This window comes from Thunnus thynnus, chromosome 23 (genome assembly GCF_963924715.1).
Source record: "Thunnus thynnus chromosome 23, fThuThy2.1, whole genome shotgun sequence".
Taxonomy (NCBI): Eukaryota; Metazoa; Chordata; class Actinopteri; order Scombriformes; family Scombridae; genus Thunnus; species Thunnus thynnus.
In genome coordinates this window covers 13239513-13363751 of record NC_089539.1, presented here as the reverse complement: position 1 = coordinate 13363751, position 124239 = coordinate 13239513, and the positions used below count along the sequence as shown (strand labels likewise).

Here is a 124239-nt window from a genome sequence, read left to right as displayed (position 1 = left end):
GCAGCAGTTTCATAAAACGAGACTTGTTTTTCAATTTCATATGCATTGATGTTTATGTATAAATGCCTGCAGCAATGGTTAATTTAAAGAAAATACAGGAATTAATTTATACAGCAACATACCAGACACAAAACCTGAGAGAACAAATGAGAGTGAAAGAAATCTGCCATTTTAAAGTCCATAAGAACTTGTACACTTTAGTTTTGATCGAACCAAGATTAAGTTATAAACATACAGTCTAGTTTTTAATCAGTTAATGTTTTAAATTAAATAATTGAATAAAATGAATTTTTGATTTGCTGTAACCAGACATTTGCTGAGGCTACGTGAAATTTGGCAGAATCTGTGACAAAACTGGGCTCTTGAGGTATATGTTTTAAATATAAGTTTGAAGAAAAAAAACTTGGTTGACTATTTTTTGCCAAAAAAGGAGTGTGGTACTTTACGTTACAGGTGCAGTCAAATAATCAAATCCTAGTTTGAGCAATTAAGAAAGTCAAGGACCCTCTTAACATCTATTGTCTTCATTATCAGTAAGGCTACTGGAACAAACTGTGACTGAGCCAGTAAAGGTTAGTGTGTGACATGGTGGGAAACTGGGTTGAGGAAGGTCAGGAGGAGGGGAGTGAGCCAGCAGCAGCAAGATTTTGGAGTGGATGAAGCATGAGGCTGGCTAAAACAGACTGAGGAATCAAAGATCTAGGTGAGTTTGAAACCGGTTTTACCTGTTCTTGCATTTTTCTCTGAAAAACTTCAAAGAGTTGGGGAGGGGAAATTTACGAGTTATTTCAGTTGTATACGAATGTTAATCAAAACTTTGAAAGCCTTGAGAAATTCTGCTTTTTGAAACTTTTGTAAAATTAATATTGCTAAATTAGATCAGTCCTGCTCAAAAATGTAGTTAAAATAAAATATAGAGTAAATAAATCTCACCACCACTGCACAGATTATTGCAACTCTTCTGTCTGTCTGAATAGTTCTGCATATGCATGTCTGCCATTGCTAGAGATTTGTAGTAATAACGCTTTTTGAGCATCACTACATGCAGAGAGCATGCTGCTATTAGTTGGCACATTTGTGACATTTGTATTTAGTTATGTGGACAGTCTGATGTAAATATAATATTAATTTATAGTGTAATTTCATCACGTAGCTTTGGATATCTTGCACAACACTGTGGAAAACTGACTCTGGTTAATGAAGCTTTTGAAATAAAAGTAAACATTCTTTATTGTGACAATGTACTTTAACAAAGAAAACCTGTGTAACTTTTGCTGAACAGTGGCCACAGTAGCCTCAAGTGACAGTTATGGACTAATGTTAAATGTTAACACATTATAACAATAGCACAAGTAGAGAAAAGTAATGTCTGTTATACAGTACATTACCTAACACTATCTACCATCAGGCTGTACTACCACCTTCAGATCACCCAGCCCCTGCCAACAGGGCAAAATTGGTATGTTCTTGCCAATTCAGCATCTTTGCCCTTTTTATGTCTCTCTGATTGATATGGGAGCACTCGCTGCGGCTGTGATGTCATCCGCTGAGTCTGTCCTTCTGTCTGCGGCCTACCAACTGAACCGAAATATCTTCAAGAACATCATCTACAAACAAGTGAGTCACACCTCACGTTATCATTACTCATACTATGGCATTGACACATTCATGTCACAATGTTTAGCCACCAGAAGCTTATGAAAAGACTAGGAAGGCTTTTTTCTGGGTGCTCAGATCATTCCCAAGACATGCAGGTTAGGCTAAATGCGACTAAATTGATGAATCGTTGTCTATTGGTAGTCTTGTCTATGTGTGAGCCCTGTGATCGACTGGCAACCTCTCTAGGGTGTACACCACCTCTAGCCCAATGTTAGTTAGGATTGGCTCCAGTTCCCCCCATGACCTACTGAAGGATAAATGGGAACAGATAAGGGAGGAATGGATAGATGATTCTTGCTGGAACTTCTCAGGTGTATTTTCATATTTAACCTTCACTGTAAATAATTAAAAATTGCTTATAAAATAATTTCCTATCTTTCAGGCATCAGAAAAAAATATTCTTGTGGTGGTTAAGGTATCAGTCTTCCTGTGCAGACTAATGGGAGTGGGCCTGGCCATAACAACCACCTCTGTTAACCTGTTCTGGATCGTTAGTGCAGATATCTTGTATTCAATGCTGACTCCCCAAGTGAAATGCACCTTCTTCTTATCCCAGTGGGTGAACCACTATGGAGCATGATCTGGCTTTGTGTTGTCACTACTCTTGCGAGCTCTGGTTTGGGAACCCCAGTTGGGACTCCCTCATGGCTGCCCCTGCCGTGGGACAAGATACAAGAGAAACGAGATACAAGAGGACGGTCATTGATTCTGCTTGATCTCCTTTCACACTGCCATCATGCTCATCACAACAAAAGTCTCCTTTTTCGTATAGTACACAGTGAGGAGTATATTAATTTCCTTTATTCCAAAATTAAAAACACTATCTACTTCTATTTCTATCTTCAGATTCTGTACCCAGTTGTTCCACGAGGTTATTTGGTTCACTAAATCAACAAAAAAAAAAGTTTTTTCCACTTACTTACACACTTTGGTAAAAAAGTAATACTGTTGAAAATGGATGATAATGGCGATGTAGGTGGCTAATCCTATGATAATGCTTTCAAAGCTGTGACAAATGAAATTCTATTCATCTCCATGGTCTTTGTTGAGTTGAGGCAGAAATCTCAGAGACGGATTTCTCAAAACCATGGAAAATAAAACCCACCATCTGCACAAGAGGTAAGAGAGAAAATGTTTCTTTTTGTGTGTGTATGTGTGTCATTTTGGTGAACTGACCTTTCAAGGTTGGCACTCACTCAGGTTCTCAGAATAAAAGAAAGTCAAATCATTATTAAAATTTTAATTTGTCTTTGTCAATTTTAATACAATTATTTTTATTCAGTAATAAACACTTCCAGGTAAAACATCTGTGGCTCACACAAAAACTTAAGATTGTCTGTGCACCAAATTACAATGTGTTTTGAAGGGTAGCATTGACTGAGATGGTCTTCATACATTAAAACAGTAACTGTATTTTTTTAGCAACCTATCTTCCACAATTACAACAACATAAACCACACGTGCTGATATTCCTCAACTCCATTACTGGGCCATAGAGATTAAAGGCTGTTTCACATATTAGCACAGCTGATTTCAGCCAATATCAGCTTATCACAGATAAGACAGAAATATTTCTTAAACCAGACTGGTTGTTAATGACATACAATCACTTAAAGCTTTTTGAATTCAAACATTGCATAGTACTGTCATTTGTGTGTTTGAACATGCATTTTAAAAGTGTCTTCTTGACGGAATATTTTACCGCACTTCAAACACTGGAAAGACTTTTTGTTAGAGTGTATCTTCACATGCCTTTTCTGCGCTCTCAAAGTGTGAAAGGATTTCGGACACAAAGAACACCTGTAAGGACTCTCTCCTGTATGTTGGCGCATATGAACTGTTAGCAGGCACTTTGCAATGAAACCTCTCCCGCAGTGTTTGCATGTGTAAGGCCGCTCTCCTGTGTGAAACCTCATGTGTAGCCTTAACTCCCCAGAGGAGAGAAAAGCCTTCCCGCACTCTGTACACAGATAGTTCTTTTCCCCTTTGTGCATCCGCATGTGTCTCGCCAGGTGCTGGATCGAAGTCTTCCCGCAAATGTGACATTTGTAGCGCCGGTCTCCTGTGTGAATGCGAACGTGCATCCCAAGGCTGTATGAAGACCTGAATCCCCTGCCACAGTGCGAACACAAATATGGCGTCTCGCCCGTGTGAGTCAGACGGTGCACGTTCAGGGACCACTTGGAGGAGTACTTCTTCTCGCAAATGTCACAGTGGAAAGGCAGAGTGTGTGTTTTTCTGTGGCTGTTCCGGGTTGAAAGATCTTTAAAGACTTTCCCGCAAAAGTCGCAAGTGTTTGTTGTGCTCTTCATCTCTGGAGTGCACTTTTCTCTGTTGACTTGTTGAGGGACGCTGTCTATCCTGGGATCTTTAGAGCGAGGTTGGTGGGGTTCCTGGATCATATGCACCTTTCTGATGTGCTGCAGAAGACCTGACATCTCTCTGTCAGAGTAGGGACACAAAGAGCAGGTCTGCAGTCTTAAAGGTGTACAACTGTGTGACTCTGAAAGACATAAGATGATGAGGGGATTTAGTTTTAGTGAAATGCAGCAGAAATTAAATATTTTAACAGCAAGTTAGTATGGAATGACTACAAATTCTAATTTCATCAATTTCTTTCAATCTGTGAATTCCCATCCTTGTAAAATTACAACAGATATGTAAACAAATGAATATGGAGTGCCATACCGCAGCAGTTTACAGTTGTTAGGTCATCACTTTGTTCATCTTTCAACTTCAGGTCTTCACTTCCGTTGCCGCAGTCCTCCACAGCTGGTTTGTGATCAGTACTGTTTTCTTCAATGGGCTCCTCCTCCTCACTACAATAAAAAGGTCCTTCATCTTCGTCACCTGCAAAAATTTCCTGTTGCGAGCCAGATCTCATGCATTCACTTGAGTTTGAGCTGATTTGCTCCTGAAAGAGTTGCTTTGGGTTTGCTTTGTGAGAAACAGACAGCCTTGGCAAAAACATATTCTGAGTGTCAGAGCCGCCTGTGAGGAGAAAAAAAAAACATTATAAGTGCAAACATTCATGATATTGTGAGATGTACATATAATACCAAGAGACAACTAATTTTACTCAATGTGGGTCTTTTAGTTTCACGGTGTGTACTCGAGAATAGATTGATTAATACAATAATTAAGGTCCTTCTAAATACATAAGGGAAAGAATATGATTTATATATTCAGAAATTTCTGTGCACGTTAGCTAACATTACATGCTATAGCTAAAGAATACAGCTATAGCGAGAACAGCCGAACCAGCGCCAAACATCTCATCATACAACTCAATGGACTTACCACGTTTTTGGGGTGCATACTGTAGCACTTGTGTTGTTCAAATTTCATTGTAGAATCCGGCACTTTTTTCAGACCTTTTTTTCCCAAAGTCAGAATATTTTTCAACCGCTACCTTAAAAATTTGGTCATGTTTATTGAGCTCATGACACGTTTTGATATCACCATCCGAATCGTGAATCTGGTTAGATTTAGAATTATGTGGTTAGAATTAAAATGCAGAAAAAAGAAAATACAAAAAAGTGGATCAACTTTTTTTTCTAAAAAGAACAAGTTTTATTGCGTCCAAACTTGTTGTGTTCTCACTACTTCTCTCACAATCACTGGAACATCAAGCATGTTTTTAATTTAAATTACTGTGCAGAAAAATGCACAGAAACTCATTAATGAAGTCAGTGAATGTTCCAAATAACATTCACATTATGTCTCTTAAAGACTGCTAGATGGTTTAGATGGCCATAGGGCAGGCGGTTTATTTAGTTTATTTTTTGTTTTCCTCACACACTGTAGCAGATGACTTACATTTGTTTGTGTTTCCTGACTGTTGATGATGGACGTGCAGCAGGGCCTTCAGCTGATCAGGTTCCAAAACCAGTTGTCCACATTCTTCCATGACAGACGGGTCAGTGCTGAGCCACTCTGCAGTCTGAAAAGTGTAAGCAGATAATGAGCATGTACTGCAAAGACAACGGCATGACCATGTTTACACAATATGATTCATCATTCCCTAGCTCTTTATTCACTATGTTGCTCACAGTAGGTAACAGTTAATTTGACCAAACCCTATTGTGCAGAATTTGCTTTGAAATTATTGTATACATGATTTTCAAACATTTCTGTGAGCAGCTGTCTACCAAGGCTTAATAAGATAAAGGATCATTAAGTAAATATAGTAGTAATTGTAGTCTTCTGTTTAATATTTAAAACTGTGCACACCTGTTTAATATCCGGTACAGGCAATAGATGATCCAATCTGGAGATGAATTTCCACACTAATGAATGCAATGTGGCTTCATATTGTTGGCCGTAGTGGATGGGGAAGACCTCCTGAGGAAAAAAGGAATGTGAATCATCACATGTGCACGTTGCACACACAGCTGGTGGGTGTACTTGTTCACATTACGAAAGAAAAACGTTTCACTGTCATATGTCCACTCTCTTGACTGATTATCTCTATCTCAATATTACTTACAAAACTATTAATTATATCAAAACATGCAAACAACCCTTTAACAGATACTCATTAAGGGTGTAAAGAATATCTGACCTTGAAAAACACAGTTCTCTCCTCTGGGTCCTCGAGCAAGGAATGAACAACCTCCACAAAGTTTGTCTTTGAATTTTCCAACTCCTCCAATTCCTAATATTTGGTATCAAAACAAACAAGATAAAAATAAACATATTGGTTGAATCACGGACTAGTTTTTTTCTAATGTCATCAACCTCAGCTCTTTGCTTCTGACTGTGATGCTTCGATACACTGACCAGTGCAAGGGTCATGTGACATATAACCAGAGGTAGACATGAAAGACAACTTCTGGGATTTGGTACATGTTAGTATAATATTAAACCCTCAATCGGTCATTTGGTGTGTGCCAAAAATGCACCATTCCTCCATATCCTCCATTATGATTGATTTGACTTTTTGCCAGCTGATTTGACTAAACCAGGGATCCATTGTAGTGATGAGTGAGGAGCATGTGTGCTCCTGAGTTTTGGACATTCAATAACACAGGAAATTAAATTAGAATCTGTGAAAACGGCACAACTCAAAAACCCTCAAATGGCTTGACAATATTGTCTCTTTCTGCATCAGAAGAGAGAAAAGCAGATGCACGGAAACATCAATTAAACATCAAGGAGAAATCTGCTCTGACCGAAAACCCACGGGAATAAAGGAGGCAGGCAAAAATCAAAGACCTCCTATTAAGTGCAGTCATAAAGACAACATGGGGCCTTCCTAAGCGTCAGAGGGGAGAAGATCATTGCCTCGGGCAAAGTGAGGTGGAGATCCATGGAGGATGTCCTCAATGCTCTCTAAAGCACTAAGAGGGTTAATTGAGGAATGCTACTTAATTTAGACTTTGAAGAGTCTGCCTTTGACCTCAAAAGGTTCAGCAACCTTTCCCTTCTGTCTCCTGTAGGGACAACAGAGGAGCTTGTCCTGCCACATGACAACAGAACATCAGTTCATTGTCCACTGTGCACAGCTAAAGCCTTGCTGGGGTGCTAAGGGTGACAATAAAATACATTAAGAAATACCATAGACTGTATAAAAATGGAGAAATACAGAGGTGAAATAAGATCAACTCAAATTTCAGCTTTGCTTGTGAGCACAGAAAAAACCCCAACAAACTCCAAGTTCTAAGCAGTTATCAGTACGTTATCAACCATGTTGATTTTGCTATTTCTTTGTTTCTTTTTTAAGTCCAATAAGATCAGTGACCTTTGAGTAAGTATGTTCTTTTTAACACCAGTGATGTGTTTCTTTATTCTGCATGTCCCTCTTTGTAAAATATGTTAAAATGACTAAATACTTGAGTTTTTTGGCAGACAGCAGCAGGGCCATCTAATTTGTTCATTTGAGTTATATTTCATTTTAAATCCTCATTAAGAAATATTTACAGTAAATCAAACAACACAATGTGAAACGGATGGCAACAATGCAGACCAAACTGAGAATCAACACACCGCTCCACAGCTCTGTTTCAGCTCAGTTCTTCACCACACCTGCAGACATACCTCCTGACCACAGTTGGAGCCTATTTTGAGGTTTTGAATGACCTCCATGTGGGGCTTGATATTCATCAGGTTAGCTGTGCTCTCACTGCAACACAGCTCCAGCACACGCTGAAAAAAAAACCACATAAGTAACACTTTGTTAGAAGTGCTTGGTAAATTATTTTTGGTTGCCTCGATTTTGTTTTTGTATGTTCTGAGATCAAATTTAAGGATGTAGCTTCTGTACAGCTGTAATGCTACATCAAAAAGGATCAACTTCATTATTTTGTTGCTGAATTTGAATCAAATACACTTCAGATGTAGGTTAGCTTTTGTTAGAAATCCACTCCACTGATGCTTAAAAAACAACATTTACTATATAAAGATAAATCTAGTGAGAAAAATAATGGAAGTTAAACAAAAATACGCTTTAATGTGTCTTACCCTTGCCCTTAGCCTGAGCAGGACTTGTACTTTCTCTCTGGGAGTCAGCAACTCTGGAGCCAGCTCAGTCATCATTCTGACCAGCTCCTCCACCTTTCCATAATGTGCCACATTACAACACTGGACCACTTGCCACGCAAAGGCACACATCAGACGCAAGGTTGGAACCAGGAGACACAATGACGACAAGGACAAGCGACCGCCTGCAAATGAGGTTAGAAAAAAAAAGGCAAAAAGAAAAAAGGATTAGTCATCAAACTCTTCCACATAAAATAACACAATTCAGAACAAATCATATATAACCTTATACCATAAACTTACCACTAATAAATATCCTACCTACCTGACAGACCAAATTCCAGGCTCCTTACTTCGTAGATGTTCTCATATAAGAATGTTGGAAGCTCTGACTTGATTTTGGGACTGAATTAACTGAAATCTGTTTGTTTTTCTGCCTTTGGTACTGCAATTGCATTAAAACATTCAATCACTGTCTGTCACCCTTTGGGGATTTAGTACAAAATGTTTCCCTGCAGCCTTGCAATTTATAAATATTACCAGAATTTATAACAAAATAACACAAAAAAAGATCACATATTGCAGTTACTGTAAGTTGTAAAATACAAAAAACATCATCTTATTTTACCTAAGTCATCCGCTGCTTCAGAGATGTCACGCTGCGATGTCTGCAGAGGTGCAACGCCTGAATCAGTGTCTTCAGCTGCTTGCTTGGTCTCAGGATCTGGCTTGTGACCACCAAGGACTTTATCCATTATAACAAACCATCTGCTTTTTTGCTTCTTAGAGTCCTTCTGTTCCTTCGCGATTTTATACTTTTTCTTCAGCAGCCTTATCTTTGACTTGCATTGGCTGGTGGTCTTATCGAAACCCTGAGTGGCGAGCTCTGAGCTCAGCTGAGCGAACACTCTCTCGTTTCTTTGAGTCGATCGAAGCTGCTCCTGGACATTCTCCTCTGCCCATCGGGTGAGCAGTATTTTGACTTCATCTGATGTCCAAACAGCCCGCAATGTATCTGTTGAAAGCAATTTAACTTATTTAATACAGAGACAATTCTCAATAGATGCAGATAATCATTTGATCAGCTTATGCTCCCTAATTATGAATGTCTTCTACATTATAGTCTTTAGATATTACGAGGTTTGAAACAACTTACTATCTATATACACATCTTCTGGAGATTTAAATTGTGTCAGCACTGCAAATGAATCCATCTCTGTAGATGCCTCTCCATCAGGGCTAAGGAAACCATCCAAAATAGCAAACCAGTCGCTTTTAACATCCTTGTATGGTTCCGCTTCTTTGATTTTTTTGTACTCCTGTTTGAGGCTATCCACTTTAAGCCTGCACTGATCTGCTGTCTTGTTAAAACCCACCAAAGTGAGCTCATTGCTGAGGTAAGTGAAGACTTTTTTGTTTGTTGCTGGGGTGAGAAGCTGTTTCTGAATGTTTGCTTGTGCCCAGAGAGTCATCAGCACTTGGACTTCATCAGGCAACCACTGGGTTTCATCTGTGAAAGTTTAAAAAAGCAAAATAAAATGAAGGAGATTAAATTTAAAAAGTATAATCATAATGATTATTATTATTATTGCAGACAGGGGTTCTACAATACAGCTCTTTATTCATTCATTTAATGACTGAATCTTTTTTTAATCAGATCAAGACAAGAAAGCAACATAACTACGCAACATGCCAAATTTAAATAGAGCAACAACTTAAAACATCAATAACAACTATAAAAAGAAGACATAGTTAACACTTATTTAGAGCTGCATTCTAGCTACTTTGAATAAATGAGAATTTACCAGAAAAGGTAACCTTAGTCAACTTTATATCAACAACAATGAGTTCCAAGGCTTAAAAAAGTCCAAACACAGAGAGAGTTATCAAATTCCAGTTATTAAATTCACCCTGGCCATGTTCAATATTTTTACTATTGTGGTCCAATAACATAAGCTGGGAGCTGAGGCTGGTCAAATATTTCTCCTTTTTGTACATAGAAAGTTTCTGTTCCTGCAACTGCTGTTTGTCTAAAGCACCACTACATCCTCAACTTCCCAGTGGACCAGCTTATATGTTCTCTAGCAGCACCTGCTGTAGGTTGTTTGAAATTGCATAAATGAAAACTTTCACATGCGCACAATAGAAAATAAACTTTGGTGACACTATCAAAAACCAGCATCTGAATGGTTCCTGGTTTGAATTTCTGCTTACCCTCAGTGTTCACATCCAAGCTGGAGTGCGACAGAGTGGGCAGTGAGGGCTCTGTTGTTGGTGAACATGCTGCTCCTGCTGCTGCAGCAGCCTGGGAACTGAGCACATCATCCATGATGGCAAACCACACACTTGTACGGATGCTGTTGCTTCGACTCCTGTGATTAGCGCTCATGATCCTCTTATACTCCTGCTTCAGTTTTTTGATTTTCTCCCTGCATTTCTTTGGCGCTTTGTTGTATCCAAGCGAAGCTAGTTTTTCACTGAGGCGGGTGTAAACATTTTCATTCCTCATGTTGAGGAGGAGTTCTTTTTGGATGGCAGGATTTGCCCAAAGTGTCAACAATGCTTGGACTTCTCTTTTTGACCAACGGCACAAGGTTGTGTGATCTGTGAAAGCAACAGATCATAATTTATCAAGTCATGAAATGGAAAAAGCTAAACTCGGTACATTTTTAGAGGCAGTGTTTTAGTGGATTAACATGCATGCCTTTGACTGAAGTTTGCACTGTATTGGGGGTCACTGGGGTGCTTGAAGAGGGAGCGTCAGCATCTTCTGGTTGAACAGAGGAGGAACTTGTATCTACTGGGTGCTCTGTGAGGAAGGGTGTTGGGATGGGTGCTGCAGGGCAGGGTATGAGGGTGCAGCTACCAGGAAGGTCTATTGTAGTGGGTAAATCTGCAAGAGAAAATGGACAGATGCTATTAATCTGTACAGGCAGAGGATGTTACAATGACATTATTTTTAATACTGCTGAACAAAAATGCTTGATTTTGAAGAAACCAGTCCTGTCAACCGTAATTTGACACGTCAAGTCTATCCTTATATTTATATTTTTATGCATCTGCATGCAACACAGTGATTCCAATGTTTTGTTCTATAACTATGATAATGTACATTAAGCAGATGACAGTTGTTGTGTGTGTGGTTGTCTATGCACTACAGAAAATGTAAGACTCATTGTACAACTGTATTTTGTAGTATTTGTACTTTTTTTGCCCGGGGACTGCAGATGAAAATATGCCAAGTAGCCAAGTCTTGTAACATCATTGTTACAACATTGTTTTTTTTGTACTCTGTACCTGGCAATTATAAAAATTGGAGGTGATTCAGATTGTTTTTCAGTCATTTGTTGATTAATTTATTTGTTTATTTATTTGGATCCCCATTACCTTCCACCACAGCAGCTGCTAGTCTTCCTGGGGTCCACACCTTCAAAATACATCATAAAAACAGGATACATATAGGAGTATCTTATTAAAAAACAGAATAAACCAGGACAAGGAATTACTAAATTGCAGTTATTTAAGAAACGTGGAGTAATTATGTATCGGTCTGGATATTGCAGTTGGTCCAAAAATGAATGGGCGTACCTAATAATATTACTTTCTTTATAAATATTAATATGCCATAATGAAGTCTAACTTCTACTGGGAACCAGGACAGTCTGTTTCAGTACTGCTGGTGTCGTACGGATATCTTAGAACTAATCTTGCAGCCTTGTTCTGGACTGACTGAAGTCCATTAAGGTCTTTCTTATTTGCAGCAGACCATGAACCTGACCTGATGGTTTGTTACACAGAACCATCTGAGAAGTCGTCCTTGAAAACTGTTTGGAAAAGGGCAGGCACTTTCAAAAAATACTTGGCAGGTGATTGGATGAACCATCTGTCTATCACCATCTTACTTTGCGAGGCAGCTAGATTTGCGTGATCAAGAACCCTCATAGGACGCTGATAACTCAAAGCCTGACAAGATAGATTCTCGGGTGATCTTGTGATGTCTGATCTCGCAAATCCAGCTGCCTTGCAAGGTAAGCAGACCGTGTGACTGAACAATACTCAAAATGAGATAACACAAGTGAAAATAATTAAATTTTTCATAACTAATGGAGTGACAGAAAAGAACATTTTCTAGCAACTATTCTAGTTATGCCTTTTCCCATTAATTAGTAATACCTGACAATTGGCCTGTGTTTAATAACAGCTTCACAAGACTGCGTACATATTTCTTTTACATAAAACTCTTCTGTAACCAGGGCTGTTGCAACCATAAAGGACCCTGAGATCAAGTCTCAGGAAGTCTGAAGTCAGTCATTTTTCTGAGAATTTGTGGATTTTTAGCTACCTGAGGAGTTACATTCTACATTTATAAACACTGGCTAATTTCAGTATAATTTTTAAAACCTATACTACTTTTTTGCAACATGTTATTGAAAAGTAGGTTCAAATACAGTCTACCGTTGAAAGTCTCTCTCTCTTCCTCTCGTACACACACTCTCTTCCCCAATACACAGTATTTATATTTTTATCAGAAGTATTTTTTACCCATCACTTATGTGCAATTAACTTATTTATCTATTTACTACTTATGTGCAATACCGCACCTGCACACCAATGTGCAATATAATGTATATTTGTAGATTTCTCTCTCATTTTATTATATACTGCTGTGTTGCTGTGCATGTGACAGTAAAACCTGTTGAATCTTGAAAAAGGTTTTGTAATTTCTTCACTAGAATTTAATTCCTAGCAACACTTAGATTGAGAAATAAAATCTACAGAGTGTAATTGAAAAGTTGACTCAACGATTAGATGAAATCTCCTTATTTAATGTTGTCTTGCAGCTATTTGTAGTGTTTATTGGAGAGACTTGGACTCTTCTGCAACAATAACAAATTGAACGTACCTGTTCCCACGTCTGTTACCAGGAATTCGAGTATCATGGTGGCTGACTGTTGCTCTGTGTTGTCTGCAATAGCTGCTCTTTTATTCATGATAGCATCCAAAGCATCATACCACTTGAAGATCTTCCCAGTTGCCTCACTTCTGTTTCTTTTTATTTTCCTATAATCTTGTTTCAGCTTCTTTATCTTCTCTCTGCACTGTTTCGCAGAGTGATACATCCCCATTGCAGCCAGTCGACCTGACACTTCCCTGAACACCTTCTCATTTCTGAGTGATTCCTGCAGGTCACGCTGGATTTTCTCCTCTGACCACACCGCAATGAGTGCCTGAGTTTCTACATAAGACCACTTTGATGGTGGCTCCATGCTCTTTTCTCTTCTTTTCTCCTCAAACTCACAACAACTAACAAGAGGAGGGTGAATGGTGGAAGGTTTGGCTGTTTTTGTTTTTGTTTTGTTTTTTTCAAAATGGCGCTCCTTCTTTGCTGCCGCTTGGATGACGACACAATATTTGAGCCAGTCAGGTGACTGTTACCTAGTTACGGCTCGGCTGAGGGCGGAGCCTGCGGTTAAGACGTGCCGTGCGTGAGGCAAATGCGTGCCATAACGAGCCAGTGGAAATGTGCTTTTACCTTCTGGTCTCATAAAATATACCCTACTTTTAGACAAGACGAAAGCCGTTAGCGTTAAATACATCAATAAAGCCGATGAGTCATGAGAAACGTACGGAAAGGAAGGAAGGAAAAAAAAAAGTCTACTTTTTTACCAGTGGTGGAAGAAGTATTCAAATCCTTCGCTAATGTAAACGCACCAATACATAAATATAAAAATACTCAGTTACAAGTAAAAGTCCTGCATGAAAAATCCTACCTAGGTAAAAATAAATAAGTATTATCAGCAAAATGTAGTTAAAGTATTGCAGTAAAAGTAGTGGTTTGGTCCCTCTGACTGATATTATATATGACATCATTAGATTATTAATACCGAAGCGATGTGTAAGCAGCACGTTACTGTTGTAGCTGCTGGAGGTGGAGCTAGTTAACAATGTGTTGTATTTTAAAAGCTTGTTATATTATCCATTGTGTCAAATCTTCATATTAAATGTAACTAAAGCTGTCAATTAAATGTCGTGGAGTAGAAAGTACAATATTTCCCTCTGAAATGTGGTGGAGTGGAAGTATAAAGTAGCATCAAATGGAAATACTCAGGTAAAGTACAAGTACAGTACTTGAATAATATACTTACTTTCCACTACTGCTGTTTATGGCTTCAGAACGGTCAATCAATGGCGCTTTTGAGCACTGATAGCTTTTGTTTCCTTGAACTAATGTTAAACATAAACTATCTAGGTCCCATTTCAGGGCTCATGATAGATGGTTTGGTGCAGTAACAAAGCAACAAGACAGTTCTTTGCAATGAGTATTTATTTTTTTCTATAAAACAACAAAACAATGAAAATGTTGAACAGATATGTTACTTGATGGGTTATATACATGGCTGCTGATAACAGGATAAGCAAAGGGAAAGGTAATTCACAGGACAACTTATCACACATTTGCATAATGTTAAATTTTTATAGTGCCAAAACTAAACTTAATTCTTAATGTTAATTCAACTCCATTAGAGCATCTATAACTACATTCACTGATGGAAAAAATTAAATCCTAATAAACATAAATCAGACTATTTTCACTCTTAAACAAAAGCAGAGTAGCTGTAATGTTTACAGTGCATGGTTACATACAAAGTTAAATGTTTGCTAATGACACTACATTGAACATTTAATTACAAAGCAGAGATATATTCCACAGTCACATGCGTTGAAATGCTGTTTACATGATGCCCATTTTTAAAATGTTGGATATAGTAAAGGTAGCCTCTTGAAAAAGCATTACCTTTGGGAAAATATATTTTTTCAACTTTCAGGACCTATCACATGTTTTAGGAATGAAAAAGATTACTAACCATTGACAATTTCAAAATAGATCAGAAAATGTTCAAAACACAACATTGCTATCTTATATTTCTCAAAATGTGACAGCTCAGGGTAACTTAGTTACATTAAGTCTTTTTTGTCACATCACCTAATTACATGAAAAACAGCACTGATATACAGTAAAACAGTGGACTTTATTTGGAGACATCGTCCAGCTGGTTGGGTAGTGATACCCATTATAACTCAAATTGTGACTCTTCGATGATCAGAAAAAAATGATCCTACCATCACTGAAAAACTAACTACCCAGCCCCACCTAATCGTCACTGCCACAAGGTAGCAAGTCAAACTTTGAAAATGACATGGTTGCACATTCAAAGGGTCTCTTATGCGGTAGCTTTCCGGATAGGGAGGATTTAGGTTACATTAAATCAGTGATCAGAGCATCCCTATTGATTACAAAATATGTTTCTTTGGTTAATAATCATCGCTGCCTTCGTCTTCCTCATCATACTTCCTCTTGAGGGAGTGCTTCTTGTGCTTACCCCTGTATCTCCGTTTGCCGGAGAAGTCAGGGTTAGCTTCCCTCGTATGCAACTGCTCATGCTTCTTCAGAAGGCCGGGGACGGAGAATCCCTTCCCACACGTGTCGCACGTCCAGGGCTTCTTGCACGTATGAGTCCTTTTGTGGACGTTCAGATGGGACGCCAGCTTGTAGGTCTTCCCGCACACATCGCAGCTGAAAGGGCGCTCGTTGGTGTGTAGCCTGATGTGAACTTTCAGGTTCCCGACTTGAGTGAAGGTCTTTTCACAGATAGAGCACCGGTAGGGTCTTTCTCTGGTGTGGATCCTCAGGTGAACCCTCAGGCAGTACTTGCTGGAGAACTTCTTTTGGCAAACAGGGCATGGGATCTTTGCTTTGGGCACGTGGTCTTGCTGGTGCCTCTTCAGGTCAGACAAATAGACAAAGGTCTTTCCGCACTGGGAGCAGAGATACTGACGGTCGCCAATGTGATAGCCCATGTGCCGCTTCAACAAGCTGGGGACGAGGAATCTCTTCCCACAACGCTCGCACATGTGAGGGCGATCCCTGGTGTGCCAGCGCTCGTGGTTTAACAGCTTGAAAGCCGTTGGGAAGATTTTGTTGCAGTGCTTGCAGGGAAACGTCATCTGGCTCGTGTGGCACTCCATGTGTCTTTTGAAGTAGGTGGACTGCGTGAAACCCTTGTTGCAGATGTTGCAGTAGAAGGGCTTTTGGCCGCTATGAGCGAGCATGTGCTTTGACAAGCTCTGTAACTTGGTGAAACACTTGCCGCACTGGCCACAAGCGTAAGGTCGCGCTGTGCTGTGGGTCTTCAGGTGGTTGTTGAGAAACGCCTGTGTTCGGAAACTCTTGTTGCATGCCGTGCACACGAAAGGCTTCTCTCCTGTATGGATGCGCTCGTGGTCCATTAGCTTCGACTGATAAGGGAAGGTCTTATCGCACACGGCACATGTAAACCTGTCAGCTGGAGGCCTAATTTGCTTTTTTCTTCTGATGCTTGGCTTCATGTCATCGTCCACACTCAGCCTGGCTGGAGGAAGTGGTGGCAAGGCAGGGAGCGAGAGTGAATTAGTGGCAATCTGTGACACCCATTGATGCAGTGTGACTCGCTGAGTCGTGGGCTTTTGGCTGTCTTTTGTTCCTGTGCTACCTGCATTCTGTAAGGTGGGAGCGGTTTTGATCGGCACTTGCACTACCTTGAAAGGGATTGATTTCAAGGGCAGCCGCTGTTGGTCCGGTTTCTCCGGTGGTGCTGGTGGTGGTACTCCTTCCTCCCTTCTCGTGGCGGACTGCTCCTGTGTAGAGCTCTTCTCCTGCACCAGATTGTCCGCAGGAGCTGTTGTTGTGACACTTGTTTCCTTGGCAGCAACCCCATCGTCTGTTTTATCACTGTGTTGCGCTCTCCCCTGTGGTACACTGGCAGGGACTGCTGGGCTGTCAGAGTCATCTGACATCATTCCCAAGTCTTCGGTGTCACTGAGGGAAGCAGGGCTTGTGTCCTGGAGGCTGACCTCTAAACGCTTTGGTGATTCTGGGGGTGGTGGTGGTGGTTCTACTGCTTTGGGCCGGAAGGCAAGTGAAGAGAGCACACAGTCGCCCACCGAAGATGAGATGGTTGCTGCACAGATTAAGACGTCTTTGTTAATTTCTTTCAATGATTTACTCAACAAATGTATCTCTCTGTATACATGTCTGCCTGTCTATGTTATCACAAAACACTTTCAAGTTAATTAAAAGCTGACAATACAAGTATAAAACTTTATTATTGAGTGAAACCACAGCAAACCTTTCATGAAAAGTCATGTAATACAACATATTGCAGAAGTATTAAGTAGCATCCCTTATCCTCTCTTCTAAAGGCTTGCATTTTATTTGTGTTCTACTAATCTAATAACAATTATTAAGGCAGGGTAAGGTAAACTGAAGTGACATATAGCTGTAGTGTAGGGCTGCTTTTATTTGATCTATCAATTCTCTGATGTATCTCTCACTTTCTTCCTTTCCTTTAAGAGTTGTTTTGCACATCTACATAATCAACATGTCTTATCTGTCTGGGTTTCATCATATGTTCATACAAACAAACTCAAGTATACCTTTCCCACTAAGGATTCCCTTGGACTGCTGGTGCAGGAGGAGAGTCTTCAGGTCGCCGGGTTCAGGGATGAAGCCTCCGCATGCTTCCAGGACACTGGGCTCCGATGAGATCATGGCACCAAGCTGAGATTTAGAAGTAGGAAATAAAAATAATGAATAAGTTTGCTGTGTATGTTTCAGGTCAGATCATGTTTTTTGTATCTTCACAGTCCAATATCAGATGGTTGGTTTGATGCAACATTCAAACGTGGATTAAAGATGTCTGGAAAAGATTGGAATTCACTCTTGCAGGCACTCTGAAAATGCCCAGATACTCTAATGTGTGTTATTGATTACCTATTTGGCCAGTCAATAAAGTGCAACTACTAGACACCCATGGAGCTGAGAGGAACTCTGCTCCTTGCTCAAGCATGTTTTTCCACTGATCCAGATGAAAGATAGTTCCTGTTTCCAACCACTAGCCTACCCTGCTGTGACTGCCCCAAACTAAATGCAAACAACTAGCGTACATGTGCGTACCTGGGAGAGATTGGGAACAGGAAGAAGTTGCTCCAGCTTGCACACCAGGCCCGCGGTCAGAGCCTGAAGCGCTGTATCGAACTTTGTACCATACTGAACAGGGAACACTTCCTGCAGAGAGAGATTTGTGTGTGTGAAATTAACAGTACTGTGACCTTAAAATTGTGTTAAACTTTGGTCAAAAGGAGAGTTTTATGAATTCAATGCACTGTATCTCTACATGTAGGTCTGTACATATCACTGAAATAGCTGTCATGAGAATAAATAAATGAAAAACAACATCCACCTTCAGTTTTTAATATAAGATGTGGGAGACTTCAACACTTTTGATGAATAAACACTCTCTTTGGATTGAAGTAGCAACAGGTTGGTGTGAAAAAGAGTCAAAGTGGTTGAAAAAACTGACATGTTGCAAGATGCAATGCAGGTCAACTCCATCTAGCTGAGTATTAACAGTGTGTGTGTGTGTGTGTGTGTGTGTACATGTTTATATTATATTAGTATGTGGACAGATGTGGATACCTTGAAGAAACGCTTCCTCTCAGTCGGATTTTTCAGCAGATTCTGGACCAGCACCATGAAGTTAGTTTGAGATTTATCCACTTCAGAGTCCTTCTGTAACACAGAAATTAACTCAGGTTTAATTCATAAATTAAGTTGCTTAATTTAAAGCTCAAATCTGCTCGATAAATATAAACACAAGCAACTGTGTACGTATCAGAAGAAAATTTTCACATTCTTACCCCTGAAGATGCAGAGACTTTCAACTTATTTATGAGAGTCTGAATAGCCCGGGAATCTGGTGGTCCCTCGTTGTGGAGCAAATCCAAAATGATCTAGTGCAAGAAAAGACAGAAATTATAGTCATGAGAAAAATCATGCAAAAAACAAAGATGACAATTTTGAAAGCACAAAATCTACAATGGAACAAGGCCTGCAACCACACGGAAAGACAAAGGGAGTAAAGCTATGATGACAAATGCTCTTTTTGTTCTTGATGTGTGTGTGATTTGTAATAAGGAACATGTGGAGTTCATCAACGCTGTGTGGCAAGAGCACTTTGATGTTTAATAAGTCATGCCATGCATTTTAGTAGCCCGGAGAGCAAACAGCATCAGGTATGTGGTACCTAAAGAAACTGTCTGATAGCTGGAGGGTTCTTAAGGTTTACTTATGTTATCTACCTATTAAATTAAGTTCTACTCTTTGACACAGACACATACACAATAGATGAAAGCAAACTCTCACCCTTGCCCTCAACCCCAAGACGAGCTGGGCAGTCTGCTTGAAATTCATGAGTTCAGGAACAGTCTGCGTCACCATGGTCACAAACTCCTCCACCTTCCCATACTGCTTCACGTTTCTCTGCCGTATGACCTGCCATATGTACGAGTATGTCAGCTGCAGAGGGGACGCCATCAAGCGGAGGGAGGCCAGGGGAAGGCCACCTCTAACACCTGCACAAAACACAACATAAAGCCAGTCTGTTAGCATGCATGAAAATATAGAAATACCTCTATCGTTAGAGGACGCTGGCCAGGTTTCATGTAGACAAGTCTTTAATGTCACTGATCAATTATTACATTTTCCTTCATCTGTTGGTATGCTTTCTCTAAATTGAGTGATGAATGTCTTTTTAGACTCTCATTAGCCAGAATTCACTTTTTCATACCCTTTGCCAGTTCTCAACTTAACTATGAAGGCAGCATAGACACATATACCCATTAAGGACATATATCCTATCCATTTAATATTTCTATTCATATATATGTACATATATATGTTTCAATTGTTTCAACTTTTGTACTGTCAGTGTTTGTAAACACACGGCATTCAAAATTGGCTCCTCCTCCCCGGCTCAACTAGAGAGGGGAGAGAGAGAGAGAGAGAGAAGCGGTGGTTGAGTGAGCTAGAGAGTGAATGAAGAGCGCGGGCGGCACTGATGAGAACAAAGCCGTGAATCAGATAAATAAAACATTATTTTATCATTGTTTCATGGTGGTTACGTTCTAAAACACAAATAAACACGCCCACACCTCCGCACGACCCTGTAGGAAGGTGCTGCATTGCTGAGTTTTGTGTGCATGAAGAGCTTCATCCTGTCTGCTGTGGCCTCTCTGCTCTGTGCATGTGTAGTTCAGCCAAGCCCTCGGTCAAGCAGACACACAGACCTGCAGCTCTCTATATATCCATGACACAGAGACAGAGAGCAGAGCGGAGCAGAGGAGAGAGACAGACACAGCGATGTAACCCGGTCGATACGCTACGAATCCCAACCCCTCACTTTGCGCGCTGTTATTGGCTGGGGGCAACACACCCACTGCAAAGTAAAAAGAAAATACAGGCAGAGGGAAGGGTCTCTGCAGGTACATACACTGCCACACAGCTCCAGTGGGTCATAAGTGATGATTGGGAGGGATTACTTTTGTATGAGTCTATATATTGTTTCTTAGGAAATCCTGCATAGTACACTTTTCAGTAAAGCATCTGAGTAAGTCTTCCACCAGTCTAAGCAGCGATGATGATGTCCCTTGGGTTTGTTAAATGTGTGTTTAATGTCACTGTATATAAGCCTGGTTTTGAAGGTGTGTGCAGCTGCTGTGGGGGGCGCTGCAGTGCAAACGACTCGCTTTGATAACTGCAGATAAACTGCAGAGGGTCTAATGTGTGCACAGTATGCGCGTGCATGTGCGGTCGTGAAGAGAATAAGCGCCAAACTGCGACCGACTGCAAAATTCAAACTTTAGGTAGATCTTATGGGCAGCGTAATATTCAAAGGAGTTGTGATAGCTGATATTACACGACACAGTGGCCGACAACGATTATTTAATTTGAAACAGCCTGCTGAAGTTCGACAGCTAGCAAACTACTAAACATCCCTCAAAATAGCTGAACAGACTAGGATATCTGCATGTTGGTCCGCGGCTGAATGCAAACAGTCTGTTCTGAGCAACAGATGGATGTCATTGCATCTTATTTTCTCACCACCTTTCTCTCGGCGGCAGCTACTGTTAGCTTGCTAGCGCTAGCTTAGCAACCTACCCGCATTGTCGGACCGTTTCTCCATTCTGTCCGCACGGTGTGTCGCTAATTCATGAGACAATCGCCCGACGGCACAAACCGGCTGAGAAGGCTGCAGTTTACCCGGAAATATAATGTTAAAAAGTGTTTAACCGTCTTTCTCCCGACCGTCAAGCCAGGAAGAATAATGGCGGCCGCTCTGTAACGGCTTTCCAAAACAAAAGTCTGAGTACTTCCGGCGGAAGTGAGCATGTAAAATAAAAGTCGTCTGAACAGACACCACAGAAACATCTGTTTGAATCATGATGTTATGATTTAGTGTTTATATATAATCTTTAAATGGTACTCATAATTATATTTTCAGTTTCATTTTTTGTCTTTAATTAAATTCATTAATCATATGGGTTTGTAAGCCTCAATAGTGGAAACTAATACATACCAATCAATAAATAAAGCCCAGTAAGCATTTACATGAATGCCTCAGGAAAGACAGACGAGACATTCCTCTACACAAGAAAGCATGCAGACCTGAACAGAGGTAGAAGAAGTACTCAGATCCTTTACTGAAGTACAAGTACCAATACAGAAATGTAAAAATACACCATTACAAATTAAAGTCCTGCATGAAAAAAATACAGCAATATTAGCAGCAAAATAAAGTTTTGCAGTAAAAGTGGTGGTTTGGTCCCTCTGACTGATATTATATATGACATAATTAGATTATTAATACTGAAGCATCAGTGTGTAAGCAGCATGTTGCTGTTGTAGCTGCTGGAGGTGGAGCTAGTTTCAACTACTTTATATACAGTTAGGTAATTTAGTCCACTGGTTCCCTACCTAGGGGTCGGGCCCCTCCAAAGGGTCTCCAGATAAATCTGAGGGGTCATGAGATGATTAATGGGAGACGATAGAAGAAAAAATAAAGTTCTGATACACAAATCTGTTTTCAGCTTGGGGATTTTTTTTTCTCTAATCTTTGATTTTTGCTGAAATATTGGATCATTTGAACATTTATTGAAATGAAACCATGTGAGAAGATTAGAGGGAAAAATCACTATTTGGTGGAGCTGTTAACAACTCAGACATCTGAAATGTGACCCCGACTACACACTGCTTTTTGTAAGATGTCAGAAGCTAAAAAGCCAAAAAGGTTGAAAACCACTGATTTCATCTTTAATAATGTGTTGTATTTTAAAAGCTTGTTATATTATCCATTGTATCAAATCTTCATCTGAAAAGTAATTAAAACTGTCAAATAAATGTAGTGGATTAGAAAGTATAATATTTCCCTCTGAAATGTAGTGGAGTGGAGGTATAAAGTAGCACCAAATGGAAATACTCAAGTAAAGTACAAGTACAAGTTACTTTACACCACTGGATCTAAACATAAAACTGCAATAACACACAAATACACACACACACCTGTACACATTAATTTCGTCCATTCCCTCTATGATTTCATTTTACGTAGCACAGCCATCTTGTTTCACAACAGTAAATATCGCCTCAGATTTTATATGTGATTTTCTTCACATTCTTAATTTGCTCCGCTATTCTTCCCATTTGTCTAAACTTGGGCTTCCTGTTTGCCTCTAATGTCAATTACATAGAAATGATCATAATACGTTCTATTTCCCTTTTGACACCAATTCAATATGATTTTAACATTTCACATGACCAAAATATGTGTGTGAAGTTTGCATACATTTCTTCACTTTCTGCCCAGCGTTTAGAAGATGTAGACAAATAATATTTAGAATATTTATATGGTGTAAAAAAAACCCAACTATATCTGTATGTAAGCATATTCTCTCCATGTGTAAAGCAATTGTTTTGAGTCCTCCTATTGATCATTGCCAATCACAATTTCCAATTCTTCCTCCCATTTTTGCTTTGCTATAATTTAGTGTTTCTCTCTCTCTGTCAAAATGTTCCTGTATTTTAGAAATTTGAAAATCCACATTTACAGTGTTGTAATTCCTCTGGAGAAAGAAGATGTAGTATATCATCCATTGTTTTTAGTTTGAGGAGACTGCAACATATTGTTTGATTTAGAACAAAATTAAATGTCCAGTAAAAAGGCGTTACAGCATAACAGAATCTAATTCAAAAGCCTTGCTCTCGATAGTGCATGACAACCATTCGGGACAAATACAATTTTTATTATTACAAATTTAACCACTAAAACATTTTATTGATGCTATTATCATTTGTGCAATCAAACGGGACATGGAAAAAAAAGCATCAAATCCCTTGTCAGTGAAGCTGTGTCCCTTTGAACAACAAAGGTCGGGGGTGACCTGACAATGTTCTCCCTGAATGTGTGATCTCTGTTCTGCCCTGAGATCTCTGTGAGTAATTAAGTCCAAGTGTTGTGCTTGAAAGAGCAAGAATGGAGGCCTTTTATCAAGCCCACTGTTGTCCATGTTAAGTTAACTTCTCATCTGCCAGAAGTTGAGCTGTTTGCTGCTATTATGTTCTATTAAATGGGACCTCAAGGAAACACTCACACTTTCTTCAACTGTTATGCCAACACCAATAAGATGTACCAATATATATATTTTACAATACTGACAAATAGTATCACAATATACATATAATATTGACAATACGATTTTGCTTCGGCATTTGCAGGGGTAGAGAAAATAATTTTGACACTTCACAAAAACGGGGTTTGATGCTATAACTGCTACAAGTGTGGGCCATTTGAATGCCAATTAAAACAGACAATCAATGATTTTATATTTGAGGTTTCAAGATAACACACAACAGCTAATAAAGACTGATAAAGAGGCCAAATCTGCCCAAACTGCAGTAGGTTGAAGAGTGTCAGGCAAGGGGAAACCTCAAAAGTTGAGACTTCGCAACATATATATTATATAAATGTATATAGGGGAATGACAAATACAGCAATTGGCATTTGAAGTTAATATGACCCACTTCTGTAGCAGTATTTGCCATGATGATTTAATTACATTAAAGTTATAATGTGTTTTTCCCCAAGTGTACACAGTATTTTGTTTAAACCTTGTACATTCATGACTGGAATGACTGGCATAAAAAAAATCTTAAAAGAAATGTTCATTAAACTTTGTAAGTGGTTTATCTTGTATCAAAATAAGTTAAATATCTCACATACAATACAAATAAACATTTTCACATAATAAAAAAATGGAAATCAGACACATTGGTCACCAAAAAGACAACAAAGAATATGTTAACTTGTCTACAAAATGAACATTTTTAATGAAGGTATATCTTTCCATATTTGATTGACGGAAGTAAATCATTCATATATAGAAAACTGTTATTGAAATACTAACCCTCCTCTATAGATGAGGCTACATAGTCTGCGGTCTGGAAAGATTCTTGGCCTGTTGATTCATAGGGATCTGCCGACATCAGTCGTGTTTGTAACTGGCATTTCCTCCAGCCTACGGCCAGTTCTTTTGTGACGAGAACAAGCCCTCCTTATGCTTCTCACTGAGCTCATCCGTCCATCCATCTATCTATCTCTATCTCCCTCACTTTCCCTCGTCCTGTCTGTCCTGTCTCTCACTCACTCTCTCTGACACATACAGCACAAGAGCGCTCACGCTTGGGGAGTCATGTTCTCATGACTGAACATTGATTGACTCAGTGAGTAAGGCATTAAAAACTCTAACACACTCACTGTGGCCGGGCTGCAGCTATAGATCACTGGGCAACAGCTTTGAAATACAATGACGGGATTGAAAGTGCCTCTGGCGATGGCTATCTGCCATCTGGTCAGATCTTTGATACACAAAGTAGGACGCTTGTTGAACTGCTGAGCGTGTTGTTTGTGACTAGCAGGTTTGACATCTGTGACAGATCACAGATCATAGTAATGTCAACAACAAGTACAAGACAATCTGCAGCAGCTCAATCGTCCTTTGACTTTTGATACACTAGTTTTTAAGCATTTACTTAAAGATCCCTTCCAAACAGGTTTTAAGACGTATATAAAACACTCTGCTTTGAACAATAATTTGTGTCGCATATGTTTTTTCAACAAAAAAAGTTCAATTATCATGTTAAAATCCTTAAAATGACACCTACTCCTTCTCCCTCATTAGAAATCCAGAATCTACAAATATGTAAATATATTTCATTTCAGAAGTTTAACTGCTGGACACAAGACGTCTCCTACTCAGTGTTTCTGCACTGGAGGCTTCAAGTTTCCACATCATACTTCTGTAAGTTGAATATTGGACCAGAATTGGCTTCCAAACTATTTGTGATGTCGTGGGCCCGCCCCCTAAAATTGGATTTTCAATGAGCTCAGAGAAATTTTCCACTTACAGCAGATGAATGTGAAAACAGCCTTCTAGTGTCAAACTCTGCACACACATCATTCTGCACAGAGAAGCTCAAACATTCAACTGTGGGAAAAAGAAGAAAAACATATTTTTAAGTGAAGGGGGAAGTACTTTTGATGTTTTACTTGGGAATGGGCGTCTTTGCATAAAGGTTTACCCTCAATGCACTTCAGGAGAAGACAGGAGCAGGTTGAGATTCAGGATTCAGTGTGAAAGGACAGTCTCCGTAACGACGACAACACAGCCATCAAAGCGGTGACAGGAGTCCCATCTCGGAATAAAATAAAGTCTTCCTGATGGTGTGATATCATTCCAATGATTTCATGATTTCAGTCTCCAGCGATACTTTTTGATTGCAGCTTAAAACAGGGGCCGGAATAGCACCAGTTCATAGTGGCAGGAATGAAAAAAAAAAAATCAACTCAGCACAGAATAGGCCAGCCAAAAGCTGTTTAACACTGGCCAAGGCGAGACAATTAATGTACTTCAGTGACCATTTTGGCAGATGACCAGCCACTATTTAGAGAGTTCTTCCTTTAGTTCCAAAAATCTCTTTGGATGGTGTTAAGTGTTAGAAGTGAATTTCGTGAAACACACTCGCCTTCACAGCAGGTGAGTTTTCTCTCGTATAGCTCAGGTCCATGAAAGCAGAGGAAGACTGAGTGTGAGACCACACTCATTCATCCAGCAGGCTCCTGCCAATAACTGAGCAACTTGGAGAGTGAGTCGTTTTACTGGTGCCCAGATTTTCCCTCTCTTCTTTATTAATCGTGCCTCATCCACTTTCGTGTTCAGGGATTGCCTCCCCCGCTGGCTGAGTGTCAGCGGCGTGGGTGAGTGTTTGAAGTGGGATGGAGAGAGACACAGTTGGGATCATGTCAGAAGGTGCCATTTCACTATTTTCAGTGCTGCAGACTGGTGAACGCCTTCTAGATTTGACCTGAAAAGAAAAAAAAAAAGGGAAATCAAGTACACAGCCTAAACAGTGCTCTTCTATCCAGTTTGTTATGATGGACACATGATAGATAGTAAATCCCAGAAGCGGACATCATTATGTAAGCTAATGACTACTGAATATTTGATGAGCAGTTGTTAACTTTACAAGAATTTCCTTCCTGGAAGTGCTCACTAAAGTGAAAGCACATTATCACACAGGCTTTATTAGACTGGCCCACAGAAGCACAAGATTCAATCTAGTTAATGGAGAATTAAACCACAGTGGACTGTTTTTTTCAGAGGGTGTTCTTAGGTCTCTCACAAAGTTACAAAAAGCAAGAAAACAACTATAATTTGTGGTGTACAGTCTGTGTGCCAAGAACATCATCTTCTCTGAGTAACTACTTCGGGAATTGCTTGGAGCTGAATTTGTCGTTCTTTAAAAGGGTGGGAAGCTTCGGACCGTGTTGAAAAGCGGAAAAGCGAAAACCAGCATTAAAAGCAGCAATAAATGCTCACTGTGATAGCCTATACAAACTATTCATGCCATTTGACATTATCGACCTTTTATACATACAGGAATAATGTAATTACAATACTCACAGCAAAGTAACACAATAGAGGTTTTTAAAATGGCAGGAAAATTGCCAAAATTGTCTTTTTACAGCCAGGCTAATGGTTGTGTGAGATTGTCGGCACACACACTGCTTTGAGGTAAATTCTTATGTCAGCATGCTAGCTATCCTGCTAGCAAGCTAATCTACTAGATTGTTTACTACCGACTGTGCAAGCTGATAAATTATCTTACTAACTATGGGTTTGCCAATGTTGATTTAGTTTAGAGTTTTTAATTAAAACTGACAACTGACACATTTTAGTAGACATTCTGATCAGAGTTGGAGGAAGCTGGGCAACAGAGGAAAAAATTGCGTTTGAGGAACCATGATACAGAAATGGGAAGATAATGATACGTATGTCATGAGTATGTCATTTGTCATCGTTTTGCATTGTTCCAGTTTTGTCAAAACTAAACAGAGGTGAATAAGCTTATTAGGCTAGTACTAAACACAAAGTACAGATGATGTTGATGGGAATGTCATCACTATTGCATTAGTTGGTCATAAACCAAAGAATTGTTTGTTTAGTTATTTTAGTTGAAAAGTCTGTGAAAAGTTATTGTTAAAAGTTATTAATTCATCCTGTCAGAGGCATGAATGTCTTTACCAGCTGTCAATAGTTTACTCTAAACCACAAATGTCAACCTCATATGTGGCGCTTAAGGAAACATCTCTGTATTCCCTGTATTTGTATCTTTATATAGATTATTTGAAAATTCATTTTTATGTTACAACAAACATAATTAATTTACATTTGATGGAACATTTGATGATTCACTTACTCACCAGCCATATGATAAGAACAACACAAGCTGTGATGGGAATGAAGGTCAGAAGCAAAGGAGTTCTCTTCGACCAGTTGTACTCATAACCCTCCTTTTGACCCCCTGGAAGAAGAAAAAATTATTGGAATTTTAACTGACTACAGTTACACTTTAGAAATCTGATAGTGGGCGGTTCAATCCTCTGGATCTTTATTTATTGAACCAGTAGAGAGGATTCTAGTGGGATTCAAGCTTTAGTCACAAGTGTATGTAATTCCAGTTCATGTTTTCTACTCATAAATACTCTTTGGTTCCTTTTTGAGATATCGGGTAGCATAAAAACTTTCTTGGAAGGCTTTTACGAGTGCAGGAGGCTTGCTTTTAATGCAACATTTGATTGTATATCCTTTAATTACAATCTATGGTTGTGTGTTCAAGACCACTTATCTGATTCCTGTCAACAGCTGTATGTCCTGGACCCCAAATCAATATCTGCACATGAATAGGCTACTAAGCTGTTTTAGCTTTTAAAGCATCCATTAAAAATTAAAAATCAAAATGAATGTCGTACCCAGTGTTTGTTGTGGATTAAGGCATGGTGGTGGCTTGCATGAGAAGCCGGGTGTTCCTTGAGCGGCACTATGTAAAACATCTTTGATGTAGTCAAAGTAAAGACCAGACATTAAGCTTCCTTCCTGATAGTGACACTGGAAGACTTGCATCGCCGTTTCCTGGGGGATCAGACAACAGGCAATCCTGAAATAACTCAATTATGCAGTTCAATATGCTAAACAGTCCCTGAATGTCAAAAATATTAACAACTCCTTCCTAAAACTGAGCTATAGTTCTTATTTGTACAAATCATGTTTCAATTTAGTCTTTTTACTTGCTCTTGTAAAGCATGTTGTGATATATTCATGGAAAATGTGCTTGATAAATATACACAAACTATAATATTTCCAAACCAATTGTACATTACATTTTTTGCACCACTGTTACTGGCTTTGTCAGAATAAGAATTAAAATTACAATATGATTAATTATTCTTGCAGGCTATGGTGCAGGAACAAATTATTCTACAAATACACACAGTTTCTTATGTATTCAATTACGTGATAAAAAATTTATGATTGCTTACTAGTTCCTCGTGGTCAAACGTGAAGCGTAAACTCTTCAGCATCGCAATGAAGACAATTATGTTTTCTTTGTTGGAGGAGATGGCACCAAACATGTTGGCCAGCTTCCGAAGACTCTGCTCTAAAGGATAGATGTTCAACACGACCCAGCACGTTCCAGCCTGAAAAGAAGGTATAACACATAATTTGTTGGAGATCATATCAAGTTTGCCCCCATTTTTATTCGACTGTTTTACATTATTTCTGCTTTCTTTGCTTCATACATACCACTTCTTTGGGAATGTAATGAACAGGAATCTCATAATCAGAGGGGATATTTTGCTTCTAAATTGGAAATAATCATAGAAAAAGATTTTTTACAACATATCAGTGATGCAGAGAGTCTCAGAGTTACATTATTTCTTAACATGCAGCACATGCAACAACTATTTACTATAAATGTGATATGTATCAAGCCTGTAGCAACTCCGTCATCTCACCAATAACGACAGCTTGCTCACATCGTCAGTTATCGGTGTCCCAAATTTTCCAGAGCAGAGATTCAAACTTGTGAACAGACTCAAGAGGAGACAAGGTGCTTTCAAGATCTGTGGACAAAAAAATACCGTATTCATTATAGTATAATGATGAAAAGTTCAGTTTGATATAACAGTGATTCGTTGCTATTTATCTGAGGAAGGTATTTACTGAGCACATAGGATTTAATTCACCATTGCCCTGATTTACGTACATTCATCCAGTTACACATTCACACCTGGAAACTGACCAGTGAAACCACAGTGCCTTTCCCAATGGTGCCATAATTGAATTTTGTATATAATGTATATATAATTTCCCCCACACTCATTAACAAGGCGTTAGTAGGGGATCTGATGTCTTTCCTAAATACGCAGGCTTCAATGTAGTATTAAATTAAAGCAGATAATGTGTCGACGCATAAATCGGACTAATATTTTAACCTTTTTTTTAGGCTTGTTATTCTGTTAATCTTCTGATAACCTTTGTGTTTGCATTGTGTATGTCTTGTGTTTCAAAGGGAGGAAAAATAACGAATGAAAATGTCATATTGGCCTAATTAAGAGACAGTTGAACACAAAACGAAACCATAAATATATAAATACAATACATTTGTTTTTAATTAATTATTAAGTTGGTTTGATGTCACATTTTCCCATCTTGTTTCTCCAGTTTGATTCAAAATAAAATCTATTTTTATAATCATTTTGTCATAATAAAAAGACAAATTTGAACACCATTGCCAAATGAAAATAAAATAACCAAGTGCACAGAAATGCAAAGTAACTAAGAACGTACGTAATATGACAGCTGTAATGACTCTTTAAAGAGTAAAGCTTTTAAATGCAAGGTATAAAATGAGCTACAGTATGAGGAATCTTTAGGCTTCAGAGTTACCAGTGTGACAGCCAGGAATGTGTTTGCCTCAAAGGAATTTTCATTCTCGTACAATATTTTCTAGCAGCAGAGTGAACGTAGAGCATGCACTAATCTTCCTTATTCGACATATTGAGTGAAAGCAAACTGTGCCTTAGCGTACTTTCACTTCACTCTTTCACTTTTTTAAAAAAGGTTCAACACCAGCAGACCTCTTAACACATTAAATTACCTCAGTGCAGCATTAATGTAACTCTGACAGGAAGTATTCCTCATTGAGAGCACTTTTTTAAGTCTTATGTTCATTTTACTGCAAATACTCTTACTAAAATAACATTCTGAATGCAGAAGCAGTATTATTTCATTATTTATATTTACTTCATTTGTGTAATGAATGACAGTCACCAGAAATCATCATCATTTCACCTAACATCATATTTCATTGCGCAAAGTATACAAATGATAAAACACAAAGAATATATGACAAAATGAGAAAATTCTTTTTAAAAATTCAAATATTCTGCCACCTCTGTATTTAACAAACACAACAAAAGTAGGAATACAGCTATAGTAAATAGCTGTAAAAAAAAAAAAAAAAAAAAAAAAAAAACAACCCAAAAAACATATAAAATAAAAACTTACTTTCTTCCTCATATGGAGCAAGAATCCAAGGTTGCTCAAATCCAATGCATGAAATTCCGCGTTTTCAGCTCAAAGACAAAGCTGAGCTGAGTTTTTCTGTGTGTATGTGTGCAATGTCCAAGCGTGTAGTGAAACTTGAGGATGGGCTGGCAGTCTGCTTCACTCCAGACAGACTGGTGAAGTCTTTTGACGTGGTAGAGAGGCCGCCTACAGGCTGAGTCACTGTGTCACACTCTGACGCTGTCTGAGAGTTTTCCATAAACTCCCACATATCAGTTTGTTCGTCAAGAGAAAGTGGGCGCTTGTTCTCTTAAGGGAATATTTCGCTTAGTATATGTCAAGGTTATTCCCTAAGCTGTAATTTGGAAAATGAAAATAAGACAACAAGGGTTTTTTGTTATGTGGAAGGTTTTGCTTGGGGGGTTGGGCCCCTAAATTGAGGATATTCAACCAGGCTCTTTGTTCCATTATTTTGTGATTTTTATTTATTAAAATCAATTTATATTTATTACTTTCTATTATATAGAACACAAGTTTTGGTTTATTTATTAATAATAAGATACACTTTTATTATTTATTGAATTGCTTGAGTGTGTGTGTGTGTGTGTGTGTGTGTGTGTGTGTGTGTGCAGAAAGTAAGGTTGCATAATGTACACTGACAAAGCAAATCCATTTAAAAGCTATTCTCCCTTATTGATTTCCATTATCAAATCAATACCAATCACAAAGGAGGAAATTCAGGAAAAAAGAGCAGATAAGTGATCATTAACCTGAGATAATTGTTATGTAGAACGCATGAATCTAATATCAAGAATATTTTGTACATCTAATGTGTGTGTCTTTCCTGGCAGCCTATGCCCAAAGTGGGATCACAGGCTTCAAGTAAGTAAAGTAATGTGTGTGTCCTGCAAATAAAGTCTGATATGAACCTACAAACATGTGATGTGTGTTTTGTTTGCATGTGACAAAATGACCTCATTTGAATGAAGTCAGAGTTTAGCAATCAGGGAATGAGTACTTTGTTCACTGGAGCTGGAAGTGAAAACATGACAGGCATACTCTGAGCTGAGTCAGGTCGTCTAAAGCAGGTCACATCTAAATTTAACCCAGACAGCTTAGAACCCCGCAAAACAAAAAACACATGAGCTGCAAGCTGCGAGCACTCAAGGACACACATTCAGACCAACAGGTGAGACAGATTGATAAGACTAACATGAAAATGCTACTTAATTTTGAGGTGTCATGACAGCTTTATACTAATGTACTTGCATATGAAATGATTTCAAGCACAGTGGTGATATCGTGCCTGCAGCCCTTCACTGATAAACAAGTTGCATGCAGTGGAGCCGAGGAGAAAGCACAAACTACAGACAGATGTGACTGTGCCATGTTATAAGTTACCTGCAAATGTAACCTTATTTTCTGCGCATAGTTCTTTTTCTTATTGCAACTAATTATTTAATTAAAAGAAGCCCAATGCTTAGAGGGAAACACATGTAAATCCATGTTGTCCCTTGATTTAGAAATGGATGACATTGAGCAGGAAGGCATAAATGAGGAACTTATTGAGTTTGCCATCCGAGAAAGCATTCAAGATTCCTACAAGCTGCAACGTTCTCTGCAAAACAACAGGTATGAGTGAGTCCAAATATCCAAAGTAGTTTTAGTAAAAGATGTACAGGAAATCCTGAATTAAAATATTGAAAGTTAATAATTCCAAGCATTGTTTTTGGAGTAAAATTGTGTAATTTTTAACACTATTCTCCTCTGGTTCATTAGGAAGGAACCAAATAGTGAAGAATTCATAAAGATAATGGCAGCCATTCAGAAAGGTAAAGCTTGTCTATTGTTGTAGTGATGTGACAACATTAGGTGAAGTTATATAAGGCACAAAGACCCACAAATAAATGTCAGTGCCTCAACTGTGTGCCTTAAATGTTTGTTTTGTGGGTGTATGTGCACACACGTGTCTGTATGTTTGCATAAACTCACTGTTTCCCTGTTCACTGTATGGATCTCTGTTGTTGTCTCCACAGGTGATGTGTACGCTCTGCAGGTGTTGTCAGGTCGTTTGTCTGCCTTCAGAGAGACTGACATCAGGGGCCGGCTGCCTCTGCATGCTGCAGCTGTGCAGCCACAGCGAGAGATCCTGCTGATGGTACTGCAGGGTGAGAGCTCGTTGCAACAGGCCGGACGTAAAGTCTACATAAAAAAAAGCATCTGCAACCTGATAAAACCCTTTAGGTAGATTTAGTATTATTCCAACTTTAACACAGTTTTATTGGTGTGTGTGTGTGTGTGTGTGTAGCAGTTCTGATGTGCACAGATCTGACCCTGGAGGAGCACACGGAGGATGGGGACACGGCTTTGACTCTGGCAGCAGAGGCCGGCCTAGTGGAAAATGTTAGCATGCTGATGCAGCACGGAGCTTCACCACACAACACCAACAGCAGGAACGAGTCTCCTCTGCTCATCGGTAGCACACACACAAAGTCAACACAGTAGACAAATCACTTTGACAATCAGTAGGCTGTTCACCCATTTCATTAACAGCACATTTTGATACTGTTATCAGTAAAAAGTCCCCGTCCAGTCAAAAATGTGTTTTTTTCTTGTTCCTTCACATGGATGTTTGAGCTTCATTGAGCAGAATGATGTATGTCCAGAGTTTGACACTATAAAGCTGTTTTTTTCAGTGAAGTAGGACAAAGCTCATAGATTCTGGAGAGAAATATAAGGATTTTTACAAGGTAATTGGACTTTCTTTGTGGGAAAACCATATTAGACACAAATTAGTATTCAAAGCAAAGTATTTTTATATATCTTAAAACATGTCTGGAGGGAGTCTTTAAGTTTTTATGTTTGTTGGCCTGAAGTGTTCCTCCACAACAAGGCAGGCCAATGAGAGGGGTCCTTTGTTATATACCAGGACATTTCTAAAATGCTAAAGTAAGCTATGTTGGCAGACACCAGTCAAAGTCATTTGACCTTTATTTAGACTCTGAAATATATTGAGGTAGAGACCTCATTTACAATATAGCCAAGCAAAGACACAAACAACACATCCTAGGCACCAAGAAACACAGATAAGATACTTAGCTAAAAATGTCAATAAAAAAGTAAAAGAAATAAAAAAAACAAATGAGTAAAAATACTAACATAGTAAAACCTTAGGAATAAATAAAGCAATTAAAATTTACAGCAAATGAGTCAGCTAAAAACAAGAGCAGTTGGAAGTAAAATAAGATGAAAAGGATAAAAATTAGGTAAGCTTTATAACGTTCTGCATGTTATTCCAGGTTACAGGTGCACAGCATGAAAAACTGAATTTTCCAAGCTCAATAAAAACAGTTGGCACCTGCAACATAATCAGGGGGGGCCTGCATTAAAAGACAACAATGAAATAATGTAAGACAGTAAAAAACCGGTAAGGATCATATAAATAAATGAAACCCAGTGTTTATCATGCCTTACAGAGAGAGAGGGCCATCCAATCTTAGCATACAGTTCACAATGATGAATACTATAACTATCACTGGTAATAAATCCTAGCAGAGTGATAATCAGTGTCCAAGGGCTTCAGAGTCAGCTGAAGCATGCATGTATAAAATGTCACCATTATCCAATACTGATAATAAGCATCCTTCTACAATGCAGAGGAAAACATGTTTTATTCCTATAAAAGAAACTTTTTTTTTCTTTAATTTGCTCCCCAGTTTAGTCACAATATTTAAAAGTTCTCTTCTTATCAATCCAAATTCCAAGATACTTGTATTCTGTGACTCTTTCAGTATGATGAGATTATCATTATCAATATGTTTGGCTCTGGTGAAAAGCATGAATTTAGTTTTATCTGCATTAAGAACTAATTTAAGGTTATTGAGTGCAACTTGTAAATCAGTAAAACAGTGCTGAAGGGATTTAACAGCAAAATGTACAGTGTTGTCATTATAGTATAAAATAGTATCTCCAGCATAAAGATGAATATTACACCCAGTAACAGAGGAAACAATATCATCTATATACAGAGTGAACAGAACAGGTCCCAGGATTAAGCCTTGAGGTACACCTTTTGCAACATGCACAAATTCAGATTTAACAGTTCCAACAGCTACACACTGCTGTCTGTCATGAGGACTCTGGAACTATTTATAAGCAATTTCATCAAGTCCAATACTATGAAACCTTTTTAAAAGCAATGCGTGATCAACTGTATCGGATGCCTTCGAAAGATCAATAAAAAGAGCGGCACATTGTTTCTTTCTATCCAAAGCCAAGATAATATCATTTAAAACAAGAGTGGCTGCAGTAACAGTGCTGTTCTTTTATCTAAAATCCGATTGGTGTATGCTTAGAATAGAATGTCCTGTGAGAAATAATTTATACTGATTAATTACTAGAGATTCCATTATTTTTGCAAGGCAAGATAGTTTAGAGACAGGCCTATAATTGTTAAGGTTGGCTGTTCCACCACCTTTATTTAAAGGAGTTACATAAACAGCCTTCCAGACCTTAGGAACTGTACTAGTTACAACCTATACATTAAAAATATATGTTATGCAGCCGACTACAATTTGAGCAGCAAGCTTTAAAAAGTATTAGTCAAGTTTATTCTCACCAACCAATTTCTTGATATCTACAGCTAGTAATGCATTGGTTATGTCAATAAATGTAATGTAAAACGAGGCCTTGGCATTACCTGGGTGTCAGGATCAATAGCAGACAGAGGGGGTCTTGTATAAGTTTCAACAAATAGGTTACCAGCAGATGCAAAATGCTCATTAAAAGCTACACAAATCTCTTTATGGTCTGAAATTGAACACCTGTCAGCTGTGGCGAGAGTAGGAAATGAAAGGGAAGACTTATGGTCAAGAGAACTTACTGCCTTCCAAAATTTTGCTGGATTTGAGTACACTTTGAGAATTAAATACAAGTAATAATTAGATTTAGATTTTCTTATTGCAGATGTGCATTTGTTTTTAAGCTGCGTAAAAGCAAGCCAGTGACCGGGGTCCCCGGTATACCTAGTGAGAATCCAGGCTCCCTTTTCCTCTAAACAAGGAAGAAATTTCTGCTGGAAACCAGGGACTTGACCCATTCTGTATTCTATATTTTTTTTAAAAGTACATGCTTATCAACTACTGCATTAAAAGACTTCCAAAAATGGTCAAGAGTTAATTCAATATCTGGGATTTTAGCAGTATCATGAATATCGCTTTTCAAAAGATCATTCAAGAAGGCCTGCTCATCAAAATGTTTGAAATTCCGTCTAGTCACCGTACATGGACATAGTTTTTTCATCCTGGTATTTCCAGCATAAACTATTGGACAATGATCACTAAGACCGAGCTCAAATACTCCTGACTCAGATGACTTAGAGGGGTATTTTAAGTTTGGCCTGGTTGGGTCAATATTTACCTGTGAAAGATTAATATTGCCATGGTCCTCTTTTAAATAATTAGAGGTAGAACTCAACAGGTTTAAGTTAAAATCACCTAGTATAATCAGCTCTGAATTCTTATATGGAGCTAAAAGATCAGCTATCTTGTCAATAGCTGAGGAGGAAACGGAAGGTCTGTACGCTCCGACCACAATAACAGAATTATTTTTTTGCAATACACACTTTCAGAGCAAAAAAACTCAAAACATTTTTCTACTGTGACTGCATTAAGAACAGTACAGGTAAAATAAGCTCTTGTATAAATGGCCACACGTCCTCCTCTTAAATTTCTGTCCATTCAAAAAAGATTGTTACCATCCAAGGCTGCCTCAGAATCACTCACTGTGCATCTTAACCAAGTTTCAGATAATACAGCAATGTCAGGATCAGTTTGTGTTACCAAGATTTTCAGCTGATCCAATTTGTCATGCTGAGTAAGGCTCCTAATATTTAAATGAAAAAAACTAAACCTTTCATATTTTTAAAATCTAAAGGATTAAGGATGTGGTTTAAAGTAGAGTCTGACTTTAAAGGAGCAGTGGGATCAGACTTTAAAACCTGTGAGGCTGAGGAAGGCTTAGATGTACACACTTGTAAGGGAGAATTATGCTTGGTATGACTGACCTGGCTGACACAGAATTGCTTGTTAGCTATAAATTACAACATATTATTGCTGATTTTTAAAACAACAGTAGCTGTTTGCCTTATTAGTGTCCATTATTATCACAATCTACCATGTTATTTTGTGATTATCTACATTCTGTAGCAGTGAGACAGAGATCCTATGACATGGTTTTATCCCTCATCATGGGTGGCGCTTTCGTGGAGCAGGTGTGTCTCACTAAGTGGACGGCCACACATGAAGCTGCAAAGGTGAGCAGCATAGTGTCGATACTAGGTAAGGCATTACTAAAACTAAATCAGAGCCTAAAACGTCTCACATACATGTCTTCCTCCGTATCTCTTGTACCAGGTGGGGTGTCCGGCCATTATAATGCTGCTGCTTCGACATGGAGCCAAAGTGAGTGCTAGAAATGCTCATGGAGTGACACCTCTGGGGATTGCAGCTGAATATGGAAACAATGAGGCTTTGGACATACTCATCCAGCATGGTAAAATGCTAAAAAGCTGACAGTTTGTATGGTTTAATGACACACTCATCAGACCCAGTATTTTCTCTGCACTCCACTAGGTGGGGATGTGAATGCCCAGGCCAGCAACGGAGACACAGTCCTGTATGATGCTGCTGGATCTGGAAACCTGGACTGTGTCAAACTACTCCTGGAGCATGGAGCCAATGCTAATGTAGCCAGCTATGCCTGCCAGCTCCCCATCCACAGAGCTGCCTATGAAGGACACATACTGTAAGCTTGCATTCATGTCCTGCAGTTTTGTGACAAAGCACTGACCTTGCTGCAAAAGAGGCATCCTGATGTTCTAGACATGGCAGTATTCTCATGTCAAAAGCAGAAGAGAAAGACAAATTAACAGTCTTTTTCATTCTGCAGCCAAAGTGATCAAGCTGCAACATGTCTGTCCCCACCTCACAGCTCTGCAGTGTTTCGCCATAATCATGTCCACAAAGAGCCTTCTGTTTTATTGTGTTTGTCATTTCCGTCACCGAATAACACTGTAGCTCAAAACCACAGTCTAATGAACGTTTTTTCTCCCTGTCCTGTTTTCTTCTTCTTGTAGCGTTTGTTTTCAACTGTTTCTGTCCCTCACTCTCTTCCTGTTTGTCTCCCTCTCTCTCTCTCTGTAGAGTCCTGAGGACTCTCATCCCCCTCACCACAAAGAGAGCCATTCGTCTCTCGGGCCAGAACCCCGTCCACTCAGCAGCTGATGGGGGGCAGGTTGAGTGTCTGGAGCTGCTTATCCAGAAGGGGTTTAATGTCAACACTTTGCTGGACACACACATCTCTGGTGCGTTATAGCTGGATGCACATTTCACAACAACCCAACAGCCTTAAACCCTCAACCCTGGCAGTTTCAAGCAAGCATGAACAGTAGCATGTGCAAAAATGTCATTAGTGTCATTAATAGACATACAATATGAATCTTTAGTCTTAGATGGTGGAGCATTACTGGTGGATGTTAGAATCTGTGCCCTTCTGCACTTGTTCATCGATCTAATGTGAATCTTGTTACAGAGAACTACGGAGACCTTAGGAAGACTCCTTTGTACTTTGCTGTTTCCAACGGTGATGTGACCTGTGCTGAGATGTTGCTGGAAGCCGGAGCGAGAACTGACCTGGACCCACTACAATGCATCCTGGTTGCCGTACGAGCCGAGAGGTGCGGGGTGTACTTATGTGTGTTTTCTCATTCCAAATAAACTATGTGCTGGAGAAAAGGCAGGAAGGAGCATCCTGGTTGTGTGTCACAGAAACTTTTTGACCTTTCTATTCAGGCATGAGCTGGTGCAACTGCTGCTATCCTATGGAGCAGAGGTGAACTGTTACTTCAGAGTGATCAGTAACACCCTGTTCCCCACAGCCCTGCAGTACAGTCTGAGGGATCAGATCATGCTGCGACTGCTGCTCAACAACGGATATCAGGCTTACAAGTATGTCTACCTATTGTAAAAATGACAAGAGCAATGACATATTTGATTGGAGGAAGATCTCCAGCTCAGTTTTTCTCAAATTGGATCCCTGATGGGTAATTTAATTGGTCATAACAAGAAAGTACTTAAATTCTGAGCCCAGGAAGCAGTTGTAAACATACGCAGAATGCAGTAACAGAATGCTATACACACAATGATGCATATACAAAAACTGCTTAAAGATAAACATCCAAAATCTTCACTTAATCCTGACACTGACAATAACAGGGTTACAAACTGATGCAAACAGCTCCCCAAGTTACTGTTTCTTCCAGCTGGGACCAGTTACTCCATACACACTCTTAGAGATGAATGTAAAAAGGTTGTTTCTAATCTTTGCACCTGGTCAAACAGGCGTCTTTAAGTGGGACAGGGGTAGTAATGCATCTTAAAAGTTTAAGACATCTTGACCTTACAATGATCCAACATTTTAGTACATATTCTCTGTAAATTTCGACAACTATCCCATATTTAAGAATTTGAGCATGTTAGGCATTTTAATATTTTATATTAACCCACTGCAACACTATCTTTGGTAGGTGTTTCCAGTGTTTTCATGGTAACAGTGAAGAAACAGATCGTACCTGGATGGACGTCCATGACCAAGTCTATCAGATTTATCGGCAACCAAACGTCATTTCAGTAAGAGATAATTGGGGCAGACACGTGTCCTCAGTCAGTCAGTCAAAAAAATAATATATCAACCAATAACCTGACTTTTGCAGTAAATGAACACCCCCAATCAATCTTGTCTGTCTCTGTCAGTTCTGTGAATTCGTGTCAGTGTCATGGCTGACACATGCAGTGGGCAGTGTGGTGAGGATGCTCCTGGACTACGTTAACCATGTCACCATCTGTGCAAACCTCAAATGCATCCTGGAGAAGAGACCCGAATGGGATGAGATTTCTGACATACTGAGTAAACACTTCCAACCCTCTGTTTTGGACTAAAGGAAAACAAAATATACATTACATTAAGGACAGGATAAATCTGTAACTTTTAAGTGTGAGTTAAGTAACTTGTCTGTTTCTGGGTCCTCTAGGCAAACCACGCTCTTTGCAGCACTTGTGTCGACTGGTGATCAGGGGTCACATGAGCCTCAGGACACTGAACAACCCTGAAACCATGGCTGTCATTCCCTTTCCTCCCAGACTGAAGAACTACCTGGCCTACAGAGAGTACGACCTCTACGGTGACCTCTCTTGAACATGAAAGACATTCTATTGACGTGTGTGATTGAAACACAAATAATGAAAAAAGCACCAGTCACTCTTCTCAAATGATCAGGGTATATTTTCACTGATTGTTCCTTTGTATTGCACGCGTTCAGTTTTATACGTTTGATTGTGACTGCAACACATATTGTGAATACTATTTCTTATATGTGTCACAAAAACAACAAGAATAGTTTCTCACAGGCTTAAACTATTTGAATGGCTCTTTTCTTTAGGAATCTATTTCAGCATCAGCATTTCATTTCCTTTTTCTAAATGAAAATTGTTTTGTCTTCCTTGTCCTGTCTAACACTGGACAGATGTAGTATATTATGCCTTGGAGAAAAACTGTAATATTTCTATCATCTCTTAATCATTTCTGCTGCAACATTGTCACTATACTTTTTATTTTCTTGATTGCATTGCAAACATGCCAGATATAGATGATGGTTATGCACACCCACATGTTTTCACTTCTGGCTGATTTGACCTCTGCTCATGTTTAGGTTGGGTGGAGCTATTCTGGAAATTATGTGAGGGCACCAAACTGAACAAATCAGAATGATTAGATAATTAAGTTCTGCTGCCCTAACTGGTGCCAAACAAATGTCAATCAAGCACAATGTGTGGGCACCTTCAAAGAGGTTCAAGGTAGAGGTCTCATCAAGTAAATAAAAACACCTGTATGAGTGCACATTTTATGCTGGCTTTCAGTGTGCACCTAATGTGTTATAGGCTGAGAAAAAAAAAACAATAATGTTGCCTAAATGTAGCACATGGATTTTTGAGTATATTTTTGTAATAAATATTTTAGAAACTTAAAGTTTTGCAACCTGTGTTTGGAAAGTTTTGGTTCTGAAAGCAGTGATGTGTATGGAGCTTACTGACCAAAATGTGAAAACAAAGCACTCTATTGGTTTGGTTTTATTCAGTCATAAATAACCTACACATAACAGACTTTTCCAAATATTCACATGTGATGAAGAGGAAAAAGAAAGCCAAAACAAAAGATATATTTTCAATCCTACACGGGACCTGGACAAGCAGAGACAAAAAAATATAAAATGAAATAAAACAAACTATATATAGCATTTGACACAAAAAAGGTGTTATGCGGTTATATTTTAATGTAATTATTGTATTCTGTGCTGGGCCTTGATGAAATATATCCATAATTCATCAGCCTACAGCAGATTAGGACAAACAGAACTATGAGCTGTTTAAACACCCTTAATAATATCAGCATAATTCCTCTTCTTTCATTATGTTGTCTGTGCCAGACTGAGAGGGATTTGGAGTGATGACGTTGATGATGTGCCGGCATGTGGGAGAGTGTACATATGTTCTCTGTGTGTTTATGTGTGTGAGAGATACAAGTGTAATCTCACTGCTGATTTGCATTCAATAACATCCAGCCAAAAATAAATCTGCTCTATCTAGACCTAAAAAGAACAGAAAAAACTGGCATGAGCCTGCCTGTGAGGTCAACTATTTCCAAGAGAAATCCTGTGATGCAACAGATATTTGTTCCCTTGTATTTCATGTCAAATTCTGCAGCCCAATTTAGTATTTGTCACAGGTAGCAGAGGAAGTGGACCCAAATGCAGAGACCGAGGCAGAATTACTGATCGAAGATCTTTACTTTGAGTTCAGTAGTCAGGTAACAGAAGATACAGGTAACAGGCTGGCATGAAACAAGGAACATAAACAAACTGGAACACTGGAAACATAGACGACAATCTGACAAACAACTAAGAGAACAGACAGGTATACATACACAGAAGACTAATCACAAAACAAGGCAGGGGTGAGCAGGGACCAGAATAAGGAGGGAGCATGTTGATTGGGTAACAAGGTGATTAGGAAGGTATGTCAGGCAAAACACAGGGCAAGGCTGATGAGGCTATTGCAGGTCAGGTGTTGAGGGAAAGTGTGAAGGGAAAAACAGGCTGGGAACACAGGAGGAAAAACACAGAGCGAACCAAAAACCTAGAAACAAAATCTTCTCTTCAGTATGTCACACTCACATTTTAAACTTTGAACATACAAGTGAAACCAGCATAAGGAACAACAAAAATCTGACAGACTGATACTGTCAAATCATTTTAGCATGTTAGATATTTACAGAAGATCCACCTTCTCTCCACCTACAGATTCCCTTTCAATCTATCCATGAATATTGATAGAGAGCAGATCAATAAACACAAAGGGCATCTATGGCAACGTAAGAGCACAAAGCAAGATTAAACAGTCAATTCATCTTAATATTCAAAGTATCTGTCCTTTTCCCACTCCGTCCAAAGTTAACATCAAAGGGAGAAAAAGCTGAGGGTCTCTGGTGGACTGGCAGATAATGACAACTAAGGAACAGAGCCAGACTGACACAAAACCATAACAGTATTACTGTGCATTAGTCTATTAAGATCATACTGATCTCATGCCTTTTAATCCATTTGAAATCAAACAACCACCCAATAAACTCGATTAGGGCTTTATTATTATGTCTGTGTCTGTCAGGTTAAAACATAAAAAAAATATCAGGAAACCAGTTAGACAGGTGACAACATTAAAACAGAACAGGAAAAACACTACATATGTCAGTTCATACCATAGCCCATAGGTCACCTAATCTTAATCTACTGCACAAAAATCATAACAACACATCCATAAACCTCATAGCTCTAAGTATCTTCTTTGCCCCTATCTCCATATGTGTCTCTGCTATGGGAGTCATCCAGATTTACTGACAATAACATAGGAGGATGCTTTGAAACGTCTCCACTGATGGACATGTGGGGATCGAGCCTGTGCCACTTTTTTGAGAGATACATTATCTCTGTTTATCTTTCTCGCTCTGTGTATCTGTTGGGTCCAGTTGGTCTTTTTTGGCCATGAACAAAGCCACTCAGGCATTGGTGACAGACTGCTACGTTGACTGGCCACACAGTCTCTGAGCTCACATGCTTTTTGTGGCTCTGTCTCTCAGAGCGGTGCCTCCCAAAAAAGACGCTGCATCATGGGGCCCACACTTTGGTACGTTCCCCCCTGATCCCATTCTTAAGGCCCAAACAGCAGCTGGAGAGATTAGAGAGGCGAGGACACCGACACACACACTTGCACTCTATTTCGCGGTGACACAGCCAGCCAGGACAGATCCAGTTCAGACTGGAGTGAGCTTTCATCAGGAGCACACTTTGACTGGACCCAGTACGTCCAAAAACCCTCGCCTGGCAAGGATCACCTCAACTGGACTCTGAATTTCCAATGACCCCTTATGTCCTTGGATTTCCAGCAACCTTACAGTGGACCTTGTCTTTTGTCGGAATCTCTCACATGCAACTCAATAACTGGTCTTTCTGTGGTAGTTAACTGACTCTGACTGGTCTGTGCTAATCACACCTTGGCCATGAGTTGTTTCGGGTACCGTCGAGAGCTGAGTAAGTACGAAGATGTCGACGAGGACGAGCTTCTGGCTTCCCTCAGCCCTGAGGAACTGGCTGAGTTGGAAAAGGAGCTGGCGGACATCGACCCTGATGCCAACGTGCCCATAGGACTCAGACAGAGAGACCAGACAGACAAGAGCCCAACGGGCACCTTCAGCAGAGAGGCCCTAATGAAGTATTGGGAAAATGAGACGCGTAAAATTCTGGAGGATGAGATCGGTGGAGGAAGCCCTAAACCGGTCAGTGGTGACATTTAATTAGATTTGCTTCGCATTTTTAAAATGTGCCAGAGGCAAAGCTAGCTTGTTTGAAGTTGTATCAGATGGAACACAGAACAGATTACTTAAAAAGCTAAAAGTAAGAAGTCATCTGAAGTACTAAAAAGATAACAAATGGTTCATTTTTCTTTAGTTGCCTTAAGCCATCTTCATTAGCCTTACAATATACATGTTACAAAAGTTTTAAAGAAAAGCAAATTCTCTTTCAATCCCTGAAAAATTTTATGTGACACAGGATGAGGAAGAAGAGGAGGAGAGTGTGACAGAGAGAAACAGTGAAGCAGAGGATGAAAAAGATGATGAAAATGAGAAAGAGCAGAAAAAGCATGAGAAACAAAAGGAGGAAGAAGAAGAAGAGGAAGAAGAAGAAGAAGAGGAGGACGAGGAGGAGGAGGATGATGAAGATGAAGAAGAGGAGGAGAGTGAGGAAGAGGAGGAAGCAGTAACAGAAGAGGAGGATGAGGAGGAAGAGGAGCAAGAAGATAGTAAAACAAAGCCTGAGCCCCCAAAGGATTCTGGGCCGCTGACATCACAGGCTGACACCCCAAAGCTACTAAAGCCTCTGAGGGTGGAGCCTATGAGACTGACCCCTCCCCCTCCACCTGCTGACCCCAACGCGTCCGGAAACCCCACTGTTGTCGACGAAGCTCTACAACGAGCCATTAATAACGACCCTGAACTCACAGAGGTTAATCTTAACAATATTGACGACATCTCGCAGGTACGAAAACAAAAAAATCTCTCAGTAAACCCTTCCCATATTCCTGCCCAAAATATAAATTACAAGACATTTTTCCTACTTACCTGTTGAGGAACTTTTACCCACACTGAACATCATGGGTGCATTTTATACTGTATGATTCAACATGTAGTTTGAGGGATTGTTAATCAGCAAAACTATAAACTATTTTAGCTAGCTAACTCTATTAGTTAGTGCTCATTAACAACTTTAGTAATTTGTTCAGTTTAGTCAGCTGGCACAAAATGTTTTTTTTATCATAAGGAGAAAGTCAAATTTGTAAGAATTGGTCCAAGAGTTGCAATTTGATTCAATTTTGCACCAAAAACCAACCATTTTCTCATGGCCTAATGAAGTGTGGTAGAGTTTGGGCAGTGGAAGACATGTTAGCCTTTAGCTTGCTAGCATCCTGCTCTCAGTTTTGATTGTATGCCAGATTATTTTTAGAACCAGACATCTTGCCAGGGTTATGTAAAAGAGATAATAGCTACATATTTGGTGCAAACATTTCATATGACTGGAGAACGGACAATAACATGGTGCCCTAACTCAATAACAAAAAAGTTTCTTATTGTTCCCTTGTCATCATACTGTGGTTAACTCAACGGTGGCAAAAAGGGATTCTAGTTAAAGTAACTATGGCTGTTTATTGTCCCGCTGAGTGGTTGTCAGATGTTCTGTAACTCCTTTCTTAGGAAACCCTCATCCGATTTGCTGAAGCACTGAGATCCAACACACATGTGCGGGTCTTCAGTCTTGCAAACACTCACGCTGATGATCCTGTGGCTCTGGCCATTGCTAAGATGCTGAGGGAGAACTCGTCCATCATCAGTCTCAATATAGAGTCTAACTATGTGACTGGGAAGGGTGTGATGGCGCTGGTTCAAGCACTTCCAGGAAACAATACCCTGACTGAGCTTCGATTTCACAACCAGAGACACATGTGTGGAGGACAGGTTGGTTTCTTTCTCTCATTCCTTCTATGAAGACATCCCTCTTGTCCACCTGCAAATATGTAATACTGTCTCCCTTGTTCAAACTGCCCCCCGCAGGTAGAAATGGAGATGGTGAAGATTCTGAGAGAAAACTACACCTTGATCAAACTGGGCTACCAGTTTAACCTCCCTGGTCCGAGGATGAGCATGACGGGAATCCTAACCAGGAACCAGGACCGCCAGAGACAGAAACGACTGCAGGAGCAGCGGCAGCAGCAGGGCCAGCAGGGGGCACTGGAGGGAGTCATTAACCCCAGAACCACTGCACTGGTACGTAACTTTTTTCTATGATAATATATGTTATAAAGTGTCTGACTTGTCTTTGTTCTCCATCACTGTTTTCAAAGTCCCTAACTCTGTGAGCCTCTACACATCAACTGACACTTAATTTTTACTCTTCAACTGACATTTTAACTGCTGTCACTGCTTACTTACCAGCTGACACTTCACCTATTTGCTGTCAGTGCACACACTTCAACTATCTCTGGCGCTTCAACTTCATTGCAACACTTCACCCAGTAGTACAACTGCTTTCATCTTGTGCACTTTAACTGACCGTTCAACTTCCTTCAGTGCTTATCAGTTAACATTTCAGCTGCTTTCACCTCTTACTCCTCAACTCTTCTACTTTCAGTGTTTACGTACAAACTGACAATTCAATTGCATACAGGGCTCAAAAATGAAAACCCTTTCAGCGCTTCAACTTTAACTGATACTTCGACTGCTTTGAAATCTCACATGCAAACAATTAACACCTGCAATTGTCAGCACACGCAAAAAACACTTCAGTTTCCCTCAGAAATGTTTGCCTTTTCTAGTTATCTATGTATTTGTAACTGTTGCCTCTCTTGCCTGTAGAAAGGAACACCAAGTTCATCACCATACAGCTCACCCAGAGCATCTCCTTGGTCCTCACCCAAACTCCCCCGGAGCGACCTGGCTAAAAAACAGATCCCTCCTGCTCCACCTCCTCCTCCCCCGCCTCCACCTCCACCTCCCCCACCTCCTCCCCCACCGCCTCTTCCACAGCAGGAGAAGAAGAAGCCCACCAGGATGATTGCAGAGGTCATCAAAGCACACGAGGCTGGCAGCAAGAAGGTGGCAAAGACGAAGGGGAAGAAGGGCAAGAAGGGGAAGACGAAGGAGTCGGGGAAGGGCGAGACAGGTAGCATCCTGAAGGAGCTCAAGAATGCGCTGAGGCCCATGGAGAGGAGAGGAGAGGAGGGCAGCAGGCCGTCCACACCAATGAGGTCGGCGCATGATCAGCTGATGGAATCCATCCGCACCAGCAGCATCCGCAACCTGAGACGGGTGAGTGGGATGACTAGTGGACATCCAAATGATGAGAGCCACCATTTGATTGGTTGAAATCTAAATTATTCACATATTACAGAGGAAGAGTTTAAAAGAAGAAATTAAAGAAACGTTTTCCTCCTTTGACAGACATAAAACTCTTGTTTTGTTTGTTGAGCAACTGGATGACAAGAACAATGATCAGGAACTCTTCTAAGCAATCAAGCAATGTACTTTCTGCAAAACTGGGATGTCTGCAGGCAAACTGAACAAGGAGAAGGTTTAATTTAGATGACGATGACAAAGAACCAGTGGTGTCTGAGTCATTTCTATGGCTGGTCTTGGTTAGGCAGGGAAAATGGTGCTTACCACCAGTCAGCACTGTGGCATGATCACAATGCTTTTACAGCCAGAGAGAGAGAGAGAGAGAGAGAGAGAGAGAGAGAGAGAGAGAGAGAGAGAGAGAGAGAGAGAGAGAGAGAGAGAGAGAGAGAGACAGAAAAGCCAACATAAAGCAGATAATAATGTCAGCCAAGCCAGTCAAGTATGCTCAACCAGAAGAGGAAGATAACTGATACAGAGAGAGAGAAAGAGGGAAGGAAAAAAAAACAATGAAACTGTTAGAGAACTAGAAAGAATTAAGAATACAAAAGTCTGTAAGCTCAATATGTTTGAGCTTTGTTTTTGTATTATTTCATGTGTGCATGCTATCTTTTTTTCTTAGCTCGTTACAATGTTAGAGTGGAAAATCAGCTCTGCCCTCAGATGGAGGGGTCTCCTAGCTGTGAAATTCCTGCCACTTTGTGCTGGTATTTATAGAAACTGTTCAGTGGAGCTTTGATAAAGACAGATATGACACGTTACCACAGCACGCGCCAATAACAAAGCCCACAAACACTATCGGTTGACACAACAGGGGACATCTTACACAGTTATGAGGCAGGGCTAAGGCTGACTTTATCCACATCTGGCTGCTTTTGTCTCTCCCAACACTATCTTTACTGTCACCACTCTATTTCCTAAAATATTCCTCAGAACTGCACTAAAAACTGACAACACTGCACTTTTTTTACAGGTGGAAATCCCACATCATCTACGATAATACAAAAGGAAAGAGATGAGGTCTATTTGTTGCCATGGAAATCGGGGAATGTGCATAACGACAGCGATGGAGTGACCGGCAACGATGAAAGCACAAGGTGATGAAAACATGTTACTGTGGAGGCAAAAATAACTGAATTCTTACTCATGAAAATGAAAATATGCTGGAAATTTGCACTGCTATACAGTAATAGCTTTACATTTGAATAATGTTAAAGTTTATGATATTTGTATTTAAATTTTGAAACAAGTTGTCTGAACTGTTTACTGATCAGTTTTCTAACTCACTGTTTTCTTGTAAACTTGTAAATATGATCTGTTGTTGGTTGAATTATGTGTTCATTTCTGAATATAGCCATTTGGTGTTTACAATCTTACCTGTCGAAGTATGTAGACTGTTTTATTCGGTTCCATTTAAAAGAAAAGGATCAAGCTTCTATGCAGAATCATATGCAGCATTACCACTTTAACTAAGTTTATTTATATCAGTGAGTCAGCTTACTGTTCAAGCACCACTGATGCATATTCCCTCTCCATCACATTCACAATACACCCACTCAGTTAGCACGTATAAGAGCTGGGCTTTTGCGCACTTTAAGCAATTCACAATGCATAACAAGTGCAGGCAAGAGGCATCAACTATAGTACATTATTACGAGGTAAAATGGGATATAGGATACTTTAAGGCTGCAGGAGGCAAAGGCTTTATGCAAATATACACTTGTTTCTCTCTCTCCCACCAACTAAAAAAGCATGTATTCTCTGTAATTGCTCATGTAACATTATAGACTGGGCACTTCTGCACCCACAGGAAAATGAAAATAAAGAACAAACTCGTCAAAATTTCAGTAAAGTAAGTAAAACAGAACTAGTCTGAACTCAGCCTGGGTCAGGGGGATCACCACAGGGATGATAGAGCAGAGTGTGACACCAAGACACTGAGAGATGGAAGCTATTAGATTTGGTCGTGCTAATCCTGGTCCTGCATTTGTTTACGTGTCTTGGGAGAGTTCTGTGACTCCTCAGTCCACAGAGCAGCTGTTCAAAGACAACACGGTCAAGGGCTTAGGGGTGGCAACAAGCAGAAAACTACAAATGACATTGCAACCGACCCTTTCCCAAAAGCAACCAGAGGTTTTTAGATTTATTTTCTAGATTTGTTTCTATTATAGGCATTCTATTGACCTCAGTATGGTAAGAAAAAATATGTGTGAACAATTGAAACTTGCACTAGAAAGGTATTTAAAATAGATAGTGCAACTGAAAGCATAGTTTATTTTGAAGTTTTGCATGCTTTCTGACTTTTGAGACTTGAGATTTGAATGCTGAACAGAAGCCTTGTTAATGCAGAAAGTTACCAAAGTTATATGATATTTTTTGTGATATCCATGATATATTGTTTTTTTCCCCTATGTTTCACAGTTTAAATATGCAATGATGATATGAATTTGGCATCAAAAAGCAATGATATTCTTTGAGCAATGGTCAATCTACAGTAGTAGAGTAGATTATAGGTAATTTGTAAAACAGTAATCTGAGTGTTTTATTCGTTCGGTTTGCATGAAAAAAGATAATTGAAGAGAAAATCCAACTTTAAATCAGACTTTTTCCTTTTTATTAGTTGGACAGAACTTATATTTGTTTGGGGTGAGTAAGCGGAGTACATGAATGCTCAATGGCCCTCCCAAGCAGCTCAGCATGCACAATGCATTCCTTTAGCTAAGTATCCTCAGAATAAAACTTCCTTTACTTAAGTACAGCACTTTGTCATATGTGTCAAACTGCCAATAGGGGAATCCCTCCATGAAATCTGTCATAAAATCTACAGACATCCTGTTTATAAGTGTGGTTTCTGCACTCAGGGTGGTCACTGCATTATCCTCATATAGAATTAAAGACGTTATATTTCAGGATGGACGGAGATTATCATGCTCTATAAGGAAATGTAATACCAGTCTCTGAACCGCAACAAAATGGTTACGTATGCAGGGTTTGCATTTATCCCTTTTACATTTATAGTAGATCCCTGAAACCGCTAAACTTCTCAGTCACAACACAGACGCATTTTGACCTTTGCGCTCCTCACTGAATTACGCACGCAGGGTTGCTGCTTTACAAATAAAAGCTTTTCTACATTGCTAATTTTTTTCTTTTCATAATACAAGATGGCGGCACACATGAGTGCAGCGGCTCTTTGCTCTGCAGTTACTTTACTGTTTAATATTTATTTATTTATTTATTTTAGTGTTGTGTGGTTGTGTGAAACTATGTTGTACTGTGTTTTTAATGTACCAACACGAGTAGCACTCCTTATTTCGTTGTATCTGCAGTACAATGACAATAAAGGCTTTCTGCATTCTACATTAAGCTACTAAAATGCTAATTGCTTCAAGTGCATTTAAAGGGCAATTTCAAGAATTGACCTAATATTCTACTTGTGACTTTATACTTAACAATAGCTAAGGTCAGATTATTGTACTCCTATGACGGCCCAAAGGTGATACAGGAAATAAATAAATAAGAAAATAATATTTTTATTTTTTTTAGCTAATTTATTCTTTTTTGGAACAAATTTAAATGTATGTATTTATTTTTTAATCAATCACAGTCATTCATTTATTGATATAATTTTTTCCTGTCACTTTTGAGCCTCCACAGCCATTAATACTGGTCAAGTTTTAAACATTATCTGTAAACCATACATTTAGTTACACTTTCACATTCAGTTTAACAAGAAAATTGTCCAGTATTGATTATATAATGCTGTATAAATAATGTCCATTAACCAGTTTTATGCTAATATGCTACATGCGTGCTGTAGCTTCTATAAAGCTTTTGACTTTCTGCATGTGTGTTTTGTTTGGGGTCACTATGGATGCACTGTACCCAAGCAGCGCTGCCACACTAGTGGAAAGTGCCATACCTGCTCTAATCCCTCTCATAAGCTCCACAGCAGAGAACTGATAGGGTCAGTGTGGTGTCAGCTGATGCGGACAATAACTAAAAATAAATGGTAAAGGAATACAATTAATAAAGCTATTGTGGTTATTATTGTTTTGTACACACAGTTGTTTACAGGGTAAATTCTTGTAGAGTTCAGACACATTTTTGGTTCCACTTTTTGTCCTTTTTTTTTTTTTCTTAGTATGTTTCACTGACTAATTTTTTCAGCTCGCATGCACCTAAAATAATAGTGAAGAGGAAATTCATGTGGCTTCATGTATACCTGGGAATAGATAAGATGGTAGTCGGCTGAGATGCCTGATCCAATGGTGACCGGTCCTGGCACACAAACTCTCTGTTCTCTATCCTTTCTCACAGTCTGTCTCACATACACAAGAGAAACAGGTTGAACTGACTGCCACATAAAAAATATAGGGATGTTCTCAACGTCCAACTATGTCTGTCTCTCTCACACACAAAGATATGCATTTATAGCTGTGTATTGCTATTAATAGACACATGATGGGTCAACAAAGAATCATGAATCATCATCACGCCTTTTGTTACTTTTCTTTTTTGGACACAGAACCTATCATGTCACACACATACGTTTCTACCTGGCATGGCGAAATGGTAGCAGTAAGGGATGTGATAATCCTCTGCTCAGCTGTTAATAGATCTGTCCAACTCTGTCTTGGCTATCTATTGCAGGTGATGAGGCCTGTATTACACACACACACACACACACACACACACACACACACAGACAAACTATGCACAGACTCAAACTACAGACTTGACAGACAAGATTGTGCTCTCTTCTACACATTAATGCTAAAACACTTAGTACTGTGATACCATATTAGTTTCAATGTTCAATCATGGTAACGGTAAAAGAGGCCCAAATACCAAAATATGTAAATATCAACCTTTTATTGGAGTGTACAATGTAAGAGTTCATTATTTGTCCAGCCTCTTTGATAAGGCTTGGCGTCCATAACATCTTATTAACCGAGTTACCTACAGAAGCTAACATCTGCGAAAACATGGCTAGGTTTTTCCCAAAAAAGTGTCATGATATTCGACAAAAGAGGTCAGTTCTTACATCCAACAAGTGGCAATTTGTCTCTCAAAGACAGAATTTAAAGAGGATGCCAACATTCCTCTTTTCACTGACTGGCAAACAGTGAAAAACCAAAATACAAAACAAAAACAAAAAAAAATAAAGGAAATTTAAAAATTAAAAAAAAAAAAAAATCAATATACCATTGTGTTATTATTGTGTACACAGTTGGAAAGATGTTTCTGAATTGGCTCTCCTATACCCAAAAACATGTTAGCGATGTTAGCATGCTGCTTGTCACCCTGTGCAAAATAAGCATTCCTCATTCAGAAATGCTAAATGCTAAGTTCTTAATTATATCTGCTAAATACTAGGCTGCTTAGTCGCTTGTCAATAATTGCATTTCTTACAAAATGTTAATGAGAATATTTAAAGGACAATGTTTTTAATCAATTAAACATCTTGACTTGCCATATAGCACTTGTTTAATGCTTAGATGCTTTTGTCTTTCAGTTAGGAAACAGACTAAAAATCATAATCTGCACAACTTTAGGCCAACCCATGAAGGCAGGTTAAGATTCATAATTTTGAATATTAAGCATATCGTAGAGCTAATATGCCTGCTGTAGTGTAAAGCGGGATGGCCAAGTTTTGTCCCTGACTATTAAAAGGTCCCAGTGTCCTGCAATGTGAAGATTTAAAGTGAGACTGCCTAACTTTTGAAAGAAGAAAACAAAGTCTTCTTCATACAAATGAAAAGTTAAATTAATAGGCAATAAAACACACTCTTGCTCAATAGAAGACACTCAGGAGTTTTGCTGTCAAAGGTGCAATGTGTAGGATTTAGTGGGATCTAGCAGTGAGGTTGCAGATTGCAACAAACCGATAGCCCCTCCCTCTCCAAGCATGTAGGAGAACCTACAGTGGCTGTTTGGTTTATCCGTTCTGGGCTACTGTAGAAACATGGCGGTGCAACATGGTGAGCTCCGTGGAAGATGACCCGCTCCCTATGTAGATATTAAGGGCTCATTCTAAGGTAACGAAAACACAATCATTCTTCAAGTCTGTTCAGCTAGATGTCACTAAATTCTACACACTGCCCCTTTCTTGGTCTGGTATGACCAGTTAGCTAAGATGGCTAATGTTATCAAACTTAGCTACTGTTTTATAACACATTACTGATTCACTTCAACAACTTCATGACTTTTCTGCCTTTGTGCTTCTGTTTGAGTTTTACATTTTAGCATTTAGCATGATCTCAAATGGTAACTTGTGCTAGCAGTAGCTGCTGTTGAGCAAAAGTTACATGGTCTTGCTTTAAAGTGAGAAACACCTCCACGTTATGCCATATTTAAAGGAACTGCTGAAATAACAGCTATAAATAGATTTCTTTCTCCAACTTATCTTGCTAGTATTTGGAGTTTACCACACTTGGACAATCTCAGGAGAGTTGTCATTCACTCCAAGTAAACAAAGTCATTTTTAAATCTAGTGTTCTTAAATCCGGTGTTTTGAGTATTGTCCTTTGTGGCAAATCTTCCATTAAATTACACACATTTCAAGAATTACTTGTTAATATTATTTAAAGGACCAGTGTGTAATATTTAGTGGCACGTAATGGTGAGGTTGCAGACTGCAACCAACTGATAACCCCTCACCCTCCCCTTCCAAGCACGTTCTGGGCTACTGTAGAAACATGGCGGTACAACATGGCAGGCTCTGTGGGAGAGGACCTGCTCCCTATGTAGATATAAAGGGCTCCTTCTGAGGTAACGAAAACACAATTCTTATTTTCAGGTGATTGTACACTAATTAAAAAATATTTATTAATACTATATTCCATTTCTGCCAAGTCCGTTACGCTGGATGCCACTAAATTCTACACATTGCACCTTCAACCCAAATTTGGATGCATGTTCACATTCAATCACTGGCTCTTTGTAGGGAAAAACTGCCCACTGTCTGAGTTCTTTAGATAAGCAATTCCTATATTACACTTCATTATTTACTAGTTAGTCAGGAAAATATTGATACTTGTTTTATTATGCATAATGCCATGGATCTAATGTTTCTCCCTACGCTGCATCAGCACTTAGTGTCTACAACAGGAAGAACTGGAAGAACACAACTTTAGCCCAGCTGTTTTTGTACAGTAACTTAGCATATGGACCCATTATAAGCATCAGGTGTGTAAAACTAAAATGTCTTTATTCCTCAAGCTTTACATGATGAATGTCCTGATTCAAACAAACAGGCATTTATTAATGCTCTGCTCGCTACTGTAAAAAATAAAAAGATTAAAAAAAAAAAATACACAATTTCAACTGAATGTAGTGTGACTGACAAAAAAAAAAAAAACCCAACTAAAATTCACAACAGAGCCAGCCTTAAGACTGTGGGCTACCTCCATGCGTGTAGTCTGTAGTGTGATGTGTTAACGGTTAAAAATGCTTAATGTCAAAGTGTATTTTGCCTGGTATCTTAAAGCATATGTATGTTTCATAATGATACAGACCTGAAAATGTCCTGTACTCATGCAGCGAGTCTCCTCTTTCAATCTGTGCAAAAATATAACAAGACTCAAACTCTGGAGCAAATTTACAGTCAACAGCAAATGAAGCTAAATATTCCAAAAAGCATTTCTTTTTTTTCTTCTTCTTTGTTTTAAGAAAATATGAGTGCTAAACTAGGATCATTTGAATAAGTAAAAATAAACTACAGAGCAATAGGGTATGAAAATAGTTAATTTTTTTTCTTCCTCCTGACGAACAATGATGACATGATGAAGGATTTGTGGCAACTGGTTTTGTAAGCCCTCCTCCTTCAATCACTGACCAAAAGAAAAAAAACAAAAACAAAAAAACATTCAACTCTAAAGGTTCAAGAGACAACTTGATGTAAAATTGCACGTTATTCTGGGAACACGGGATAGCAAGAGAACACGAGAGTGACACGGGGAGAGAACATGTGATGGGAGGAAGCAGACATGAAAGATGGTTGAGATGGTTGACAGATGGAGGAGATAAATAGCAAAGAGTTGGGGATGTGGGAGGAGGAGAAAGATACAGAGAGATGGGATGAACAGAGGAAAAGCAGAAGACAGTTAAAATGCGAGATGTGACGTATTGCTACTAAGAGAATGAGATGGAGCTGACAGACAAACCAAGTGAACATGACGAAGATGAAGAAACAACAAACTAAGATATGAGAATGACAAACTTTAACAGATTAAATGAGGTATTGCACAGATTAATAAAAAAAGCATAAAGGCAACAAAAATATACAGCAAATTGATAGAACATTTACATTTATAATTTGAAATTAAAGATTTCTTTTTAGAAAGACAAGAACAATTTTAGTGTCAATCATCCCGAGGGGGGTTGGGGAAGGGATAAAAAAAAATAATAAAGAAAAAAAAAAATCGCTAGTCATCCCATTCATCCTCATCCTCAAAGTCCTCATCATCTTCATCATCGTCGTCGTCATCTGTGGAAGAGAAGAAGACCTTCATATGAAGTCAACTGAAACAGCTCAGAAAAGATGTTTTTTTTCCACACTAATTCAGGCAATGTTATATTTTCTAAAGTACTCTCCTTCCCTGATGAAATTCATATTTGTTTGGGATAACAAGTACTTCATAAATACATTTTTATATTAACACTACATATACATTTACATTTTTGACTTTGTACCTTCTTTGAATCTATTTTAAGGAGTACTTTCAAGCAGGACAGAAAAGTTTCCTTTACAGAAAAGGCCAAAAAGTGGAAAAAAGAAATCACAAGGTACATGAGGAAGTGGGGAAAGTCTGATTTATATATTGGCGACAAAGTGTCATCTGACGTACCGTAAATGACGCAAAGTCTAGAGGTCTAATGTTAAGCCAACACATTGAGTTCCTGCAAGTGGTGTCAAGGAACTGCCCTATTTTTTAAGAGAAGTTTTACTTGCGTTGGCGGGGGGGCATGTTGTTTCATGTACCAGTGAGGCCAAGAAATACAATCCAAATAGGCTGGTTTGAGAAATAGATCCATTATTTTACAGGCCAAATAACTACACAGCGGTTTGTAATAATAAGAGAGAGACAAGGTTAACTCTGGAAGGTTATCAAGATGTATAAATCACTTAGTAACAAGTACAAGCGGCAATAATGTTAACAAGTAATTTACATGGAATGAACACGTATGTTTTGATTGGCCGATGTAGCACCGAGCTAGATGACTTTTTTACCTCTGCGTCAGCACTTATTATTATTATCAGTTGCTTTGGGCGAAAGCTAAATGAATGTAATATAATACAAAGTAAAGTAAGTTTCATGGTAAAAATCTTGGTTTTCTACTGTACATGACAGGAGACAGGGGGGTACTCTGAAAATATCATTGATGTCCACTGAAGCTCAAATTAAACTTAAAAACAAAAATTTTATGAACAGAGCAGATGGTAGATATGTCTATATATACCTGAACAGTGAATAGCCTTGTTCCTTCTCTTCATCACCTCCATCAAGGCCCCTACGATGCCTGCCGATGGGGCCGGGGTGGAAGGAGATGTATCAACATTGTCCTCCCTCTGTGGAGAAGATGGCATGAGCAGCCACAGTTAAAGCACAGGATACTCACTAATATACATAATTAGTAGGGAGGTGAGTTATATGTGACTGATGAATACTTACAGATTTAAGTTGGATTCCTTGTCGGATTTGGTCCAGAAGTGCGTCTCTGCCCGTGCTGGACACCGGCCTCTCTTTCTGTTCCACCTTCTTCAGCTGGGTGCCTTCTCTGATCTGACTCAGCAATGCCGACTTGCCGGGGACACTGCTGTCCCCTCCGTTGTCCTCTGTGGGCAGCGGAGGAGGAGCAGGGGGTGGGGGGCCGGGAGGCGGCGGAGGAGGAGGAGGAGGGGGAGGAGGTGGTGCTCCGGTGCTAGATGGAGTTGAGGATGAGGGGGGAGGTGGAGGCGGGGGAGGCGCCACAGGAATTGAGGCATGGGCTGGTGGAGGAGGAGGCGGGAGAGAACCTCGGCTGGGCGGGGGAGGCGGTGGAGCGGACATGCCTGGTCGGGATGGAGGGGGAGGTGGGGGCGCGGAGATGGGAGCTCTGGAAGGGGGAGGTGGTGGGGCACCTCGCCCCCGGGCAGGGGGAGGGGGAGGAGGAGGGGCTGAGCTGTGGTGTGGGGGTGGGGGAGGAGGGCCGCCGCCTCTGGATGGAGGGGGCGGAGGAGCTGAAGAGAAAAACAAACAAACAAAAAAAACAGGTTAAAAAAGGGAAAATTTGTAATGATCACTATGCATCATTCAGAGTTCACACTGCAGCCTTGAAGAAGACACAGATGTATTTTTTTTACATTCATTAAGGGATTCAGGAGTTTTAAAGTTTTCACAGCATATCTGTCCAAAATGCTCGTCAGTTCTCCATTTGTTGCTTTCATCTTTGCATCATGCTGTTAAAAAATTAAACCACTGGGGGCAGCCTTCTTGCATATAACTTGTGTTAATTTTGTTAAAACTGTGACATAATATATTTGCTTTTTCCATGACAAAGATGAGACGGTGATGAGATGAAACTGAATTCTGAAATTGAGAATCTGAATAGAAGAACCAGGGATTCGTTTTAAACATGCTTTTCAATTTGCCTTATTGATTCTTAAAAGCTAGTTTGGGCCTAATGCGCTTCAGTCAACTGCTGGTTAAAAAAAGCGTCAGTTCACATGCAAAGTGTTTACAATATGGCAGACCAGAAGTAGAGTTTACAAGTGTGATAAAGCTTCACGTAATGCTAAGACAGGAGTCACACAGAAAAAAAGTAATCATTGCACTAGGACTGGGCAATATATCGATATAATAATATATATTATATAAATGATATGAGACTAGATATCATAATATTGTGATATGGCATAAGCGTCGTCTTTTCCTGGTTTTAAAGGCTGCATTACAGTAAAGAGATGTAATTTTCTGAACTTACCAGACTGTTCTATTATTCACCTTTACCTACTTAGTCATTATATCCACATTACTGATGATTATTTATCAAAGCACCAGTAGTCATCCCTACAATATTGTCACAATATCGATATCGAGGTTTTCAGTCAAATGTTTGATTCTATCCATATTGCCCAGCCCTACATTGCACAACAATAATTTCATGAAAGGGAGGAAGTCTGTCTAACACGACTAAGCATTTTTGAAAGCTGCATTTTTTAATGTCTCCAGCTGTAGTTACAATGCCCTAGAGTCAGAAAATTATAGCACATCCAACTCAAGTGAAATCAAGTGTAGAACAGCAAACACTGAACTACATAGGTAACCGCAACAACCTCACAAACTTTGGTTGAATTCTTATTAGATTCATATTACAACTCTACATGCACAGCCATGAGCTGTCACAGCAGGTCATGCATAGAAACCTACCGCTCCACCTGGGCGGACCTGGGGGATAAAACCACCACACTTGTTAGATTGTCTTAAAATGACAATCAACCCTTTTAAAAAGGCATTTTCACATGGACAGTGCCCTGCAAAAACATGTGCATAGATCACATTTAACAAAAATATTTTTGACATCATGTGATGAGTTGTACCTTTTCTAACCATCTACCCTTTTTGAATTATGTTTTGCACAGGCTCAAGATCTTTCACCTACATCTCTTCTTTGTAAATCCTCTTAATTCACTTTTGCTGCTATATGAGTAAACATGATCTTCAGAGCAATAAGATATGATGTTGCTTCTGTGCCTTACCTTGTCTCCGTAGCTCATTTTTGACAGCCTCTACTCCTCCTTTCTTCTCGATGAAGTCATAGATGACCTTAGAGGTCTCCTTGTCCTTCAGCTGAGCCTCAGAGATGCCACACATATCAAACAGGTTCTTCAGCTCAGGGTCCAAATTATTTAACTGAAAGGAGAAAACAGAGGAAGACAAGCCATTTTGATAAATGCATCTATTCAATCTGCTCAGGATGGACAATCAGAAACAGTTACCACAGTGGTAATCAAATTCTTAACCCTGGAAAAGGAACCGCTGTGCTTTACTAATTGGGTTATGTGAGGCTGCAGAAATACAAACAGACATGGTAAATAGCAAGAAATACAAGGCATTTCATAAATGTGTGACATAAGAAGGCATTAATTCATCCTCCTGCACATTGCTAGAAGCTTCAAATGAATAAATTCCTCAATTTCCAATACTGTTAAAACTGACTGACATTTCCTAATCAGGCAGAGTTTCCCTGTCAGTCAATAGGGCCAACAGCAACAGTGCATCAGACTTAATGAATCAAGAGCGATACAACTGATCATTCTCCTTGTTTACAATTTTCTTAGAGTTCTATTGATATTACTTGTAAATATTTCTGCAAATATTCTGAATTCAAACTACAGTATCTTCAGTTTACCGGCTCATGTATAAACACATTCCTGCACATACATAATCACATGCCCTACATGTTAAGATCTGTGATGTTATCTCACTGGTTTTTATCTGTATTTATGAGCTTTACAGCTCAGTAACACATTATTTGACCGACATGTGAAAAGTTAAGTGTGGTCATTTAGGATTACAGGGGATGTTGGAAAAAGCAGGATAACCCAGTTTGAGACTGGCTGTTAGAAATCTGTTCAACCATGTAAACCGTTTTACACAAGAGCTGAATGTAAGAAGTAACTTGTAGTGTCACATTTTGTTTTGTGAGAACATTTTCAGCTAACCCTGTAAGATTGCTCAGAAGGAGACCACAATGTCACCCGTTATGCTGCCACCTAGTGGCATGGGGTAGCACTATGAGGTTGGCACCCAGGAAGAAAGTAGATCTCACTAACTCAGATCTGAGCACAAGTTAAAACAAGCCTGTTACCAAAGTTTCACCTTCAACCATTTCCGTTTGTTTTTTGTTGCCAGCTCAGATAATAAAGAAAGGAACTAAAGCCACAAACAATACACTCTTTATTTAATAGTGTCAATATGTTCTGTTTCTGGATAAACTGTGTGATGGTGCACCAATGCCACAAAGTATATCCTCATGTCACGATTTGAATTGTGTGAATACTGTGACGAAAACTACAAAACTTTTCAAAGTGTTTGCTACTTAAAAAAGATGATCCTTTTAAAAGGTAGGACTTTAAAGTATTTCATCTTTTCAATCCTTGTGATGTAAGGATTGAAGAGAAAAGAGACAAATTTAGCTGGTAAGACTATAAAATATACTGCCTGCTCATTTGTGCTTCAGCTTTAAGCTGGAGGATTTGAGAAGTGAGTAAGCTTTGTTTGAATGACGTCACCCGTTCAAATCAATCCTTGAAAGCATTAACTTATGAAACCAAATCATCTGAAATTCATCTTTTTTTTCCCCGTTTAGAGATACAGTAAGTCCTCTGACCCGTATGATCTCATGCTCATCATCCAGCAGCCATCATAATTACTGATGATGCTTTTTGGGAATGAGTCCATGGATTATGCAGATGCAGGTTGATTCTCTTCCCTCCGAAATCTCCTTGTGTAACCCTACTGATGACTTGGCTATGCAGCTCAGCTTTAATATTTTGGTCCTGATAGTAAATTTGAAAAATCCATCTATAAGAGGGATGTCTGACTGACAAACAGATTAACTATAGGCCATGTTTTAAGAACATGTAGAGGTCACATACTCCTTCTTGTGCAGTCACATCGACATTACAATCTATAAATTATACTTACATCGAAACCTGTATTTGGATCCCATCCTACATGCCCAATGTGCCTGTGAGAAAAGAAAAATGGAAAGCTTTTGAGATCATGTAAAAGTTAAAAAGAGGAGAGGAGAGGGCTGAAGAGATATACAGTACATTCCTGAAAGCACAGCACAGATTTCCCTGTATTACTAATCATGCTACACACTGCATAGGATTAATACCTCCCACACATTCACCAGCACTTGTGATGTTTGTGGACGAGTGGGCGATGGGGATGAGCTGGACCCTGGGCCAATATGTCATATAGGAGTTAATCAAATATGTTATGTATGAAATTTGGTGGATTTGTAGAAGTGGTGATAGAAATGTTTTGCAACAAATCCAAAATGCTGGGAATCTGTTCTGGTGCAAAGGGGTGCAGCCCAGACTGACAGATCTATCCAAGGCATCCTAAAAAGCTAAACTATGGTCAGTGTTAATCCATCACCTGAACTGGACCCAACCCTGCTAGTGCCCAGCGACTCACTGGAAGTTGCTCGGTGTGCCGATGTCTGCCTTGGTCAACCTCTTCTTCTTCCCTTTGGTCTTTTTCTCCCTCTTGGGGAAGGAGGAGTGCACCATGTTGTTCATCTGAGAGTTGTTATGGTAACGCTGAACACCGCTGATCTCTGGGTTTTTGATGTCAACGGTGGCCATGGGCAACGTCGGGCCTGGAAAATGATCGACACAGTATTAAAGTTACAGTTTATATAATACAGCAGTTTATCAGACTATAGAGAAAAAACTGGGTTGAGAGGTTTCCCATTACATACATCTTAAGGAGTACAAGAATTTTTAATGGAGTCTGGCATAACTGTGACAACAGTGACGTGTTGAGTCTAACAGTTCATAAAAAAATGATAAGACCTTGGCTCCATGTTGAAATCCAAGCACAGGGCATTTCAGGGCCAGCAATGTTCTTCCAATTATGTTCAGTAATCCATTATTTAACAACTATTACATACTTCACCTGGCTCAGAGAGAGCACTGGGAATTCTTTTTTAAAAGACAGAACTGAAGCTGACACAAAACATTATTACCAAAGACTTACAATGTCTTAGAGATAAAGATATATGAAAATCTGTGGTAAAACTTGTTCTGTCAGTTTGGTGACCTGCCATCATTTACAAACAACATTCATTCTGAAGTGAGTTCACTTTGGCATCTGGTGCATTGCTCGGTCAATCATCCAAACTGTCAGTTACTGTAAATGAATATTTCTAAAATATATTTAAACTTTAGTATAGGAAACAATAATAACAAGTTACAGATTAAGAATATAAAATTCACAAAACAAAATGTTGTGTGTTTGTGTTTATATATTAGTGTAATGAAGAGTAGAAATATGACTATATTTTTCAAATTTGTGAAGTTGATTTAGACTAGACACAGGCAGCCCAGACATAACCACATATGACATAACCACACATGGTAACGAGAACTGCAAACAAGTAATCACCATGAACCAGCACTAACAGTAAATCCACCATACGCATGCAGCCAATTAACATGGATTTCATATCAACGATAAGGCATCAACACACTGCAAAATGTCCTCCAACAGTTCAACTGCTGGACTAATAGTCAGTGTTTTAGTAAATTATTGCGCCTAACATCAATGCTATTTATCTCCAGCTTGTAGATTTGTACTAATGTGGATTTTGAGTCAACAAAGTCGTTCTCAATGTATTCACCAAAAGTATCACACTCAAGGAAAACAGAGTCAGCGTAGTTTCATTGCCACTGTGATTCCTATCAGGATCTCATACCTTTGACACTCTCACTACAGGGACTTTTTGGTGTTTTGCTGGGTGAAGGTGAAGCTGATCGACTGCGTCGCCGTCTCACCCTGTCCCAAATACACCCACCATCTCTTGCTCTGCAGGTGGTCATGCTGACATCGAGAAGCATTTTACCAACCAAGTTGCACGTTCGCTCTTCGGGGCAAACGGAGAGCCGAGCGGTGGGGTCGGAGAGAGATGGGTAAAGTTCATCCTGAGGGAGAACCAGGCAGTGTAAGGAGGACAGGCAGCTACCTGGGCTCAAACCTCCACCTACTGCTGCTCCTCCTCCTCCGCCCCCTTCACATCCGAGTTCTTCAGAGGGCGCAGACAGGAAGGTGGTACAGAACATCATCGTAGGTGCTGACTGGGCATGGGCAATACGGCGAGAGCAAGCCCAGAAGGAGACACCAAGAAAGATCCTAATTTGAAAAAATTATTTAAATGCGGTTTTGTGAAACAATGTCTCCACAAAAAGGACTCCCTCTTCAGCCTGACAGTGAGCAGGAAAAAAATGCAAAATCCACTTGTCCCAGTCTTCTCAGGAAAAAGTTTTCTGCTTTGCTTGAACCTGAAAGCCAAGATGGTTTCCGAGGTTTCCAAAAGACGACCAAAACACAAGTGCAGAAAGTAAGCCAACTTGTGACGAACTTGGCGCAGCAGTCTGGATTTATTGAATTAATATCCTCATCAGACATATGGGGGAGTTGACTCGAATAGTGTCTGAGCTGTGCAGGCAGATATCCAGCAGTGCCATTGAAGGGGAAAAGAGCCAGCCAACACTTAGCCAGCCAAAAGCCAAAGTTTATTCTTTCTCTTGCATTCCTTCCATTACCGCAACAGATTTCTTCCACGCAAATTGTTCACTAATTTCCATTTCCCTGCTGCATCTGTCCGGCAGAGCATATTCATATCTATTTTGCAGTTATTTTCTATCACCCTGACTTTCCATCACAGCAGGATGCAGTGTTAGATCATCATGCTCGGATTGGCTCGCTGTGATCATTTCTCCACCCACTTCTACCGGTGTCTCCTCCCTCTCTCTACAAAAACACACAAATGGATCTAATCCTGGCAAATTATTCTGGCTTTAATGCTGGACTTTACGTAACCATTAAAACCCATCCATGCCTAATCCCACAGTAATCTCAGGGGTTTCTAAAACATGATGAATCTGCAGAGTAAGAGGAAGAGCGAGAAAAGCAGAGCGATAACAGAAAAGAGGAAAATGAAGACAGATGAAATGAAGAGCAGAGGGGAAAGGGCAGATTAGGACAAGTGATGAGCAGGAGAGAGCTGGAGATGGCAGAACAGAAGGAGAGAAAGAACCTTGCTAGAGTTGTTTAGACAGTAACAGAGCTATGTTGCAGTGACAGATGGAGACATGGAGAAGATATTCCTGTGGGAGGACATGGATGACTTTCTTTGGAGATGAACCAATTCATACACCAAGATCAAGATTCATAGACTGAAACCATGCACGGCAAATCCAAGATGGAGACTGTAACGAACATTTATAAGAGTGCATGACTGAGCACAGATTTATTGCTGTTAAATATGACTAATGTCCTTTTTTAATTTCTATTGACACAAAGCAAAACATCCACATGCCTGACGCTGTTAAGCTGCTCTGGATACGAGCATCAGCTAAAATGTGTCATGTGTGTAGTTAAGACCTCTGCACGGCTGCATGCGCACACACACAGATGTATTAATAAGCCTGCTCCGTCAAATCATGCTGTCTATCCAAAACTGCTTCTCTCCTGTCCAGAACTAGGCTGCGTTTCTTATACTTTATGTCCAAAAAGCACGTGTATATATCTACAAATGTATGCCATCTGTTTAGTCATCAAATCGTATTGAGAGCCGAGGCGAGGCCATGAAGGGCATGTAGTTCACAGATCAAGACTCTAGATTCTAATTCACTAATGGTGCAATGACAGTATACAAAAACCCCATTACAAGGCACTGTGATGTTATGTTACACTGTATGTTATCACATAGTTTTAGTATTATGATCATTTGCCTGCTTTTCTTCTACATTCTTCCACCATTCCCATCATTTTGGAATCCATTGCCACTGACTGTAAGCCAAAGCTATGTAAAAAAACAAACAAAAAAACAACAGTTATTTCTTAGAAGTTGCTGAGCCTGGATTTGTGGATTTGTGAACAATATGGCTAATTACTCTGCATCATCATAATGGTGATGATGATGAAGCAGCAGCACCATGGCTGCTTGTTTGTCTTTCTCAACTGGAGGTGTTTTAAGTTTTAGGGCTGCAACTACCGATTATTTTCATTATTGATTAATATGCCCATTATTTTCTTGATCTTTTAGTCAATGCAATGCTAAAAAAAGGGACATTTCTCATAATCCACCGTGATGTCTTCAATTTGCTTATTTTGTCTGACTAACTAATATATGACAAAAAAGACAGCAAATTGTCACATTTGAGAAAGTGGAACCGAAGATTCGGCATTTTTGCTTAAAAAAATGACTGAAACAATTACTCTATTACCAAAATAGTTGCCCATAAATTTTATTTCGATCGACTGATTGACGCAGCTCTAGTAATGAGTACAGTAAGATGGAGGAAAGGAAGCAAAACAGACAACAGCTGTGTCTCATTTGCACACCACATACTATTATGTAATACATACTACTTGTCATAGTATGCAGTTTTTGAAGCTAGTGTACAAAAACAAAATATTTTACCATTTACCAGTTAATGTCACAAGACTTCATTGACATGACTGATATGTATCAGCATGTCAATTAAACTATAATTTTTTGAACTCCACTGCCAATTAAACCTCACAAGTAGAAAATGATTCTCCAAAGAATTAATAGCTGAGCTATTCCTGAAGCTGTTTCACCACCATCCACAATTAATTTTCCAGCTATGAGCAGCTCCTCCTTTTCCTTTTTGTATATTTCATTGTGGGCCAGTTCTGAGCTTGTTTATTTACAGACTTTGTCATCTTTCTATTGTGAACACACAGTCTACTTACAGCCTAATAAGTATGTAGTCTTACTAGATGATGTAAATACATAGTTTGTTGACAGCTGTTTATGTAGTTGATAATAGGTACAATTTAACTGGTCTTTATTTGTATAATCAATCTTTTTGGATTTCAATTTGCTCTTAATGGATGCCGCATTTTTGGAATTTCATATAATATAAAATGCTTCCACAATCTTAGGGAAAGGAAACAGTCTTGACTGGTTGCCAAGAAACACAAAACCCCAAATTATCCTAAAGCTCCACCCATCTGGCATACCGAGCAGATTGACACAAATGTTTGCCAGTACCACCAGACACTGGTCTGATGCTGGTTTTACACTTCTCTTCTGTTATTCTGAAGTTACTGACAGGAAATAGTGGAAAACATACCATTTGGAGGGTCGCGTCTCTTTTCTGTGAACACACAGACAAATGAAATCATTACAATCCTGTGCTGAGTAGTGGGTTGTGTTAGTGGAAGGCGAATATGTGTCAGAGCGTCAGAACGCAGACGTACAAAGAGAAGATAGTTTATTGGTTCTTTAGAGCAAGGCTCGGCGGGGTTGTGCTTGTGCTGCACAGAATGGAAAGTTATTCAGAAAAATTGCCAAGCAGAGTGTTCTGTTAGTGTGTTTAGGCGACGTAAATCACACATTTCTGTATGTATAAACACACATGACGGTGATTAATATATCCATACATACATTTAAAGGTCTAGAGGACAGTACATATATCCTCTGTATAGAACTATTGATGTTCAGGACTGAAGAGTAGAGTCTTTTAGATATAACAGAAGCACAGAGGCTGTTAAAAAGGAGGGTTACTCTGCAGAGCTGATTAACTAAAACACACACACACACTTCACAACACAGATGGCTTGAGTTTTCCAATGGCCCAAAGGTCAAACAGAAGAAGCCTTGTAGCTAAGATTAGGCACCCAACGCAGAGGGCTGAAGAGGAGTAGATGAAAGAGAACGAGATCCATTTGAAGGGTCAGGAAATGACCCGCAGGAGAGGAAGAGGAAGAGACGGACGGTCTTAATCAAGCACATGATGATAAAAGTCTCAAGAATGAGTGCCAATAATAAGTTTAAGTGAAGTTAGTATGTGCACGGCTGCGCACAAAAAAATGTTTTTTTCAATCTAATCTGCATTCTGTGAGTGTGTTTAGATGAACTTAGACACATACAAACATTCACATCTCATTTCCTTAGATAAGATAGAAGGTTTAATGCTCAACTACATTTTGTAAAATTCCCTTAAAAAGGATTGCAGTCACAATGTCTAATTGTTGGTGCTGATGAAATCCATGTAAATTCAATTTTTGAGTGCCATTTATGATTATTTTCTATTTACAAAAAGCCCCTTTCAGGGCCCCTCACATTAATCACCATTTTCAATTCATGGCAAGTCTGAAAATAGGGATGAAGTCCTTCTCACAGCTGATCATTGATTTGTTTTTTTCATTTTAACCTGAAACTGTAGTGCCCCCATTAGGCCAGTCACCATAATTTTCCAAACGCCTGAGTGTTGTGGTGCATCCCTTACAGGTTTTGCTAAAAATTAATCTGGTGCTGTCTGAATCTCTGCTCCAACTCTACTGTGGGGATCATTTTAGTAAACTTTAAAAAGTGATTATTATGTGACCTGTCACTCACTGCATGATCTTTCTGTCCACTTCCCTTTTACTTTGTCAATTTCATATGAGCACCTGAATGGCTAAAGCTGAAGGAGAGTTTACAGACTTATGTTTGAAAATGGTGTTATGTGTTATCATAAGAGACTGCTGTAGATCAGGAGAAGAGGAACAGATGGTATAGTAAACAAACCCAGGCAAAAAATTCTAAATAGTTTTCAATATATTCAATTTTGGTAAAGGATTGGTTCAAATGAACTAAAAAAGGCCAGACCCATAGAACATCTCACATCTCAACTGCAATACATCGTTCATGACAACATCAATCCATTGCCTCTATATCAATTACTTCATGTATTGATATTTAGACATTTTTTGCCCAGATCTGTGTGATTAAGCACTGTAAAAATAACAAGCTTAGAAATAGACTTTATCTTGTGTTCACATTTACCAAGCCAGCTTCAGATTATTTCAAGCTAACACCTCTCACTGCACAGACTGCACGACAAATTAGGAAATTGCTGTACTGTACCACTACAGTAATATGGTTCGACTTGAAATAAGCTAAATAACAGCAGACTATTTTGAACACAAGATTTAAAAAATTGCTAAGCATGTCATTTTTTAGTTAGATCAGTAGGTCGATATGTAGGCATGTCAGCAGTCAGTTGGTACCAGTTTTCCTCTGTCTTTTCCCCAGTAGCTCTGACACATGGGCACGGAAACGCTTGGCCTCCTCTTCACTGGCAAAGTTCAGGCCCACTTGGCATGACTATATGAACAGAAACGACACATACAAAACAGAAATTGGCCAAATTTAAAACAAGAGAAACATTGAGAACTGATTTACTGTCACGTAATGTGCTGCTTTAAAACAATGGACATAACTCTCCACATAATGTAAAAGATTTCTAATGTTTTCATGAAAAGCAGAATAAATTCCTTTTGTTACTTCTTGTTAAATCTATTTATTTCTTAAAATAAAAACTAATTATAATCCCATTTCAAAGCCTATTTTCAAGATCTGTGTACAGTTAAAAGTCTCAAATTTATCACCACTATCTGCAATCTGACATATTTCATGGTCTGCTGGAGTCTGAGCCACTGTACTCACCAGCTAAGATGTTTACTCCACAAATGAAAAGGTATTGTCACATGAAATGCTTCAGATATGACATAAAGCTAGGGTTCCTAAAATAAATGCTGTTTTACATGATGGGAATAGTACTAAAAGATGTTATCATGTCTTATGGAAGGCAAACCTGGAAGTTAGCTCACGTTTCTCATGGTAGTTTTTTGACAAAGTGTATTGAGTGACAGCAGTGTATTGGATCTTTGATGAAGACAATAAGCTCTGTAGCAAACTAAAACTGATATATACATGTTTTGTTAAACAAAATCCTCTCGACAAATCAACAGTTTTTGCGAGGGTTGGGTGTTGAGAACCAGTTCTCAAGCTGTTTCACGTGTATGTATGAAGACACAAAATGTTTTTCAATATAAGCTTTTACACTTGTTGATTTCTGAAAACAAAGTTTGGACCTAGTGCAACTGTTATGCATGTGCCAATGCAGGTTTATTGTGCTTACAATATGGCAAACAGTAGCTCTTCGGTTAAGCGATAAGAGTCACACCTAGTTAAATGGGTTAAAAATTGACTTTAATGTGCAGGGGACAGATTCTTTTTGCACCATTAGGATAGGAGAGTTTTTGAGGGAACTGGAACATCAAGTGTTGTTGAATAATCTGTTAGTTTTTAATATTAGGATTTAATTGAGGAAACCAGTGTGTTTTTTCTGTTACCAGAACCTATTTATCAGTTAAATTGTCTATAAAGTAAACTGATGGCAAGAGAGGCAGAAACTACTACCTCATCTGTCCTCTCCAGCTTTTTCCATGAATGAATGCAAAAATACATCAAAATGGAAAAAAAGTACTAATCTGAGACCAAATTTGGGTGACCTGAAAAAAAGAGGATTAAAAGTAAGAAAATAAAAGAGAAATGTGAAACTCTACAAAGAGGGCAACTCACATCTCCAGCAAATGTGATGAAATAGGGTTTGGGGAGGTAGATGGTAAAGTTGTTGTACAGCTCCTGTTCAAACATCATCTTACCGTCCTGTGGAAAAAACAGATATTGAATAAATAATTAATTGCTTATATATACAGAAGAAGGCATGTATACAAACAAAAGGAAATGTGTGTAAGTGTAACTAAACATGCTGTGCACTGGAGTTGTTTTTAATTTATGTTTTCTGTTGATGAATAGACATCCCACAGATTCCACTGTGTATCTATAAAAACATTAAATTGAATGGTGGTACACCACCACTGGATAGTCATAGTGCTAAGTAACATCAGCTGGCCATGTGCCAGCAAAGATGCAATCAGCAGCACGCAGAACTGCTCTGTATGTACCTACCCTGATGTCAAAGACCCTGATGAAGTAGGATCGTAGGGGGTTGTCTTTGATCAGACAGGCCACCCCGCAACATTTCTTGTTCCAGCTGGAGTTCCTGTCTGCTGTGAACACCTGGACCACTGCTGAGGACAAAGTCTGGAGAGAGATAGAGAGAGTCATGATTATACAGTGTATTTTAATAGCTAGAACATGGTTTGTGTGTTTTTTAAGTAGCCATGTAAAGCTGCACAGAAGAAGAGAATAAATACTTTTTGTACATACAGTATAGAAACTGATTGTTTCCTATGAAATTAAAGTAACTGATTATAAATCAATGTAGGTTGTTAGTGATAAAGGCTTCAAGGTTTCTGTGAACTCATCGACCACTGAAATCTGTAAAGCCAATGTTTGCAAAACTCAACATCTGCAAGCTGCGATGCTCAAGATTTCGCATCAGCCCTGCATCACTGTGTAGGGTGAAAAGCGATTAAAGGTCTGATTCTCTTTGTTTTAACAGTACAGGATAGTACTCATTCTACTAATGCCCAAATAGAGAACATCAAAATGAGGGCACAAAAAATATTTACCTGCACCAACTCAAAAATACTAACTCTATGACCACCACCTTGGTCAGGGAGGTTACCATGAGCTTGAGGGCCTCCTTAAACAGTTGATTAAATAGGTGAAATCAATTTGAAAATGTGTCCATGCTATCCACTTCTTTGCGCTTATCAGTTTGATGGGCAGTATGAAAATATAATGACACAACAACACACTGAGTGACGGGGTGATAGTGACTCTGTGGGGGTCAAAATGCTCTGCCCTGCAGTTATCAGAGGAGAATCCATCAATGCCAAAGAAGAGGAACATCCGCTAAATTGAATGAGAGCAGCGGGGGGTTAGTCAGACTACGCAGATAAAGGGCACTAACAGGAACCAAAACTGATTTTGTCGTCATACCGAATCAATGTTGTAACACAGAATTGTAAAAAAAATCTGTTTTGACAGTTTCTCCTTTGACACTGGTGACTGTAACAAAGGTGCACTTAACCATGCCAGGAAAATCACACAGGACACATCGTCACAGACACTAAGCACCTTTAATTGTGGTTGCTTGTTTACTCCTGGTATGTATTAAGAACATTTTAGCGTTTCTTGAAGTCTAATATCCATTAAGGATCCAAGCTATATTAAGAGCCTATACACATGCACCCTTTGTAAGAATAAAAGTCATTACACTTAGCACTTCTCTCATGCAGCATCTGCCATGCTGCTTACCAGTATTTAAGCACATAACAAGTCTTTAAAAGTTACATAAAAACTGATAACTGACTCCCTCATATCACCTTCAATTTTAAGATGTTTGGAGTTTAAGACTCTACTTTAAACCTTAAGTTATCAGTGAGATATATGTCTACAGTCTGAGACTACTATATAATGATATCTACCTACAGTACGTGCTAAGGAACACACATGTGGAACATTCACAGACACATCTCTGATCATAAGACCAGATGAGACCCCCACACCCCCCAGGGTTTTACAGGTTGCTGCAGGGTTTCCTCACACTGAGGGGTCCAGGTTCACAGCCATTAACACACAGATGAAAGCGAGAGCATCAACAAGGGAAATGCCTGAATGGTTCCAGGAATTGTTGCATGCAATCAAACAACACAAACAGAGCTCTGGTGTTGTTCATTGTAATTTAGTGTAATGTGAATGTGATGCTTAAGTAGAGAAGACGTTGCATAGGCAAAAAAAAAAAAAAAGAACTGTAGAGAAACTTGCTACTGTAGTAGCTCATTAATAAACATTAAGTACATGAATAAATCCTAGTCCTAATATTGATACGAGCAACATACTGTTCATTTATGACCTAAATATATACCAGCATTCACATAGTTCCTTTTATGAACTGTACATATATCACATTCATACACATTTTGTACAGGCTTACATTTACTTCCTCAATCAGCACACTTCTCCTTTATTGCACTTTATGCCCAACTTGCACTTCTGGTTAGGTGCCAACTACATTTTGTTGTTAAGCACTTGTACTTGTTAAATGACAATAAAGTTGAATCTAACCTAATAAAACCATAGCCTGCTTGGGAATGAAAACTGTACACAACTTGTAGCGGTCTCAAGGTTTGTGTCTGACAAGCCAGAAAAATTCAGTGTAATAAATTCCACTATGATAGTTCCTGGACCACAGCCAAACCTACAGTTTGTTTGCTCTGGTCTGAATCAGTGGATGAGTTTGTAAACTTGTTGTGTTTTCCTGTTGATTCAGTTTCTTTTCATAAAGAAAAAATTAAAGTGGACCAAAATGCTTCACTACAAGCCATGTGAGAACAGTCCCTTTGCTTATTGGTTAGTTGTGTCTGGCACGGGAGGAAGATCGTAAACACAGGAAGAAGGTCCTGAAGAAGGTTCTCTGGCCAAATGCAATATACTTTGCTGTGCTAGTCCAGGTCGGTTCTCAAATCATTTTGCTGCTATCTGCTAGCAACTGTTGATTTCGCTCATCCGCATCCCAGTATGCAAAGTGCACCTGGCTATGGGAACTTGCTGAGCACACCTAGTAGTTGGGTTGGATCACGTTCCTACCACAAACAAAGCACCACTTCCTTATGGTGTCTCAGAAAGTGCTACCTTTCAGGGCATCAAAATGCAGTTCAAGTTGATGGGTTTTCACATTTTACATTCACTTCTGCACAGGAGGTCAGAAAAACTTAAGGAGAAAGAGTTGCTATTACATAATGTAAGATTTGTCCTTGGTTTTACTTGCAAAGCTACTCTAAGCAGAAGCAGAGATTTACTATTTATCTTGTCTGACAGAAGGCCTTCATCAGCACTACTATCCTAAGAATACTTTTAAATCCAAAACATAAGCATGACAGAGTGTCACACATCTCTCCAACAGCATAAATAAGAGCTGATTACTCACTGACTCAGTGCACCACAGCTCTTCATATAGGAAGTTGCATTTTGCTAAGTGGGTTACACAGCCTCAAGGCTTAAAGGGAACGGCTGAAAGGCTTGTAGTAGCCACATCGTATGACTAACATTACACCGCACACAACACAACGTACAGTGCATGAGATAACACAATGGCACAAGCACATGCAGCAGAACCATTATGTTGTGGTCATGAATCAGTTCATAACCTCGCAGCATGAATGAGTCTACTTCTACCACAAACTTGGCTGCAATCATCAATATTATGGCATTAATTTTAAGCATTTAGACAGGTCTTAATACTAACTGACAGACAATATAATCAAAGTAGGTTCAAATGTGTTTTACAAGCATGTTACTTTTTTGTTTTCCTCCTGAATCAGCGTCCAACTACATCATTATAGCATTAACAGACTTGTTTGTCATCACAGAGGCCATTTGTCTGTCAGCACTTTGTGTTATTTAGATATTTTTATTCATGTGTATATAAACATTGATTTTATCGGCAGCCTGACAGCTCCTGATTGATTGTATTTAGATCACAAATACACAAGATCAAATGAATAATGTGAATTCTGCTATGTGATGGAATTTCTCTTTCACAGAGGCTTTAATGGTGTCCATGCGCTGAGGCCCTGGGGTTTCATCTGCCCATGGAGCGCTGATTGTTCCTGACAGGGCCAAAGGCTGCAGGAAGTGGAGCTCACTCTATGGCGTCATCAAAACCCGACAAAACGCTCACTCACGAATAAATTCTCCCTTGTGCACTTGTTCTCAAACTCACTGTTTCTACATCTGACCTGAGCTACAATGATAAAGCTAATTATCCATACAGGACACAGTCTGCACAGTTACAACCACAATCTTTCTCTTTCACAATCAGAACAAGGAGACCAGGAAGCACCAGTCTGTGATTGAAGATTTTATCAACATGATGCTGGACTCTCTGAAAGCAACAGCATTGTGCTTTATCTGTTAATCAACTTCAATGGTATTCCCAGCTTGTAGAGGCATCTCACCAAAAAGAAAAAAATAAAGAACAAACACACTTTTTACTAGGGGTGGGAATCACAGATGAAGTCACGATACTATCATGATTTTCTTCCCACAATTAAGATATATCACAACAAAGGCAATTCTGCGATACACGATATGTCACAAAGAAATATATATATATATATATATATATATATCACGATATCTGTAAAAAAATATTTCAAAGAGCAGCAAGGATAGTCAGATAATGTACAATGCTCATTATCAGTACTCAAGTTTCACAGAAAAGAAATGCCGCCAAGTATAAATATCACAACACTGCTAATTGTAGCCTCATTTTGTGCCTCTCATAGAGCTGCTGGTAGTTAGGAAGAGACAACAGAGAGGTGACGTCATGCTGATAACCCAAAGATTTATTCATTTTCCGTGGCAGTAAATACAACACGATCTGCCGATAACTAACTTCTATGTTTAGAACTTTACAAGATATTCTGGGCTAATGAGTGACAATAATAGGCTAAACATTAACGATTAACAGCAGCGGCTATGTATTGACACTTCCCCACAGACACACCGAAGAGCCACTCGTAGGGCTGCTAGCTGAGCTACAACAGTTATCACAGAAACTTTTACAAAGGGCCATGAATGTGCCTCTAGTTGATGTCAAAGTTCCAGCAGACTCTGCGTGGTCAGCGCCGACATGAAGAGTCTGACAGCAGCTGCTCATTGCTGGTCGTTTTTGCTTGCATTTTTTTCTTAATTGTCACCTCAATCGCCGCCCATCTGACCGTCACCAGTCTGTTCAGCGCCTTCATGAGGAGGTGGAGGGTAGTGGCGCTCTGGTGGTAGTAAGCCAAAGTAGCTGAATCAATTCTGAGCGGTCCTATGGTAGGGTCCAAATGCCTGAGACCACTTTGGGAAATATTACATGAACCATCTTTGGCCATCGGTAGTGATGAGCCGAGTGGAAAAGAATGAATTGGCCTGATGCTGAAGAAAAAAAAAAACAGCAACCTCTGTTTGAAAGTGAAAACATCACTTTAGTTCCTGAGAGAGGATCGTTGACTGTTTGCCTAAGGGCTGGAAGCTGTGCTCAAAAGTCGTTAAGATTAAATAATTTGTTAAATAAGGACAACATTAACAGTTAAGAGTCTACGGATAACAACAAATAATCAGGCGTAATAATTATGTGCAAAACATTTTGTGATATGGAGAGGGCAATTTCTGACACTGTGCATGCTTACTCTCCTGTGAAATGTTTTAGAAGCTGCTGTGACATGGCTGACCTTTCATCACAACACAAGACCTTCAAAACCCCAGAAGTTTTGTTTTGATCGGTTAACAGAGAATCAGCAGGGGGAGATTCTGTTTACTGGTGTCCTTTTTGCTTAAATGCAGGAGGAAACTTTAATTTTACTTTATTTTTAGGCTTTAATTTAAACGTCTTCCATAAACCATTTGGTCAACCATTTGTACCAGACTGTAATAGTTCTTTATAAGATCTTCCCAAGAGGTAGGAAGTGACAAGTGAGATGCAAAGGAATGGGAAATGGTGGGACAAACCTGACAACAGGAAAAGTGGGTGAGGGCAGGAAGGTAGTACAGGGAAAGAGAAGAGAGACAAGGAAAGTGAATGATAGTAGGGAAAAGAAATGACGGAAGAGATGCAAAACAGGCTTGAAAAGGAGATGAAGGCGAAAATCAATGACAAGAAAGTGGGGATAGGAACAGACTACATAAAAGGTGAGATTAAAAATTTAGAAAGGAAGGAGAGAAAATTGGAAAAAAAGGGGGAGAAGTGGAGGAAAAGAGGAGTCATGTTCCACTTCTCCAGCACAAATCACCAGAGGAGGCCGACCACGGGACTTCCTGTAGGACAGGACTGCTGATCAGGCAGTCTGTGCGCGCTCACACACACACACACACACACACACACACACACACACACACACACACACACACACACACACACAGAGTGTGAATTGGACCCGTTCCACCTTTTGCCCAGTCAGACAGTGTTGCTGATGGTGAAAACAGCAGAAGGAATACTAATGAGTACAACCAATGAGTAAGACCACTGTGCACGTACCTGTTGGTGTACGCATGTGTGTGATTCAACCAAAGCAGAAAGCAGGTGGAAATACTTCAAGTTGTTTTACAGTTCCAGGCAAAGGTCTGTAAACTGTAATTATTCACTGTGCATTTGGTAACTTCCTAATCTGTAATCTGTACCCTGATCTGTTGCAAAATAAAGCTACTGGCAACACAGGGCAGACTTTAAATGAAGTGTATTAAAACGCTAACAGAATCTGTTAAAATTCACAACCATGTTCAATATAACTTGACAGCAATAGCTTGCCTTAGCAAGCGTGGTGAAATCTTTTGTGCAATCCAAGCAACAAAGAGAGTAATAGAACCATATTTTAATTCTGAGATTAAAGCAGCAATATTAATGTAACTCTAGGGGCAATGCAGTGCAAAAAGTTGCCTTGTGTATCATTGTTGGACATCAAGTTTTCCACCACTGCCTCTTTGCAGGGACTAAAAGCAAGCAATAAATAACAGTAGGGACGTTCTGCTTTTAAATACCTAGCAAGTATACAAACAGAGTAAATCAAGTCTAATTCAGTTGCACAAAGCCATCTCAGAAAGACGTCAGTACCAAGAAAGTAAAGGTGACTCTGTGATTCTTACATTTTCTGCATAATAAGTACATTACATAACACAAAATCACTCAGTGAGCCACTAAATCACTGGTGGGCATTCTAATTAGATTGGGCAGGGAGACACACAATGTCTGTCTTTTCCAATCTTCCTCTCCCCAGTTTCTCCCACACACACACACACACACACACACACACACACATACACACATACACACATACAGTCTGTCTCGAACTCTCTCTGCATGCAAAGACGTGTACAGACACACAAGAGTGTAGGACTGTGAGGAATGTTCCTGATTCTGTGTCTCTGTCACATGCTGAATGACACAATTACTATAATGCCAGAGGAGTGCTGTCACTGGATTTTTCTAAACAGGTTACATAGGTGAAGAAAGACACACCCCATAAACCTGTGTGTCCACGCAAAGGAGGAGGCGGGACATCACACAGTGTGACCACATATGGGCCTGGCATAGTGTCATGGGACAGGAAATGTGCTCTTTCCAAAGCAAACAGGTGTGCACACACACACACACACACACACACACCCACAGCATGACTGGTTCACTGCAAGTAGGTGAGCTCTGCTGACAAAGAGGAAGAGCCATTTCTCTGTCCCTCAAACATACCACCTTTCTTATACACAATTAAAGGAAGCTATGATTGTTATGGGGAAATAACCTGAGAACAGGCTACGTAAAGGTGTGTACTATGAAAGGGCAGTTAACTATTATATGAATGCAGAAATGGACACTGTTGCCTCTCGGACTGACTCATATCTATAGAGCAAACCTGATTAGGCTTTATAGATGAAAGACATAACATAGTTTAACATTAATTTATTAATCTGACACCTTTACAGTCTACTGGCTGATATTATTGGGTGACAACTCATGAGACACGAACAAGTTTTAAAAGTACACAGAAAAACATTGTTGTTAAAAAAGAAAATTGAAACGATTTACATGTATTTAGGGTTGATTTATACAAATTAGGGTTGAGTGATGTCTATGATGAAGTCCACACTGAAACATTGCAATGGACGATAATATCGTTGTTGGGGGGTTTACTTATGGTCATCTCCTATAAAAAGGTACTATAATTTTTTAATATACTTTCTTTATACTTTTTATATGTATGTATGTTGTACTTTGATTACTATTTCTATTTTTTGCACATCTGAGCCCATTCACAGCCCATCCTCACCTACTCACCCAGTCTTTCCTTACTTTTCCTCACTATAGCCCATGCTTAAGCTACCTCATTAAGCAGATCATCTGATTATAAAAAATATTTGAAATACTAGGGGGGGCCGCTTTTAAATCACGACGTTATGGTGGTAAATGGTGGTGGTCGATGACTATCAGCCATCAATGGCTGATGATTATTAAAATTGTGAAAAATGCTGATCACTGTTTACCAGAGCCAAAGGTGACGAATGTCTTGTTGTCCACAACCCAAAGATATTCAGTTTACTGTCAAAGAAGACTAAAGAAACCAGAAAATATTCACATTTGAGAAGCTGGAACCAGAGAATTTGGACATTTTTTTCTTTAAAAAAATAAATAAATAAAAGACTCCAAATGATTAATCAATATTAAAATAGTTGGCGATTCATTCAATAGTTGGCAACTAATGGATTAATCGTTGCAGCTCTGATGATGTCTCACCCTCAGTCTCACTTTTGGCCTTTTGCTGGAAAACAGTGATACACACACACAGACACACAGACACACACACACACCCTTGTTGGGGAACAATATGACCCTCCTGCACAGTGAAAGACTTGCAAGTGCATTTCTGCCTTAATGGTGGTAAAGTACAGGACATTTTTGGACTGCAAAAGTCAGCAAACGAGACAGGATGATACTCCTAACAGCATGGCAGAAGAAACCACTTCCCCCATAATGCCCATCGGAGTTGTGCACACGCATTACTACAATAAACCTACATACAATTTAGTTTAGCTATATAATCTGGGTGTGAAACGACTGATCATCAGGTGAAGGGTAACAATTTCTGACTGTGGTGAGAAACGGTTAAAAACTAAAGCCACTATGTAAGGAAAACATTCATTGGTTTGATGCTCGGGGGTCTTCTGATATTGGTTTTACCTGCTGAAATGGTTTAAATTGCTCATGAATATTCCCTGCCAGTGGGGGTATGGGAAATACAAGGATAAGCTATGTTATGTTGTCTAATAATGATGATGTAGCTGCAAATGTGACTTCACTCTGCTGGGCATGGTGCAGGGGGGAGCACATAAAAATGAGTCAGCTGAACGCTAACTAAACGTGTTACGTAATTATCACACAATATTGAATCGTGACATTGCACTACTGATCTTGACTGCAGCCACACTGGTAACAGCAAGGCTTTCTCGTCTCATTTTGTACACCTCCTTGCATTAAAACAGGGACTGTCCTCAGCCTGGTACATTCTTCTCAGTGGACACACTTCCCGAAAACAACCAAGGTTCAGCTGTGTTATGTAATGCCAGTGCAAAAACCAGTCCTTTCTTTGCCCTGCTGATTGATTTAACAGCTCCCAAAAAACCCTGACTACTAACTCCACTCTGTCAAAGCTAGGTTGAAGGCGTGACGGCGGATTTTTTTAAGGATTTCCTGGGTGCTTTCAGGTGTGTCAAGCTGTAAGTTAGACCAGGCCCAAGGCTGGAGTGAAACTTGCTGTTTGCCCAAATGTCAACCGTCCCAAACGGGACGTTTAACACAGCCCTCCCTCGTCGCCTCGGCTGTCACAACAAACCAACCTCTTCAGTCTTTAAGTCTCAAAATAAATAAATAAATAAATAAATAAAAAAAATAAAAAAATCACAACATATAAACTGTAGGCCACAAACACACCGTTAAGTTACACCTCATAGCTCGCCTTATGTCTCCCAGTGTCGGGACAGGAAACACGGAGCAAGTTAGCTAGTATTAGCTTTTTTTTAAGGCAGCTATCATACAACAATTTCATGGGGAAAAAAAACTTACGATGCATTTCCTGCCAATTTGGTTGAAAAGGCATTCATTCTCCTGCGGTGTCAGCAGGATCGAGCCGACGTTTGCTTGCCGCCGTTGCGACGGATGTCCACTCATTATTGGTGATCAATTTATAAAGTATGCACCGACTCTAACTCGTTATAAGATACATAAACAATCCCTCGGTCATCCGTGGCCTTCCTCCGAGCCCCTCTCACCGGCTCGGTTTAAACCTGGGGGGTCCGCTAAAGGAGAAGGTACTCTCCAAAAAACTGTATGCTGTTTGGGAATGCAATGTGACGTCCCGCTCCTCTTTAAAATAAGGTCAAAACTGCAGCGGCTGAGCGAAGACGGAAAACGGTGAAAACTTTCCTGGGAAGTCCGGCCGCCAGAGAGCCCGGAGCCAGCCAGCTCCATCCAACATGGCAGTGGCAGGACGACTCCACTGCGCCGGGAAAGGGGTGCACACGTTTCCCAGCGGTGTCCCACATAATCAGCGAGGGAAAATCTTAGCACGACACACGGTGAAAATGTTATATTTAACATTTTTTAAATATTTCATATATTCTTGTAAAAGCTTGGTGAGCACGTTGTGCTTTATAAAAAGTATACTTCTCAGCAGACTCTCCATGACGATGGTTCCGTCCAGTCCGCCCCTGGCTTTTATGACAGGAATGTGTGCGAGTGCAGAATGGGAGGAGATAAGAAAGAAGGTGCAAGTTGCCAAGATGATGTTATAATGCAGAAATTAATGCAAATCTAAGCCCACACTTTAAATTAGAAAGTTAAACCTGAATAGCTGTTAAGCAAAGGAATCATGGAAATTATAATTTCCCTCTAATGATAACAATGTGGCATTTCATTCTTAAAGTCAGAGGGGTCATTGCATGGTTCAACTATGATTTCATAGTACATGAAACACCCTGGGTAAAGGACTGATTGGCCCTCTTGAACTGAAATGCTTGTGGGTCAACAAAACTCTCTTTCATTGCGATAAACTAAATATAACCTACGATAGAAGTGAAGTAAAAATTAAGACTGCTCCAGTTACTATACATAGCCTCAGGGGTAGGAGTACCATGTCTGACATATGCTTCAAAGTGTACATTTCAGTGTGTTACTACAGAATCTTTGTCAGTCAGACCACATAAAGCCTCCCTAATGTTCCTGATGTATTGCAAGTCTTTACCATAGCTTTTCATGTCAGACATTATCATTTATTATCACTATTATCAGACACACTATCACTTTACAGATATATTTAAAGGCTATTATAGTCTTGAATGAGAGCAGCATACATGGCTCACCCCTATCTTAATAACATGCCTAAGGCTGTTTGTAATAGTTTGTAACACGCTCTGTCAAGTTCATAAACAGGTGTTGTGTGCAGGTTAAGTTATAAACAGAAAAGACTTTCCCTTGTGATAAATACACCCTTGAAGTGATTTCGCTTTATTAGCCTTTATTTGTAAAGCTTCTACAAACATTTTATACTTTTTATTTTTGAATGCTTTGTAAAGCCTCACATATAGTGGTTTTCTAACTTGTGAAGACATACTGTATCTAATTAAAGTACAATTACTAAGGGTGCGTGTACATACCTGCACCTCACTTCAGAATGTCAAAATTCTTGTTATATTATTATGTAGCTGATTTGCATAAGAGCTTGACTTGAAATGAGCCCTCTCATAATCTTCATGACCCAATTTACTCTGATATACTGTAATCACATACCTTTACATCACTGCAGATGTTGTCGGCTGCCAAATAATGTCAACACAGTCCATCAAACTAGTGCGAAATGTCACCTCATGATAAATTATTCAAGCACAGATTTCATTAAAATTGTAGCCAAGCTGTCAGGCAGTTTGTAATAGGGAGGCTTCATTTGGACTTTCATTGAAACTTGTTACTTGTTTTTGATCATGGGGCCTTTATTCTTTCTCTGTGGTCCTGATTGCAGAGAGTCCTGCAGTGGTTGTATATGCATGTGTGCATATGTACAGTATATACACCCACCAAGCACTTTATTATGATCACCTGTGCAATTTAATGCAATTCAATACAACAGCTCTTCTATAAATTCTACTTTTACAGAGCTTATACATTGTCAGGTTTTTTTGACATTGTCAGAAAGGTGATAATTCTACTTTATGTTTATTATTGAGATCATAGTGGGTGGTGGTGGTGTACTAGAGTGCATTATACTGAAAAGTACTCCTAATATTTTGCCCCTGTCATGTATGTTAATGGGATGGACAAAATATTAGGAACACCATTCAAGATAATGCACTCCAGTACACAACAAATAAAGTGCTTGGTGAGTATGCATGCATACTGTATGTGAATGTGATCATGTGGGCATGTATGTAAAGTGCACCTGTGGAAGGATCAGTATGAGGGAAAGTACCGCAGAGCTTACACAGATGACAGCCTAAAAATGTCACCAGTAGCACCTGTTGAGTATGGCTTTTTCTTCAATTCTGCGCAGTTTGTCAGGATGAAAATGTGTGTTTTATCATAACATAAAAGTAAAATCTTACAATTACTTTTTAATTTACAATCTAAATTCGAGGAGTATATGCGTCATGTGCTGCAGTTTCAGCAGCCTGTACCAACTCAACCTTGCACACTATATTCTTTATTTATTTATATTTTTTAAAGCTTAATTTTAAATTCTTCTGAAGTTTAAATACCTTCTTGCATTTAAGCTACCTTGTCACCAAAGCCCTGGGAAAGGCAATTTCATGTCATCAAATATAGCATTTGAACTGAAAGGTATAAATATAACTGTGGTGAGACGATAAAGGTCTTTGTATCATTGTATTATGTTATTGACTGCTGCATGATAACTAAACAAGTGAGGTTTACTCCAGTGTGTCACAACACTACAAACACACATTTTATGGGATATATTATTTTATTTAGGTTTATTGTCAAGTATTCTCCTGTCAGAAGTGAAAAAGATTACTTTGTAAATAAAGCTGATAGTGAGATTACAGTGTTTCAATAAAGGGTGAGTTGCTGCACCGATACATTTGTCACATAAATTGGGCAATTATTTAAGGGAAAATTATTTAAACATACAGATGAACTGCCTTCCTACTCTCACTGCTGATGAATCACAGTGAATGTCTCTTTCTTCTTGGTTGAGTCTTATCCTTATCAATGCTTTTAAACCTTTCTCAAAACCTGAATTTGAGCATAAACTCAGCATGTCCTGCATATGCTCCTTTACACTAGAGTGCTTCCACCTGCTGAAACCTCATTCTCTGCACTTTGACAGATTCTTGCGGAACTTGAAAAACCTGACTGACAGGCAGAGAAACACCCCAGGAAATTCTGAGCTGCTACACCTACCCTTGCTTTAGTGAGGTATAGAGGTATTAGGGATGAGTCATCCTGAGTTAGTGGTTTTATGTGCACTTATGTCTTTGCAGGGAAAGAGATAGAGACAGATTGGCATTTTGAAACAGTGAATGAGAGTTAGAGAAGGTTGGGAAGTGGGGAGAGAGAGCTGACAGAGCAAATTTGAAAGACAAAGGACAGAGAAGATGGAAAATTTAGGTGAGAGGCCATCAGCTTAATATTAATGAGAAACAGCCCACCTCCTGCTCTTATTCCAGGAACTTGCCTGATGTTAGTTAGCCACGATGACAGCAGCGATATTTTTCATTACGAGGGTACAAAATCCCCAAATGCCAACAACACCACAGTTTCCATACTTTACTGTGAATAAAAGAGAACTTAGGTGGCTTCAGTTCCTTTTGATTTATGAAAGTGGTTTCTAGCGTTATTTTTCTAAACTTTCAGCCTGCTTAAACCCAAAATTCCCAAAGGCCATCATAATGTAAGTAGGTAATTACGTAAGCGGGGAATTTAATTCGGTATCCCTCCATGTACTGAGCTTGATACAGATGCTCTATTCATACAAATTCAATGATACTGACAGCTAATATTGCTTGGTATGCACTTAGTCACTCAATAACAAGAGGACTGGATTGAGAAGAGATACTTGCTTGTTGCTTGTGTAAGATACCTAACTGACATCTCTGAGCAAGGCTGAGAGGAATGTTTGAGCTGAGGACCTCTGTATGTGTATTTACAGTCCTGTATATGAATGTTAAGGAATGGAAAACACATTATCTGTGTGTTAATGTGGCATGTGTTAAGGAGGTGTGGACACACCTTCTGGGGCTACCCTAGTGAAACATTCGTTTGACCCACTTTCCACAACAAGAGAAGATTGAGGTTATGAGAGAAGGAGGGAAGAGGATAACATGAATATTATATTTTGGATTCTGGAGGAAGAGGTCCCCTACAGGCTTCTGTATGAATATTTCATAAAGCTGGCCTTTCCACATCTCCTCTGCATGTAATACAATGTGGATTTTGGAAATATCACGACAAGGTCAGCTCCAAACAGAAATACTATTTATTCAACAGCCAGGTACTTTGGTGTGCCGATGGTGGCATTTTGCTTGGTGATTGCATGGAGTATATACCCACATATATATATATATATATATATATATATACAATAATGTTTGTGATATTGGTTTTGAAAAAGTGCTACACAAATAAACCTTACTATTATTATTATATCTACATACTGATTCACAGGAAAGAAGGCAGGAACAGCTTCATTTTGTTACAAACACAGTGATAATAGTAATGTAAGGAAATAATTAGACTAACCTGGGGGTCAGCACCCTTGTCCTGAGTCCTGAGATGAGTCTGAGGAGACGTGAAAGGATTAGCAAGACTAGAAATAAGAAAAAAATACAATAAAATAAGTGATAAAAATATTACTTCATTAGAGAGTCAAGATTCAAGATGTTTATTGTCACTCCGGTTACACAAGTAAAATTGTGTGAAATACTTTGGCTGGCAGCCAAAGATCTTTAAAACTAGTCATATGAAACAATCTGAGAAGGAAACATCACACTTTTACACTTTTTCACAATTATATTGCCCACAATTTACAGACATATGCAACCTGTGAGAGGTGTTTATGAGTAAACCACTGAATTACACTCTCTGCTATTCCCTGTTATTACATCACATATTACCATCTTATCACATATGTTACTGCGTATTAAGTTATCTGTCATAACTGGTCTCATTTGGGTAAATCTGTGTATTAGTCAAACTATCAACACTGCAATAGAGTCGAATCTGAACCACATTTGCCGAAACTTGAACCTTCTTCTTTTTACAATTTAACCACAAGATGGCAGCATTACACCAAACATTATACCACTAGTGCTGAATGGTGCACTCAGCACATTGGGTACTGTATCAAGTTACATTTGTCAAACATGTTTGGTCCAAAGCACAACACACATCCTGTGCTATTCTGCATAATGGTGCCTGCAAAGATCTTCATACAACTATGAGAATAATGAGGGTGATGAAATCATGCTGCAGAGTTACTGTCCATCTGTTGGATTATCAAAGTGCTTCTCTACATTAACAATGAAGCTGCAGGACAGGATTTGTACACATGTATGGCTTGGTGATTGGGGGTTTCTTTAAAACCATATTCTGTTGTAAATGCTCATGAATGCTCAGGAATAAGGAATACTCACATGGCTTTTGTGCATAAACCATACTGTAACTGAGCAGTTTGGGATTTGATTCATCAGTTTATTGCAGGGTGCTTACCTATCAAGAATGACATACAAAGAAAGGAATTGGATTGTGAATATTTTTTATCTTACGTTGCATCAGCACATGAAACATTTTTGCCTTTTATTTTCATTTTTACTGTGCCTTTGCACCAAACCTTCTGTGTTTAGTGGCCAGTTGATAGTATTACTGAACAAGCCTGTAGTTCACTAGGACTTTAGAGGAACCTGTAAATGAATTTGCATGTCGATATCACGCCTTTCACTTTTCACTGCTTTGCATGTATAAACTGTATATATATTGTGGTATACACAAAGTACCTTTTGAACTGAATGCTGCATCCACTGTGCTGTACCACTCTGCACCTGGAAAAATGCTAGTTTTAATCTAATCTAATCTAATCTAATCTAATCTAATCTAATCCGGCCTAAGATGGAGTGCAGCGTGTTTAAGTCTTATTATTTCATTGCTGTTGTACCTTGGAAAAAACACGACAGGAGGAAAATTTCTTCATCTTTGAACTATTCAGAGCTGCCATCTTGTGACTGGTCCTAAAAACTACATTTGATCATTATCATAGTAGCTGATCCTGTCTGCAGAAAAACTGATTTCTTATCATAAAACAGGAAAGCAATGCTATGAGTCACCTAAAGTGAACATATATGATCCTCTCACAGACATGAGAAGACACCTTTTCGACTTGAGACATCATCTTTCACTTTAAGTTTATTTAACAGGAAACAGATGTAGGTTACCATTCTATCTTTAATCAAGAGCATGATTTTTAAGTTACTAATATATGTGTCTGAATTCATGCAGATATCAACTGCTTTAACAAAAATCACAAAAGGAAATAGAGTAAATGGAAATGCACTGTACATATCAATGTATCATGGGAGAATTAAAGGAAGGGAAGAAGTTGTTGTTAGAATGCAGGGAAAGCTTGAAAACAAGGAGAAGGGTTTGTGCATGAGCAAGAGTGTATCTGAGTGTAAACATACAGCTTTAAGCAACAAGCTGGTTATGTTTGAGTGTGAGAGCAGAGTTTTGAGGGGCAGCATTAAAAATGTTAATGTGAAATCATGAAATCGTGCTCTGAAGTTAATATACACACAGTCTACACTCAGACACATGCACACACACCACCATCCTAGAAACAACAAAGAAGGTCAAGGGTCAGTGCCCCAGTGTTCACACTGTGTCACTAACTTGTGAAGTAACCACCACCAAATGGCACGTTATATGTGCCTGAGCAGTTATGTAAACACATACAGTACTTACAAGGTAAACACAAGTCCTATGTATGTACAATTACTTGTAATGTGGAGAAGAAAAGTGCTATTATTAGTTATCTTTCCAGTTATTGTTGTCTGTAAACTTCACATAAATTTTTAACACTTAGATTCGGAGAAGTGGCACAATTAATGCGACCAGTATAACCGGTAACTCCATTTTCGCCATCTAGGTGTCAACCTATCCTGTCTCCAGACTGCAGGGGGAGAAAAGTAGGTAAGTGTTTTGGCTGCTGACTCATAGCATTTATCATATCATGCTATTTGTATGCATGCATATTGTGTTATTTAACTACTAGATTTTCTATTTCCATTTGCTCAAATCCAGATGGATGAGAAAAGACAGCCTGAAACATGCTGCACATTGCATTACTTAATAAATATTGCATCAAAACAGGTGGCCCTGGACCCGATTAACCACCTGCTCTCACAAAATGGTTGTTTGTGAGCATGTTGATGTGCTTTTTTTTTTGCTCTCAACATGTCATCTTTTGGTGAAAAAATCAATTTAATCTGTCTGAGTGGAGAACCCACAACACTCATAGCCAAAAAAAGTAAATGCTACTGACATCACAAGCTGTTTTAAGTCCACAGAGGTTGGCCTCAATTGTTCATGTAGATGTCAGATATTAAGAGAAATTTAACCCTGATTGCCTTTTAACTAACACTGTTGTAAACATTTGTTTACCCCATCAGTGGAGACAAGCACCACTAGTGCAGTAATGATCTAAACTTCATACTGATGACTTACTCAGCATGTATGAAGACAGTGCACACTCCATAACCTCACACCCAGGTGTGCCTTCCTCCTCTGCTCCAAGTTAAACTTGGCATGGGGGCGATCAAAATAAGATGTTTTTCTGAGACAAACAATAGAGAGCAGAGTGCATCCTTGTACGCAGCTCTGCCCACCATACCTCTCCTCCCCTTTCTCCCTCTGGACATCTGTCCTACCTATATCAGACAGTGACAGTTTTGTAAGGATATTCTCGCTTTCTGTGCTCCAGGGAACAAGTCAACACATCTTATGGTGATGCAGTTCCACTGAAGGCATGTCAAGGTATTGTGTCTTTTTACACAGTCTGTTAATTTTTAGTTTATGATGATATGGGAATGACTAGATAGGACAGATCGGTTCACATCATGGATGTCAAGCTTGTGGTTTATGTTTGGCAAGGCAAGGAGAGTAAAATCATGCTGGTTTGGCAGGTTGGATTTGAATCAGGTGGAGTGTGTTGGAGTCAACTGAGAAAACTACATGTCAGAATTGGCTAAACAAGAAAAGACTTGTGGGACTGCATAAGTGAAAATGTCAGGTTAGAGTTGATAGCTTAGCAGAATCAAAAGGAGCCTGTGACGTTATGTTCTGCAGAAATTAGGCTAGCACAAATTGATAATGTCCTAGCTTCAGTAAAGTGACTTTGGTGTCATATATTTTAGTATTAGACAGTGCATGTAATTTAAATACATGTGTGAAGCAACTCTGTAAACAAGTTAAAACAACATCAGACTCTCATGGTATAATTTTGGGGGTATAAGTTAGTTCTATACTTTCTTTGTATTACAGCAAACATATTTAAAAGTGCACTCAACTTAATGATCTTTCTTTTTGTTTGAGTTTGATGGGTTCTGGTTGTTTTTTTTATTCTGTTTTTTCCTTCAGCCGGAGGGAAGGATGGTTTCAGTCACACGGAAGAGCAGGAGCTGTGTGCTGCTTTATCTTTCACTCATCTCGTCAATCCTCGCCCCTCTGCCTCTCGCTATCTTTCCCGCATTCACCGTCTCTGTCTCGCCTGTTTTTTCATTGTTTGTCCTGAGAACAACAAAAGCCACGCCCCCTCCCGTTATTAACCCAAACATGTCAATCATTTCTGAAACTTTTACCACTCCTTCAATCTTAAAATCATCCACCCCCACCATCACCTCTACGTCACTCTTCAATCAAACATCCACCACAGACCTCCTCACAACCTCACCCACAGCTTCGACAAAATCTTTTTTCCTCCAGCTTGGTAAAAAATACTCACTGAGTTCTGGTCCAGTCCAGTGTTCCTTCATATCTGGCCTTCGAACCTTAAAATTTTTTTCCCCTAATATTCCCAAGTTGTTACCTCACCTCTGCAAATGTCTGACTACATCTTTCAAAACTATGGTGCCTCCTTTGCACAAAAAACTTCCATCACCTTGGTCCAAAATGTGTCTGTATCCAGCTTCTCTTTATCCTGCTAAACCTTACAAATTCACCAACACATCTCTTCTTCACAAAAAGTTATCATCTCCCTCTCAAACTGCTTCACCCTCTCCTCCTACAACATCTTTATCTCCTGCAGCATTCTTATCTTTAACCCCCAAAACATCACCACCTCCATTTGCCAAAGTTGCACACATCCCTATCCTGAAAAGCCTGCCATCGCCACCAGAATCTACAAGCTCTCACAAGCCACGATTACGTCCTTCACCTCCACCTCCACCTCTCCCCCACACCACAGGTCCACTGTTTGAGCACCAGCCCTTCATTGTTAGTTGGAACATCCCTGATCTGGTTTGTAACAGGCACAACATCTCACTGGACACCTCGCCCTTTAAAGGAGTGGCCACACCTGCTAAGGTAAGGTGATTTTGTTGGAGATAAACTGTTTTACTTACAATCAATTCTAGCTGCAAATCAAATGCTGTCAATGTTGTCTTCTTCCTGAAAGCCTCATGCTACACAAGTAGACTCACGTTGTGTTTCTGCTGTAGGTTCCAGGCCAGTTCCTGTCTCTGTTTTATACGGACCGACTAGGTCTTTACCCACATGTAGACCTCACCAGTAAGAAACAGTTAAATGGTGGCATCCCACAGAGAGGTAACCTGGAAGCCAGTCTGAACAAGGCCAGAGCAGATATTAACTACTACATCCCATCCAAGTGAGTATTTCAAAAATGTGATGATGACATGTTGATTTTGATCCTCCTCTTCATTCTCCTATCCTTCCAGGACATCCCGTGGCTTAGCTGTGATAGATTGGGAGGAATGGCGCCCCCTATGGGACAGAAACTGGGGCACTAAGAGAGTATACCAAAATTTATCTGTGGCCCGTATTATGCAAACAAACCCCTTCCTCACACTGCGGCAGGCCACAGAAAAAGCCAAAAAACAGTTTCAGGTCAGAACGAACTGAAGATAGAAACTAATAATATAGCTCTGGGTGGTTAATGAATATTGATGATCCTGATCTTTTCTAGGTGGCAGCCAGGAATTTTATGTCAGGGATGCTGGCAGTGGGAAGAGCTATGAGACCCAACTATCTCTGGGGCTTCTACCTGTTTCCTAACTGCTACAACTACGGCTGGAAAAAGCCAGACTACACAGGCCACTGCTCCAAGGAGGTGAGGAGGCAGAATGATGAGCTGCTCTGGCTGTGGAAGTCCAGCACTGCCCTCTACCCATCTGTGTACCTGCAGGTTGGTTAGGATTGTAGAATAATACTTGCTCTTTTTAAACAAGGCCATTCCTCAGGCTGATTTCTTTTTTCTTGCGTCCTTGCACTGTTACAGTTATCTCTGGCAGACAATCTCAAAGCCGCTCTGATGGTGAGGAACCGAGTCCAGGAAGCTTTGAGGGTGTCTGCTTCGCCCAGACGAACTGGCACTGCACCCGTGTTTGTTTACACTCGACCTGTCTTCGTTGATCGAAACAAACGCTTCCTCAGCCAGGTAAATGAGAAGTGCTCACAGGTAAAGATATTTAAATGATGATTTGTTTAATACACCTCATACACCTCATTCTATGTATTTCGGACCCAGCCATGCTATGGAACAAAGTATTAACGTTACTACTCTCACCAACTTTACTAACTGAATAATCTCACCATCCAAAAACTCATTAGGAAGTGACCACACACTTGACTAGATTAGATTCATCTTAGGTTACTTCTTCATCCCAGCGGAGAGGTGTTTCCAGCCTGAGGTCCAGTTTTAAGAGGAGTTTGGTTTCTTGGTGTAACAACACCCTGCTCAGGACACAGTAAACCTCACCTGGCCGCATAATCTGTATCCTCTCTTCTCACCTTGTAGGATGTGTGTATTTTCTGCTAAAAAAGAACAGTGTTAAAGTCTGTGCACTACACATGCATACATTAGCCTATTTTTGTTTGTCTCATTTTTGAACACCAGCGGCTGTTTCAGCATATGTGCGCAGAGGTATAAATTAACCTTTTTTATGTTCAGGGGGATCTGGTCAGCACCATCGGAGAGAGCGCAGCAGTGGGAGCATCTGGCGCTGTGCTGTGGGGGGCCAGCGCAGACTATGATGACCAGGTAACATCACACCACAGACCCCCGCTGTACTGCTGACAAACATGACAGAGCACTGATGGCAGGTAGTCAGACACAGACAAAGAGTTCAATTAGATGATATGTGAGTCTGCTAGTCTCTGTGACTGATTGACAAACCTACTGATGGATTGAGATGGTTGGTACTACAACAATATCCAAAGCAGGGAAGCCAAGATTATGACTTTCACTGCATGTCTTCTGAAAGAGTCTCCACCATGTAAATTCAAGTTAGTGAATGTTTCACTTTTTAAAATATCTTTATTGTGTATCATTCAGTGCATTAGGTTGTTATTTTATGTTTAAATGTTTGATGCTTCCACTTTTTCTAAACCTGCCTTGTCTGCTTTTACTTTAGTTAATGAACTTCTAAATTTACTTGATTGACACATGACAACTTGTAACAACAATGTACTTTTCATGCAATAGTTCGACATTTTGGGAAATACGCTTATTTGCTTTCTTGCCAAGAGGTAGACAAGAAGATTGATATTAATCTCATGTAGGCCTATGTCCATTATTTTCAGTTAGCTTAGCTCAGCATAAAGACTGGAAGCAGGGGGAAACGGCTAACTTGGTTCAGCTCAACACCTCTAAAGCTTGCTAATTAAAATTACAACACAGTGTTTTTTATGGATGAAAGAAAACGAGATATAACGTTTTGGACAGAGCCAGGCCAGCTGTCTCAACCTGTTTTCAATCTTTATGCTAAGCTAAGCTAACCGTAAGAGTAGTATCATCTTTTCATCTAACTCTTTGCAAGAAAGCGAATAAGCACATTCCTTGAAATGTTGAACTATTCCTTTAATCATAAATAGGCATATCAACATATTTCAGGGCTGTTGAATTGTTGCAATGTTCTGTTTCAGATAATAAAGTATTATATACAGAGTAAAAATTTAGTTTTGAATACTTTTCCCTGAATTTTTGCTCATCCTTTTTCTTCTTCCATTCTCTTTACTCTTTTCTCAGACCTCTTGTAAAGCCCTCTCATCCTACCTCTCCTCCACTCTCAACCCTTACATCACCAACGTCACCGCAGCCGCTCAGCTCTGCAGCAACTTCCTGTGCCAGGGGAATGGACGCTGTGTCCGAAAAAACTACAACTCCAGTCACTACCTCCACCTAAACCCTGAGAATTTCAAAGTCTTGCATGTGCAGAACCGCTACCTTGTTCTAGGGAGACCTACTTTCACAGACCTGAAGACTTTCAGTAAGAGGTTTACCTGTCAATGCTACAAAGGACTGAACTGTACTCCCAGGACATACAGAGAGCTAGCCAAGGCCTTGATATTTAGTGTGCAACATGGGTTGCACACTAAATATCAAAAGGCTTACACTCTAAATAAGGCTGTGTTGGATGATACGCAACAGACCAGTATTAGTAAGGACAATGTTAAAAAGAACTTAAAAGTTTAGATTGTATAGTGTAACATCTTTTGTTTGTAAAATTTTTCCTTTTCTCTAACCGTGTTTGTGTTTCTTGTCAGAAGATTAAAAAGACTGTATATAAAGTGTTCATTATGACCGCTGACTAACCACTGATCATGAAGAGCAGAGCCTCCATCTCAGATCAAATCTAAACTAACACTGTGCCATATCAAGTAATTAGGTGTGACAATATTATCCCCTCTGGACATTTGCATATGATTTGACTGTTTATGTAAATAAATGAAAAGAGATGGAGCAACAGCATCGTTGTTTCCATGTTCAACTTGCTTCCCAAAGGAGAAAACAGGATGACCAGGTATTAAGTGAATGAAGAGTTCCAAAAATCACAGTTAAAAATGTGAAATTGCTTTTATTTACTTAATCTAATTAGTTTTAAGCAATTTTGCTATATTATTATTTTATTTTAAAAGGCAGAATATTATTGGCACATCATTAGATGAAAAGGTTGCTCACACCTGCATACCACTGGTGCACCCCACAGGTGTTTTCACTTAATATGCCTGATTAGAGGTCATCTCAGCACTGTGTGTACACACTGTGCTCGATAGGTCTTTTTCAGAGCAGTCATGATTACATGTCATAGTAGGAAATCGCAGATTTAACTAAAAACATTACAGTGACTCTGTCCTGCTCAAGCGTCCCAGTAAACCATGACAGTGTGACCGCATGCACAATACCAGGACCCTGTCAAAATGTCCTTTGTGACATTTCTATTAGCGCATGGACATCACATAAATTACAGCATAAGTCATAACCAACTTCAGCCTGAGTTGATAACACCTGTGAGGGCACTGGGCATTTAAGGATACATAAATAGATTTTTCTGGCCAATAAGAAGCAGAAAAACTCCACAACAAGCTGACAGATTCCTGCCTGAAATTTTAGCACCTTGTTAAGTTGTTATGGCTGACTTGTTAGGAAACAGTTGCCTACTTACACATCCAGGAGACATGGAGCAGCATTAGCATTGATTTAGAGTTGTGTTTCAGGCCACCTGAGGAATTTAAGTTTTATATTTATTTACTTATTGCTCTGTTTTCAACTCCTGAGAGAAATAACTTCCTCAAATAAGTCCTCTTAGCTTGCTAGATGTTTGACCAGCTAAAAGCTTACTTTGTTTTTGTGTTGTTTGGTATTGAGCAGGTGCTGTTTGAGTGTGTTTATTGGAGATGTTTTAGCTGAAATCCCCTGCCTTTTGCTGGAAACAGGTTTGAAAAGAGCAGAGACACAGACATAAAAATGCAACTATAAAACTCAATCAATGAGCTGAGAAGAAAAGCTAAAATGTGGTGTAGCTAACACTGCAGAGTTGTGTGATAATTCTCTGTTTGTAGCTATGACCAGCCGTTTTGACATTACATGTAATTTTAGTAGTTAATATTTGTTAATATAAAACACCGGCATACATAAATATGGACGGTCCAACCAAGCGGCAACCTTCGGGGCTGAAAAATGAAGCCAATGCGGAAGTGCCAAAAACCTGCATTCTATCTACTGGCCAGCAGGGGGCGGCTCCACTGGCTGTAAAAAGAAGTCTAATTGTATGGAAGTCTATGAGAAAATGACCCTACTTCTCTCTTGATTTATTACCTCAGTAAACTGTTTCCTAATGAGTTTATGAACTCAATCGCTAGTTTCAAGTCTGATTCAATACAGCATGATGGTCGTTTTGTAAATTATGGTCCCATTTAATTTAAATTTGATGATACAGCAGGGTATGCTTTGGGGCGTGGCTACATTGTGATTGACAAGTCGCTACCACGGTGATAACATTACTTACGTAACGTAACCATTACGTATGGGCTTGGCTGCTGCTATTTCACAGTGTGTTTTCAGTTCACTGAAATTAACTGTAACATTGTTGTCGCCTAAAAACAGCCTGGCGTTTGGTTCTAATAAAAGCCTCATCAATGAGTCGGATGATCAGTTTTTCCGGTGAGTACATTTTGTTTTAACGGTTTTAGGCCTGTTTTTCGCTAGCGAAAATTGGCATTAGCATTAGCGTTATCACTGTTAACCATAGATTGTAAATGCACCGTGCTAACCAAGCTAGCAGCTAGCGCTATGGTGAGCCCCACCCTCTCGTCCAAATATGGTCGCATCTGGCTCCAAAAATCAAACGTGGCGACGGCCAAATCCAAGATGGCGATGGTCAAATCGCAACACTCGAGGCTTCAAAACGGCAGTTCGCAAACCATTGGTGACGTCAAGGTGACTACGTCCATATTTTTTTCAGTCGATGTGTCCAACTTACAATGTCCATATTTCAGGTGCTGGAGTAGTGACTTAATGGCTAGTAGTGACGCTGATACACAGGAAAACATTTCACTTCCTGTTTTCATCTGTGTGAAACCATGTTTCCATGTTTGTACACAGCAGTCACGTACTTCTCTCGGTTTGAGGGTACTAATGAGTCTTTATGGAGGAGTTAGTGTACGGTATTCCCATTGTGCTGCTGTCAGCAGATACTTGAGGTCATTGGTGTATTCTTTGTGTCCTCTGGGTGGGAAGTATGTGAGGTGTGTATGTGTTTGCTTGTGTCACAACGAGAAAGAGACTGATTTAAACTTCAGTTATTTTCAAATGATTGTCACTGCTATGACAGCATGAAATTAAACCCTGCATGAGAAGCCAACATTACTCATTGCAAGAAATATAGACAATTTCACTGCCATATGATACATATTTGTCTCAACCATGCAACTAACCCAACCACACACACACACACACACAAACAAACACATGTTGCCTTGACAACTTTCCACACGTATAAACTGCAGCAGAAAGCACAGTGTAAATTTCCCTTACAAGTTCAGGACTAAGAAAAATCACCACTGGGCTTTTGGGTGAACTTTCTTGGTTTAATTTGTTTAATTTGTGTGTTTTTATCACGGCTACATCTCAACAAGGAAGCAGTAACAAGAGATAAAAAGCAGCCTTTGTGTGTGTGTACCAGGAACTAGTCTGTGCTGTACTGTAGAAACTAACCAACACTATCTGTCATATAATCTGTTGTTTGTGCATGTGGACTTGTGAGTTGGTTCATGCTGAGACTTGTATAATGCATAATATAAGATACATGTACAAACACAAATGTGCAAGAAACTGCTGCCTACAGTGTCAAGTCAGTGTTTTTTTTTTTTACATTATGAGTAAGCCTGAAAATAGGCTACATACTTTTTTTTATTATAGCCTATGATAGTTGATGTTTTAACAGAGCTAAAATGCCCAGGGAACTAAATAGAACAAAAAACCCCCAATAAAAATCAATCCTCATGTGTTTTATGAAGAGATCAAGTAATATTTTGTGCACACTTTTCTGAATAGTGTAAATACTGCTTATCAACACAACAGTAAAGACATGAAGGAAAGGCAGTCGTGTCACAGGAATCTTTCAGATTTAATGGAAGTTGTAAGTCGTACAGTACATGCCATTGCAAGTCAGTCACTTTTTTTTCGTCTTTTACTTCAACCAACCTTTCATACTTTGTAAAAAGCAGTTTGGTCTTTTTTTTCAAACTGGTGAATAACACATCAGCACAGTATGTAAATGTTTGATTAAAATACAGATATTCTACTTCAGTTCACTCCAGCAGTTATGGTTCAGAAAATGAAAATGCTGAAAAACCCGTTATAGCTGCCAAGTCGAAAGCAAAACACACCAGACACAGGCAGGACTGTTCACTTTCAGTTCTAGCTGTATCACTTCTGATATAATTTTACATGGTTTTGAAATAAACATTGACAACTATGTTTGTTGATAAAGCAATTCACAAGATGTGCCAATTATCTTTCTAAATATGTATAGACAAAATGAATTTTGATTTCTTGATAAACTGCTGCCCACAGACATGAAAGGAAATAGATTCTCACATGTTAAGAAAAATATTCTAATATATTTAAATTATGTGTGTGTTTTTCAGTGTCACTTCCACAACATACAAAGGCAGATAAGCATTACTTTGTCCTGCACTGAAGGTACCAGTAATTATTGAATCCTTAGAGCCAATTCTATGTTGTAACAGGATCACAAGCTTATCTAAAGATCTGTAAAATGCTATTCATACCTACAGTAATTTAATTCAAACCATCTTATTTTAGAGGTGTGATTAAAACTAAATATATTATTATCAATTATCAAGAAATTAATAAAGGGCAGCTTCATGAATGACAACTGATTCCAGCACCAAGTTAAAATGCTACTGTGGGAGTGAAACCTCCATCAGTTCATCGGCTACTTGCTTTAAAAAACAAACTCAAAATGATGGCTGGTGACCTAACAAAGTGACTGGTAGAGTAGGACGGTTTTGCCAAGATTTACAACCATTTGAATAGTCACAGTGCAAGGTACTTAGATTGGTGTTTTCATAAGGCATAAGGCCATCGTCAAGCCAATTTGAGTGTCAGGACAGCACAGTACACACAGCTGGAGTTTTATTGGGGATGTTTAACTAAAGGCTTTAATTTGACTCATGGATTCAAATCAATTATGTTGTCTTTGAGGCTGAATGGCCTATAAGCTTTTCTCTGTTTCTGCAGCAGCTCTGAGGATGCTTGATGCTTTTAAAAAAAATGTGAACATCAGTTTTGAGATCAACTTTCTACTTTAGAAATGTGACTTCACTAGACTTGCTGCATGGAGCTATAACAAATTCTCATAAAGTACAGTAAAAGTATTGCAAAACAGGGGTGTGGCAAATGTGTGACTATCATTATTTTACGGCAGGACCAGATGCATTTCTTACAGTGAATAACATAGAAAGCACAATGCACCTGATTTAAACATTATTTGTCCCTTTAGTATATACTTAAGCATAAACCTGCACAAAAAATCATTTGATGGTGAAACCCTTCTTGTCAGTCATATAAATGTGTGACTTTTAACTGCTTTGGTTATAAATTAAGCTTAAATATTTTATTCCTGTTTTGAATTTGTATTGACGTTGGTTATTTCATTTTATCTTTTCAGTGGAGATAAAAAAACAAATCATTTAGGATTCAAACTCATCTTTTTCTCATTGCTGATTATTGAAAGAATTCAGTCTCATTGATTAAAAGCCTGTCATTAGGGCTCAAGGTTAAAATGTTTTATAGTAATATCTAACAAAAGAGTGCTGTGCTTCAAATATGTGTTGTTGGGCTGTGACTCCCACAACTGTAGCACTTACAGATAAAAACAGGAGCCCCTAGGACACTGAGCCTTGTTTTGCTTGAGTTAACTCAGTTTTCGCAGGAAGGCACTCCAGCAAAGTAACATTTGGTTCATGAAAGATTCACAGTAAAATCTCACTTGGCTCCGTTTATCCGCACAGCTACAGGTTTTCTCTTGCTACATATTCACTGGGATTATCTCTAACTCTAATAGTTGCCATGCATTATTCAGGGTCGTATTCACAATCTGTGTGAAAATGGGGGAGTTTGTTTCAAAATGTAACATTAAGAGTTTAAAAAATCATCTTAAAAACTGGTTGCTTGCATTTTTGTTGTCATTATGTCTTCTTTTTTCTTGAAAATACTGACTTTTAGGGCAGCAATGCATGTATTTTGGTGAACCAAACCTAAACCATGACTGTTTTGAAACAAAACCTTCCAGATGTTTTTATTTTATTTATACATATTTTTTGCTGTTTTGTTTGTTTAGCATGCAGATATGAGCTACAGTTAAAGCATGCTAATGAATAAGTGAATGACACAATCGATCCAACCAGAACTAGTAACGTATAAAGTGGCAAGCCTGCCACTGCAGTCATTAGAAAACTCAATATTTTCACACAAGTTTCTAAAGTTGTGAAGACTTGTAAAACTGGTTAATATTACAACTATATTTTACATCAGATAGATAAAAATGGCAGTACGTATAATGAATTTAAATTAGTTGGGTAAACAATCATGGTCCTTAGTTGTGTTTTACCTTCATTACTGGGCCCAGAAATATTGACATTGCAGGAAAATGTCAAATCTGCATAATAGGGAGAAGTGTCCAGACTCCTGTATGCAACATATCAACATCTGTTGTCATGGCAAATATCGCCTTCCTCCTGTCAGAACCAAAGTAGTTAATACTTCGATATGTGCATAAACAAATGCTAAACTTGAGCTGGCACAGGTAAAACACATCCTCAGACATGTTTATACCATGATTATAGTTGAAAGGCCAAATATGGTCCCATTTTATATCATTACCTCTAAAACTTCTTGACAAACATTAAATTTTAAGTCTTTTATCACTTTGAAAAAGACATCCACTCCCTAAATTTGAACAAAAGTGAAGCCTGCATGTTCCTCGGGGGCCGGACCTTTCCTAAAAAGTATTAAAAATAACCTAAAAAAAGAATTAAAGTATTTTTTTCTTAGACTCCACTTGTCCATTGACCTCTCCATTCTCCCCACTCCAATCAGTTACATCTTTGGTGCACTTGATCCTCAGCAGGACATTAGACAGCACGTCCTGATACAGACTCAGACAGACCCAGCCTGGCAGGTAAAGGAGGGTGATTAGTCCCATGAAGTTGTGAGGATAGTGGGAGTAATCCCAGGAGCAGGCGTCAAACTGCCTCAGGACCAGACCCCAGGAGAACTCCCAGGTGTAGATAAAGCAGATGTAGATGGGGAGCCGCCGCCAAGTCCCCCAGCCTCTGCTGAAGTGCAGGTGAAGGTAGAGCTTTTCCACCACGAAGCTGCAGCTTCCGTACATCAGGAAAGACCACAGTGACGTGTGACCACTCAGGGTCCTGTCCGATTTTTCCACCAGGTTGAATATGGAGGTGAAAACCACCTCGTCCAGAAAGCCATGCATCCCGAAAAACAGGAACCGCACAAAGCCAGGGAGGCTGTGAGGAGGCCCCCGCACAGGTGCGCTCTTCTCCGGGCCGGGCTTGCTCTGGAGGTCGGGAGGGCAGGAGGTGTTATACTGCAGCCTGGACAGCCCTCTGTGAAACACATGGGCGAAATACAGAGCCAGGATGTAATGCACTGCCAGCTGCGTCCCAGATATCACCCTCACCTGCTCGGTCAAAGTGTTGATGTTCCCGATCAGGATCTGCAGCCCGATGTAGACAGACGGATAGAAAACAAGATGAAACACCACAGGCCGACCTCGAAAACACCTCTTCTGTGAGTAGATCTTCTCCAGCGCGAAGTGGGTCAGTGAATGCATGATGCAAAGATACGGAGAGGAAAACCCCACCAGTTTGGGGTCCCGATCATTTAAAACCCCTTGCACCGATGAGAGCAAGACATCCAAAGTCACGCCGTGCATCCCGTAGAAGTAAAGCCGCATCCATCGCGGCAGCTCCCGCAGCGACTCCGCCGCGTCCTCGCTCTCTCTGCACGGTTCTGGTTGCCGGGGCATTCGCGCCGTTTGGAGGCCACCGGCGGAGTCTCCTGAACTGTTGCGAGGACCGTCTCGCAACCGGCCAGCCATAATCATTCACTGTGTCCGGAGAGACTGACTTGTCCTCCTCCTGCACAAACACATTGTTCTCTGTTATGTTCCGCTGCGGCTGCAACCATCTCCTGAAACTGTAGAGTGGTTGCTGCTTTCAAGTGGCCCCTGGAAAAATCCGATTTTGTTTATACAGCCCATGGTGCGTTTATGTGTTCAGTAGAGGTTTCTTGTAAACAAAAAAAGTTCTCTTGAACATTCAGTGTTTCTTCTTGTGTGTATCTTTAAGATCTAACAAATGTTTTGAGGGCATTTCCTTCCTTAAAGGCCAATTTTAAAAAGCATTTAAGTAGTGCATTATTTACATCCATGTCCACTTCCCAGCAGTCATCTTCTTCCCTGCCTTTGTGGGCACTATGTTTATTGGCCCGGTATCTTCACCAACTGTTCACCAGAGGAATAGCGTGAAACCAATGGCATGATGTGACTCACATGTGCGGCCTTGTGCACAATACAAACAAAATGAGGAACCACTAAAAACATTACTCCATAGTGCTGTTAGTGGTCAACAACCCTACAAGGTACCTTTAAATTTAAATAGCTAAACGCTAATGTTTGTGGTTTTATTTTCAACCCTAGAACTTAATAGTAGAATAAAAATTGGTGCAGGCAGCTTTACTTGATGTTTTGATATAAATGAGTCAAAATGAAAGCTCAACATTTAACAAATAGCCTAACTGATACAGTTCAGCTTCCTCTTATATCCTCTCAACGACTTGGATGTGATAAAAAGAGGATTTACAAACCATAATTACGTTGCTGCTGATAGAAATTGTAAAATGCGGCATTATTTATTTATATTAGGTTATATGCAATAGTGCAGATGACTGTCATGCATTAATTTGCTCAGACTAGCCCAAATAGCAGGTCTGCATTCAGGGGATATATCTGCCTTTAAATCTTTAAGTACAAACAAAAACATTGCAAGCCTGATACAGTTCAACCTATCGAAAGGGGTGACGAACAGGCTTTTTTTTGTAGGCTTCATGCAGACGGTGCTTTGCATCATAATTACAAGATTTACAAATTTCCAACAGTATATGAAGGCAGCATAAGAAAGAGGAAGCGGTGTGCTGCAGCTGTGTAGCTGTGGTGGAGACGTTTTTTGGCCCTGACGTGGTTATTAATCACGTCTCCCTGCGACGTTCTCACGCAGTTTAATTACAACTCATTAATGATAATTACAGCAGATTATTCTGTTATGATAGACCCAGATTGGACTACAGTAGAAGTAGTAAAATGTTATGGACGACTCTACTTTCTCTACTTACTTTAATTCATGTCAAATTAACACCTTAGGCTATGTGACTAAAGAAGGAAGATAGATAGATAGATAGATAGATCTCATATATGTTAAAGTTTAATTAAAGTGAAGGAGAATGCACTCTTTTGATGCATGCTGAATGAAGGGGATGCAGAGCAGTCATGATATCTCTGACTGCTTCCTCTTGTGGTTCACCACTTTGCAGATGTTTAATTTTCATAGCAGACATAATATATTTAAGCATATTTCATTTGTCTGCTGTAAATCTCAACCATGGACCATGACTTCAGTGAGATATTGAGGGTATTTATCAGCCACTAGCAGAACAATATGCATTATAATTGAGTACAGTACAGTAATTTGATTCCAAATGATAACATCTGCTCTAGAAGAATAAAACCAAATCTACTATTCTGATGAAGATTAAGAAAACATATAGGGACATTTAATGGACTATAATTACAAGTATTGGATATGCTCAGTAGAGATAACAATATGGGGCAAGAGCGCAAATAAAAAGTGCAAACAACAGGCAGGAGAGTATGCATGTACATTTATGCTCTGTGACACGACCTTGTACAAGAACTTAACATGCATATAAAGGTGCGGTGTCTTGCATGATAAATGTGTATGTATGAGCCATCAAAACTTCCTATCATTTCACATTAAACAGACATTAATCCTAACTCTTATGCATTGTACAGTCTGCAGTCATACACAGTGTGCTTTCAGATAAGAGAAAACTTGCAGTACACCTACATTACCACAGAGAAGCACTGCTGAGTGCGTGACTAAGAGATACTGTAGATAAAGCTCATTTTCACCAAGGGGAACTAAGTGCATTTTATTTACAGGCTATGAAGCAAGTCCAGACAGTGTGAGCAGGATGGTGCAGTGGTCTTGTAATCAAGCAAAGTTTCGTATGAAAGCATACTGTATCTCTGTAGGTTGCAGTTTTGTGTGCCTAAACTGTGCCGCCTTCTGTGCTTTTGTTCCTGCCCGTGTCCTGTTTATGCTTGTGTGTGTGTGTGTGTGTGTTTATGTTTGTTAGTATGAATGCATGAGCGTGGGTGTGTGTTTGCGTGCGTGCACTCAGAGCAAATACAGATATCAGTGGTCTCTCTGGGCCAGAGAGATAACAGTGTGATTCAGCATGGTTTAAAACCTACAGAGTCACTTTAGCAGAGAATGAACTCCTGCCTGCAATGACCCAAAACCAGCACAGCTGATACAGAGATGGAAAAGCATGACACATTTTCAAATAGCTTGGGTCAAATACAGAATTATGACCTACTCTCTCACACATGCACATCTCTACCTCTCCTATAGCTTCTCTACCTCCACTAAGTGCACAGGTAATAGCGGCTATTTTTCTTCATGTGTAGCATGTAAACAGTATACCCTTTAAACATCAATAATTCATTGCCTCATTTGTTTTGAGACATAATGCAATTACTTTAAACAAATGATATTATCACAGATTTAGGCAGAGTACACATGTCTAAATCTCCCTTAATATTGAATAATAGAGTATATTTTTAGAAGTAAATAAAAGAAAAAGTGAGCATTTCTGGCTGCAATGCAGTGTTTGAAATTCATGTGAATTCATTCACTAGGTTTTAGTTCCCCCAAATGGTTGTGCTTTAGAGGAGACATATCATGCTTCTTCTGATTTTCTATTATTTTTGTACTATTATGTTGGATGTCTATGTTGAACATGGTCAAAGTTCCACAACTTGAGGTGAACTTATGTAAGAATGCTTTCTGAAACTCAAAAGCACAGGGCTTCATCCTGCTCTGAACACTTCGTCAGATTGTTCGCACATGCCCACAAACGACTGTCCATTGGTAGCCTTTGTTGCTCAGGTTGTTCCGTGGGATGTTGGCATTGTTCACTCACATATTCCGGATCAGATTCAGGCTTGAACATGTATGGATGTTTTTGAGAAGTTTCCATGTCATTGGGAGGGGGGCATTAAAGAGACAGGAGCTAACACGTCCTGTTTCAGACAGAGGCTGAACTCAGGAGCTGTGTAGATAAACAAGGAAATTTTTGAACTGTAAATCATGCAAAGATATTCCAGAAGAGCCTCAGAATATAAATATACTGTAGATCTGGAAATGTGCATGATACGTCCCCCCGAATGTGTGTTTATGTTTAGGATCTGGTTTTAATTATGGCATAGACATACATAAAAAGGATGAGAATAGATTGTGGACAAAAAGGAACTTTTGCATTAATCTGCTGTGATTATTACAACAGTGAATCTTAGGCTACTGTTATGGCACTCGCAAAATGCAGTTCAGTAATGTTGCCTTAAGTACAAACCAAAAGTGTAAAAAACTAATTTACAAAACAGTCAAAATGTTAATGTCAGTATAGTTGACTTAAGTGACATTTTGAAAAGTAAAAACACTTTGTGGCACAGAGGATGCTGCCACATAGAACACAGTACACTTTTTCACAGATAATTCTTTATATGAAATCACCAACTTAAAATTGTAATGCACTTAATTAATCCATATTTCATACATATTAAAGGCAAACTGCTGTATGACACAGCATTCAGATGATGAATCACACAGCAAAATGAGTTTCCTCACAGATAATATTTTGGGTTTGGATTAGTATTCTGTGCTGTGAAGCCAGTCGGCTTCACTCAACAACTTCTCTGAGTCAGCAACAGAGATACAAGATATCAGTGCTGCCTCATATATTGGATTCTTTTGTATTACTATGTGCTATCAATTACATTTTATAATTTTATTTCATGTATCAGAGGACACAGAGATCCTGGCAAATATTCATTATTTCTTGAGAACAAAGTAATAATAGGTGTGATATTTGTTATTCAGGAAAAAAACATGTTCTTTTTGCAGAACTGTAACTGTCTCTGAGGATGTCACAAGATTATTTTGCAATCCTCTGGGTGGTGTGACCTCCACAACTCAATCCTATCCTCATGTCTTATTACAGTAATTTATTCAGATTACTTCCAGAGTTGAGATTGCACAATGGCTTAGTTATTATGAAGAAGGCAAACTGTGGAATCTTCAATATGCTTCTTTACTGAAGTCAAAGATTGAAGCTTGCTCATTTTCCCTGTGTGCTGAATGTCATTGGCTGTTGTCCTTTTTACTGATAAACTCTGTCTGATCATCAATGCCACCAAAACAAATTCCTGTAGATTCAAAAAGACTTGAGTCTTGATATTTCACACAATCATTACTATCTCTCATCTTACACCTGTCCTTCAGTGAAACATCTGCTTGTTAGTGAGTTTGATGAGCTTGAGTCTCTATATTCACCAGATAAGACACTGTAGACCTTGACTTTATGTCCCACAGACCCCTGGGTATGTTTTGTGCATTTCAATATGTTTTGGGGCATCCTGGTTAGCCAAGTGTTAAGATATAGGGGAGACACAATGGAAATGGTGCAGAAAATTAATTAATAAATTAAATAATTCCTGCTTGTAGTCAAAAAGTGTTTGTTATGCCAGAAGACCAGACCAAACTGCTTTCCCAGTCCTTTAACCACATTACTTGTTTTCTGTTGGACTTCACCAAGAAGTGCTGATATTTACTCTACTACAAACATTATTTTCACCAGTGTAATATTCACAGACTCTAAACATAAAATGCTTCTATCAGAGCAACTGACAAACATACTGTAGCTGCATGATTTGCACAAGCTCTGTAATCAGTCTTCATGTATGTTTGGCTATTATATCATTATGGCTGTTATGTTCTCCTTTTTTCAGTAACATGAGACCATAATATAGTATGACGTGTGAAGTATAGGCTTAAATGTTTTATTCTCCAAAAATAAACAGTGTAAAACATAAAGAATACTCTCCCTCTGCTTTCTGAAAGCTTAATTAAGGATCACCGATTTATTAATGACAGGGGAGGTTTAGATTCACGGTTCAGAAGTTTGGTATAGAGACTAATTTTGAGGGGATACTGTGGGAGGGCTGAACACTAGATGGCAGCAGTGTGACACAGTCATTCCTGGCTTGGGTGGGCCCCTCTGACTCTGAAATGTTGTTTTCATTCACAGAAACATGATAAGCGGAATGCTTATGTGTGCACCAGTGATGTCCAGGCTAATACTAACTGTTATTATGGTCTCCAGCCAATGTGACAAATACAAGAGACCTTGAATGTGTAGCCTGAATAGCCATGCTGCATTAATATATATGTACCACAGCCTTGCAGTACTTTACATTTATCACTATGGCTGATTTAAATGTTAAGAAGCTCTTCTCCTGTTGTCACTCTATGCCTTTCATGATGAGAGTGTTGCAGACACGTACACTTGAAAGGCTCTTGTAAACGCACAAAAGAGATACATCACATTAGGTGCTTGACAGCTTCTCCTCAATTGCAAACAGAAAAAAATGTTCTCATCAGATATGTTCGGTTAGGCTCATTACAGGTTGTGAATGGCTGTAAGATGAAGCTATGTGATGTTTGATTGATGCGACGCTTGACCGAGTCCCACAGGAAATGAATGTGAATCTGCAGTCATGCACTTAAAATGAGAACCCCCCCGAAAATGTAATTTCAGAAGCCATTTCCTCCAATTTGAGCCATTATTGAATGGACTGCTGGCCCCATGCTCTCACATTGTCTATGGTGAGGTTGGGTTGGGTAATGTGTTTATGTGTCTGTGTGTGCCTAAGCTCATGCTGTGCTTGTGTTTGAACATGTAGCTTGTTTGTTTTCATTTTATACATTTTTGATCTTGAGATATTTCCAATGCTTGTGTGACTTATGTGAGAACGTCTGCATATGTGTGTGTGTGTGTGTGTGTGAATTTGTGCTTTCTCCAGAGATGGAAGGAGGGAATAGGGTGGAGGATAAAGAGAGGATAAAGATCAGTCTTTCCGATAGTAGGTTTACACTATTCCCGGGAGTAGTTCAAGCTCTTGTTTGCAGTTCTTTCCTCATTAGGAATTCAACGCAACCCCAAGACCCTCCAGGGCACACCCAGTCACACAGCAACACAACACGCCAACTTATCTTGTCTCACCTAGTCTTCCCTCCTCTGCTCTCCTCTCACCCAAGATAATTCATTTACATCTGACTTTCCCATTTTGTATTCACTCACTCCCTCTCCTCCAGTGTAATTTTATGAACCACATCTTCTCCAACTCTGATGATAATATAATATATTCATTTAATACAACCTAGATAATGCTATTGTTGGAGTCTTTCAACCGTACTTCTCTACTCATCTCATTTCCTTTTTTCAGAAACTCTTCTCTTCTCTTCTCTTCTCTTCTCTTCTCTTCTCTTCTCTTCTCTTCTCTTCTCTTCTCTTCTCTTCTCTTCTCTTCTCTTCTCTTCTCTTCTCTTCTCTTCTCTTCTCTCCTCTCCTCTCCTCTCCTCTCCTCCCTTCTCCTCTTCTCTTCTCTTATACTTTCCTGTGCAAGTCCCAGTGGATATACTCATATAATTAATCTGTGCCTTCACCACTCCTCTTCACCCATCTCATTCTCCTACTTATACTCTCCTCCTCTCTGGTTTCATCTCATCCTCTCTGCAGTAACCTTAGTGACCCTCCTTTTAACCTTGTCATCCTAAATAACCTTCTCACCACCTCCTCCTCCTTTGTATGTCTCTTCAACCTCAACCTAACCTTCATTTCCCCCCATTTTCACCCCCTACCCCATTTATTGCCCTACACATAGCTTGCATGGTCTTCAGTACAAAACATCTTTTACTACTTTTAGGCAGAGCCTTTTATATTCTGCACGTAACCTCTCGTGCTCCCCAGCTAGCTGCATAAGCATTTATTCTCTTCCTCTAAACCTCTTCATACTTGATATTTTTCCTCCATATTTTGAGTCCATGAGTGACTCTGTTTTAGGGAATAGCCTCACACTAATGCTTGTGGATAACGCTGGTTGTACTTTATCTAAGACTATTATTGAGTTTACTAAAAGCCGACAAAAATTCTTTGTTTTAATTTAAATATTACTATTTAATTTGTCATAAAGGCTGTACACAAATGCAACATTTCCTCAACATTTTCAGGTGGAAAAGGTGGAAAAATAAATGAAATGGAGCCTCTTTCTCATAAATGCACTTCTTGGCCAAAGTTTTTTGTTTTTTCGTGCATTTTGTTTGTTTTGATTAAACATCAAAAACTCTAAAAACTCTCAAAAGTATTTTCTTTCTACTTTGAGTACTTGGCAGTCTGCGCATTAAAATCAATATAAACCTATGATTATTGCATCTCAGCACTATTGGGATACTGCACCAGTCCATTTTTTCCACAATATATATCCACTATTATAGAGAGTAAGTAGGTTTTTAAGTTTTTCCAATCCTAATCCTCAATCCTCTTCTCCCAATTCTAGCGCTTCCTTACTTTCCTGGCAATGTTGCAACTGACAATTACTAGTTTTTTGTCCCCCCTCTGACCTTTCGTTCCAATTACTTTCCCTCAAACCTCCTCTTTTTTCTGCCTGAATCTCCTCTCCTCTCCTCTCCTCTCCTCTCCTCTCCTCTCCTCTCCTCTCCTCTCCTCTGCATGTTTTATCAGCTCAGAGCAAACCCAGTTGACTGTCCAGCACTCCAGATGCCCTCTGAGTACCTGTTGCCAGACAGTCTCTGTCTTCTGTCTGCCTCAGGCTTTATATGTGGACCTCTCCACCTCTCTCTCTGTCTCTGTCTGTCTAGACAGTTGGGGTAGCAGCAGCAGCAGCAACAGTGGATGTCATTATTTGATTTTGCTCACCTGGTGTTGCAACTTTGGTGAGGAAAAGTGTCTTTCTCATGGTGGGACTAGTTCTGTTGTAATTTTCTGGAATAGAGGAAAAAGCAGTGCAGATAGACAGACCGCTATAGGCTGTGTATTGAGAGCCTTTGTGCATCCCGCCCATTTTGTTTACCATCCTCTGTACGCCCCAGGGGGTGTCTGGGAGATTGTAGCCATGGGATACCGAGACTCTATGAGCGTGTGTCATGCTCTGATTGGTTCAGTTGGCCACCGACTGGGGCATTTATTAGACCTGTGGTGATATGGATATGGATCACTGATGATGCTCCTTGTCTCTTTTCTGTGTATTCCCCTCAGCCTGTTTCTCTCTCTCTGCTGTCTATACGTACAATCACTGCCTGTCTCCCGTTTTCTTTGTCCGCACACATACAGTTAGAGAAAGGCAGAGAGAGCCAGGGAGAGTCAGAGTGAAGAGGAGAGAGGGGACAGAGAGGGGAATAGAAAAGAGGTAGCAGGAGACTGAGAGTGATCAGTGGGGCGGGTGATGGGTCAATGCTGTGTGGAGATGTGTAGACATCCAGTGAGAGTATAGGATGCTGTCTATTAACTGTGGCAACAGGAGGTAAACAGGAAAAAGCAGCAGGTGGTTGACCTTCACCTGACCTCTAAACTTAAGAGCGTTTTAGTATTTCTGGGAGTGTTTCTATGTGGAGTTAGTATGTTCCTCCTGTGCTTTGTGCTTACGGTGACAGGAGCTGTATCTCACGCAGTGCATGCTGGGATATAGGCTCTAGCCTCAGGCAATTCTGAACATGATAAAGAGCTATAGAAAAAAAATACATGAATTAAAATAAATCAGTATTCTGCAACATTCTCACAAATATACATTTACATTTTTGTTATATTGAAAATAACAAACGCCTTACAGTTCATGTAACCTTTTTATTTGCTGTTCTAAGACCACATCCAGCATCTTCGGTATAAATGGGAACCGGCATTACCAGTGCTGCCTAGAATAAATATTTTATTGGCAGGTGATGTTTGGGAAGCGCAGTGCTACAGCTCCACAGCAAGAAACAAAACACTTTTTCAGGTGACCCCTGTAACATGGTGAAACAACATTGTGATGTCATTATTAACAATAACTGCTCAATTTGGCGACGTGTGCCTTTAACCATTTCAAAAATATAAGGTGTCTTATTTTATCGTAGTCTCATAAATAATAATTTAGCAATCTCATAGGGTATTGTCGTGCTTGTAGGCAGACACAAATGCTCAGTCTCATTAAAGATAAATCAATTTTGTCATTAAGTATCACTTTCCGAGGGAAACGCACCTCTATTGTTGCTCTACAAAGCCTATTCTTAGCACAATTGGTGTCTTTGATGAACATAACAACTGCCTGGATATGGAAATAAAACACTGTCTTCAACTCTATCATGTCAAAAATGCCTCGCAACCCTAAAATAAAGTTGTTAAACTCAATTGAAGATGGATATAGAGATGCGACTTCGCTCTTGATGGAAAAATTCAATGAGAAAAACAAGACAAAACAAAACAAAACCTTTCCCTTAATGAGATCCCATGGCGGCCTTCCTACACAGGTTAACAAAAGGAACTCTCCGGTGGATTTTCTTGAATGTTTCACCCTGAAACTCCAATGCTTTACCTTGTATTTGTTTCGTAGGAAAAGCTATGAGGCAGGTTAGGAAGAGGTCATACTGCTATAGACGTGTATGTCTTAGCTCACATACTACTTACAACTAATTATAATTAATAAATTGTATGTTTTTCTATATGAATTGTGATAGTAAAGTTAGATACATGATTGATAATTTTATTATAGCAGCCTTCATATGACCTGAAGTGGGCATCACAATCGTATTTTTTTTTTCCAGGCCTCCCATTCATTAAAATTGACTTCATGTCTGATTTAAAGCAATGAGTGACCGTAGGCAAGTCTCTAACAGAGGCTTATTGCATTAACATTATTCACAAATATCCAAATGACTTTTTCAATCTATTTCCCATGAATCACTGAGGCCAATCATTACTTCGGGTTAAAACAGAATGACTACCATTAAAATGATAGCTTCAAAATGAATGTAAATCACACAAGCTGCACTCTAATGCTTTTCCTTACAGGTGATCTCCTGAAGGAGTCTGCCACTCTATAAATAATCAGCATGACACGTCTCTAACGTTACTGTTCCCAAGGAACTAATATTTATGCCTTGTACGTATTTATGAGAACAACACTCACTTCCTCATTTGTCTTTCTTTCTTTCCATCTGCCTCCAGTCATCCTTCTTTTTTCTTCCAGTTAAGCTTCATGCAAAGCAATTCTCTCTTTCTGTCTGTTATTCTCTCCCGTTCATTCTCGTCCTCTGCCTCTAAGAATGTGCCTCAGCTTTGTATTTCAGGGTCAGCTATGAATATCTGCTCCTCCTTAGTTACTGTTCCCTGCGATGCATGTTTAAGAGGATGCGGATGCTGCATGCTCTGGTTACATTTGCATACAATTTGTATGGAGACGGTCACTTTCTTAAATTTTCTCTCAGCGCATCTCTGTTTTACATTGTTTATAGGGGTGGGTAAGGTCGCCCAGATCTGTGCGGTCACTTTAATTGAAGGTTAATTTGTTGTTGACATTAGAGGTTGGTCGAAAATGGGCAAAAGCACAGTAACCTAATGAGAATACAGGTTCCAATGTGTGAAGATGTTTTTCAATTTGAAATCCAGTTGTTTTTGCCATATGAACACATACTGAACAACAAGATTCTTTTGCTTAAAATAACAACATATGCAATCTATTCCCACACTTCAGACTTCTACCTGTTAAAAAAAATCTATCCACATTTATACATTTAATCCAGTGTTCATTGTTCTCTCTGTGGCCTCTTCTTACTAGTATTCAATAGTTTAAAATAAACAGAAGCAGGATAACAGTTCAGCTGAACCATGACTGACTCTTGTGTTAAACTATTACTCCTGACTACAGGGCACGCATTGATAAAGGGAAAGGATGGTGCAGGAGCAAATAAAAACACAATTTCCTGATGAGTGTCATTAAAATGTCATCTATAGTAGCAGTGAGATTGTAAGCAGCAGCAAAAACTGGCTGCAGGCTTCACTTGTGGAGCAAATGCTGCATTTATTTTTCATGTTTACTTTTTATACCACTCAAGGGAGCAAAAGCAAGATTTTTGTCATAAATGGGATTAACCATGTGATAAATCTTAGATATGCACAAAATCATCTTTTGTTGTTTTTTGTTAACTATGATAGACTCATCAACTCAATTGCTTCATTAAACAAATGAGATGAGCAGAGTACTTGTACTCAGCTCCCACCTGTTTTGTCTGTGAAGGTGACCAACACAACAGCTTCAAATATCCAACCTACAATAATCAGTTTTATTCTTTTAACCACCTGTTTAAATGGTTAGCCCATCACAACCAACCCCCAGATACTCAACCCATGTGTTCATCTAATTTTCTCATATTTATGCCGAGTGATATTCAAGTGATATGCTGGCTCAGTCACAAATATATGCACAATGCATTGATTTTGTCATTGTATGTAGTATTTTAAACCGAGAGTGAACCAACAGCTATTATCAAAATTAAGTTATTGGAAATTAAAGGGGACGTATCATGCACAAATATGGATGCACAAACAGAAAATCATGCAAAAGGCATGTTATGTCCACTTTAAAAGATGAACTTGTTACCCCTCTACACACTATGATAGAGCCTGCAGGCCAATTAGCAACAGTGCAATACTTTTTGACGCACAACTTACATTCAGCTTTGACCACAATCTAGTCCAGCTCATTGTCGTCCAAAATAGGTAAAAGAAACAGTGTTTTCACAGCGTTTCAATATATCCAGACTCGATGAGGAAAAATGTTTTGTAAATGAAAATAAGCCCCAGTAAAGAGATATAATGCTGTAGAGTTAGCCAGTCTGCTTGGACAAGACATGCAATGCATTCTGGTTGTTGTATCTGGTTTATTCCCTCTTAAAAGTGATATGGGGAACCTACAGCCTTTTTCTCAGTTTTCTATAGTCATAGGGCACACATTTCCAAAATAATTGCACATTTCCATTACATAGGTGACCTGGTTTTAAGGAATCATCATACTCACAGTGGTGAATTTTTTCCTTTTAATATTCCAGATAGTGAGGCAACCGCTGGCCTTATCTTTGGCTCCTCTCCCTACTGTGAGCCTGCAGTGGCTCAAGTTGAAGAAAAGCAGTGATTAACAAACATTTCCGCATAACCTTAACTGCTTAAGTTCAGTGACCTGGATGGCTGTTTAGACACAGAGATCAACTGTGTTCAGACCAGGGGCTTCGTGAAAGCAGACTCTGCTATCTCTCTGTTTGGGTTTATCTGCCTCTTTCAGTAGAGAAAAACTCGCAGTAGGAATATACACTGTGACTGCTCAATTGATACTAAATATTGATGCTGGCCAGTCCCAATCAAGGTCACCATGATGCTCGTTAATCCCGACAGACTATGATCACACAGCAGCTAGTTGCATGGTGGAAAACATTGCCCCGAGCACAGAATGTTAAACCCTATCCAGGAAAAAAAAAACATGTGACTCAAAATTTATGTAATGAAAAATGGACCCTCAGTTAATTGGGATATGTGTTTATAGAAAAACATCAACCCACTCCTTATTTCTCCTCAGCAGAGTGCCCTTTCATGCAGCCTCTGAACCCTGTGAAGATCAGACAAGGACATGCTGTTTTTTCTTCAACATAATGAATTTGAAAATTCTTATTTTTGTTGCTATGATCATCCATGAATATCAAAGAACTGGAAAGCCTCCATTATGATCATTATTATCATCATTATCCTTACTGTGCGTGAGCCTGTGAGCATTTAAAGAAGGTCAGGAAGTGTGTTAAGGTCATAATGACCCTGTTAGCCCGCTGTGGGAGACAGGGGACGAGTAATAGAGCAGTATGTACTGTCCATGACTAATGCTCAGGGTTGGCAGGCATCATACACATTTATAATCATAAGCAGTATGCAAAATGACACCAGAGCAAATAGCTGCACAGATTCATGCATATAGGGTATATGGTATCTATACACAAGCACAAAACACACCCCAAGGTCCGCACTCAGTAACAGTGACTAAGTGGGTTAGGGGTGGGGTAGGGCATTTCTCTGTGTGTCACTGACCCGCATTAAGTTACATCCTACTCCTCGGAGACAGGATATGATCCTCTGTGTCACTGGAAGATGAAGGCTTGATGGAAGCAGTGGGGGAGGAGGAGGAGTGGCAAATAGAGAGAGGGAGCTAGGATGAAGGAGAATGTGAGGGTTGACAGAGATGGGGAGAAAAATGAAGGGATAGAGAGAGTGTTACAGCACAAGTAAATCCTGGAGAGGATGAAGGGAAGACTGATGCGCACACATGCAGAGTATCAAAACCCCCAAATTTGAGTTCATGTCAAAGTGTCTTAAGAGTTATAATAAGAGTCTACAGCCTTGCTAGCAGCTCTGTGAGGTTGTACTTTGGCATAGCGGTGTTTTGAGATAAATGCTAATGTTAGCATATTAACATGCTCACAATGACAATGCTTACATGTTGATGTTTAGTAGGTATGATGTTCACCATCTTAGGTTAGCATGTAAGCATGCTAACATTTGCTAATTAGCACGTAACATAAAGTGCAGCTGAGGCTGATGGGAGTGTCAGTGGTTCTATTTAGTTATAAACTTAAGCACTAGATAAAATGAAAATATTGACCTGATGGTGGTGCTAGAAGAAAAGTTATGTGATCACTAAAGTTATTACAATTCATCCTGAGGGTGACATGAATTTCTGTAAGACATTTCACTCAAATGTAGACATCTTTGTGGCACTAGAGGAAAACTCAGGATCACTAAAGTCACTAGGATTCATTCTCTGGGGAACATGAATGCCATGGCAATCTGCTCTTCAGCTGTTGAGATATTTCAGTCTGTACCAAAGTGGTGGACTGACCACCAATGCTAACCGTTGGCTTATTTACAACATGTCTGATTGTTTGAATGTGTATTCCTTGCCATTTTGGACTCACTGTAGTGATGTTACTGTGTCCCCAGATCTCAGCAAATACTTCAGTTTGTCACGTCTTCAGTTATCATAAGCAATAGAAATGATATCCACAAATATGAAAAAAGACCCAAGTTGCAATAAATGTGAATTATCCCTTAAACAGCAATTTCTTTGTTCACTAAAATGACCAAAATTGCAGTTGAGACTCTCATGTGATACACAGCAGGGCCATGAAAGAAAATCAGTGAATATTTAAGACATGGAACAGCATTTGGAGGACATTAACATGCTGGCTGACGAGGCCTTTGGTTTATCTGCTGATAGTTGCAAGCTGCATCTGGGAGAGCATGGGTGGATATTTTTCTTTCTCTCTTTCATACAGTCTCCATCTGACTTCTGTGACTCACCTTTGCTCTTTTAGTTCTTCTTCTCTGTGTTGCTGTCTGTCGCTAACTCTCTCCCTTTCTGGTTCTCTCACCATCTCCATCTTTGCCACCTTTCTCTCATCATTTCTCTCTTTCTCTCCCACACAACACCCACACCCACTGCTGTCTGCCTGTCTGTTCAAGCCATGCGAGCGCACACACACATTCACACACACGCACAAACGCACACTTAGCAGCTGAAGCCCTTTTCCAGTGAAATGTCAAGGGAACGCTGAGCTAATGCCAACCATTAGATTCTAACAGCATTCGAAATCTGGCAGGCTGTGTGCACATAAGCTTAAATATGATAAGGCTGTGCACATGTGTGTGTGAGCAAACGTGCATGATTGTGCAAGCGTCGTTACATTAGCACACAAGTGTATGTATCAGTGTGTATATCTGTCATCTATCATCTGTCAGAGAGGTCAAGCAGAAGGACAGTATCTAGGATGAAGAGATGAGAAATAGAGGACATGCTCCATATATCAGCTCTTCAACCCAAATCTTTCTCTCTATTTTTCCTCATATTTCCTCCTCTCATATACTCAGCAATCATTTTTCTTTTAGCACCATCTGAGCATAATGTGATGTCACTTCTCCAGGTGCTTTCCTGGACTAAACCAAAGCAAATGCTGAGGAAGTTTTGAGGTAGTGACGCTCAGTGTTGCTGGATAATTAACCTATTTGCAAGACAATTGTTATTACCTGTATACGATAATTTAGTCCTTTGTATGATGTAGCCTACAAAAAATAGCTCTAAAAACTCCTATATTGTGCGACATGACAGTGAAATGGTATGGAGCTGATTTGGAAGCAGCCTGATTATTTATCCTATTTTAACAATGTCAACAATTTATTAGAGTAAACTGAGCCTGGATCTGCCATAAAATATCTAATCACATCTCTGCATGAGGACTTGTGAGACAGCTGTTGCCACTCATAGCCTCTATAAACTGTTTGTGGTTGTATTTCAGATCAGATTGTTTGGTCCAATCATTTACGGTACAAAAGTTTTATACTTGCTTTTCACTTCAGGGGTGCACAGTGTGTCCAGCACAGACAGATTTGTACAGATTTGTATACGGTGCACAGACTGCAGTCTGGATCGAAGAGACAGTAGTTTGTCCTGAAATATGATCATTCTGCATCTTTCCACGAAATCAATCAACATACCAATAGCAGTCATGCCAGTACATTGACCTCAAGTGTTTGATAAAGTACCTGTACACACTGACACTCCTTCAAGGACCGCAGGGCACAGGAAACAAACAGGAAGTATGTTACCTTTATCCAAGCTATTCCTCAGTGTACAACTAGACATCTGTACATATGTGTACTGTCTTGTTCCTTTAAATCCAAACCCAAAACCCAGAGATTAAGAGTCTCATGCTCTACCGACTGAAGTAGTCTGGCACATTTAATATAGTTCCTATTGTCATGGGTACTAGTTGATAAGGATGCATACAAAGGATATAAATACTTCAGTTGCTGTATGCTACAGTGCTGCCTCATTAAATGTTTAAAGACTGGTGCTGGATAAATAAGCCTAATATTCTTTTTTTCGATAGTGCTCATAGACTCAGCAGTCACAGCTGTAGAAGCCAGTGGTCTGCATATATATGTGTTTGTATTTGTGTGTGTGTGTGTGTGTGTGTGTGTGTGGTAATTTGGGACACAGCTCTAATGACCAAATTATAATTCAGCTCATGCACACAAGCAGGAGTGGACTCACAAGTGTACACACACACAAACACACACACACACACACACACACACACACACACACACACACACACACACACAGACAGACAGAAAAAGCAATGATTTGTCACCATGTGTTCATGTCTGTGGATTTTTGCATGTGTGCATGTCTGCTTGTGTGTCTGAATGCATTGATGTGTGTGTCTGTGAGTGTGTGTGCGCACGCTTGTGAACACTGTACGACGATCTGTATGTACGCCCGTCCCCTGCCTGTGTGAGATGACGAGGTCACTGGGCCGAGCCTCTTAACTTCACAGTTCAATTTGGATTTGCATAATCCTGGCGTTAATTTCCACAGGGTGCATCCTACCAGCGTATCTCGACAGGTGACGGGGGTTAGACAGCTATCCCAGTGCTCTGTTCCACTGCTCCGCCGACAGACCAGAGCGAAACAAACATGCAGAGGAATTAGAATGCAAGAAACACAGGGTGAAGAAAAGCTGACGATTTTTTTTCCTTTGAGTCAAACACGCAAAATCTAAAATGGAGAAACAATTGATTCCATTTAAATGATGTGAAATTAGAAGAAAAAACCAATGAAAGGAATAAAAAGATGAACAATGGAAAGGCACTCAGGTAAAAAAAAATATGTTCGAAAATAATCAAAGAGATTACTTCTGGATTGTTAAGCATATAGACAGCAGCATTCATTTACTCGGAACATTACAATGAATGGCAAAATCATTCATTTTTAATTAGTTTGAACTTCAAGATATTTCTTCATCAAAACAAGCCTGAAAACCAAATTATTTCCACTCATGAATAAAGACAGAGTGAAAATTATGGATTAAAGTACAATTTAAAAGTGCCACACTCACTGTAAGCCACTCATTTTAACAAAATCAATACACAAGAATATGTGGGAGAAACGTTAACACCGTGACACTCGCCAGTATGAAAGCTTAACAATGTGAACTGTGTGGGGTGTGTCCGTTATTTGGCAAAGCACAAATGAGGTTTTTTTACCAATATTTGTTTCATACAAATATCTTAAAAATTACTCGTTTTTGGGAAGAAAAAAAATCCATGTCAAATACCAGCGTGCAGGTTGGTTACATTGCTATCTCAGTCTTTGTCCTCTGCTCCACTAGTATTGCACTTCCATGAAGTTGAATGTGCGAGAGACTAGACAGACATTAAAAAATTATCAAAATGGATGCTGCAGAGGCCAAGATATTCTTATTTTTCGTCTCTATTATGGGTCAAGCTCAAGCGGCAACTATCACGGCTTGAGGCTGAAGCCAAAGCGGAAGTACCTTAAAGTGCAATATGGCTGCCACTTACTCCCATTCAAAAAGCATAACTTCGGAGTCATAATGGTCTCAATTGCCAAATTTGGGTCCTCTAATAAGTGTGCTGGTGGTCATTTTGGAAATTATTGCTCTGTTAATAAGATTTGAAGACTTATAGTAGCTTTGATGTCTGCTGTGTGGATTTTGATTGACAGCTGTGATTGACAGTTGGTCCACCTGCTGCCCTCTCCGGCTCCGGGACTTGCACTGAGTCAGACTACTTTCGCAATATATCAGTAAGTTTCATGTTGCCTGATTATGATACCTGCCCTGTTAGCACAATTTAGCTAAAGTAGCTCACATTAGCCCAAAAGGGAACTGCTCAGTGTTCCACTAAGTTGGCATTAGCTTCGGTCCGAGGCAGCGGGGCGTGTTTCCAGAGCGTGAAAGACAACACCCCGCTCTCTTTATTTAGAAGGTCCTGGCTTCAAATGGAGAAGATGGTGCCATTTCTTTTAAAGTCCACATCCCTTGTTTGTAATGGAGGGTTAGTTGTAATTGAGGAGTAGTTCAGCATTTTGGGAAATACTACATACTAATATGGTTTCTTCCCAAGAGTTAGATGAGAAGAGTGATGTCCAATGTCTGTGTTAATTGTAGAGCTAGAACCAAGAGGCAGTTATCTTAGCTTAGCATAAACACAGCAAGCAGGGGGAAACAGCTAGTATCCATCATTTATACTTACAGTATATCTGAAGTGCTGTAATGGTTTCTTGGTGAATACTAGCTGGGTGCAGTGACATCCTGGATAGGGTGGCCATATTTTCAAACCTCCCAAACTGGGACCCTTAAGTGTACATTACCATACATTCATGCACGTACACATGTATGTGCTTTTGCACGCACCATAGGTGTTTTCATCAGGATGGGGACAATTGTTTCAGCACTTAGCACACCTTCTGGGAGTATTCAGATGTCTGCCACCAGCATTTGCCCCGCTGAAGTAAGTCGCAATGGTGCTATTTCCCACTTGTAGCCACTGCTTATGTTTGGCCATCTTATTATGATCTTTTATATCAGCATTTCCACCGTGCATGACCGAAAAATGTACTGTTCAGCAAACCTGGATGTCTGGTCATTGTATTCCTGGAGTCTTGTCATTGCTATTTGGTCTCCAGGCAACCACTGTAGACGCTGCACAGAGATGCTGGTTGACAGGTGAACTGTTGTTCATCGAGAAATAATTACACTATGTAGCTCCTTCTTATATCACACGCTGTTATTTTTACATCTCTGTTTGTGTACAGATTAAACAAACAACTTACACCGTGTTAATTAGTCAACTTTAAAAGTGCTGGTAGGCAGATTTGTGAACTTGAGAGAGAGCCAGTTTCACTCTGCCTCTAGTTTTATACTAAGATAAGCTAATCACCTCCTCCTACTTAATGCAGACATGAAAGTGGTATTAAATTTCTCTTCTAACTCTCCGCAACGAAGCATATAAGCGTATTTCTCAAAATTTTGAACTATTCCTCCAAGCCCCAGCTGATATAAATCAAATGATGTCACTTGAGCCACAGCAGACATTATACAAATTATTTTACAGGCTTTGCAGTACTCCCTGTGATACGCAAATTGACTTTGACATGTAAAATCAGTGGAGTATCCCTTTCATATTTTCATTTCTGATTTTGCATGTCAAACATCACTCCCCCTGATTGTTACTATCAGTTTTAATTCCATCCAGTGAAACCATTACATATGCATGCAAAACAGTCTTGATTGCAACCACTGAACTCTCCTTGATTTCACACATTTCATCAAATCATCAACACTTTGTCCAGCAGGAATATGGGTAAACTACTTCCCCCGACAGCAGTTAACGGTCTCCATAAACACAAAAAAGCCACCCATTTTCCTTGAGGGTTAATAGAGGTGACAGTTGTCTTAGTGGCCGTCGTCTAAGTTTGACCCAGTGACACATTTCCTGTTCCATCTGTCTGCGGGACCCAGAGGAGGCGAGAGTCTCCCTGAACACCGGGAGAGCAGTGTGTGTGTGTGTGTGTGTGTGAGGCTGCATCTCTATGTCGACTTAATGTTTACTCAGCGAGTCCCAGCTTGTCTTTGAATAATTCAGTCTTGTTCAGGCACCGCACACTTTTCCATCCCTGTGGCACCGAGGGTGTGCTGTCAACCCCTGCTGTTAATTTGTACCAGACAGGAATAAAAAGAAAAGAATCTAAATCTCTCTTTTCTACCTTTTTCTTTTTTTTCCATTTCTTATCTTCCTCTGCTTTCTTTTTGCCCCCAATCTGCTCTCTCTCTCCTCCTTTTTTTTCTGTTTTCTCCTCATCTCTCATCCCTTCTTTCTCTCTCTGCCCGCCATCTGACTTTTCCTCTCACCCTCTCTCATGCATAAGTAAATGAGAAGCAGGGAAACACTTCTTACTACTCCCAAAGTTCTCCCTCTGAGCTTTTAAAGTGCATAATTGAGCAGTCAGAAAAGCGAGACACAAAGAATAAAGCTGGGCAAATATGTCATTTCTAGTTCTGTGTGACCTTATAATGTTTAGGTGGGAAAAAAAAGTGCAGTATGATCACTAAAATGTGTCTTCCTGTGGTTAGTTTTGGTACTCAAACAGAGCAAATAACCAGCTATAAGATTGTGTTTTATTAATCATTCATCTAATCATTAAATCATGCCTTATTTAACTTGGAACTACAGTAAATATTGATGTTTGCTGCCATAATGCTAGAGCTTCAAAAATTATTCCTCTAGACTGAATTGATTAATCAATAGGAGAAAGGAAGGAAAAAGAAAAGAAGGAAGGGAGAGCAAGAGGCAAAGGAGGAAAGAGGAAAAAAACAGAGGTAGAAAAACGCAAGAAGAGAGAGAGGGTATTGACAAAACACTGGAGATAAGGAGAAAGAGGGGAAGAGGTGAGAACACAAACACACTCACTGACACAATCCTTTTCAGCGATCCACATTTTGCTGTATCTCCAGCTAACAATCCTTATAATCTTACAATCCTCAGAAATCATATGGATCAAAGTATTTCTCCTGCTATTTGGCACTCAGAGATGAAATACATCAAGGCTCAAGTGTGAATCTATGTGCTTCTGTTTCCTCTCTCTCCCCAACCTTTCTGCTTCTTCTCCTTCAGCCCTGAGCTGCCTGGTTGTAGCATGATACAGCAAAACTGCAAAAACGCCTTGAATGAGTAAAATTAGTGTTATTGTTTGTCTTTGGGACTATTTTTCTCTTTTAGATTTCACCCCCTGAAGCTCAGACACTATGACGTCAGACAAAATGATTATAAATAATTATTATATCACTATATAACCAATAACTAAGGTTCCCCTCTTCTCTTCTATTTCAAGCCTGATTGTTTCTCTCCTCCCATCTCTTCCTTCCTCTTTTCTTCCTGTTCCTCCTCTCTTCTCCTCTCCTCTCCTCTCCTCTCCTCTCCTCTCCTCTCCTCTCTTCTCCTCTCCTCCAGTCTTTTCTGCCCTGCAACAGAGAAACTCAGGGGTGAACAATTCTCCTGAATTTATTCAGAATTATGACAGCATCTGCCTAACTCTATTTATAGCCACTTTCACTTACTCTACTGTAAATCTGGTTGCATGGAAATGTCATGCATGTACGGTCTTGCGTGCATGCGTACGTAGACACTGGCACTGTGATCATAATCAATGTGAGTAATGGCCTATAGGCTGTGTGTATGTGCACTTGTATGCATGTGGGTGGGCTTCTGCATGCCAGACTTGGTAATGCATAATGAAAATCCCTGGGTCTTGTCTGGGCTACCCCACTGTGATGGGGGTTAATTGATTAAATGGTTATTATATGCTAATCTACCATTATACACGCTATCTATAGAGTAATGCCTTGCTGTGTGTGTTCAGGTGTTATCAGTGTATTTGCTCTATATCCACATTTATGTCAAATGTAATCACTTGTAAGTGAATACATACATAAGTCTGTTAAACACATGTGTATTCATGCAGGTTTGAATGTGTGAGTGTGCCAGCAATCTGTACTGAATGTGTCAGTGTGTGTGTGTTTGTATGTGTGTGTACACGTAGGGCAGGCTGATGTATTTCTCTCCAATTAGGCAGTGACCCAATTCTCTCAGTCATTCTGTGGTAGTAATGGATTCACTCTATCATCATATCCAATCTCCCTGTCTGCATTACAGTGGAACACCACTCATTTTAACTCGCATATTACGTTCTTCTTACCAAGGACAGTTCAATCAATATCTGTGAACGTGACCCCCCACCCCCCAACCCCCCAACCGCCCAACCCTCTCTATCGCAAAGCTTCCTAGACTTAAATCCAGGATTTTATCAGGAGCTACAAGTTGGAGCTGTTCAACTGACATTGATATATTTTGTTGCTTTAGCGCATAAACTTCCAGATTACATATACAGTGAAGACTATACCAACAACTTTAAATCTGAACCTAAATCCTACAACTCTGTATTTATCTAGTACCATCACTTTCACATTTAGTTATCCCTCTTAAAACCACACAGAGCTGTGCCATCATCCAAATGTGCAATCACTGACCATGTAGCTGTAATGACAATGCTTCCTCCTTGGTCACTTTTTCCATCTTTCTCAGTTAATTTCACTTTAGCTCAATATTGGTGATACCTCAGGCATGTGAGGTCAAAAAAAGTGTTTTTTCTCCTCTGAATATTGTTCATTAATTGAATGTGAATTGTTGTAATGCTTTGGAAAACATATTAAAGTGCCTTACATTAGTTCTTTGGGCTAAACTTGACAGAATACCTTCACAGTGCTGGTGTTAAATATCTGAGATATATTTTTGGGTACATTTTTCTCATTAAATAGATAAAAAGCCTTTCTTCAGAATACATCAAGCGATTTATTCCTTATAGCACTCTTATCTGCCTGCAGGGAGTAAGCAAGTCAGCCAGACAGGGGCTGATGTCAGCATCATGTCCAATGTAATTCTCACAGACTGCTTCCTAACACTGAAACACAATCTTCTTGAAACATTTTTAAAGTAACACCCGTGTATTAGCACCATTTATTTAATTTTCTTGATATGATGTCCCCAGTGGTCTGCGCTCGAGGCTAACAGACTACACTCAACTTTGCATCATGTTTATCATTAATGTCCACAAATGAGAGTATAGAGTTGTTAAAAATTTAGCGCCCTTGTTCCAATGAAGGAGCTCAATTACAGATATTCATGCCACACCACAATGAGTTCACCTTGTATCCTTGTTGTTTTGTCCCTCTCAAACTAGCAAATATTGAGACAGGAGTCCTTTGTCATTTAGACTGATGGTCACTTCGTGACAACACAATCAGTTTAGTCGGGATAGTTTTGGATGTGAGCCCATATACTGTATTGCTCTGTCACATATATTCTTAGACCATCATAGGACATTTATAGCTTTCAGGCTCCTTTAGTCTCTGCAGTTGCACACAAGTATACATAGGTACCTTTTTAATATTACAGTTTACAGTTATAAAAGAGTTACTTTGTGCTATGCGGAAGTTATTTAATTCACCTTTAAAGACACACAAATAATCTAAACATGCTTTCATATGTGTTATTCACACAAACATCAAACAAACAAAAAAAAAGAGGTATGCTTTTGCTGTTCAGATATGCAAGCTGTGTGCTGCAGGATCTCCCTTTCCGCTCGTGTTTGTGTGCACATGCTTTCATGTGTGTCGATATGTGTACGCACGTGCAAAGCGTTATCTGTTCACACACCTGTGTCGGCCAGAAACTGCATCCTGCTGCCCCACTCTCCTGTTGCCATGGTGAACTCCCTTTGGCCTACAGCAAGTGTATAGGTGGGTGTGTGTTCATGTGTGCAACTTTTGCTCTTAACGTGTGTGTGTGTGTATGTGTGCATACTCTCGTGTGTTCAGACCAGTGTGCACCTGGTGACAGTGTCTGTGTGGCCATTTGTGTGTATGTGTGCAAAGCCAGAGTGTCAGCCAGTGTTTTATTGGGCGCACGTGTCCTCTGCGATCAAGCATTGAGACAGATGTGGGAGGAGGGGTTTGATGACTCACATGAGTGTAGGAGGAAGAGGTCCTTGTCCTCTTTTAGTGAGGCAGGCTTTTTGTCGTCCAGATGCTTCCCTTTGTCTCTCTTTCTTAAATCATTTCTCTCTTTTTATGTAGGCTGAAAGCATGACATGAAGAACCAAATTTCTCAAATCCTAAAACAAAATTTACATTTTTTAACAAGCCACAGATTACAACTGGCAGTATGACTATCAACAACATGTACGTGAATAAACAGGTTGTTCAATGATGTCTCACTAATCTGTCACACAATCAATAGACAATTATGTTGGACAAGCTAATCATTTTTTCAATCATTTCAGACAAAAAAACATAAATCTAATGAGGTTGTTCCATAAGGGAACATGGCAGTGTCTTTTCTGTTAAATGGAAATACCATTAACATTTAGAAATCCCAAATTGAAGGTAAACAAACTGGACAACTAGTTGATGAGCTCTGCTTGTTTCCAAAAGCAAAGACTCAGACTCAGACTCTCTTAATTGTCAACCCATCTAAATATTGTTTCCCAGGAGCCTATGGTGCAACAGTTAAACAGGTAGACAGTGCAAGACATAAAATATACTACATAAAACATAAGGACATAACTGAAAAATCTGTGCATAACATAATAGTGCAATAGACGAAGACTGTGGTGCAAAAACAATATAGACGCTAAGACAGGACAGTAGTGCAAAGGTCCAGTAAGGGTCCAGTGAAAAAAGGAAAAAGTACACAAGCTACAGAAAAAATGTTTTGGTCCCCCGAGTGGCCGCTGCAACCTAGCGCCGCCATCTTACTCACACACGAAGGTGACTTCTGGCGGCTTCAGAAAACATGTCAATGACACTGTCGAAAACTGACAGCTGAAATATCTAAATCTACACTGCAGCCATACTTGTGTGCGCACTCAAGTAAAGCAGCACTTACTTGAAAAGGGCTGGAAAGGCTGAGGATGGGTGTCGAAGAAACTGAGGGTAGATTGTAAGCCTATGCTGCAACAAATGGGACCTTTATACTGACGGTGAAGAGCTCTGTGTGTGTCAACATCAAAGTTTCAATTGACAATTACACTTCTGTGCTCGCCATGTCTGATTAATACATGAAAACAAACAACATTAGTTACTAGCTAGTTAGAATGAGGTGTAAAATGATGATGAAGGTCTGGATAAATTTTATACTAGTTTCCTGGAAATTTTTGGAGTAATTTGCAGGTATTTAACAGTTAATTTTTAGGACATTTTGCAGAGGGTGGTGCAATTTGGTAGAAGTGAAATTCTTAATAAATTAGACTCTTAACTCTTTGACTGACAGAAAATACTTAGTTTTC

General features: G+C 39.5%; 8 protein-coding genes across 14 annotated transcripts; 3 read left to right on the top strand and 5 right to left on the bottom strand.

The window, feature by feature from the left end:
- Positions 1-2884: 2884 nt before the first annotated feature.
- On the bottom strand, positions 2885-13844 carry LOC137175816 (uncharacterized). Of its 2 annotated transcripts, XM_067581710.1 has the most exons (13): positions 13043-13175; positions 11527-11566; positions 10844-11032; positions 10354-10743; positions 9296-9649; positions 8768-9154; positions 8122-8324; positions 7699-7806; positions 6224-6316; positions 5893-6003; positions 5479-5602; positions 4348-4650; positions 2885-4162 (listed from the first exon to the last, which is right to left on the bottom strand). In XM_067581710.1, the coding sequence occupies exons 4-13, from the start codon at positions 10646-10648 to the stop codon at positions 3306-3308; spliced, it is 2835 nt and encodes a 944-aa protein (XP_067437811.1). In that variant the 5' UTR covers positions 10649-10743; positions 10844-11032; positions 11527-11566; positions 13043-13175; the 3' UTR covers positions 2885-3305. The 2 variants fall into 2 exon arrangements, with proteins under 2 accessions (XP_067437811.1, XP_067437810.1); XM_067581709.1 differs by lacking the exon at positions 11527-11566 and having other exon boundaries at positions 13043-13844.
- A 602-nt stretch (positions 13845-14446) lies between these two features.
- LOC137175779 (zinc finger protein 184-like) lies at positions 14447-21386 on the bottom strand. 2 transcript variants are annotated; one of them, XM_067581664.1, is made up of 7 exons: positions 21176-21386; positions 19382-19590; positions 18877-18969; positions 18656-18748; positions 18134-18244; positions 17614-17737; positions 14447-17138 (listed from the first exon to the last, which is right to left on the bottom strand). In XM_067581664.1, the coding sequence occupies exons 1-7, from the start codon at positions 21198-21200 to the stop codon at positions 15454-15456; spliced, it is 2340 nt and encodes a 779-aa protein (XP_067437765.1). In that variant the 5' UTR covers positions 21201-21386; the 3' UTR covers positions 14447-15453. The 2 variants fall into 2 exon arrangements, with proteins under 2 accessions (XP_067437765.1, XP_067437764.1); XM_067581663.1 differs by lacking the exon at positions 21176-21386 and adding an exon at positions 20170-20352.
- A 472-nt stretch (positions 21387-21858) lies between these two features.
- Positions 21859-31277, bottom strand: LOC137175780 (uncharacterized). Its single transcript, XM_067581665.1, has 7 exons — positions 30982-31277; positions 29427-29534; positions 29215-29271; positions 28950-29108; positions 28383-28542; positions 27834-27934; positions 21859-26434 (listed from the first exon to the last, which is right to left on the bottom strand). Exons 1-7 carry the CDS (start codon positions 30991-30993, stop codon positions 26270-26272), a joined length of 762 nt encoding a protein of 253 aa, XP_067437766.1. The 5' UTR covers positions 30994-31277; the 3' UTR covers positions 21859-26269.
- Positions 31278-32026: 749 nt separating this feature from the next.
- On the top strand, positions 32027-41064 carry asb15b (ankyrin repeat and SOCS box containing 15b). 2 transcript variants are annotated; one of them, XM_067582240.1, is made up of 14 exons: positions 32027-32170; positions 32505-32613; positions 32761-32813; positions 33018-33149; positions 33293-33457; positions 37188-37294; positions 37395-37533; positions 37614-37785; positions 38184-38344; positions 38572-38716; positions 38832-38987; positions 39566-39668; positions 39792-39945; positions 40070-41064. In XM_067582240.1, the coding sequence occupies exons 2-14, from the start codon at positions 32507-32509 to the stop codon at positions 40231-40233; spliced, it is 1758 nt and encodes a 585-aa protein (XP_067438341.1). In that variant the 5' UTR covers positions 32027-32170; positions 32505-32506; the 3' UTR covers positions 40234-41064. The 2 variants fall into 2 exon arrangements, with proteins under 2 accessions (XP_067438341.1, XP_067438340.1); XM_067582239.1 differs by having other exon boundaries at positions 33290-33457.
- Positions 41065-43391: 2327 nt separating this feature from the next.
- Positions 43392-48205, top strand: lmod2b (leiomodin 2 (cardiac) b). The gene is made up of 6 exons (XM_067582241.1): positions 43392-43923; positions 44198-44683; positions 45397-45657; positions 45754-45966; positions 46555-47007; positions 48065-48205. The coding sequence occupies exons 1-6, from the start codon at positions 43648-43650 to the stop codon at positions 48089-48091; spliced, it is 1716 nt and encodes a 571-aa protein (XP_067438342.1). The 5' UTR covers positions 43392-43647; the 3' UTR covers positions 48092-48205.
- A 1957-nt stretch (positions 48206-50162) lies between these two features.
- On the bottom strand, positions 50163-79670 carry waslb (WASP like actin nucleation promoting factor b). Of its 4 annotated transcripts, XM_067582242.1 has the most exons (12): positions 79244-79670; positions 69646-69780; positions 69256-69342; positions 67899-67995; positions 65978-66001; positions 61287-61470; positions 60786-60828; positions 58835-58988; positions 58506-58523; positions 56769-57316; positions 56557-56665; positions 50163-55582 (listed from the first exon to the last, which is right to left on the bottom strand). In XM_067582242.1, exons 1-12 carry the CDS (start codon positions 79346-79348, stop codon positions 55521-55523), a joined length of 1566 nt encoding a protein of 521 aa, XP_067438343.1. In that variant the 5' UTR covers positions 79349-79670; the 3' UTR covers positions 50163-55520. The 4 variants fall into 4 exon arrangements, with proteins under 4 accessions (XP_067438343.1, XP_067438344.1, XP_067438345.1 ...); XM_067582243.1 differs by lacking the exon at positions 58506-58523 and having other exon boundaries at positions 79244-79669; XM_067582244.1 differs by lacking the exon at positions 65978-66001 and having other exon boundaries at positions 79244-79669.
- Positions 79671-86910: 7240 nt separating this feature from the next.
- On the top strand, positions 86911-91968 carry LOC137176298 (hyaluronidase PH-20-like). The gene is made up of 9 exons (XM_067582498.1): positions 86911-86950; positions 88485-88762; positions 88897-89063; positions 89134-89302; positions 89382-89600; positions 89694-89873; positions 90366-90455; positions 91443-91683; positions 91961-91968. Exons 1-9 carry the CDS (start codon positions 86911-86913, stop codon positions 91966-91968), a joined length of 1392 nt encoding a protein of 463 aa, XP_067438599.1.
- A 3330-nt stretch (positions 91969-95298) lies between these two features.
- tmem229a (transmembrane protein 229A) lies at positions 95299-99859 on the bottom strand. The gene has a single exon (XM_067581849.1). The coding sequence runs from the start codon at positions 99349-99351 to the stop codon at positions 98257-98259; it is 1095 nt and encodes a 364-aa protein (XP_067437950.1). The 5' UTR covers positions 99352-99859; the 3' UTR covers positions 95299-98256.
- Between the last annotated feature and the right edge of the window lie 24380 nt (positions 99860-124239).

Coding starts and splice junctions, on each gene's coding strand:
- LOC137175780 (XM_067581665.1), bottom strand. Junction 28,543..28,949: donor CGTTTGACCACGAGGAACTA/GTAAGCAATCAT, acceptor CTGATCCCCCAG/GAAACGGCGATGCAAGTCTT. Junction 26,435..27,833: donor TTGTTCTTATCATATGGCTG/GTGAGTAAGTGA, acceptor TTTTCTTTTCAG/GTCAAATCTAGAAGGCGTTC.
- asb15b (XM_067582239.1), top strand. CDS start 32,507: ATGGATGACATTGAGCAGGAAGGCATAAATGAGGAACTTATTGAGTTT. Junction 38,345..38,571: donor GCTGGACACACACATCTCTG/GTGCGTTATAGC, acceptor ATCTTGTTACAG/AGAACTACGGAGACCTTAGG. Junction 39,669..39,791: donor GGCAACCAAACGTCATTTCA/GTAAGAGATAAT, acceptor TGTCTCTGTCAG/TTCTGTGAATTCGTGTCAGT.
- tmem229a (XM_067581849.1), bottom strand. CDS start 99,351: ATGATTATGGCTGGCCGGTTGCGAGACGGTCCTCGCAACAGTTCAGGA.
- waslb (XM_067582242.1), bottom strand. CDS start 79,348: ATGAGTGGACATCCGTCGCAACGGCGGCAAGCAAACGTCGGCTCGATC. Junction 66,002..67,898: donor GAAAAGACAGAGGAAAACTG/GTACCAACTGAC, acceptor GTGTGTTCACAG/AAAAGAGACGCGACCCTCCA. Junction 58,989..60,785: donor ATCCAAATACAGGTTTCGAT/GTAAGTATAATT, acceptor TTCTCCTTTCAG/TTAAATAATTTGGACCCTGA.
- LOC137175779 (XM_067581663.1), bottom strand. CDS start 20,200: ATGCAGCACCTTCCTACAGGGTCGTGCGGAG. Junction 18,970..19,381: donor TCTTGGGGTTGAGGGCAAGG/GTGAGAGTTTGC, acceptor TTCTTGCACTAG/ATCATTTTGGATTTGCTCCA. Junction 17,139..17,613: donor GGGAATCCTTAGTGGGAAAG/GTATACTTGAGT, acceptor TAATCTGTGCAG/CAACCATCTCATCTTCGGTG.
- LOC137176298 (XM_067582498.1), top strand. CDS start 86,911: ATGTATGAAGACAGTGCACACTCCATAACCTCACACCCAG. Junction 89,303..89,381: donor AAGCCAAAAAACAGTTTCAG/GTCAGAACGAAC, acceptor GATCTTTTCTAG/GTGGCAGCCAGGAATTTTAT. Junction 89,601..89,693: donor ACCCATCTGTGTACCTGCAG/GTTGGTTAGGAT, acceptor GCACTGTTACAG/TTATCTCTGGCAGACAATCT.
- lmod2b (XM_067582241.1), top strand. CDS start 43,648: ATGAGTTGTTTCGGGTACCGTCGAGAGCTGAGTAAGTACGAAGATGTC. Junction 45,658..45,753: donor GACACATGTGTGGAGGACAG/GTTGGTTTCTTT, acceptor TGCCCCCCGCAG/GTAGAAATGGAGATGGTGAA. Junction 47,008..48,064: donor GCATCCGCAACCTGAGACGG/GTGAGTGGGATG, acceptor CTTTTTTTACAG/GTGGAAATCCCACATCATCT.
- LOC137175816 (XM_067581709.1), bottom strand. CDS start 13,406: ATGGAGCCACCATCAAAGTGGTCTTATGTAGAAACTCAGGCACTCATT. Junction 8,325..8,767: donor TGAAGCAGCGGATGACTTAG/GTAAAATAAGAT, acceptor CCTCATTTGCAG/GCGGTCGCTTGTCCTTGTCG. Junction 7,807..8,121: donor TGCTCAGGCTAAGGGCAAGG/GTAAGACACATT, acceptor TTTTTTTTTCAG/CGTGTGCTGGAGCTGTGTTG.